At 34.3% G+C, this 133,901-nt stretch overlaps 2 protein-coding genes across 2 annotated transcripts; both read right to left on the bottom strand.

Annotated features, from left to right (window-relative positions):
• Nucleotides 1-33,852: 33,852 nt before the first annotated feature.
• TMPRSS11A (transmembrane serine protease 11A) lies at nt 33,853-93,659 on the bottom strand. Its single transcript, XM_016159653.2, has 10 exons — nt 93,577-93,659; nt 64,621-64,742; nt 62,663-62,781; nt 50,316-50,383; nt 48,217-48,377; nt 44,624-44,662; nt 42,613-42,784; nt 39,465-39,724; nt 35,999-36,141; nt 33,853-34,166 (listed from the first exon to the last, which is right to left on the bottom strand). The coding sequence occupies exons 1-10, from the start codon at nt 93,657-93,659 to the stop codon at nt 34,005-34,007; spliced, it is 1,329 nt and encodes a 442-aa protein (XP_016015139.1). The 3' UTR covers nt 33,853-34,004.
• Nucleotides 93,660-102,007: 8,348 nt separating this feature from the next.
• LOC107518195 (transmembrane protease serine 11G-like) lies at nt 102,008-119,987 on the bottom strand (the record flags this gene model as incomplete). Its single annotated transcript, XM_016159639.2, has 9 exons — nt 102,008-102,169; nt 103,279-103,421; nt 105,782-106,041; nt 107,050-107,221; nt 107,909-107,947; nt 114,904-115,064; nt 115,723-115,790; nt 119,181-119,299; nt 119,867-119,987. Coding segments are annotated over 9 exons (1,245 nt in total), but the record flags the coding sequence as incomplete, so codon positions are not given.
• Nucleotides 119,988-133,901: the final 13,914 nt, after the last annotated feature.

Below are 133,901 nucleotides of genomic sequence, written 5' to 3'. Positions count from 1 at the left end.
GGAGAAAATTAGCACTTTGATATTTGCTGACTTTTGATCTTTAGTTTACCCATCTGTTACCTTATGAGGTTGTGCCAGTGATATGTGATCACAAATGCATGATGTTTGGCATTTGCGAGTTCAGTGAATGCTAGTGGCCATTGAGCAGTGGGAGAGCAACAAGGAAACAGAGTTGGAGCCAGGTTAAACTCAGAAACCTAAATAAATTCCAAACTGATCAACCCTCCTTCTCAACCAGGGACCGACTGTATTTCTAGAGGTGAACTGATGTGTCAAGATTTATGAGTGCAGAGAGAGAGAAGAACCAAAAAACAAGATTAAGTTGGAGGCCCACGCCCCAGAAAACAAGAACTAAAGTTTAGAGTCAGCATATGCTTGGGCTTGGGCACACTTCACATAGGAATGACTTTAAAGCCAACTTTGCTTCATTTGATGGAAAACATCTTAAACTCAATGAATGAAAAGCATCATGAGACACATGACTCAGTAAACAAAGGGCGTGGAGCCCAAATTACCTTAATCTCACAAGCCATAGTTAATCACACAAGAATGAATTGTTCCACCCTATAAAAACAGCTGAAGAAATATCTGCTCTTTTGTTAGTGCAACTTGTGTTGAACCTCTGTATGTGGCTGTTTAAAAAAGCTTATGTTAACACAAACTCGATTGTGCACAATATTTACCTTAAACTATTAGAAAAATGTTTTCAAACACTGAATTTGAGTCATAATGCAATGGAAATTTGTGCAAGATAATACTTTGCTGTTCAAGTAGAGTCCTGATCAGTGAGCTTTTTAGTGCTTACATTTAAATGCAAAACAAATATTTAATTGTGACATGTTTAACCAGCTTTCCTCTCTTTCTCTCTTTCATTGACTTGGAAAAGTTACATGAATGTTGGAAATTTTATTTTAAACTTTTATTATTATAGCCTAAGTGTTAAGAATTGTATATGTATATTGTCAGTCTTCACAATGGTCTTGTAGAGTAGTTATTAGGATCCTTGTTTTAAAGATTAAAAAACTGAGCCTTGAAGAGTAAATAACTTCTAATTTACTACTCAGAAGTGACAGCTGGAAACAGAAACAAGGTTGGTTTCAATCAAAGAATGTGCACTTCCTTCCTCACACTACAGAAGATGGAAAAGCTTTGGGACTCTTCTCTCTTGACCTCGCTTGGAAGCAAAGCAATCAACATCCATTAAGTATTAGAATTTTGTCTTACAGCATAGTAAGTGTGCAATAAAATAATCATTGATTTAATTTAATTTGCAAGTATACTTTATAATACTGTATCAGATTTATGTAGGAATACGAATTAATCTTTGACATTGACACATAGTTACAACCAATATACACCTGTAGGTTAATAGAACCATTGGCAATTCAAGGAAAACAGTGACAGGGTAATTTCAAATTTAGATACTGAGTGTGTATATACAAGAATTTTAGACACTTTTGTGTCCATTTAAATAAGGTTTCAAATATCATAGTAACAAAGACTTGGTCCACAGTCATCTTCTGCTATGCATTCTTCCTTGATGATCTCATCCTATGCTGCGGTTTCAGCAAGTGCCCAATAGGATAATACTTCCTAAGCTAAATCTTCAGCCTAGACCTCTGTCTTGTAGCTCCGTAACATAATTTCTAATTATTCATTGGATGTCTTATGGATGCTTTACAACGTCCTTAAATATAACAGTTTAAAACTTTTCCCCCCAAGACTGCACTCACTATGCATTAGTTCTAATATTGGTGAATGTCACTACCATCTACCTAGTACCCTAAGTTAGAGACCCGAATTCCCTCTTGGTCATTTCTCACGTTCGAGCGGTCACTTTTAAATAATGCTTATCTTACCACCTAAATCTTTTTTTTATATATCCTCTATTTTTTCCCTTAATTCTTGCAATTATTACCTTACTTATATTACTTTAAATGCTTCTTAACTGGTCTCCCTTCTTCCATTAACTAATCAGGTAATTCAAGAGATATGTTGTGGGTACCTGCAATGTTCTAGGTGCTGGAAATACAATGAAAATAAACAGATAAACATAGCAGAACTAATGATGGGAGGAGACAGAAATGAATAAGATAAGTAAATTAAGGGGAAAAAAAGCAAGGCGGTGGGAAAGGGAGTGTGTATGGGGTGCTGAAAATTTAGATAAAATGGCCAGGAAAGACTCTGCTAAGAAAGTGACATGTGAGTAAAGACCAGAAACAGGTGAGTGAGCAAGTCATGAAGATACCACAGAAAGAATGATACAAGCGGAGGGAGTAGTAGGCCCTGAGTGAGGAGCTTACCTGGTAAATTTGAGCAACAGGTAACTGGACTGAAGTAGAATAAGCAAGTTAGGGGTAGAAGTACCTTAGGGGGAGATAAGTCTAGAAAGATAGAAATAGGGAGTTGGGGTGGGGGCAGATCGCTTAGGGTTTTGTATGTAAGGGCTTTTCATCTTTATTCTAAGTGAAATAGAAAGTCTTTGAGGGTTTTGAGCAAAAGAGTGACATCAGATCTACTCTAATAGGTGGAGGGAGTAGAGGGCCAAGTTTGGAGTAGGAAATGACTTAGAGATCATTCAATAATTGGGGTGAGATAGAATGGGAGTTTAAATGGGGTGGTAGCAGTGGAGTTGGTGAGACATGGTCAGAGTTTGGATATATTTTAAATTTAGACTCTAGAGGATTAGTTGATTCACTTATAAGATGTAGAGAAAAGAGGCATCTAGATTGAATCCAAGATTTTTCTTTCCGATTAATGTTTTAAAATCCATCTAGAGATTTTTTTTAATTAAAATTTTAGGTTCTAAACCCCTCCCCTTCCCATACCTCATTTGAAATTTACTATGGCTCATCAAGATTCTCAGGATGGTAGCTAAACCTTCTCCGTAGCGTTCAAGAACCATCACAGTTACCTCTGCGGCTTCATCTTCTGCCACATTCTCACCTACTCACTTATCCCCAGCCAGATGTCTGGTGAATTCTCATTTATTTCTTAGACAATTCAAGCATTTTTCTTTTCCCACAAGGTAGTTACATTCTTGAGCCCTAGCTACCCATCTGATTTCCAATAGTCCAACGAACATCTCTATTCTAGTCCTTATCTCTTCAAGTTGTGAACAATGATTTATTTTCTTGCCTGCACCCACTATTAGGCTGTAACTCATGAAAGACAGAGATACATCTTGTCTGTCAGGATATGCCCCATCCCTAGAATAATACCCATTAGCAAGATCACATCAGGCCTTAATTATGGAAAAAATGATGAATGAGACTGCAGAGAGGAATTTTAAAATAATTGTACTGTAGTTTGGAGAGACTTTATATAGGATTATATGCTGTGCATTCTTGTTTTTAATACTGACAAAATATAGATCAGCGAATAGTCTATTGAATACTTATCATGTATTTGGCACTGTGTTTTTTCTACATCATTTAATGTAATCCTTGTAAACAACCTTAGTTTACAGATGATGAAATAGAGGCTTAGTTACTTAGCTAGTAAGTAACAGAGCTGGAATGTGAATCCAGGTCTGTCAGCTCAAATGGCAAATGTACACATCAGATGGCAGGAGATTTTCTGTTAATTATCAAATTGTTTCTATTAATTTCTGTCACACTTACCACTTTATTATTGATGCTAAGAGATGGAAATTTCAAAAATATTTCTGTAGACCTTATATTACAGGATATACAAACACAAACGTTTGAATATGTATGTGTTTACGCTATATATTAGAGTTAAGCAGAATATGAAAAATTATTCTAAAGAGACCTAATCTATTTTAATTAATATCATTAATTCTAGATGGTTACTACTACCCAGGCAATGATTTAAATTTTTAAAGGAGAGGGACACTTTATTCAAACAAGATCTTGTTTGGAAGCTCAATAATGGAAAACAAATAAAAATAAATAGCTTCTCTTTTTGAATTTGGGAAGAAAGAAAATGATCTTCTGTTTCCTGAAAATCACTGATCTAGTACAACACTTTAATTTATTTCTCACGGTTTTTTATTTTGTTGTTGATACACTTGATGTCAACTTAGTTGATATCAACTTAGTTTATCAACTTGATAAGCTTAGAGTCACCATAAAAGGAAACAGATACAGAGACAGAGTTACTGAGGATTGTGAAACTGGGTGGTGGCAGAGTCAGTGACATAGTTTTAAGACTTCTTGAATATATTTGTTTTATCAAATCATGCATTCCAAAAACCCTGAATTTATATGGAAAGTAAGAATGCTATCCTTTGTAAAGTACAGCATAGATAATAGTATATAATATTGTAATAATTATGTATGTTGTCAGATGGATACTAGACTTATCAGGGGGATCACTTCATAACTTATATAGATGACTAATCACTATGTTTTACACCTGAAACTAAAATAATGTTGTATGTCAACTATAATTAAACAAAAATATTTCTATGCTTGAATCACAGATATTCAACATTTTATGTGTGCGTACCTTTGGAATGCAGTACATGACTTTCTTTCAATTCAATGATTTACTTTCCAGTTTATTTTTTATTTTGGGTATCATTTAAAAGTTTATATTCTTCGAAAATATAAATCACTTCATATTTCCTGAGGATACAGAGGCTGGGCAAGTAGTGAGGAACCTGAGCTAGCCTATATAATGTTTTTGTAAAAATTAGGAACAGGCAACTTCTTTGAGAGAGATACAAGCATAAAAGGGTGCTCCTTGGGTCTCATGCAGCTTCACTCTGGGATAGCTAGCTTGGCAGGGACCATAGGTTCTAAATCTACTTCCAATCTTCCCCTGAACCATTCGTTTTTAAGTATTGCCTAAACTGCACAACTATATATTGCAGAACTGAAATGCTGTTTTGACATTCAAGAATCTGCTACTTGTAGGGGAAGCCAATCTACCATTCAAATTCTTCTCATAAAGTTTGCAAGTGGATACAGACAAGTGACTAATAGGTATATATATATGTATATATATGTATGTATGCATGTATGTACATAATAGTTAAGTTTGGAGTTGATGATGGTCATGAGAACCTGCTGCCAATGGAGCTAAGAGTGTGGGCTCAATTGTTTCACAGGCTGGTTAAGTTTTTCCTGTCTTATGACTCAAGCTGCACTCTGGAACTCAGGCTTTTTTTAACATGTCGAGGTCATAGAGTCAACCACATGAGATGATGTAGCCACAGTAGGGCAAATTCACCTTTACTGCTGGGAGAAAAGTAAATGCCTTCCCTAAGGAAGCTCTATTCATACTTCGTCTAATTGGTTCTAAACTATAAGGAATCATTTTTATACTGGAAAATCTATGAGTATTCTTTCTCCAGTTTATTATTATAACATTGACATGTATTATAAGTTGATTTATAGCAATTATTGTCTCATTTTAAAATTTTTCACTGGGTTCTAGTAATTAAGGCTGTATTAAACAAGTATTAGAGAAGGAAAATATAGGTTATGCTAATTTATTTGGACCCAGCTAAATTGAGAAATGGCTTCAGTTTTGCATTATATTCTTTGTTAATACTATTCATTTTATTTTTCTACAGTAAGAATAAAAGTGTTGAATGTTTTCAATTAAAAATGATTATTTATTACTTTCGAGATTTTGTTTGTTCTAATATCAGTTATGTTTTTGAAATAAATGATCTGAAATAAAAAAAAGATTCTGTTAATTGATTTTAAACTTCTTAGCGGTCTTCAATTTTTGCATTGTAAAAGACATTTAAGGGGATGTGGAGTTAAGAGATTTACATTATAGAGTCAGCCTTGAGTAATTATTAATAGAAGATATCTGATGACTACTAAGAGTTAAAAATGTAGAGGCATTTTCTCGTTACTGCTCTGCTACACTTAGGTTGCATTTGCTTTTAAAAAGGAGGCCATTTTTGCTGGAACTATACAGCTGCCCAAAGGATGGGTTTTTGCTTCTATCACTGAGATTATGGAGCCTCTTCAATTTGCAAATAGACACAGTGACATTATGGTAGATAGTGATGTTGTCTACAAAGCTGTGCTTACGTGGGTGATTTGAAAACAGTAAAATAGATGGAAATATTTCTTTTGGAACTTCGTGATGCTGATGTGTTAAGTATATTTTTCTAGGCATCACCAGTTCCACAAAGTTGTGGGAGCAACACTTTGTCGACTCTACCATTGTTGAAGAACCTGTACATAGTGTTTCAATACTAACACTTGGAACAGCAAGCCTGATACCAGTTACTGATCTTTCTCATTAAGGTTAGGGAGAGACTAGCATGTACTCTAGAGGGCACTGTTGTTTAATGTTAGTCTCTTTCTGAGTTTTAATAAGTGTAGTTATTGACAGAGCAATTGAGCCCAGAGTAGTTTCAAAGCAAGAAACTAGTTGATTTGCTTCTTTGTCTATTTTCCTCCAAATAGCATTTTTTTTTTCTGTCTGGATTTAGTTTTCAAAAACTAGGTTTTTTTTTTCCTTTACCTTCTTTTTATACTTTCCCTTTCCTCTCCCCCCTTTTTAAAATTTTTTAACTGATGATGGTCTTTATCTTTTATTAGCACCAACGTTATTTTCCCAGCTTTCTGCAAGTTATAAAGAAATATTGATGACAGTGTAAATATGTGATTTTTTACTGTCAAATGCTGTTTTGAAAACGAGTACTTGAAATTAAGTTTTTAAATTAAATGTATCTATTGGGATGATAAAAATGGTCTGAAATTGTATTTTGGTAATGGTTGCACAACTATAAATATACTAGAAACCACTGAATTGAACACTTAAGCAGGCTAACTTTATGGTATGTAATTACATATCAATAACTGCTAAAATTACATTTATCTTTTAATGGTTATTAATTTACTACAATAACAAAATTTCAAGCTTTCAGTGGATGACTGACAATGAGGGTGGGTTTGAATCTACAGAACTAGAAAAGAACTCAATAACCTATTCAGTTCAAGTTTCAATGCCATTTCCTAGAGAGCAATTCTCAGTCAGGTATTGAAATACAGTGGTATGTTATGGTTGATGGCAAATGATTTGTTACGAAAAATAATTAAAACATTAGAATTTTGAAATGATTTACTTCTTACACTATTTAGAGCAGATAGTTCTAATATAACATTCTTCTTATTTGCATTTTCTTATTTGTGGGGGTGGAGTTACAGGTAGAGCACTAGGAATTGCTTATAAATAAGCCTGTTTAGATCCATGGGGGTGTGTCACACATGTTACTGTCACCTGTCAAATGTCAGGGTTGGGGGAAAAGGCTGAAAGAAAAACATATTAAAGTTGTTTGTTGTTTGCACATTCTTGAATTCTCCTGTTTCTTCTTTCTCTTAGGCAGCCTGAACTGACTAGATAGCAATGTTTCCTAAAGTTATTTGAGCCCAGAAATAGTTATTTCTGAAATACCAAATATTTTGAGGAGCACAATGTTCCCAGAAATCAGTTAAGAAAATGCTTGCCCAAAACATTAAGTGTTTCTGCAGGAGAGGAATGAGAAATCTATTGTACACCCAGTTTACAAGGCAGGTTTATTCATATTTAAATATGCAGGGATGTTTCTTGCTGAACCTCTCTCTACATTTTGGAGAATACCTTGGTTGTTGTTTAGTTTAGTTGTAGTTGTTGTTTAGTTTTTCTTAAAGTTTAATGTATATATGAATTGCCGCTTAAAATGCAAATTTGAATTGAATGACTCTGGGGTTGGGAACTTTCTGCATTTTCATCAAGCTCCCAGATGCTGCCAGAATTTGTTCTTCTAAGGACCACACTTTGTGTAATAGAGTTTTGGATGCAATTCAATCCAATTAGCTCCAAGACGAAAGAGTGATTTTATTAAAGGCATACTAGTTCCTTCTCTGTTTCCTAAAGTCCAAGTACATAAACAATCCTCTTCTGCTTTAAGAACATTATGAAATGTTCAAAACTTTAATTTATCCCTTTGTCAAAATATACTGATCCTAATATAGAATTAGATATATGTTCGCTTTCTACAGAAAGTAGACTTAACAGACTACAATATAGTGTAAACATAACTTTTATATGCACTGGGAAAACAAAATTCATGTGACTCACTTTACTGAGATAGTCACTTTTTTTTGCAGTGGTCTGGAATCAAACTGGAAATGAAATTTCTCTGAAGCATGCCTGTACACATGGTATAAAACATAATATTGATCCTATTTATATGAATTTCAAATATAGGTAGAACTAAATGATATGTTATTTGGAGATCTATCCATGAGTGGTAAAACCATAAAGAAAATCAAAGAAATTTAGATACTATGCTAGATAACAGTTACATTGGGCAGGGAGATGACAGTGGACAGGACAGAATTGGGGAGGGACCTGCAGGGTCTTCTAAAATACTAGTAATGTTATTCTTTTTAATAAATGCTGAGTACCCAGAGGTTTATTTTTAATATTGTTCAATATTGTTCATTATGTATGATGTATTTGACAATAAAACATTTAAAAGTAAAAATATGACTGGGAGAAGAAAATAAAAATGGAGGAAGTGGGTCTAGATAAGCTTTTAGAAGGGTTTGCTGTTAAGGGAAGGAAATGGGAAATGAGGCATTAGTTAGAGAGAGAATGTGGGTCAATGGAGGAATTTTTTTTTTAACAGGAGATAGTATGATATGTCTTTATGCTAATGGGACAATTCTGGCAGGTGGGCAAACTGTATGTTTTAATTCATTCTTTGCAATATTGGATTCAGGCAGATATCCTAGTTAAGAAGTAAGATTGTCAGAATAAAAATTTGTCTAAGTTAGAAAAAATATATTCAATGGCTTCTTTTAATCCACTGCCTTGAAACCTGAGCTCACATATCTTTCTATTAATCGTTGATACACTTGTTCGTAGTTCTGGCAAATGGATATTGTAAATATTTAATAAAATCTGCCATTTTCTTCCTGTTGAGTAACCCATTAGTGTACACTCTTCTGAAGTCAATTTTATTCCCAGTGGTAGTTAATGGTTTTAGACTTGGGATGATGCTTTTATTTTACATATTATGAGCACACACTAAATTTAGACTTGAAGAAAACTCTTAAAAACTGTGAAATCATGGCAAATTTATTTGCTCAAGAGAATGAGATCCTTCAAGTTGGAGTAACACCTTACAAGAAATTGAATTAGGTATTTTTAGGTTCCTTTGCAATAGTAGTTATTGATTCTTGTCTTTATGATTTATTTAAGGGTGTCGGCCATAGCCATCCGGGAGCAACATAAAAGTCAGGTAAATAACAAATTCTAAGGAAACAGGTTGGGAGTGCCTTCTGAAGGATAAATTGGCAGTGGACATGAGAGAATTTGCTAGACGATATATTATCCTACATAATCAATGGCAGCTGACCCCCTTATATATTATTGCTGTAGTTACTCCCTCAGCTTGTACCACCATTAGTAAAACATTCTGGCCAAATGTGGCAACTGTTTTAATATGTAGCCTAAGGTTTTGATGGGCAAAAACTTGTATTTTAAATATCCTATTTGAATGCACTTGCCTAATTTCTGACATATATCCTTTGCCCAATGATTTACAATATAAGCATGATTTGTAATTGTACATCTTTTTCATTATTTGCTTTGTTTACATGTCTTCTTTTTCCTTTGAATGATTTTTTATGTATATTTGGCTACTTATAAGAGTCAGATTTTTTAAAAATCAGAGAAATTTCTTTTCAAAATTAAAAGTGTTTCAGCAAAATACATTTCAAATTTATCATGATTACCAAAAACTATATTACATTGTTATAAAAAGTTTATGAATAATGGCAAAATTTTATTCAGAAGCTCACTGCTTTAAAACAGCAAACATGATTGGTGTTTTATAGTCCTAATTAGAGTTTTTCACGTGTATAGATTGTGATAGTCTATGAGTAAGTATAATTTTGTGATTTTTTCACATAAAATGAGAAAAGGCACAGTATATAAATTGTTTCACAGATTTAAACTTATTTCAATAAAGTCTTTATATCCATTACATGAATATGAAATAATTGATATTATTTTCTTTATGTTACTGTTAATTGTTAATTATTGTATATTATTGGAAACAGACTGCTATGCATTTCATTCATATGTATGTATTCAATGCATATTATTGTACATATATTTTATTTTTAAAATTTATTTTAAAATTATATTTGCCATAAAATATTATAGTTTTAGGTGTACAATATAGTGATTAGACATTTATATACTTTACAAAATGATCACCGTGATAAGTCTAGTATCTATTTGGCACCATGAATTAGTTATTACAATATTATGGACTATATTCTCTATGCCGTACTTTACATCTCTGTAACTACTTCTATGACAGTTTGGTTTTAATTCCCTGTTACATATATTTTATTATTAAAGTAGTTTTAATTTTGATTGAGTTTTCTAAAGTTTGGATCATTTAAAATGAACTCAATTACACTTAACATAGTCAATACAATGTCCATGCTTTTATTAATCTCCCTTTTAAAATGATCAGAATCATATTTTTCTGTATCATGGAAAAACAAAATGAACAATATGTATTCTCATGAGGCACATTTCAAATTATTTAATAATTTTGAGATTGTACTCTCTGACTCTATGTTACAACTTGTTTTTTTATGTGAAAGTGTATAAAAATAATTATTTGTTAATTTAGAACAAAACTTGACAAATACTATTTTTTCTTAAGTATTAACAAGAATCTACTTGAAAATAATGATACCAAAAAAAGAAAAGAAAAGAATGGTACAATAAGTATACAAAAAGTAGACAAATCATGTCTCTACTTTCTTAAAGAGAACTTCAGGATCATTGAACAATTAATAGCTAATAATGATACTGTGACAGAAGGAAAAATACAGAATTTTTACAAAAAATTTAAAACAGAAGATAATTTTTTAATAATTTCATTTTTAAAGTTCACATATTACTTTTTGAAAAATTAAATATAAGAATACAAAAACACTTCCTCATTTAAAGATACATTGTCAAAGCTAGGTCACCTCTTAAAGGTTTTTCCATCATGCAAAAAAATTTAGTCAAGCAGCCAAACACCTTAGCATATTATTTAAAAATATCCAAGAGTTTCAATCAAGTTTCTAGAACAGTAACTAGAATATTTCTTAAACTTCTATATATTTTTCACATGCTCTAAGATATAGTAAAACTTTTAAAACTTATAAAGACAAAAACAGGACTTACCTATACATTTTAATCCTGAATAACAAAGAGGTCCTTTTTTTCCCCTGCTGCTCTGAGATTTCCACCCAAATGAATGACTCTTGGATATTATGTATGATCTATGAAAGAGCTCTCAAGCCAAAGAAGGAAATCCCATGTAATTTATAGCTAACTTGTTAAACAAGTCTGAAGGAATCAACTTGAACCAATAGTATGGCTTGTGAAACAGAATTAGAAATAGACAGGGAATTTCACTTCATTCTGGTTATGAGTAAACACGGTAACAGGTGACAGGTATTTTGTGAAAGCTTGCAAATATTCCACGTGCTATAGAGTCATTATTTTTAATTTAAAGAAGATATGACACATTTGCCTATGTTATATTGTCACACACCTCATTCTTTTTCACAGCAAGCCAAGGAATACTAGAAAATACTTTCCATTCAAAGGGTAGTATTACCTTTGAATTCTCCCTTTTTGTGTGTGTGATAAAATAGTGTTTTTCTCAATAGCATATGAGAGATTCAGAGAAGTAATTGAGTAAGTATACAAAGTTGTAGTGTAAGAAAGCAGAATAGTTGGAACTAAAATTCATTTTGTCTTTTTTCAAGCATGTGTTTTGAAAAAAGTATTCAGTGAATGCAATGTTATTAGTAGATTAGGGCACGGCAGAGTGTGGTAGGAGTATGCTTGGGGTTAGGGTAAGGACAGAGTGCTGGCAATGTTTAAAGCAGTTAGTACAGAGCCCCAAAATCATAGAGGCTAAAATAGCGTGGAAGTGAGAAGAAAGAAGATTTCTGTTCAATGTGTTAGAAAGAAGTATAAAATAAATTTGGCAGGTTATGCTGTGTTTACTTTGTGAAAAATAATGAATGATAAGGAATTGGAATGTGTAACAGAATTTGTTGGTATTAAAACTTGAATTTTAGTCTCAGCTTTTTCACCAACTAATTGGATAACCTAGGGGAAAAAATCACTTATTTTTCTGAATCTTGTTTATCTACTGAGAAAATGAGAAGCTGAATTAGGTGGCCGTAGAAGATTTTTTCAACTCTAAAAGTCTATAACTTTATCTTGTAAATCACTGGTAGCTAATAATTAATAAATTCACTCCAGACTGTGATTTGAGAAGTGTTCACTTATACATTTTTTTATATAATGTACAAACTAGACAATATGAACAGCAATGGATGGGCTCCTCTCTACCTTTCCCTTATATAGTTTCATCAGATTCTATATTGCATGCCTGATATTCTGACATTCATATTTTTAGTAAGGAGAATAAAACATTATTTTTAAAACTTTTGAAAAAAGTTAACTAAACAAACCATTTTTATTTCACATGTTAATCTTTAAGTACTTTTCACATGTACAGGTCTTTTTCATATAGTTATAATGTATAACTTTGTATTATGCACTTTATATTTAATGTTATTTCATAACCATATCCTTGTTACTAATTTTTTATTTCTAGTACCTGCATATATTATTTCTAGTACCTATATGTGTATCTAGTAGCTGTAAAAAAGTATATTATAACTTTTTAATTTGTTATGTTGAACTTACAGAAAACTCGCAAATATAATACCTAGATTTATTGTTAACTTTTAATGGATGCATTTTAAAGAGTTAATCATATTACTCTGAATAGATTCATCATAAAATATGAAAACCATCTCCTAATATAAAGTATTTAGATTTTTAAAAAATTGTTGATGGTTTTTTCAATGATCACCTTCACAAACATAGCTTTTCTTTTTTAGCCCAATGCTCAATTTTTTTGGAATAAATAAAAAGGAAAAATAATTTATTAGGCAAAATTATCAAAATATTTTAATGGCTTTAAAAATTTACTTTTAATAACTTTTTCAAAGATGTGGAGTATTGTCTTCTGGTTTTCATTGACAGTCCTTTCCTCCAACTACGCATGCTTTTTATCCTCCATTCTTTTTATTTCTGAAGTACTCAGCAAAGGCCTTTTTAATGAGTAGGCACTTAGTCAACATGTATTGTTCGAATGTTCAATAACAGGATGTATTAATGCAGATCCTAGTGTCCCATCACTATTCACAGCAGAACTTGGGAATAAGTCAGGAGAATGACATGGAGAAAACAACATTCAGTCTGAAAGCAGCTTCCTGCTTGCCTGTGATGAGTTCAATGTTGAAAGAGAGGTGGGACGTGAAATTATGGTTTGTGAGACAAAGGACTTGCTCTTAACAAAAACTAGTTCAAAAGATGTTGACTTTTTTTAGAAATTATTTTTAAATTACAGTTGATATTCAATAATATATTAGTTTCAGGTATACAACATAGTAATTAGGCATTTATATATCTTAAAAAGTGATCACCCTGATAAGTCTGGTACCCATCTGACATCACACATAGTTATTACAACATTATCGACTATATTCCCTATGCTCTACTTTACATCTTCATAACTATTTTTTCTTTCTTTTCAATTACAGTTGACATTTAATATTATATTAGTTTCAAGTGTACAGCATAGCGGTTAGACATTTATGTAATTCATGAGGTGATCTCCCCCAATTAGTCTAGTACCCACCCGTCTGGCACTATACACAGTTGTTACAATATTATAGACTGTATTCTCTATGCTGTACTTTATATCCCCATGACTATTTCATGGCTAACAATTTGTATTTCTTAAGCTTTTTACCTTTTTCACCCAGAACCCAACCCATCTCTCATCTGGCAATCATCAGTTTGTCCTCTGTATCTATGAATCTGTTTCTGTTTTGTTTGTTTATTTTGTTCTTTAGATTCCACATATAAGTAAAAATATGTGGTATTTGTCTTTCTGTTGACTTATTTCACTCAGCATAATACCTTCTAAGTCTATCTATGTTGTCATAAATGGCAAGATGCCATGCTTTTTTATGGCTGAATAATACTCCGTTGTGTGTGTGTGTGTGTGTGTGTGTGTGTGTGTGTGTGAGACCTCTTCTTCACCCATTCATCTACCAATAGACACTTAGGTTGCTTCCATATCTTGGCTATTGTAAATAATGCTGCAGTGAACCTAGGGGCACATATATCATTTCAAAGTAGTGTTTTCTTTGGATAAATACCCAGAAGTGGAGTTGATGGGTCATATGATAGTTCTATTTTTAATTTCTGGAGGAATCTCCATATTATTTTTCATAGCGGCGCCACCAATTTGTAATCCCATCAATAGTAAATGAGAGTTCCCTTTTCTCCACATCCTCATTAACACCAAAAGATGTTGACTCAATCTTTAGATCCTTAGAGAGTGGCAAGATAGGCTTTGACTTCTTCTGTTCTTAAGGGGCAGCAATTACAAGAATAAGGAACATAGAAGGACACTCAAAAATTATCAGAACCCTTTTCTTCTCTGTCATTGGCTTGATTTTATTTCTCCAGTTGTACATTCACAAATGAAGGTGACTGACCTGGGAGGACTGACAGGAATAAGCTTCAGAGAAATAAAAGAGAAAATTTATTTTGATGGAGTTTAAACCATCCAGTGTATGAGCTATTGAGATTGGTTCTTTTGCCTGCCTAGCCTGAGGGGGAGAGAGTGTAGTAAAAAGAATATCTCCAAATATGCAAATGTCTGTTGATAGACCTAGCTTTGAAAGAAATATGAATTATTCAGTGGAGTCTGTCATAACAGTATGAGGCAGAAAAAACAACCAAAAAAGTAGATGATCTAAGAGGGTGTGTGTGGGCAGTAGTGTTTTCTTTGAATTTAGAGTTTGTTTAGTCATCAAGTTCAGGGCAGTAGTCACATGGCTATGTCATGACCTCTCTCATAGAGTTATTATAAAGACTGAAAAATAAAGATGTATCCACCAACCAATATAAAATGTCATTTAATACAAGTTTTTCATTTTTATATTTGTCCATTTTAAAATTGAATAATAATTGAATTTTGTAAGTGTGGCCAAGTTTAATTTTTATGGATTATTATGTGTAGGTAGTTAGAGGTAAGAGAATAAGTATATCCTTCTACGTTTCAAAGGCTTTTGTCCATTCAGAAAGAATGTTGTAGTAGAAAGAGTATGTTCGTTGGAGCTAGAACACACCTAAAATCAAATCTTGCCTCTTCTATTAACTGCTCATCAAGTTTTAGAAAAGTTATTTATCTCTCAGGGCCTCAGTTTTCTTACATGTAGAGTAGAGTTAAAATACCATTTTCATAGAATTGTGAAAATTAAATTTAATCAAATCAAATGCACTAATTTTCGAGGCAGTTTGTATGCTTTTACATGCAGGGGACTCAATAGCGGAGAAGTGGAGAACATGCACAGTTTGAAAATGGTCCTGAATGTTTCTAAAATAACCCCCTCCTTAGATTCACACATGTGATTTTGTTTCTCAAAACCAATTGTATTTTTAAAGTATTCGTTCAAACATGGTTTAAGAACTACAAAGTTCATTGCAACCTGTGATGGCTTTTATGTTGAATACAGTTATTTTCTTATGCTTTCTACATGTAATTTTTTAAAAACCAGTTTCTAATAGTAAGAAGCATCTTGGTCATAGATACCTTTTTATCTTGTTAAAGGAATAGGTATGTATTCTTTACCTCTCTCCTAGTTTCTTCACATTAGTCTCAGACTATATAGAGCCATTTTCTTCTTTGGGGGGTAATTCCTACCTCTCTGCATGCATGCACACACACACATTGATTCTTGCACTTTTCCTTAACATTCAGAAAAGCAATTGGGCAAATCAATATAACACATATTAATATACAACTCTATAAGTCATCTCACCAGCTGAAAGTTCTGGTTGATAAACTATATTCACAAAAGGCTTTTAAGTGATGTTTTGCTTGGTTGATAAGAATGATATGAATATACTTAACTGCTATAAGTGTTATATTTTAACTTTGATTCCATTATAAATTTATGACTCTTGGTTTTTCTTAGCTGACTCTTCAATAATTCTGAGCAATGCAGATAGGTTTCTTTTCCCTGGTCAGTGTCTAGTTAAGTGTTTTCAAAAATCATTTCAAATCTTCTTTACCCTTCTACTCTTATTATCTGGCCTTCCTTTCAACAGATAACTTGCAGTTCTACTGTTGGAGAAAAAAACAGAAGATCCTTGGATGGATGCTGACTTTATTCCCTCTTGTCATATCTATAAATCTTACATATCTGCCCATATCCTTCTGTTATAGTGGAAAAGTTTTTCTTCCCTTTTTGAGAGACTAATCTTTTCATTTGTGCTTTATATTCACATCTTTCTTCCTCTTCCTAAATTTGCTTATCCAGTGTTCTGTATTTCTACAAGTCACTTCTCATTCAACCCAGTTTCTTAGAAATCTGGGTGTCATCCTTGACTCCATCTCTTTTTGAAATAGATGCAAAAATATTTATTAAACCATTTGTTTCCTTGTCTTTATCCTCACTACCACCATATGACTCCAGGCCACTATAATCTCTTAGTTGGATTACCGCAAGTTTCTTCTGATTAGTTTTCCTGCTTTTAATCTTTTCCCACTTTGGTACATTCTTCAAAACTACAATAATGATTATTAAACATTGAGTTTTGTCAGTATCCTTTCAAAAAATCTTCATTAGTTTTTCTTGAATTTAAGGAAAACTTAATGTGGGTAGCAAAGCCTTGAAGCATCCGGACCTTGCTTCCTTCTTCACTCTCCTTCCCCGCCCTGCTTCTCATATTCCATCCATAGAATTTCCTTTAGTTATCTTGTTACCATTTGGGGGTGATTTGAACTTCGGTGTTGCCCCAGTGACATGGGGGTGGGGGTAGCGACACAGAAGTACAATTAGCATTTTTCCTTGGTTCTTCCTCACTGATGCAGCAAAGAATCACAGGTCAGTGAGATTTAGAAAAAGTAAGATTTATTAAAGGTCTACTTTAGAAAGAGACAGGCCACACTAAGGAAGGCTGCGGCCCTGTGGAATTTGGGAGGTGAAAGAGATAGAGTACACTCCAAGGGAGAAATGGATTCTCAGTGAAGAGAGCACAGAAGTGGGAAGGTCTGTATTACATTTGGGCCATGATGGGTGGTTACAAAGGAGTTCCTAGGTGATTGCCACGTGAGGTCGTTTTGATTGACACTTGGCTGTTATTAACTCTTTGCCTCATGCACATGTGCCTATCCAGAATTCAGTCTGTTATAATTAGATTTGTAAACTTCCAGGCATAAACATGGTATTGTAATGATGATATAACGAGGCTAAGGTTGTGGGCAGGTTAGGATAGTACCTTCTGCACAAGTTTTTGTGGCTGGATTAAACCAGCAATAGGTTTATGGCCCTCCCATTCTTTGTCTCCTCAGATATAGGAGTGATTCTTTAACTACCAGTGAGGTGTTCTTTAGGTGATCTCTGGGCTGGGCCTCCATTCCTTTGTTCCCTTGTTGCTCTTGTCTAACTACCTAACATATTCCTCAAGTATTAAGGACCCATATCATTGCGGTTTTTGGGCAATGACCACTCTACCTACTTCGGTCTGAGAAGGGACCGAGATGGAGGATTGGGTCCCTTATACTTGCTCTTTGTCAATTGGGGGCAAAGGCTTTTGATGCCCATCTAGGGGACTGCAGTATGGTATAGGATTTCTTGACTGGAGTGGGTGATAGTTTCCTTGAAGGACCATCTGCAAATGAATTACCTGGACCCTGGAAGAAACGAAGTGAACAAGGTGGTTTAGAAGTTGTGGAGTTGCCTTTGAGAAAAGGATATTATAGATAACTCCCTAGGCCTGACAGTTTGGGGAGGAACTCCCTGGTGACAGATTGCTGAGTCTTTGGGCATGGATTAGGAATGTCCATATATATTGTGAGAGGGAAAGCTCTCTAAGGAAAGGGCTCAAAGAACTACTGAGAATCCAAAGAGAGAAAGTGACGATCTCTGTTACTGTGGAAAGAAAATATGGCTCTAGAGGGGGAGAAGTCTGGAATAGCAATAAGAAGTTTTAGGTCATTGTCATATAAATTAAACTATATTTGAAGATTTAGGTTAGCTTTAACTCCTCCAGCCATAGTTGAAGAGAAGGAGGCAAATATATTGGAAGGGTGGCCCCTAAATAGTCAGGGGTGGGGTAACCCTCCCCTAGCTCCTAGTAGATAGGCTGAACCAGCAGGCCTGAGAAAATCTAAGGATTAGGTAGTATCAGAAAAGCCATAGTAAGAATGATTTAAAAAAAAAAAAAAGATGAGGAAAAAGCTAAAAATTATAAAACTCATTCTGGTTTTTCCTTCTTTAAGAGGAACCTTGGGTCTTCTATTGGTTCACAGGTGGATGTAAAGTCCTCTGCAGGGACCTCTGGTGTCTCAAGATAAGGTTTGACTCATGACTGATGGATCCAACTGGAAATATCGGGGATCTTTACTACTATATCCAGGTGTACCCTTTACTTCAGTCCAGTGGAGAATTCTTATAATGAGGCTGACTAGAGGGGGCCTCTTTAGTCCATTCGGAGGCCTGTGGCTGGCTCAGATCCAGGGGTCCTTTGACTCTTGGGCCAGAGTGTAGCCCACCAATCCAGCTGCTGACACTTGTAGCAAGCAGATTTGGGAGGCTTATCTTTGTTGGGCCACTCTTTGGCCCAGTGGCCAGGTTGGTGGCAAATGATGCACTTTGATGAATTCTTCTCCATTGGGAGTGGGGCCACTATGCACGTTGAAGGGCCGCTAGTATTTGGGCAATTCTAGTTTCTGTCCTTCCCTTCTCATGAGCCAGGTCTCTAACGCCTAGTCTGATAAGGTCCATAGCGTGGACCTCTGGCATAGAAGAGGCAACTGAATTGGTAGATGGTGAGACTAATTAGGGAGAGAGCAGAGTGGCTGTAAGGTAATAGTGGTGCAGGGCAGGGTAAATGCCCCAAGTAGGGGGAACTCAAGCCCTGCACTGAGAGAAGAGGTTTCTTGGTGAAGTATAAGAAAGAATTCAAAGGTACGAGAGAGTAAATGAGAGACTCAGAGGGACAAAGATGATAGAGACAAGGGGACATTGAGAGAGACAGAATAAAGGCTCTGAGAAGGAACAAGAGAAAGACACTGAGAGGGACCTTGAATGTTCAGGGAATTTATAGACTTATCTATTTTCAGATTACAGGAATGGGTCATAGCTTCTGGTTAATTATTTGGAGGAACCTGTGGAGACTCATAGATATGGGTTAATTCAAGACAAATGTACTCAGCTATTGGTTTAAAACAGAAGGTTATTTCGATGAAGCTCAAAATTCCTGTTTGCTACTGTTTTGCATAGCGTCAGTAGCAGTCTGAAGTTTTCAGAAACGTTTTTTTCTTCTGTAGAAATTAAAGAAACAACTCTAATTTTGTATTAGTTTACTTTGGATATTTAAGTTTCTTAATGTCTAATGTCAGTTAGAATGTAAGAAGTAATTCATTTGCCCTTAATAGTTTTATAGAGGCTACGGAAGGGCAGGGATAGGGTGCAGCTTGTGTTTTAAAAATGCCTTTTTCTCTAGGTGCCTCAGCCTGAAACAGCAATGGCTGCATTACATTTCTATCTGCAAGACCTTGAAAGTGACTGAAAGTTAGAAAAAACTTATATGGCCTTTAATTGCAAGTAATAACTTGCAATTGGCATTTTAAATTGGTAAACTAAGGTAACAAATACAAAAATAAGTGTGTACACAATAAAGTTAGAAAACTCAGAAGATAAAAGGAGTGGCTTCTGAGAAAGCCTGAAACTAAGGTGGTAGTTTTTCTTAGGGGAAAATGGTGCTGAGGGGGTAAGGGGTGGGTGTGGAAAGATAAAATGGCGGCAGCTGCATGTCTGATGATAAAGAAGATGGAGAGGAAGAGAGAAAAATTCATCTCTGGTGGGGAAGATGACAAGGTGTAGCTTCCTGGCATGGGAAAGGTAGTTTTGTGGCCCCCTCACAGGAGAGGGCCTGGCTGCTTCTTTGGCAGAAGAGGACACATTTGGGTCCTAATAGGGGCGTGAACTTCTGGCATGAGAAGCTCCCTTTCCAATAAGGAAAATGCTACCCTCACCTCTACCCCATTCCTCAGCAAGAATGAGGATCTTAGGGCTTTGTGTAAAGAGACAAAGGAGATAATTGATATGGCATGGGGAGAAACCAATTAGAGCTGAGTTGGAGTCTAGAGGGGCTTCAGTGTGCCTACTGAGGGTGGCCTGCGCCCTGTAGCACTTGAAGCCAAGCACTGCTATGTTTTCGTTGTTGTTGTTGTTTTTCCGGCGGCCGGAGGAGTGTAGCTTTGTGAATTTAATCAGCGAGAGAAGCCCGCTATAGAGACTTGAGGCCACCCCTTGTTTACTGCTCTGCAGATGGAAAAATGGATGTTTACTCAGGCACGGTGGATGAGACTGAAAGTAGCTGAGAGTAAGACATCTTGCTGCCGGTAAAAATTGTGGTGGCAGATATTTTGTCCACCGGTACAGGAGGAATAGGTATTCGTAGAGCGGCCTTTAGGCCTGCCTCCCTTCCACAGATGAGAAATTTGAAGTGCGGGTCCTGAGTCCTAGCGCCTAGTGACCAGCGGCAAACCGTAGGGGGTATCATGCTGTTTTAGCTGGGGAGCGCTGGGAAGGAAAACGCCCACGCGACCTCAGGAAAAGATGAGCAGAGAGATCACAGAGCTTGCAGCAGAAAGAGATAAGCTGAAGCCTGGGCCCTCACCAAGATATCGAGTCATGAACACCAAAATCTGTTACCATTTGGGGGCGATTCGAACTCCAGTGTCGCCCCAGTGGCATAAGGGGAGTGTCGCATCACAGAAGTGCAATTACCATTTTTCATTGTTTTTTACCTGCTGACGCAGCAAAGACTCGCAGGTCAGCGAGATTTAGAAAACGACTTATTAAAGGTATATTTTAGAAGGAGACAAGCCAAGCTAAGGAAGGCTGTAGCCCTGTGGAATTTGGGAGGTGAAAAGATGAAAGGACAGAGTACCCCTCAAGGCGGGAGCAAGTTCTCAGTGAAGAGGGCTGTAACAACGCAGAAGTGAAAATCTATTATATTTGGGCTATGATGGCTGGTTCCAAAGGTGTTCCTAGATGATTAGAACATGAGGTCATTTTGATTGACACTTGGCTGTTCTATAACTGTGGCTAGCTCTCATGCGTTCACCTAGAATTCAGTTCGTTATAATTAGATTAATGAACCTCCGTGCATAAACATGGCATTATAATGATGCTACAATGAGGCTGAGGTTGTGGGCAGCTTAGGGGTATTACTTTCCGCACAAGCATCTGTGGCTAGATTACACTAGCTGTATATTATGGCCCTCCCGTTCTCTGTCTCCTGGGATGCAGGAGGGATTCTTTAACTACCAGTGGGGTGTTCTTTGGGCAGTCTCTAGGCTGGGCCTCTATTCCTTTGTTCCCCTGTCGCTCATGTCTGACTAGCTACCTAACAATCTGAATATACTGCCCTTTCTTTCTCTTTCAGGTCTGTTGCCTTACTTTGTATCATATTTTCCTACTTCTTTTAATAAATTTCTTTTTTGTTACCAAATTTGAATAATCTTTTAGGTCTACTTATACACTTCCTTCAGGAGGTCTTACCTGTCAGGGTAGATTGGTTCTACTGAAATGTGATCACCCATCAGTTTCCTTATCTCATACTAATTACAGAATTCAGCATACTTTTTGAAACTATTCCACAGTAGACCATATAGCCCATAAGAGAAAGGACTACTGTGTTCTCAGAGTCTGTCATCCCAAGCTGACATGTGGTTAAGCACTCATTAAATTTCTAAATTATTGAATGAAACAATGAATAAAAATTCACTGCTGTTTGCCATACTGCAGCTATGTTTGAGTTGTTTTAAAAAAACACTTGTAGGAGACATAGAGATACCCTTCAGATCGTCCTACGAGACAAATTGCTCAGCTGCAGAGTAGGAGTGCTTTGTTTTAAAATATAGATTTTATTTTTATTTAGATATATTGAGGCCAACAGATCAGGAGATGATTGCCATTGAAAAGACAGTTTGTTATTCAGTGTCCGCAAGAGGAAAGAGCATGCTACATCATACAGGTCTCTGTCCCCAATCAGGGTCAGTCAGGAGGCAGAGGCAAAAAGCAAGAACTATGGGGGATATTCTTTATTGTGATTTCCCTCAGAAAGAACAGCGGAGGAAAGGTAGGCAGGTTCAGAATTAATTAGTTTGAATAATTTCAGCAGGCTCCAGGGTGTAGGGGCTGCCCCTCCTTGTCTGATACCTGGTCCTGGGCTGATTGGGCAGAATAAAAGTGGCCTGGAGAGTAAAAACTCAATAAAGGAGATGATTGTGGTAGGAGATCTGGATTTGCATATGAAAGGTGTGCTCACAAGGGATTTTCCAGGGATTAGCCATCTTTAGGAAGGACAGCCCCTCTGGTCAGTAAAATCCCACCTATCAAAGCATCAGAATAAAAAGAATTGCATGATACAACTGGAAGGCCTCCAGCTGTTAGCTTCATCAATGTCTGCCTCAGTTTTCAAAGCCAAGGGTATGACCTCCTCTGAGTAGACCCTCGCCAATAACTGAGCAAGGTATAGTATAAGGGTCTAACTATTTCCACCCAATGTAGATTTTTCTAACATGTAAAGTTTACTTCAGAGTTCCCAGTTGGTCTGGCAGAGATTTGTCAGATAAATATTCTTGTCTAATAGCTCCCCTGCTCAATCGTGCTTTCTCCCCCCCCCCCCTTAATAGGTGTTATTTCTCAATAAACATTTGGTTTTTTATTTTGTGTAAGTGTCTGGTACCAAGAAAACCCAGCTCATAATAGGTAGTACTGAGAGAGCTCTAGGAAAACAAAAGTGCACATGAGATTATAGGGACTGGATCACTCACCCACCAGCTGGTACTGAGGACTTGGTGGCAGGTGGCAAACCAACAACTTTTAGCACAAGGTCTGATTGTTAAAACTTTTATCAGTAGTGAGTTGGGGAGGCGTGCTAGTAAAGGTGAATGCACAGACCAATGCAATTATTCATGTATTTGATAGGTAGAGGGGAGAGGGATGACAAAGGCAGTAGAATTTCATGATTGCTGCTGGGTTGCATGTATACCCAGGAGGTAGATAAAAAATTGAGGGCCGTTAATGTAATTGAAAGCTGAGTATAAGATTCAGAGATTTTCTTTGGTAGATTGTTAAGAAGACTTATCTTGTGCAGTGGGTGAGCAGGAAAGTTGAATATTGAGTACAGGATTGAAGAGTTGCTGAACTCCCATAATGGCTGAATGCTCAACAGAGATATCTCTGTTATTCCAAAATCAGAGTCTTAGTTGGGAAACCTGGGACCTGACACATGAGATGTAGATATCCCTGATGTCTCTGAATATTTGGACTCTGAAAACTTCTTTTGAGCCTCTGAATCTGCAGAAGTGGGTCCTCTCTCTCCTCTGAGAGATAGCATTCTGCAGTATCACTGCAGAGTCCTCTTCCTTACAAGGCAATAGCTGTCCTCTCCAGGAGCTGCATGTATCTCCTCTCCTGGCTGTCAGGCCTATGAGCAGGGTTATATCACAACATAGTCACCTGGGAACATGTTAGATCTGAAGAGAGAGGAAAGACTCTATATATCAAAAGAGGAACACAAATTAACCAGGAGAGACTATAGGAGTACTTTACGTGGGAGCAGATTCTGAAGGCACATCATCAAGGGGGCTGGAACATAAGACTGGATAAGCAAGAGTTTATTGACTTGGGGGCAGTCTCTGTGTACAAGGCATAACACCTGACAAGATGCCCAGGAAATGGTTTAAACTCACTACGGGAGTAGCTCCTAGAAATCTGGAAAGTATGATGATCCATGCTAAGCAAGGCTGAAATGCCAGAATTTTTCTGGGAGATAGTAGAGGCCAAAGGATTGAAAAACTCAGAGAAGTAGGCCCACTGGAATAAATATATTATGTGGAGCCAGAAGACCCAACATATTATACCATTGGAGAGCCCAGGTAATGTACCTTTCACCAAGGCCATCAGGAATGTGCTAGTGAGAAGGACACCACTAGGGGATCAACTTTTTCTACTTTGTCCAGGGCTTTCTAGGCTTTAAAATAGCAAGTACAGTGTTCTGGAAACCTCCTGAATGCTAGGCAGACTCTCATAGTTGGTCATTCTATACCAGAATCACGAAATGTTGGCATAATAGGCACTTGAATGACATGGCCATAGTGCGAGAGATGAAGGCCCTATATGGGCCCCACAGCATGAACTCTCACTTCCCAGTACCAATCTAACAGAGATGTCCAACCTGACATCAACAGAGATAAACATTGAACCCACAGGATGGCACTATTCTTCAAGAAGACCAATGACAGCAAGTCAATATCAAAGAATCCCTCTCATCCTGGAAGGACCAGCCACTTTTTTCTCCCTCGGGAATAGACATCTATTCCGGATATGGGTTTGTCTTGCGTACCCAGAGGACCTTAGCCAACAGCACTTTTTTGGGTTATTGTGAACACTGTAATTAAGTAGATTCCTTATAGTCAAGGGTAGGATTTTTTTTTTTTCTGGAGATACTTCTTTAGTAACTGATTTCATTGTGATTGTTGTAAGTCATTAAAAGTAACTTAAATTGTCCTGCTCATTTGGAAGTGGAATGAGACTGTCTGGCAATATTAGCTGTCATTTATTTTTACTTTTTTGATGTGTAGAGAAAGGATCCAGAGAAATCAGTCCTCCTCCCCTCCACCACCTCCTATAAAGTATATTCTTTTCAGGTTATGACTAAGTGTAATTTAAGTGTGACATGGGTTTTTTGCTAGTCTCATATCTTTTGTATATTTTAATTTTAAAAGCATTCTTGAGCAATAATAAAACCATGCCTATCCATAACATGTCCTACTAGATCTTTAGTCATATAGATCTTTCATTGAACTTGGGTTTTTCCCGCTTTGACTGTGAGGATCATCATAGTAAATATCTTGATTTTGTTTTGTTGGGTTTGTTGTTGCTATTTTGAACAAGTTAATTTTCTCATTTCTTTTTCTAGGTATTTACTGCTAAATTCAAAACAATCTATTTTCCCCCAGCTTTAAGTGACATGAAACATTGTGTAAGTTTACCATGTATAATGTGATTATTTGATATACATATATATTACAAAATGTTTATCACAATAAGGTTAGTTAACACATCTTTCACCTCACAAACTTACAAATTTATTGTTGTTGATATTATAAGAACACTAAATCTCTACCCTGGCAGCAACCTTCAAGCACACATACAGTATTATTAACTCTAGTCACCGTGCCGTTCATTAGATCCTAGAATTTATCTTATAAATGAAAGTTTGTATCCTTTAATCAACATCGCCTCAGTTCTCCCACTTCCCACCCCTGGCAACCTAATGTATGGGAGATTGGCTATAGTTAATAATAAAATGTTATGAAGATGACTATGTGAGGTGATGGATGTGTTAATTAACTTAATGTGGTAACCATTTCACAATGTATTATCAAATTATCATACTGAATACTTTAAACATATACAATTTTATTTGTTAATTATATGTTAATAAAGCTGGAGAAATGTTAATAATATCCATAACACCTTTACAGAAATATCCAGAATAATGTTTGTCCACTTATCTGGGCACTGTTGTCCAGTCAAGATGACAGCTATAACTTACCATCGTGGAATTTAAATAACAGACCCATAGTCATTCAGCTGGTAGGTTATGGATCTGAGATTCAAATAAATTCTGTTTAACTTCATATTGTGTACCTCTATGCTATGTTACTCCTCATCTAACAAATGTATGATTTGGTAGCATAGTCTCATAAATATTTTAAAAGACATTTGAACTTATAATCAATAGTCTAATTTGTTTAAGTGAGCATCAATGATTTTGTATTAATGTTTTACTCTTCTACCAAACTGTGGCATATATAACTGTTGTGAGGTTTTTGAATAGGATTTGAGGTCATTTGGAACCATGAAAATGTATTATAACATCCTTCTGACATAAGATAACAAGGAAGAACATGCACTTACATGGTTTTTTAGTGCTTGCTTTAATTTTTTTTTTTTTTAGTAATCAGTACCTTTCCACTGATTCATCCTTATTTGTTTTCTAAGGTGTTTGAACAGGAACATTTAATACTATGATAATTATTAGGGATTAGGAATTGTCTGTAGTCATGGAACAGGGAGAAGCCATCCAGCTCACCTTGGAATCCAGTCTGTATTTTTTTGTGTTATTTGTTCCACACTATAATCTGTTAATCTGATTTTTTTTCCCAGAGGCATCTAAATGAGAAGAAAATAAGGAATTTGGATCAAACAGGAGATGGTGTATGTTGTTAGGTTCTTAAAATGGCCCAGTGAAAGGTAATGTGAGGGCTAGACTATTTTTAGAGTGGTTTTCATGAAAACCAGGAGTAATGTGTATGCTATGTATAAGGAATAGGGTTCCTTGCCTTATACAGTGGGAGAGAAAAAACAGAGCTGTGGTCAGCTCTAAGCATGACTCCTGACCTAGAAAGGGCTCATTGATGCTCCATTCTACTTTCTAGTTGTCTTTTCAGATTTTTGGAAAAACTGGAGGAGTTTTGAGTGTTGGAGGCACAGGTAAAGCCTTGTGCTGGACCACCATGGTGTGGTAAATGATGGAGCCAGATTACATTACCACTTTTAGTACAGTTTCAGGAGAGCATTGGTAGGAACCCTGAAAACTCTCTCCATCTAGGACAAAGAAGGAGGTCTCTGGGAGGTCCAGAGTACAGTCTACTCAATGAGAGCACTGACCATGTAACTCAGTCAGGGGGATGCTCAATCTAGTTCTTTTTTTTTTTTTTTTACTATGATACTACCCTAGTTGATCATTACAGACCATGCAATGAGAGCAGTGAAAGAAGTTTTGTCTGAAACCCCAGAATAATTGTAGTTTCTATATTTAATGACAAGGGTTACTTCAATTTGCTTGCCTAAACTAACCCTATCTTCCTTTGTTGAAACTGTATCTTTTCTCAGGGACCTCCACTCATACCAAATTCTCTAGGAAAGCATTCCCACAAAGATAAAATATTTTATTTTTTTAATATAAAACATATTTTTAAGGTTTAGAAATATTCCTCTGAGGGGAACCAGCATCAAAGAACCAAATACCTAAATATCCATGGCCTGTACTATCACAATTACTGCCATCATTTCTTTTGATGTGTTCCTTTCACTGGAGTAGATGGTCAATACTGCCAGACAACTCCTCAATCCTGGAAGCCAGGTTACTAGGGATAGGTAAAGGAGACTTTTTCCTAGAGAAATCTAATGAATTTGATAATTTCAAAATCATCTAGCCCCCAAGTTCCATCTGCTAAAGCAGATGGTTCCTCAGAATGTAGCAGGAGAATAGTTCTTAGCTGAATGCCAGAGTCTCCCAAGGGGTCTCTGGGAGGTCCAGAGTGCAGTCTACTCAATGAGAGCAGTGACCACATAACTCCATCAGGGGGGTGCTCAATCTAGTTCTTTTTTTTTTTTTTTTTACCATGTTACTACCCTAGTTGATCATTACAGCCCATGTAAAGGATTCAGCTAGTTTACAGGGATTTTTGGTGACTCTGCATATTACATCACACCAGTGATCTGGTGTGCCTAAACCTAGAACAGCTATTTCAAGGCTAAGGAGGGATGAGAGTGATTTGAGGAACTGCTGTTTGTTCATTTTTTTTTTTCTTTTTCTGACTCCTGAAGTCTGTGCTTTGCCTTTGACTTTCCCCACTAACACTGATATAACACCGCCCTGGAGGGCTCTGGTACCCTCCTGAAGTTGTTAGTCTCTCACTGGCCCTTTGCTCACACCATAACCATCAGTTTCCACAGAATGTTAAACTATATAATATTCAGCTCTTACTTGTGAAAAATACTTTTAGTTCTTGTTCTATGCCTATATTTATTGATTAAAAGAGTTTCAACTGATAATTAGGAAACTGATTTTATGTTTTCTGCCAACATAATTCAACCACAGAAGGTCTCTTCATCTAAAGAATTCCCTTATACTACTTGCATTCCTTCATCCAGAGCTCCATATTGCTCATTATTTTACCATATCACTGAAGCTCTGGTAGCTGTTTTTTTTTTTTTTTTTTCCAAATGGACTTTATGTTTAGAACAATTTTAGGTTCACAGCAAAACTGAGTAAACTTCATATACCTACTCCCTTCCAACCGCACAGCCTCACCAACTATCAACATCCCCAACCAGAGTAGTACAATTTTACAATTAATGGACTTACATCGACACATCATTGTCGCTCAAAGTCCAAAGTTTACATTAGGATTCACTCTTGGTGTTAACATTCTATGGTTTTGACAACCCTTATAGTATCATATAGAGTGGTTTTACTATCTAAAAGTCCTCTGTGCTCTACCTATTGATCCTTTTCTCTCACCAAATTCCCACTGATATTTTTACTGTTTTCATAATTTTGCCTTTCCCAGAATGTCATGTAGTTGGACTCATATAGTATGTAGCCTTTTTTAGATTGACTTCTTTCACTTAGTAATATGCATTTAAATTGTTCTATGCCTTCTCATGGCTTGATAGCTCAATTCTTTTTATCACTGAGTAACATCCTGTCATCTGGATATACCAGTTTATTTATTTATTCACCTACTGAAGGATATCTTTGTTGCAGCCAAGTTTTGGAAATATGAATAAAGTTGCTATAAACATTTATGTGCATGTTTTTGTACAGATATGTTTTCAACTCATTTGGGTAAATACCAAGGAGCACAATTGCTAGATTGTATGGTAAGAGTATGTTTAGTTTTCTGAGAAACCTCCAAACTTTCTTCCAAGATAGCTATACCATTTTGCATTCTCTTGGTAGCTTTTTAGCACTTGGGAAATTTATAGGCTGTACATAAGAATTGCTAGCAACATAGTCTTTGGGGTACCGAGATCAAGTGCAAATAGTGTCTATTGTGCTGCATCCTTAAGGAAGACTGCTGTGTAGAATACTTTTGGTTCATCCTTTTGGCCTATGCCAAGGTCTAGAGGCCTGCTAGGCCCCTTTAAGGGGATGGTAGTTATTAATCTCTTAACCTTCAGCTTTAATTGACCCATTCATTGACAACCCTCTTTCCTTTCTCAACTCTTCTCATGCCAATTAACTAAGACCCAACTTTAGCTTATACCTACAATATCCCAACATTAACCTGAGGCAAAATACTCAAGTTTGCAAAGAGGTTTCCAGCTAACTTCTATTTTTGTCTACTGAGAAGTGTACAGGCTTGAGGAAAATGTTGTGCCTACCTCCCACCTTAGAAATGTAGCAAGCACATTTGGGTCTTTCAATAGATAAACCCGACATAGTATCTTTATCTCTTCCATCCTTATTTTTGATAATATTACCCTACTAAAATCTGCTTCATTTTATTATCAGTTGGTCTAAAAATTAGGTTCTGAATTTCCAAACTTTACTTTGAACTTACTCTTTCAGACTTTCCTTGTTTCTTTGTAGGCGGATTTGTATCTGGATTCCCCTCCCTACTGGATAAAATCTTCAGATTAACAATCTGTAAAATGGCTTTTGAATTAACTTCTCTCTAAAACATGATCTCAGCAATTCCAACTTTAGCTCAAATACCACATTTCATGAACAAGAGATTTTTTAGTTACTGAGACTAAAATGTTGCATATTTACACACGCTTGTATGTTCCAGGTATATACTTATATAGAGAGAGTCTTACACTCTCTCTATCTCTCATTCTTTATTAGTCATGAATCCCACATCTTTCCAACAGTATATTTTCAGGATTTCAATGTGATGTTTAGGATTTTCTCTCCTTTATTTAATATAGTAACTTCTAGCATGGGTAGAGTCTCCTGAACTTGGAGAAATAATAAAACAGTTTTAAAAAGTTAATTTACCAGTTAAATTTTCATTACTAATGGAAATAAAAAGACAGTATTACATGGATAATTAAAATTGGTGAACTAAATATTATTTTTTTTCCCATGAAATTCATATTTCTTTATTTTGGGGAGTTTTTCAAAAAATACTGTAAATGATTTTTAATTTTATCTCTGTTGTCTCCCATTAGGAAAATTCAACAAGGAAGGACTTCAATCAGAATGTAATTATGGATATCTAACATGGCCATTTGGAAATACTCAGATTTTTGAAATCTATAGGAGAAAGAGTAGAAAAGACAGTTTTGTTAGATCATATAACAACGAAACAAAAATGGGAATGGGAGGTTTACTTTTTGGCCTTATTTCCAAATATACCTATGATTTTAAGGGATAATGGGGGAACATTTTTGTGTTAGAGGGCCTCCTGGAAGGTCACTATCATGTGTGAAGGGCCTGTCTTACTGTATTTCGGTTACTCTAGTATAGAGAGGAGGTCTTCAGAAACATTTAAGCAGGACCAGTACAGGTTGAAAAGCAGTGTAAAGAAAAATGACATGGGGGAAGCAGTTAACAACTGAAAACTGAGGTTTCTTTTCATCATAGGAATTAGCCTCTGTTAATTTATTCTTTCACTAAACATAGCACACTAGTATATTGTCTTAAATACTGTGGAAGATACAAAAACGAAAAGAACAATAGTCTTTAGCTTTATGCAACTTAAAATATACTTGGAGATAATACATGAACATAAATACTACAGTACAGGGTAGTATGAGAAATGCTTTAGAGGAGGAACAAAAAATTAAAAAAGGTTATGGATAGTCATTTGGTCTGGGATAATATAACTATTGTCAGCAGAGTTGATATTTGAGCTAAGTCTTGTGGAATGGAAAGGACATTGCATGACCAGAGGGGAGAAGGCGTTCAGGAAATTCAGTGTTACAGAAGCCCTGAGTACAAATGAAACAAAAATTCTGTTGGCTGTTGGAAGATTGTAAAGGTCCTTAAAAGCTATGGTAACATGGATTTAGACTATTTGTCAGACAAAGGAGTAAGTGCTAAAGATTCGAGAGTATATAAATATTATTATTGAAAAATATCATATGTAATCACAATTTGCTAAATGGATAGAGTAAGGAGAGAATGAAGGTGGAGAGAATGGTGAGAGTAAGTAAGAAAATAACAATATGGCAACAATATGGGTGATTATTCCAGGATGTGTTATAGGCACTGCAAGTTAGATTGTGAAATCAATTTTGTTGACCGGACAAGCATTTTAAAAAAATAAAATAAAACAGAATAGAAAATATTGGATTTTATTGCATTTAGTAAGGTATTATTTTATGAAACTTCTATTTCAATTTTTAATATGTATTTTGTTATATGAAAAATTTATGAAATTATAATGTAAAAATATAGATTTATTACTATTAATGTGGTTGAGATACAGAAACTCTACTAGAGGTTATATTTATAAAAACCTGTCTTCATGGTAATGGTTAATGGTGATCTCTAAGTACACTCTAGCCCAGGCAGAGGTATGAGAGAAATCTAAGCACATTGTGTGGGGGAAGATCCATCTGTATTTGAATTAGCCACTGACTGAAATATCAGTCATTATTCTTCTATTTCTTTTAGAAACATAGTAAATGTTCAGTTTGATTAGAACACTATAGTTATTGAATACTCAATGTCAAAATTTGAGGTATTTATCGCATTTCTGAAAAAGATCAAATGCTTTAAGAAAAGTAGTTCTCAACAGGGGCCAAGTTTACCCCTTAGATGACATTTTCCAATGTCTGGAGATATTTTTGGTTTTCACAGATTGTGGGGAAAGAATGCATGACAGGCACCTAGTAGGCAGAAGTTAGGGTGCTGCTAAATATTCTACACTACACAGGACAGCCCTCATAACAATTATACAGCCCAAAAAGTCAAAACCACCAAGATTGAGAAATCTTGTTTCAGAGTGACTCACACAAGTTTTTTAAAAGCAATGCAATTGTTAACAGCAGTTGAAAGAAAGATTCATGCTTTGATCTAACACAGATTCAGTGATATTATTTGTAGAATGCTCTGACCACCAACTTTATTATTAAAACAGTATCAATATTTGTTTACATGTGACCCAGAATGAAATGCTGTACCAAACAGTTGAGAAATACAAAGTTTGTAAGATCATTTCTTAAACCTTAACATTAAAAGTCATAATTATATACCATCAGAATATAGAATAGTTTAAATGCCTATGTATATTTTTTTATATGAAGAAGCAACTTTGTTTTGAAATGAATGCAGAGAATTAGCAGCCAACTGCCTAAGTGAATCCCATCATTTAAAATTCTTTTAAGAGTATGCTAATTTAAAACCGATTCAACAACACTTGATGAAATTTATACAAATCAGATGATTCAATAAATGTGGGTAAACATAAGGATACTTCACAAGGAAAAGAGCATGTGAAATTGGTATCTAGATTCTTGGCCCACTGGGGATACAAACTGCCTATAGCTTCACCAAGTCATTTGTGCTTCCTGGCCTCAGTTTTCTGAAACATAAGTGTCTTGGCCTGCATTACTTATACAGTCTTTTCTAAAATTTAAAGTTCTATGAGTCTAAGCTATAAATCAATTTCTTTTGGTGAGTAAATTATAAATTTATAATTTACAATAACTCCATTATTTATGTGTTATTTTCATGCCTTTTCAATAACACATGGCGGGAATTATAAAGTAATTCAGTTTTCCAATTATTTGGCTTATATTTCAACTACATAACTAAATGACACCCCACCTGCAAACCTGAAGTTAGCTGGTGTCACGCAGAGTAAGGATCTCCACAAAGCCTTCATTTAATCATATCATGCAATACATGAGCCTGACTCCCCTAATATCTTCACTGGGCTTAACAGGTACGTTTGCTCTTTTAGAATGCTTTGTTCATGTGTTCTGTGTGGTAGGTCCTTAAAATTTATGTTTATTTTAAAAACATTCTTTTAAACTAGGGTTTCATGGTTGTAATAGTCAGACGCTGCCACAATCTTCAGGGATTAATTGGCTGCAGCAACACATAGCAATAAACTTTCTGTGTAGAAAGACAATACTCTGATTCTTCAGTGTATTAGCAAATTCTGTTTTTGTTTTTTTTTCTAGACATTTAACCTTACAATAATAATGTACAAAGTCACCCCTTGGTGGTCAAAACATGTAAATTCATCTATAAAGTGCCAATTTTTTTGTGCCATTGTTTTGAGACTACTCAAGAGGTTACCATCACCTTTCCTCCAATTTTTATTTTAACAAAAATACACTTTTGATTAGCTAATTACTATATATACTCATTCTTTAATCAGGCTTTCTCTGGGCATATCTGTAGGGTAGGGATACCTGTGTGCCTGTGCGCGTGCATGTGTGTGTGTGTGTTTATGTGTGTTAAAATATCACCAAGAAATTGGGGAGCTTTAATAAAAGAAAAAGGTTAGAAGATCTCTGGCTTAATTTATCATCATATTTTGTTTCCTAGATAAAACTTTCTTTTCAAGGATCCCTCCAGTGGGTTTATAATAGAACATTTATTTCTTATGGTAGAAAATCTCTTTGGAAGAATAAGGAAAAGGGAGAAAAAGTATTTGTGAGCCGTGGAAAAATGATAGGAAATTATATTGTAGTTTCCTAAACTCTTTGAGAGTTTGAAATTATTCTAAGGGAGTAACTCTGAAAAAGATATTTTCAAAATCTCATGGATTATCTTCAAAAAATTGCATTGCTCCTCTTTTATATTCTATTTTGCATGATTTAAACACCTGAGTATTTTTGCTGTAATTTTCAAGCGAGGCTAAACTGACCCACTACTTTACAAATTTAATTCCTTACAAATTGGCTATGATTAAAATGATTCTAAAATAAACCATGTCATGTTGTATGTTGCTAGGTCCAGTCATTTAATCTCACTTCATTAAACTATATCCATCCACTGAATATTTCGATTCTCATACATGTATGTCCTGAATACAGATGTTTAAATTTTATAGTAAATTAGAGGCCTGTTTTTGAAGCAATCCAGTTTCGATAATAAGCCACCTTTGTGTAGACTCCAGGTTTGTTCTCTTGACCACAGTTATCACCCCAGCTCACAACTCCAATGAGATACCAGGTATCTTTAAGATCCTTTATGACTAAAGGTCCCCCAGAATCACCCTGAAAATTAAAAAAATAAAAAAGAAATAAAATTAGTTAAATATAAAGCCTATTACTTAAGATATTTTGATGAACCACAGATTTACTATACACCTAAATGGACTGCCAATTATAAGATAATTAGTTGAAACATGGATCTCAAAAGATACAAAGCCTTAAAAATCAATTTTCATGTTTTAATTTTTTATTTTTTCTGCTTTATTGATGTAAAATTGACAAATAAAATTGTACATATTTGAAGTATACAATGTGATTATTTGACATATTGTACTTTATGGAAACGATTACTACCACCAGGTTAATTAACACATTCATTCCTCATGTAGTTACCGTGTGTGTGTGTGTGTGTGTGTGTGTGTGTGTGTGTGTGAGAGAGAGAGAGAGAGAGAGAGAGAGAGAGAGAGAGAGAGAGAGAGAGAGAGAGAGAGAGAGTTAGTTCAGAATGCTTAAGGTCTGCTGTTGGCAAATTTCAAGTATACAACACTAAAGTCAAGCTGATGTTGGTTTTCTTCTGACTCTAAGTAGAGTGCTTGGACTTCGATTTTCTTAGACAGATAGCCCCACACCATGTATCCCAGTTACAATCTCTATATTCCTGTCTTGTACCCCTGTGTCTGAGTCCCTCAATAATTTCCTTACTTTTCCTATGAATCCAGCTTTGTCTTATTACTCACTTGCACAGTTGTGGGTAGGAATCTTACTTCTACTTCCCAATTCGGTGACGTTTCTTTAAGAATACCAATCCTTCTTGAGGCTTAGCATTAATCTCATCATTCATCTAGATTCCCATATCACGTCTGCTCCTAATTCCTGTCACCACTTTCCACTTGTCCTTTGTGGCATGAACTTCTCTTTAGATTCCCTGACTTCTAGCTGCCTTTCTCCTTGTTCTTGACAACTGAGGCTTGATGTGTATCAGATCCTGCTTTTGCTCAGCCTACATCCTACATATAGGTATGTAGCATACCTTTTGCTGACAAATTGCCCACATTGTGTAATTTGTATGACTCTGGGCAGGACCTGCTGCCACCTGTTATCAACACCATTTCCATCATTTCATGATATAGAATCGCTTCCTTGGAGTTTTCAAGGATCTCACGTTATAATGCAAGTACCTCCAGGAAGAAATGCACTTTTATACCTTTGTCAGAAAATACACATGCAGGACAGTACTAGATAACAGAAAAGGACGCTGGAAAGGGCACTAGATATTCACAACATGGACCAATTCATCTTCTCAGCATTAATTACTTCTTACTTCTCATCTTCCTTACCCTGAGACACAGTAGATTACCTGGAGCTCCCTTAAATATAAATCATAATTTCATACCCTCATAACTGTGGCTCTACTCTTTCTCTTTCCTATAATATTCTTTTCTTATTCTATAACTAGAATAGTGCTATTTATCTTTCAGACCTCATTTAAATATGATTCCTCTGATACTTGCTTTAGTCTAAAAATGTTTCTTTCAAGCTAAAAATATTTGTTTTAATTATATCATTTATAGCATCACATCATAGTTCATCGTTCATGATTGTTTCCTTTCTAGATGTGAGTCCTTTAAGGAAAGGGAGTTTTACAAACCTTTGTACTTCTAATATTAAGAAAATTTAATATTATTGGTTAGTTTATTTGATAGCGTCAAAAATGCTCTTTGTTTATTTCATTTTGCTTGAAAACATAAACAATATGTTTGTATTGTAAAATTTGCATTTAGAAGTTTTTGAACTGAAAAAAATATCTGTATTTTGTACTAGTAAAAGCCCATAGACTATTTCTTAAGCCAGATAAAATTTTTTTGAGTTAATACCAAAACAATCTCTTAACCTACCCTGCAGGCATCATAAATGCCTTCCAGATATCCAGCACAAAACATTCCAAATTTTATATCATTGCCATATACATGTGGTTGCTTGCACACATCATCACTTATGATCTTGAGTTTGGCTTCTCGAAGATCATTTTGAGATTCCCCTTAAGGAAAAAAAAAAATAATTTTAGTGGTTACAATCAGCGTCTTTAGCTAGAATGAAGTAAACAAATCTTTATCTAGTCTTTTTCATACTAAAATTGTCAATGCAGAATGAGATTACTATAAGCAGTTTTCAGAGAAAAAAATTCTCTTTAAAATCTGGCACATTTAAATAATTTTTATCTTTATCACATTTTTATAACTACCTATATTAACAAAAAAATATTTGTTTCTTTTTCTGAAAAATCTTTGTATTTTTAAAAACAGTTAGTTTATGTATTTAGGAAGGCTTTCATTTTTAAAAAATAAACTGTGTATTTGTGGACTCTAGATTATTCCCAGAAACTTTGGAGGTCTAGTTTTCTTTCTTAGCTTTATAAAATAATAGTATTACTATGTACATGTATTTTATCCTTTATATTTATGAAATATTTTTACATGTAAAATAACATTTAAAGGCAACATTTTATTATTTATGTATTATAAGTTTGGAACTCCAGATTATAAACTAGATCCTGAGTTGTAGAAACCAATATTATGACAAGAAGACAACTGCCTATGGTGGAAACTAAGAATATCACAAGCGTTCACAGATTCTTTATATCAAACCACACACTTGTTAGGAAACTGACACTGTAGTAGATAGGATTCTGAGATGATCCCCAGGATTCCTTTGTAATCTCCCTTCCCCCCAAGGAAGAGTGGTCTCTGTAAGTATAATGGTTGCCATTCTTATGATTAAGTTATGTTATTATACACAGGTAAGGGAATTTTGCTGGTGTAATAAGATCCAATCAATCTAACATTGAGTTCATCAAAATGGAGATTGTCCAAGGTGGACCTGACCTAACCAGGAGAGCCCTTTTAAAAAGGGCTTAGGTCTTCCCTAAGTTCAGAAATATTTTCCTAAAGGCACTGAAGAAGAAAGCTGCCATGAGTTCTACAGCTGTAAGAAAATTTCAATGCAACCAATGAGCCTGGAAGAGAACCCAGGGCCTCAGATAAGACTATAGCCTTAGTTGATACCTTGATTGTTTTTTGAAACAAATCCTGGAAATCCTTGAACTGTTTCTCAACTATTTTGGAAATGCTTAATGACATTTCTCACAAAACGTTGATTTTTTTCAAAGAATTAGATTTGTATTTCATTAACTTTCTCTGTTTTCTAGTTTTTGATTTTATTCATTTCTGCTCTTATTTCCTTCCTTCTGCTTCTTTTAGATTTATCTTGCTCCTCTCTCCTAGTTTTGTAAAGTAGGAACTTGAATTATTGACTTGAGACTTTTCTTTTTTTCTAATGCACACATTTGCTATAAATTTCCCTTTTTGTACTGTTTTAGCTGAATCCTAAATATATTGACACATCGTTTTTTAAATTTTCGATCAGTTCTATGTGTATTTAACATTTTCTTCAGGACTTCCTCTTTGATCCATGAATTATTTAGAAGTGTGTTGTTTAATCTCTAAATATTTGGAGATTTTCCTATTATCTTTCTGTTACTGGTTTCTAGATCAATTCTGTTATAAACAGAAAGAATGCTATCTTTGATTTCAATTCTTTTAAATATGTTGAGGATTATTTCAGGGACCTAGATATTGTCTTCTTTAGTGAACATTCCATGGGTGCTTGAGAAAAGTGGGTTTTCTGTTCATTATACTGTTCTATCTGTGCCAGATTCTGTTACTACTCAAAAAGTGTTATGGCAGGTATATTTCTGTGCCAACCTCAAATTCCAGGGCAGAAACCTTTCTTTCTACCAAGTCAAAGGGAACCTGAGATACCCCTCTCATCATCATGAAGCAGAGAATGCAAATCTTATCTTAGGAGAAAAATCATCATAGAGAGTACAGACATAGAGTTGTCAGGCCTACAGTTATACTCAGCCACTCCTGGAATTAATAAACTATGGATAATAATTTCCATGATTTTTAACATAGCCTTAAAGTGACTCATATCTCAGTTTGTATAATATGGAATAAACCACATGGGCCATCTGTAGAAGCTTTAGAGACCATCAAACCTATTCTTGGCCATATTAGTGAAAGGTATTCCTAAGTTTCTTAGTGGAGTGAGAATTAAGAGTTTATTCTTTAGAGTTTATTGTATATAAATAAATTGTATAGAGCTCTGTGAATGGATGTCATTCTCAGAAAGTTCTTTCTTATCTTCTTAAGCCAGAGTTAAAGAAACCCTCTTGCTGTTGTATATGGATGTACCTGGACCAGATTTTAGAATCCAGAGTGTGTCTCACTAAATATGCCCAAAAAAACACTAAAAAAAAAAAATCATTTTTTTTATGAGGTTAAATTAGTATATCAAGTTAAATCATCCTAAAGAGGGCAGTAGAAGCTCTATTAGGGACAATTTATCTCTACATAGTATTCTTATTCTGATTACTTTTAAATTAGCCTCTTTAGTTCTGAAGCGGATTTAGGGGCAAGTAGAGATTGTGGCTGAGCACAGGAAAAATTTGTGAGGTGATTGAGGAAAGTGAAAATGAATGATAGAACAAACTAAGGAGTGGAGGAGATGAAAAGGATAGAGGAAGTTCACAGACATAGGGCTCAAAGTGAGAGAGTCTTAGAGTGAAGGTGGGCATGAAGATTACAACATATCTGATGTATGCCTAACATTGTGTAGAGAGTAGCACATAAAATAGATTTTAGTGGTGCTGAAGGAACATTTACTTCTTCTATGTCTTCCTTGAAGCCAACTGTTTTAAAACTGCCTCTCCCTCATTTGATGTAATTCTGACCAAGCTGTCAATCACACAGCTGCTTTTCTTGGTATACACATAGACATATTTGAATTAGCCAGTCAATCTGGGTACTCCTGGACACAAGCCAGGCCCAAAGAGACTTTTTCAGGGATTAATGTAGATTCTGGCTAAGAGAAGGACATATTCTTTCTTGGCATCTACTAGGTGAAGATGATGTAAATCCTGAGCTGTTCTTGGCCACTTTTGCCACTATGTGGAACTAGAATCCCTCCATATGAGGGGACCTAGAGAAAAACAGAGCCAGGAAATGGAATAACTCAAAGATTCAGAGCCTGATGACAATATAAGAATTCCTGAATCCAGCTGTGTCTGAAGTTAGACTCATCTCATCTCTTAATTTCCAAATTAAAAGGTCAAGATTTGTCATTTTATCATTATTCTTTGCTTTTGTTAATCCAAGTTGAGTTTCTCTCACTTGAAAAACAAGAACCCTAACTAATCCAACCAGGTTGTGTGGAAATGGCTAGCAGGATAATATCAATGGAGATAAACCATTCTGCCCTAAATAAAGCTTAGTACTCTGCAATCCTTTTTGAGATACCCACCACCATAGAAAAGTGCTCCAAATCCGGTGATATAGACAGTCGAATTTGGTCGGAAGGATGCAGAGGGTTCTGGCAAACAAACCCGGCGGATGTCATCAGAAAAGGTGACGCTGGGAGAGAACTGCACGACAGCAATGTCATACTCTCTTGCTGGGGAGTGATAATACTCATGAAGGATAATTCTTTTGACATTTCTTTTCATTAACGGAGGGTTGATTGTTGTTCCAAAGCTAACAGTCCACTGACGTGGATTTGCATTCCTGGAAAAGGTTAGAAATGAACAGAATATATGAACTACACTATAATAATTGTATGTAGGCCAATAAAATAGAAAATACCATCCTGAAAATACTTGGTCGCAATGATAACTTTCTTTGACTATTTAAATACAGTGTACTACTACTGTTTTGAAAGATAAAACGTATACAAACAGCATCTGAGATATGAATCTGACACAGAATTTTTAAATTTTAGAACTGTAAAGCATACAAAATATCATCCATTTATCTCTTCAGCAGATATTTGTTGAACATCTGTGTACTGAGCCTTATTCAAAGTACTGGGGATAAAGTGGTAAATAAAACAGGAAATGTCTCTGCTGGTAGGAGTATTAGATTCCAATGAAGGAAAATGAATGAAACAAATTGACGAATAGATAAATGACTTCAAACAGTGATAAAGGCTATGAAGAAAATAGTTAAGGTCGATGGAATAGAGTACTAGTGAGTAGTGAGGGAAGGCTCATTTGAGAATATGACATTTGTGCTAACATACATGGTTTATGAGTAGTCAGCTGTGAGAAGATATGGAGACAAAACTTTCAGACAAACTTCCCAAGGCCTTAGACTAGATGGGCTGCAGTTCAAGACACAAGGAAAGAATGGTAGGGGATGAGGTTGGAGAGGTGGGCGTGGACCAGATTTTAGAGTATCTTATAGGTCATGAATAAAGTACTTAGATTTTATTCAAGTGATATGAAAATTCACTGGATGACTTTAAGATGAGAGTTATGTAGTCCCATTTATATTGTAAAAAATCATGTTGGTTCTTTCTGGGGAATAGGTTGTTGGAGGGTAAAAGTGTATAAGATAAAAGCTATCAGAAATGTGTGACTTCTAGCTTGTGGGCTTGAGCAACGGGTGCATTAGGTGCATTAGGTATGGGGATTGGAAAGGTCATCTAATAATGAAAGATCATCTAGTGAAGCCTGTGTTTTATACTAACGAAAAATAAGGCCTAGGTAAGTTAAACTATTTGCCTGGTATCACTTGTTAACTTGCCTCTCTCTCTTCTTTTTAAAGAACACTGTTTCCCATCAAAATCTTTGTTAATAGCAAGAGTAATGTTTCTTCACTAATTAATCAAATATAATCCATGAGGGATAAACAAATAAGCAGATACTTCCAATATATACTTGTTTTTCAACCTAATTATTTCTTAAGAGACCTTTAGTCATAGAAAGAAGCACATAAACAAATAATGGGATATATATCCAATCTGACAGCTGTTAATTGTTGTGGAATCATTATTATTTTTAAGGCAATTTAAAATTTTATTTTTATACACATTTGGATATGCAAAAATAATGAGAGAAGCTAAATAAAGATTGGTTTATAAACACAATTGTTATATAGCATATATATTGACATTTTTGTTTATAAATCAGTCTTTTGTGAATTTTATTGGTATAAATCTGCTCCTTCAACTTAACTAGACCTATATGAACTTAACCTAAATCAAGTATTTTGAACTTGGAAATGCAAGGGACAGACCTCAAATTGTTTATACTCAAATGGGAGTGATCATTCTGACACTTTCCAACAATGACCTGATACTGTTTAATACAGCTTGTGTTTATTACATTTGCCGATGATAAACAGTAGAGGAATACCTTAGGAATACAGTAGAGGAATACCTTAGTAGAGGTGAAGATTATGAATAAACTTTCTAAATTTTTAATCTGGGCCCAAATTAACAACATGCAATTTGTGAGAAATATAAAACAGTAATTTAGATCTTCAAATAATTGTAAACATCCAAAGACATGACACCTGGTCTGGAAACCATCCCTATAAAAAGGATCTGGGAATTTTGTTGATTATCATTCATTTAAAAAACTAAACATGTATTGAGGTCTCTTAAAGTATTAATTCAATATTAGACTGCAATAATATCAAATAATTCTCAGAGTAGGAAAGGCTATAAAAAGTCATTTAGTCCTCTCACTGATCCAATGCTTGAATGGTAGACTTGCCATGAGGAAGATAAATTCTTGTGTTCAACTTCATCATCTCCTAACATTGTGACCTTGGGCAAGTTACTTAACTTTTCTTACTTCCCTCAGTGAAAAGGAGCTTACCAAGCAGGCAGGTGTAAGAATCATATGAAACAAACCTTAAGCACCTAACCAAATATTTGTAGCATGGTGGAACTTAATATATGGTAGTAATTGTTACAAGAATACTCTCAAGTGAGAATAGTCTATGCTTGAACCCTTCTGCAGGTGAAAACTTCTTTGCTTTAGAGTCCCTTTCTTCACCCTGGAATCCCTTTCATCTTCGAGCAGCTCTATTGACAAATTCTTTGATTCCTTAATTCTCTTCAGATATATGAATATAACTATGTATCATCTCTACCAGAGCTTTATCAGGATGAAATTTTTGTCTCCTAGGACAGTGTTTCTCAAGCTCTAATGTACACACAAAGAACCTGGAATGCCTAACTAAATGCAGCTCCTGATTCTGTAGGCTGGAAATAGGGCTTGATATTTTTGCATTTCGAACCAATTCCCTGATAATATGAATACTGCTGGTTTTTGAGCGGCAAGACTGAATGTTTAAGAAATGAACCATTATGTATGTTATTAGTCAATGTTTTGTGTTAGAATGACTTCTGATTCCTTACATAATTTCTTTACTTAGAACTCTGAGGACTCAGTCAGTGAATACTAGGATAATCATTACTGTCTCTACTAACTTTCCAAATGAAAATAAGTATGCAGGTATAACATTGTTTTAGTAAAGAATCCAAAAGAAGTTTTTTCATCTTACCTCAGAAATATTTGAGGTCATTGATGATGACTCAGAACGTAATAAAACTCAGAGATTTTTTAGCAGTAGTGGGGTCCAACTTAAGGTCAATAACTTACTTCTTAAAGCAGTGCGCTGCAGTGACAAGCCATGTATTACTAATCAAAGTGGCTCCACACTGATGTATGTTATTACTCTGAAGGGACGCTTGCCAAGGCCAGGCAGCCTTAGCTGCAATATCTCCAGACATTATTCTGTTGACTATTAATGGAACAACTCGTTTACCACAACCTGAAAGAGATGAGATTATTAAGCTATAAAAATGTTTCTGTAATCTTTGATACCAAGAGCCTAATAAGGTACTGCAATGCAATATTTGCATCTATCATTATATAAACATGTAAAATAGTAATATCTATCCTCTGTATTTTTTAGTATGTTGAAATTTTGTGCACACCCTATAGATGTGGAATATATTACCCACTAAAGCTACATTAAGCTGCAAAGGATTGACACACTACAGAGTGTGTATCCTAAAAACTTGTAATGCCAATTATCTAGATATCCTAGGAGCTCCTACTAAAATTGTTTCCTAGTTTTTAAGGCATGTAGTTTTCACCTGAAGACCTGACCACACAAGTAATTCCCTATCTGTTGGAACAACTTCTTTCATATATTTTTCGGAGTGTCTAGTTCCTAAGGTGTTCATGGGTTAATATATCATGACTAATTTTTCACTCTTCGGGATGTATGGTTCCATGTTTCCATATAAACATTATATTCACTATTGCTGGGAATAAATATTTATGTTGTTATGTACCTCATATCAGAGATTAATTTGCTGTTTAGGGTTCCTGCTAAGAATTAACCCTGTGTATGATGCTAATAAAGAAAACATGGTAGGTTCAGTTCTTATTCCAACTAATTATCAAAAAAGAAAATTCATCTTACTGGTATTGATTATATCATAGCTGTGGCTAGTCATTTTAGCAATTTCTATCACTCTGCCATTACTCTAGTTCAGACCACCATTTTCCTCATCTGGAGGATAGCGACAGCTGCCCAGTTTATCTCTCCCAGCCTCTAGTCTTGCTCCTTTTCCATTCTCTAAAAAACTGAGTAATTTTTCTGATAGGTGTAAAACCCATTATTGATTTGTCACTGTCCTTTGAATAAAGTTGAAATGCTTCAGCATCGTTCTAGTCCTTGATCCGTATGAATCATACCCCTTTCCCATATCCCTAACTCCCATTTTATGTTCCAGCCACATGAACATTTGCAATTACAAGAAACAACCATGTTATTTCAGAAGACATTTTTACATATTGCTCTCCCTGCCCAGGACACCTATCCCACCTGCCACTCGAATCATGGTCATTCCTCTTTGCTGTCTCGGGGATCAATTTCTGACATGACAGGATGAGGTTAGCTGACTCTGTGATTGACTCTCATAGCACTGTGTACTTTCTCTGTCATAGTATTTATCACACTATTTTAACATTTCTTGATTTATTTATGTCTCTTCCTGCCTTCGAACTCAATTTTAGAATAAGATCATGTCTTATTCACAATAGTATTCATTTTCTGCCTCTGGGTAGATGTCAAAAAGATATTCATTGAATGAATAAATGAATGAGGAAACGAAGAAAAATGTATAGTGTGGTGTGTTTGTAAGACACAGAAGCAAATGCGCAAATTCCTCTGTGAAATTTAGGCCACAATGACATAAGGTAGAGCTTCTGTCAACCATGTAGATGAAATATATTAAGTAAATTTTATAGGTCAGTCACAGATAATGGGTCTATCTCCTCCCCATTTATCACTGTCCCATTTTATTTCTCAGCAGAAGGCACATTTCATAATATTTAAAAAATTATAAAAGCAAGTCCATTTATTCCAAACCAGAAATATATAATTTCTTCAAATCACCCCCAAATTTCAATCATGTAAATGTTTTTCTTGAACATGAAAAAAAGTTGTTCTCAGAAAAGTATTTGTATCTATTGCTCGATTGTTCTTTTCGTCCAAAGAAATATGCAACATGGGTGGGAAATTAGGAGCTACTATTTGAAGATATCGTCCTTTCTGATATGGGAATTGAACTTGTTTTTACAAGCTAACTAGACTTACATGCTTGGACAGTTAACTTCCCTGTTGATGAGCTCATTGCTGAAAAACAAAATAGAACAAAGAAAGATAATTTGATATTCTCCTGGTTGGCCTCAGTGACCTGAAATTATCAGAGGGTGCTGAACTGTATATAGATTCTAGACAATTGAGCATATACGTCAGTCAGGAGAATGGCTACCTGATATAGAAAATGTGTACAATTTTTATAGAGTTATAGGCAACTTATAATTAGGTGGATAATTCCCCAAGCAGTGGATGATTAAGGCACAAATAGTGAATGATTAAAACTCACAGTTCATATTAATCAAGAACAGTGGTGTTCCAATGGTGCAGGATAGTCTTTTCAGATTTTGCCTTAGGAGATAGAGAAAGTGGGGAAGGAGGAAGCAAGTAGATGGGATCTCAAGGCTCAAACCCAGCCTCAACCAGGACAGGTTAGCTTTTATATTTTTAAAATCTTACATAAGCCTTTCGTTAGTCAAAAACTTCAGGAGTGAAAAAAACTTTGAAAAACTCCCACATAAACTGTATTTAAAATACTTCTAAAGCACAGTTTATAAATTATCAAAATGATTTTTTTCTGAATAATATAGTGTGTTCTTATCTCACATCTGCTGAATATTGGTAAATACCAATTACTGGACAGAAACTAAGACTAAATTATGTTAATTTCTGACAAAGTTAGGAATCTGATAAAGGAAACATAAATATTTAAACTTAAGTTGGTAGAAGGCTGCATAAAGACTGTGATAATTTTCAAGATAAAATGGCTCACTGAGAAGAATAAAGATAAACTATTTTACTGATTTCTACCAGTGCCACATTTCTCAGACTCATATTCTCTGCATCCAACTTCTCATTGTGCAAAATAAGAATGTGTCTCTCTATTCACCTTCTATAAATTCACTTGGGAAACTAGTGATGATAAACTCTGCAAAGTGGGGGCTTTGAAAATGTTGAATTCAAGGATACTCCTCAAGGCATGCCCAAATGATTATATGATGAAGAATCAATTTCTTATGACAAATTCTCAGTGCTTACTGTATGTAAGGAACTCAATTTTCTCTCAAATATAGTTTTAAGGTAGTAAATTTCTTGTTTTATTTTTTTTAAACTAATTTAATATACCCCATATTGGTAATGCACTAAGATTGAAAATAATATAATAGAATTTTTCAGTTAAAATTTCTTTAGCTTAGTTTGAGCAAGATATAAATTGCCCCTTTCCAGGAATGATACCAGGTTAAGAATAATGGTTGTAAATATAATTGGATTTTTAAGAGTTGAATTTTCAGGGAAAATGGTTACACCTGGAGGTAAACTACCCATACAGAAGTAACTAGCTGTTGAAGAGTTCTAGTTTTGACCAAATATTTTTTCTTTCCACATCTAGAAGATAAAAGAAATACTAACATCCCAATCTTAAAAGTAACATTCTATGTCACTTCCGAGTAGAAAGTAACATAATTAGTATTCAGAGCTCTGCGTGCTGCAAGTAACATGATGGACATGGGAGCACATGCCTACTGAATGTAGGCAGCGAGCTGCTCTTCCACAGCCATAGTGTTGCAATGCAAACATGTTGATTTTAGCTTTGCTTTGATATCTCACATAACATGAAGAACCCATACCACACAGGTATTTGTCAACACAAAATACATATTTTGATAAATTATACTAAATGTTGGGCTGCAGGGTTATTTCTAGACTTAGTTTTCCATTCATTGGGAGTCCTCAAAATTAAGTGTTCTTGGAGAGCAATGTTTTTGCCTTTGAGAACTGCCTTGAAGTTTCTCCTGAGGTTTCTACTAAACAGGCCTTTCCTAAATGCCAGTAAACACTGCTCTTTTTACATTGAGAAATTTGGAACCCTTCAAGGTTCTAGTTTTTTCTACTATCAGTCAATGACTTGCATTAATGTTTTCGGGTTTCCAAAGCATATGAACAATTTATTGGATTTCTAATTGGTAGGAGCCTATATGTCCTATGTTATATAGTCTATTTTCTTGTATATTCTCAGCTATTTCTATGATTTCAGGAAGAACAAACACTGTCATTGCAATTTTAATGATGAGAAAATGGTGGCAAAAGCATGGGCCAATTACTTGGGTGGTCCTGCAGTGACTCAGTGGAGTGAGAATTAATCAGGCAACTCTCAATTCAGGTTCTTCAACAGCACATCCTGCCCTTTAATCTACTACACTGTTAAAATAAACTGCAGCTTACAAAATCAGCCTGCAAGAAACAAAAAGGCCAGGCATTCTATGACCACTTCATGCTTTATTTCTGGTTTCAGATAGTCAGGCTTTTAAATTCCTAGCAAATTAACAGGTTATTGGAAATTACATAGAACATATCATGTAACTTACCAGAATTGCCACAATTTCACAACCTTGATTCATTTGTTTCCCTACCTAACAAAGAAGGTGGCTTAAGCCCTTGACAGATTCTTCCCTTTAGTTGGGAGAGGTGACTAGCTCTTTTCCTTGAGTAGCTAACTCTTTGTCACATCAGAAAACTCCTGCCCATCCCATTTCCTCAGATTTTCACTTCCTGGTCAGGATTCATCTTGAAGAGTCAGCCAGACCCTTACCAGGGCGGGGCATCCTATTTCACATCTGATATTAATCATTCTGATTCTTTTCTGTGACTCTAAGTGTGATGCCCATTGGAATTTGTACAGGAAATCTGCACCTATCTGCTGAAATTCGATGCTTGTGGAAGCAGCTTAATGTACAAAGGTAAACAAGTTTCTGTCTAGCTGGACTTCTCAGAGTCTTTAATATGCTAACATAAGGAATGAATTTCTAAGAGATGAATATCATAGACAGAATTTCTAAAATATATTTGACCACAGACCCTTTTTAAATAGAGCCTCTCAAGAAATTAGAGATCTAGATTTGATCTTATCTCCTTTTAGTTATTAGAGTCCTTATTTTTTTTGACCTTCTTTCACATCTATAAAAGTGAATTTGCCTACCTCATGGGAATCTAAAAATCAGATGCTGCATATAAAGGGCATAAAGAAGGGCCTCAAAAAAAGTCAATTCTCTTTTTTCAGAGGAGTGATAATGGTATAATGATTCGAATGTTTTTTTTCTAAGTTAGTGATTTTTAAAGCATTACTTGTAAGATGGTTGTAGTAGCTCCAAAGTTGAAGCAGGCAGCCTATGACCATTGTCCCAAGTGCCCATAGGAAAAAAGTTAAAAACTTCATAATTTCATTATATACAGAAACTATCCATGTTTTAAAAAGGTAACACATGAGTATATGTTTTAGGAAGATCCCACCCAGAAAAGAAGTTGTTGCTAAATGCTTGGTATTTTCACTTCCTTAGTCATGGAAGTAAAAGTTGCCTATTGGAGGGATGGGCACTAGTCAATTTCTACAGGACAAACTACTTGACAACTAACTTCAGATGCTTTCTTCAGAGAATAATAAAACCTCAAAATATCACTTTTTTGACTTAAAATTTTCTCTCATTTAAATTCTTGCTAATGTTTAGAAAGGAAATATGGCATGTAAGTTTAACATTAGACATAAAATGAACCTAATAGAGAACTTCACATCACAGAGGAAGATGCCTACTTACCATTAACTTGAACTGATGAGGCATTTATGGACAAGGCTCTCATGTTCCTTATCTTCTGATTGAAGATGCTTTGGATTTTCTTCTTTCTTACTTCCCTTTGCTCAGCAGAGGGGAACTGGAATACCATAATGACATCTGCTTTTATACCCTCTTCCTCTGGACTATGAGACACAAGAGAAATATGCTTATTCAAAGAATATATCTGGTATCGTTTTACAATCTTTGTATTTTCTTCCCTCAGATTATGCTTCAGTTGCTAAAAGTGTCAAGAGCTAATCCTCTCACACTGATACTCTTTAATATGTCACTCTCTGACCTAAGATCATTTTCATATGTTCCCTCTTCAAGTTTTTATAATGTTTTGAGTGCATTTCCCCCATTAATTTGAAGGGTTTTTATAGCAGTTGGGTAAGACTCAGACATCAAAAATTATCATTGAAATTATAAACTCTGAAAATTGGAAGAAATTTTAGTGATCTCTTTGGCCCATCATTCATGTATCCGATATTTGAATCACTTCTACAGCATCCATGACAAGTAGTCCTCTAACCCCAGCACAGTAATTAAAATAATGAAAAATTTACTTCCTTAAAGTCTTAATTCTTTTTGGCCAGCTCTGATTTTAAGAGAGTTCTTCATTTTGATTTGAAATATGTCTCCTTATATCATCCATTCATTAAGCTCAGGTCTATCCTTTGGGACATAACATAAAATATTAATTCCCTCTTCCACATAAAATATTTTAAGACAGTGATATTATGGTCCCTGAGATCTTCTTCAGATTAAACATGCTCAGGTCCTTCAACTTCTTTCATATAAACAGATTCAATTCCCTTTACCTGAGATACCAAATTTCTACATACTCTAAACATAGGAAAACAAAACGATTAAAGGTCTTAAAAAAATTGAAACCTATTTATTGATCTGCCATGTCTCTTATTTTTAGATTCAAGCTCTAAAAAGCACTAAAGTCCTCGTTTCCTAAATCTGTTGACTATAATCATCATCATCATCATCATCATCATCATCATCATCAATTCCAAGGCATTCACATACTGTGGTCCATTTAGGCTCTGGATATAAAAATATAATCAGAACTTTATGTCAAATTGGCAAACATAAACCAAGTCATTTTCCCTCTTAAGTCATAGCGAGAACATTGTTTACCAAGTGGAATTCCTCTGCACCAACACAAAAACTCACGTAGTGATAATGGCTACAAATTCAAAGAAGTTCATAAGATTATGATAATGTTATGGCATATCAGAATTTGAAAATAGAGGGCATGAAATCTAGAACGTTTCAGCAAATATGTGCTTTTATTTCCTAAATTTTATAGAATTTATCCAATTTATATTTAAAAAGCCTTCTGGAGGTCAGTAGTTACTCAGTAAGGATGAAAGGAACTTGGAGTAGATCTGCCAATAAGGCATAGTCTATTGGTAAAAAAAAAAGGTGATTAATATTTCCTTCAAATAAATCTGTTTGAATATATTCATTTTCTTAAAGAAGATGAGTCATTTAGGCCCAATAGGTTTGCACCTATTACGTAAATGTTCTGCTACGTGCTTTCCAAATAACACAGTTGAAACCTATGAGCAATTTCTGTGACTGATATGAGTCTTGACTCTCTACCACAACAAACAGAAAATTTATTAAAACAGAAACTTTATTCTTTTGTTTGAAATGCCTCTGTCACTAGGGCTTCACTATAGGTAAAACTTATGATCTCATATTGTAGTCAACTTTACCTTCTAAATATTTTTGAAATGATATGTCTGGAAAAAGAATACAACTTGTTGCCTGCAGTGACATGCTCCTGGGTTTTCCCCAGACCACAGAATCTGGTAGTTCTGGGCCTTGCAATCGGTTGATGGGGTTTAAATCCTGGTTCTGTCACTTGGGGAAACTGTCATTTGGGGAACTTTGAACATATCATTTCACCTCCTTGAGTCTTAGTTTTCTCCTTTATGAAATGGTGGCCAACCCTAGAGAGAGTCTGTGGTAGAGCCTAGCCCAGAGAGGCACATAATATATGAGGGTTCCGGTCTCCTTTGTCCCTTGAGGCTGTGACTTCACTTTTGCCCAAACATACATACGTCAGTCTGACTACTTGGTTCTTGACATAATAGTTGTTCAAGGCCGAATCTCTAAATATTTCATCCACCTGTTGTTACAAGAGAGAAACTCTGTGTTAATAAGATATTTTATAATAAGAATACACCCTTGATTAAATGTTAAAGCAATAGAAAAAAATTTTTTTAACATGAGTAATATGACTTAAACCAGTGATTCTCAACCCTCACAGTGTGACAGAATCATTTGCAGGATTTTTTTTTTTTTTTTTTTTTTTTTACTGATAGATGTTGGGCTTCCTTTTTCAGAGTTTTGGTTATAGTTGTTCTGGAGGGGACCTAGGTATTTATATTTGCAAGAATCTCCCTAGGTCATTCTAATGTGCTGATGTAGGTATCTGGGGTAGAAGGCATTTTTCTAAAACCTCATAAAAGGTAAAGAGAAAAATACAGAGCAGAGATGGAACCTGGAGGGAGGCCTTGAAAGGTGGTGGAGAGAACTTTGGCTCAGTCCTGGACTTGGGGCCTGTCCTGCTGCTCACAAACTGGGTAACTTTGGAAAAGTACTGAACCAATATGAGCCTTAGTTCCCTGACCTGTGAAACAGATATTGATATGCTACTCATAAGGTTTCAAAGATTAAACACATGTAAAATGCTGGGTATATTTTGGTAGTCAACTGCTGGTTGTTCCCTAACCTCCATCTGGGCATTGCAGGTTTCAGATTTCTCTGCAGGTCTTTGGCTTTAAGTACAGGGAAGAGGCGCGAGGGACTTAGAAGAGAGCCAACAATTTTTTAATTGTTGATTGTAGGCTCTAGGGTAAATCAAAGAGGAAGAAGGAGTAAGGCAGTGTTGCAGGGTAGATCAAAGTTCCATTACTTAGTTAATATCACCAAGAAAGGAGAAGAAAAACTACTATTTTTGGTCTATATGCATAGTTTTAATTGTTTACCATATAGCATCATGATGCTGTGCCTCATTACACCTAGATTTTGGCTTGCAACGTCCCCTAGTGACAAGTCGGTAGCAACAGTGTCATCTGAATGCTGGCATTGCATTTCTCATTTGATAGTAGATAAGCCACAGGTGCAAAAAACATGCCGTACATCCTTAAGGAAAGGGCAAGATGACCAACTCTCATTTTGAAAAACACAAAGTTAAAAATAAATTGAAGGCCGTTTGGGGGATCAAGGACTTCTTTGTATTATTAGGCATTCTTGATTGCTTAACTGAGAACTGAAATAACCATGATGTTCTTTAACCCTTGCCATAACTCTATGAAATAAGAATTATCTTGATGCTTATTTTATTTGGAGAGGAAACAGATTCAGAGACATTATGTGAACTTCTCTGGCATCATGTGGATAATAAACTAGGACTTAAACTTATGTCTTCCGTCAGTAGGTCCATCTCTTCCCATCAATCACATAGCCTCCCTGTTAAATGAGATGTACATTTTGCTTCAATTTCTTTTATAGAACACATAGCAGTAAGTTATGAAATAACTTGTTGGCTAACTTTAAAAGATGAAATATAAAAGTTGTTAAGATGTGTATTTGGTGATAGCTGTACACTTAAGATCCAAGACAGTATTTAGAAAAAAGAGAAATCACTAGTATGCAAAATATACCTTTATTTGCATTTAAATAAAGAAAGCTTAAATGGGCTAAAGAGATGTGGGGCTTTTATGCTAGAAAACAGCTGTTTTGGAAGATGTGTTTTCTTAAGAGTGACATTGTTATAATCATTTCACTTCTTGTCACACACAGTCCTATTATTCAGTTTTCTGGGGAAATTCAAAATAAAAGCAAAGACAAAGAAAAACAACAGGGAGCAAAGTGACAAATATTAAAAAGAAGAAAAGTAAAAAGCACTTGTATTTTTAAAGAAGTTTGGTATATAATTATCCTCTGAAATTTCAATCACAATTGATCCTTTGGCTATTTGTAACTTGTTGGCGAAGGTTTTGGATTAAGTTTTTGACTCTGGATGACATAATTCATATGGCAACATGCCTGCTGGAAAGAATATCTAAATCTAGCATCAGCTCTATCTTCAAATAGTTCAGTTGTCTGGGAAGATATAAGCTGAAATAATAACACAAGAAGAATCTAGGTAGAAGTAACTTCACTAATCATAGAAATAAATGTTTTTTTCTTTGCAATTCAAATTTTAGGACCCTGCCTCATTAATTAGGTCTGGGTGAGGCCCAAGATCTTCAGGTGATGGGGTAGCTTGAGGAAAACACTTTGAGAAATGCTACGACATAGACTAGCTAGAAGGGTTCCTACACTAAAGGAATTTAAAACAGGAGGGAGGGAAAGCCAAGCAAACACAAACAAAGTTTATTATGAGCCTCCTTCCTAGAAAACCCCAAATCATTTTCTCTTGCAGAGTAAGGCCTACCTCATCAGAAACACTCTGCCAACACTTTTGGCATTCTAAATTACCAGAAGTCTCAGAGGACCCTTTTTTTTTTTTTTTTTTTTTTTTTTTTTTTTTTTTTTTTTTAGGCTGTGGGTTAGGTTGTTATAAATTTGTGATTTATACTACTTAATAGAGTTAGTGACTTATGAATCTATCCTACTTCTCATCTGGGACATTTGTTGAGTTTTGTAGTTGGAGTTAGTCCTCTAACATTGAACAAAAGGCTCCATTTCAGGGCAGTACCTCTTTGATGATTTTGAAATGCTGGAATCTGCACTGAGATTAAGTTCTAAGAGGGCAATTGGAGGTCAGTTGGGTGTTTAATGAAAGAGTTAGGGAGAGGCTGTCAACTCAAACAAACAGACTCGCCCGACCATTCAGTAATCATTCCCAAATGAACTCTGTTTACACAAGTCTGAAGCCTGCCTTCCACTGTCAGATGTTTCCAACTGACTCCTCTCCCAGCAGTCTTCCTATTCACATAGGGTGAGTTTCAGGGCTGAGAATGCAAACTTCAGATAGGTACGCTACTGAAGATACAAAAGCAGCTTTTTCCATCACATACCAGAGGAGCTACTGAGAATTAAAGGAACCAAGACACATCTTTAGCCCTTAATGGATGTTGCCTTGCTATAAGGGCTGAACTCAAGGTAGAAATCAAGAATAGAACACAATTGCATTTGAGCCTCCCGTCACAGTCGGACATCAAAAGGAGGCACCATCTGTCACTGACCACCCCCCTACCACACCCCATCTTCAATATCAGTGCTATCTTTCAGGCTTGGCAACACTGTTTTCAGGCATGGCCCTTCTTTTCTTGCACTTGTCTTTCTCAGGTATTCTTTCGGTCTATAGCATCCTCCCCCATTCTACCAACTCTGCTTTTTTGAATTACATCTCTCCTTGAAGGTCTGTTTCAAATAATACGTTTTTGAGGGGTTATTCTTTGAACCTGAGTAATCTTTTCTCCTCTTGTCTTAATTTTTCTCATCTCTCTTATGCCTTCTATTCCTTAATATAGTTATTTATGCAAGTATGTTATCTCTTGTACTAAACAGTAAATCTTTTATAGCTGGGGACAGTGATTCATCTTTTCACACCCTACAATATGTAGGAATACAGTATGTTGTTTTCATTTAATGGATTAATAAAAGAAAGGGAGAATTTATCAGAAAACTTTGCATTTACCAGTATACTTTAATAAGAGTTTTTAATGAGCCGCACATTAGATTGATATCAACTCTCCTGGAGAAAAAAGAAAATTGAGCATGATTATAAGAAGAGAATTTTTTCTCTTTGCTGACATTTTCAGGTAATTTGATTCTTTGTGGGAAGCTCCTCTGTGATGAGACTGCATCAATTATAACAGAGGAATTGTTATCACTGTGTTCTGCCACCTGTGCACCAAGCACAAACTTCACTGCTTTTCATAACAACCCTCTGAGGTAAATACTATTATTTTTGGCAAAATATTGATGAGGAAATCACTTGCTTAAGATGATAAAGCAGTGAATCATCTGATCTCAGAGTTAGGATGCAGGAGGATTCTCACTGAGAGGTCCTACTCACGGATGTGTAATAAGCAGCATGTAAAGGAACCAGAAATTGTTATACCTCTCTCTAATGGCAGTCTGTTTTCTTTGTCTCCAAAAATAAGAACCATAATCTTGACAGTTCTATTGCAATACTTTGAAGTTGTTATTGTATTTATTAAAACTCTGGATTCTTGGCAGAACCCAAGATTCCATAAGTAAATTGTGAATCTTTATTTTAAACCTATACAGAGCATGACCAACTTGAGGCCAGTGGGGCTCATAGGATTTTGAGGCTTGTTGGCTTTCAAGGAGTAAAGTCACTTTATTTTCACAAAATTTATCTTTATAACTCTCATAGCTTTGAACCCAGTGTTATGTCTATAGGAGAAGGTGGCTGAATCTGGTGTCATTCAGGGGTCTGTGGGTGTGTGGGTGGAGTGCCATGAAAGTGTAACTTTTGGATTACTCTAAACCAGTAGGTAATGATATTATCCAGTGGGTTGTGATGTTATGTGATGTTATCAAAGTTATTTGTTTGATTGTACTAGTTCTTCCTCATTTTTTTTTTTTTTTTGGTGGAATGTCAGAAGGAAGCAGAATCTGTGACTAATCATATATAGCAAGTAGCAAGGTAATGGATAACTTTACTCCAAATTGATTTGTTTTCTTGAGTTTGACAGGCAAAATGAATTCATAGAATTAAAACATTTGCAATTAAGGGCGATAAAGACTAAATTACTAACTTTTAGTGTACTACAAAAGTCTAGATCTCTGAATTATCTTTTTAAAAGAGAAAAATAAGTAATTTGTATCTGTTTAAAATTGTACTAAAGATATTTAAACTAGAATGTCCAAAGCAAGTGAAGGCCATTATTTAGAAGTGTCCTGTCCTCTCTAGGTGTTTCATCTTTCAAATTTCTAAATTTCATTACTCATCAAAGAGAGAGAGGGGAATCATTTTTCTTAGACTCTCTTATAGTGTCTGAATGATGAATAATAATCTAAGTAGATTATTCAGTAAAGATTGCTATATTAAAACTTTATCAGGAAGTTTAGAGATGGCTAATATTCCCTTCTTTTTCAAAAATACTTCCCTCTGAAAACATCCATCCATATCTCTCCTCTAATCATAGATTGTTTATGCTAGCAGCCATATGCAAATATGTCCATCAGCCTTCTTCCTCTCACTATATAGTTCCTTTGACTGTTGTCTTTCATCTCAAAACTGACACAAAAGAGATTGTAAGCCAAAAACAGTAATAAGAGACACAGAATAATGATAAAGAGGTCAATTTATTAAGATGTTACCATCATAAATATATATGCACCCAATCTCAGAGCACCTAAATTAAGTAAGATTATAGATTATCCAGCAAGAAAATCAACAAAGAAACATTTGGCATACTTTATACCAATGGACCTAACAGACATATACAGAACATTCCATCTAATATCAGCAGAATGTACATTCTTCTCAAGTGCACAAAGAACATCCTCTAGGATAGATTATACAGTAGTTGACAAAACAAATTTTAGAAAATATTTAAGAAGATTAAGATTTTACCAAGTATATTTGCTGACTATAATAGAATGAAATTAGAAATCAATAATTAGAAGAAAGCTAAAAAGTTCACACATATCTGAAAATTAAGCAACATACTTCTGAACAACCAATGAGTCAAAAAAAAATTAAAATATCTTGAAACAAATAAGAATGGAACCAAAATATACCAAAACCTATGGGATGCTACAAAAGCAGTTCTAAAAAGGAAGTTCATAGTGATAAAAGCCTACATTAAGAAACAAAAAAATATCTTTAATAAATGACCTAATTTCACACCTCAAGGAACAAGAAAAAGAAGAGCAAACTATGCTCAAAATTAGCAGAAGGAAGAAAATAAAAAGATCAGAGCAAAAACAATTAATATAGACATCCAAAAAGCAACATGAAAAGATCAAGGAAACTAAGAGCTAATTTTTGAAAAGAAAAACAAAATAGATAAACCTTTAGCTAGTCTTAAAAAGAGAGAGAAAACTTAAATAAAATAAAAAATAAGAGAGGAGACACTGAAACTGATACTTAGGAAATATAAAGGATCACAAGAGCCTATCATAAACAATTATATACCAACAAATTAGATAACCTAGAAGAAATTGATACATTTCTGGAAGCATACAACCTACTAAAACTGAATCATGAAGAAATAGAAAATCCGAACAGACCAATAATGAGTAAGGAGATTGAATCATCAATCATAAACTTCCCTACATAGAAAAGCCCAGACATTTGTTTGAATTCTATCAAACATTTAAAGAAGAATAACACCAATCCTTCTAAAACTCTGCCAAAAAAGTGAAAAGGGAACACTCCAAAATTAATTTTATAAAGCCAGAGTTATTCCAATACCAAAGTTAGATAAAGACACTATAAGAAAATAAAACTATAGGCCAGTATCTCTGATGGATATTGATGAAAAAATTCTCAACAAAATATTAGCAAACCAAATTCAATGGTACTTTAAAAGGATCCTACAACATGATCAAGTGGGATTTATTCCTGGATACAAGGATGATTCAACATATGTAAATAAAAAATGTTATAAGTATGTTAATAGAATGAAAGGTAAAATCATGTGATCATCTCAATAGATGCAGAAAAAGCATCTATTTCAACCAAATACAACATCCTTTGATAAAAATGCTCAACAAATTGCAAAACAGAAGGAACATACTTCAACATATTAAAGGCCATATATGACAATCCCATGGCTTTCATCATACTCGACAGTAAAAGATTAAAATTTTCCCTCTAAGATCAGTAATAAGACAAGAGTGCTCACTCCAACTACTCCTATTCAATATAATACAACATAGAAAAAGAAATAAAAGGTATCCAAATCAGAAAGGAAGAAGTAAATCTGTCAATTGCAGATATATGATCTTATATATTAAAAATCCTATAAACCACCAAAAAACAAAACTAATCAAAGAATTCAGTAAATTTGCAAGATACAAAATCAAGATACAGAAGTCAGTTCCATTTCTATGCACTAGTAACAAAATACCTAAAAAAAAAGGAAAGAAATGAAGAAAACAATCCCATTCACGATAACATCAGAAATAATAAAACACTTGGAAATAAATTTAACCAAGAAAGTAAAGATCTCTACACTGAAAACTATAAGACTTTAATGAAAGAAACTGAAGAAAGCAAAAACAAAGGAAAGATATCCCATGTTCATGGATTGAAATCATATTGTTATGGTGATAATCATTTTACAATAAATAAGTGTATTAAATCAACACGTTTTATACCTTAAACTTATATAATGTTATATGTCAATTGTATCTCAATAAAGCTGGAAAAAAATGATACAGGGAAGTGAAGAAAATAAGGATGAGGGCATCTTTATATATATAATAAGTAAACACAATGTGTTTCTTAAGCAAAAGTGATATAATACAGAATATGGTATTTATTATCTTTATGGATTTTAAATATTAAATGAGAGAATAATTGATATAGAACTAAGTGTCCTATCTTAATTGAGTTCCTTCTTCAAAAATAGAACTATTTAGTGGAAAGAGCATATGTTCTAGTTACCTATATGACTTCAAATCTCTCCTCCATTATTTACTAGTTGTGAACTTTAACTTCAGAGGCTGTTCTCTTATCTATAAAGTGTGGATAATAATATCTCCTTAGCAGTGTTATATTGAAGATTAGAGGTGAAATATACAATTAGCTTTCTCTTTCAGGATTCAGACATTTATGGTAGAGGTAGTATTATGGTAGAGGTAGTCACACGTAATCTTCAAGTACAAAATAAATGTAAGTCTGAGCTCTCAAGTTAGGACTCAGCAACACTCTGCATTTAATTTTTCTAACCTCTGAACATGAATTTTCTCAATAATGTCTTTCTTATTTTTTTCTCAAAGCTTCCAAATCCAATCTGATTTCTCTAGGCACAGGGCCATAGCCCTACACCAAGCATTAAGCATCTTTTACTTCTCTTACTTTATGCAACTGAAAGCTTTAAATAATCTAATACCTTTGTTAAGCATAAGTTTACCTTGACCCAGTAGCTTTTTTCTCTGTAGAACTTCCTGCTTCAGTGTTCACCAAAGCCAAATCTCACTTTTGTCTTCTAATTCATTTAGAGAGTATTCCTAACTACATTCATCTCCTTGCGTTGCTTTCTGTTTCTAAGTTTTTTGTCTTTACAACTCTAGACACATAGTCTCAAGGGTATTTTGAGAATCACTTCAGGCTCTACTTCTGGTGTTTCTGGGTACAAAAAAGATAAAATTTAGAACTGCTTTGGGCACAGGAGCAAAAACCAAAAAACCATAGGAGTGATTTTTTTGGCGGGGGACAACCCTAAGAAAATTCTCAACTGTCGCTATTGTTAATGCAGATGACAGTCACTGGTCCAATGTTAATAGTATAGATAAAAGAGACTAATGTACCAGGGGTAATCACTTGATCTCTGGTATTTCATGGAATTGTAGATGGGAAGTAAAATCACATAGGTGACCTTGCAGATGACAGAAATTTATTAAGAACATATAACCTCAAAGCCTAACTATATCATTTATTAGCCATATGATCTTGAGTAAATTAATTTTTATGTACCTTGAATTTATCTATAAGTTGTGATAGAAATTGTTCCTACCCCATAAGGCTGTTTTTTTGTTTTTTGTTTTTTGATTAACTAACAATATGTACAGTGTGTTTAGTGTGGTGCTTGGTATTCAATACATGTTAACTACTGTTATTGTTATGATGTTATAAATTTATGACTTTTGCATTTGTAATGACCTTATAATTTAGAAATATTTATTGATGTTTCTGAAACATATGACTCCAAATGAAATACTTCCTCAGTCAGTGATCCTATTCAAATGTATAATAATAATGAAAGTGACCTACATATTTGGGAGTATCATGAATTACTGGGGTCTGGTTTACTGGAGTCTTCTATGACAGCTAATGTGAAAGATGAGATATGTCTGTGTCACTGTCTTGGCACTGGGGTGGGTTTTAGCAGGATCTGAGCATGAATTCATTTTACTTTTGCACCTTCTTTGGTATTCAAATCAGTAAATCCTAAATTATGAGGAAGAACAGGACTTGCAACCTGTTTTTCTCGGCTGTCTAGTTAGTACCCACATAAGACAGAGAGAAGAATCTGGTTTTATTCATTGGGATTTCGCAAAAATAAACAGGAGGAGCTCAGAGAATTAAGCACGAACCTTTTCTATAATTCTTTTAAAGGTAACTTAGTAGGGAGAAGAGGGAATGGAACATCTATATATCTTATTTAAATGGACTAAAATAATACAAAGCCTTTCCTGACCATGGGAACCTTAGTTGATCTTCCTTTTCTTTGAAGTTTTTTCTCTGTACTTACTTTTTTGACATACAATTTTATCCTTAATTATATCGTGTCATAATTTTTAATTTCATATGTGTTACTCTCATCTCTCCAATGAGATTGGGAGCAGTTGGAGGGGACAGATTATGTTTCATTTTCCTCAAGACTCAGGTGCCAAGATATGTAAAGAGCTGAATAATCACACCATATACTAGGAAGACAGGTTGTTTAGTTAAATTGGCGAAACTGGCTCACTATATAGAGAATAACACGTGGGTCCTTTCCTAACATTACATTCAAAGGTGGACTCCAGATACATTAAAGACTTTCAGTAAAAGGTAAAACTATAAAGTTAAAATAAGACAATATAGTATAATATTTTACTATAGACTTAGAGGGAATTTCTTTAAAAACACGACCATAAAGCAAAGAAATTTGATGAATACAATTATTTCCAAATTAGGAATTTTTGTTTCATGAAGGACATGGTCCAAATTAATAGAAGACAGAATGAATAAGTACAATGTCTACAACAAACTGTTTTTATCTAGAAAATGTAAGGAACTCCTGCAAAGCAGTACTAATAAAACAAAACAACCCTGACAGAAAAACGGGTAAAGGATAGGTACAGGCAATTTATAGAAATAAAAGCTCAAAAGGCTAACAGGTATAGATAATGATACAAAAACTCATTAGTAATTAGAAAAATGCAAATTAAATCATGAAGAAGATACAACAGAATGACTGGAATAAATTAGAAAGCCAAATAATATCAGATCTTAGCAAAGATATGGGGACATAGGAATCCCTCAGGCACTGCAGATGGGAGTGCACATTGATTCAGTCATTCTGAAGGTCATTCCAGCACCACTTAATCAAATTAAATGTATGCACACCCAATGACCCAGTAATTCTGTTTCCAGGAGAACTTGCATAGGTTCATAAAGGGATAAGTAGAAGGCTGCTTAGTGCAGCATTTCTTGGAATAATGAGCAGGAGGTAAAACATGGTAGGTATACACTATGAGTCATCATGTAGCAGTTAAGAGCAATTAATTAGATGTGCATTTAGTAATGAAGATTTTGACAGATCTGAGTAAAAAAGTATAAAACAAAAAGTGATTCAATGACTGAATATTTGTTTCTCTTCAAACTCACGTGTTGAAATCACAACCCCCAATGTCATGGTATTAGGAGGTAGAGTTTTTGGGAGGTGATTAGGTCATGAATGGGATTGATGCCTTTATAAAAGAAACTCAGAGAGCTCCTTAGCTCCTTGCCCTCCACCATGTGAGGCTACACCAAGAAGTCTATGGTCTGCTCCACACAAGGGGGCTCTACCCAGAGTCTGGTAGCCTTATCTCAGACTTCTAGCCTCCAGAACTCTGAGAAATAAATTTCTGTTGTTTATAGCACATAGAATAGAATTTATAACACATAGAATAATTAAAAGCATGTTTACGCTAAACAACGAAATATATTTTTGCAAAATGAATACAAGAAGAATACAGATGAAATATAGAATGGTAGCCACAGGGGGAGATAAACAGCAATGTTTTATGAAAATAAAGAATAAATATTAACAATTAGAAAAGAGCCTTGCATGTATTATTATGATAATATATCATTACCTAATGTAGCCTTTGCATCTGAGGTTCTTTCATTCCTAGAAATGCATGTTTTACTGAAACTTAAAAGTCCACTTTTAAACACAGTTTCTGCTATGGATGCACTTTAGCATTTCTTTCATTTCCTTTTAAAAGACCTATTGCATTCCTGTCCATTCACTTCGGTAAAGACAATGTCTTAGCCTAAAACAACAACAACAATAACAACAAGCAGAAAACATAAAACAGATTTTAAACTGCCAATAAATTATAAGTTCCCATTGTTCAAAAAACTTGTATATCTTTTTAACTAAGACATAATAATTTTTTAATTGAGGCTATATTAAGTCACTCAGGATTAGATGAATAAAGGAAGTATTGGGATGTGTATCTAGTTTTTATCAGACACTTCTCAAGAAATGATTGCAAATTCTATTTTCTTCCTTGAATATAAATTAGCATAAGGATATATATCAATCTATAAATATGAATTCTTGATTCTGGGGGATAAGACCTCAAGATAGAAAAAGGGTACATGATTTAATGATAATTAAAAAAATATATTATAAACTCTATTTCCATATTTATTATTATAAGTATGTTATAATTGAGTATGCCTAGGACAAGGATAAGATGTGATATGGAAAAATAAAAATTGATTTGAGGGAGAAAATAAATGTTTTTTGGGAAAAAAAAGTTTCTTTAACTAAAATAAACTAATAAACCTGTCATTTTCACCCCTTTAAAATAACTGTGCTTTTGTATTTTCTTATAAGGAAAGTTAACTTGAACTTATTGTTTGAAATAGAGTTCACAGGTATCCTGAGCAGAATTGTTAGACAGCGGAGTTTACTTCTTTTCCTCTGGGTGCAATCCTTTATTTTAGTTTTAAAAAAATTGTTAGCATTTCATTTAAATATTACGCAATAGGTTTGGGTATTTTAACTTTGTTCCTGTGTTTGCAAAATAAAACATTTATAATTATCTTTCCTTTTCTCGTATATTTAAAAATATTTTAAATTTTAAATTATGGTCTTTCAAAGAAAGCAAGTGGTCTTACAAATAACCACTTCTGGTGTGGTTAAGCTTTTTCCATTTGGGTAATATAGTGGTGGAATAGGGAGAGCAAGGGGCTAGGATACTTTGAGCTCAGTTCTCTCACCTTTAAATGAAGTGATTGAGTTAGAAAGAGTGATTTATCAGAATCACCTGTTAGGCATATTGATTGCCTTGCTCCCCTATCCTCACCTCTCTATCCCATCAGACATTGATTCTGTAAGTATGAAAGGAGATCTAGGAATCTGCAAGATCATTCTGATGCAGGTGGTCTGAAAACCATGTTTTGAAAATATTAAGGGAAACGATCCACAAAATTCTTTCTACCTATATTATTCTATGATAGAAAGAATTTTATCTGACTTACCAAGTTTTCACTCATCTCTCGTAGGTCCTGAAGTTGGTATGTACTATTTTGTCCAGAATTACTACTGATTCGTACATCTGAAATTTTAAAGGTGCCATGATAATACTCTATATTCTGGCCTGTGATGAAAAGAGAAAGCAGCAAATTAAGTGGTTTGGGCATAGATTTTAGGATTCAACTCTAATGAGGCTATAAAGTCTTTAATATATTGCCGAGATTCTTTCTAATTTTGTTTCATAAAAAGTAATATTAAAATAGTGATTAACTTTTTATGTTAATAACAGTAGCTGATATTTATTGAGTATATACTAGATGCTAAATGCTATTCTTGGCAGTTTACATGTATTTATTCCTCACTTCTGCACTCTAAGATTAACATCACCTTCACTTCATTGCTGAAGAAAGTGAGGCATAGAAGCATTAATTAATTTGCTCTATGAATACAAGTAGTAAATGGCCTTTCCAAGTTTTAAACCCAGACATTCTGACTCTAGCACTGGAACATTTAATTACCGTATTGCTCCTTGTTGAGTATAAATGTATACCATCTTATACTCTATTGGAAGTATAGGTAACTGAACAAACACTCTTGTAAATTTTGATTTGTAATGTGAGAGCTAGGCACATTAAGAAATACACGAAAAGAAAGGTAGGGGGAAAAAACTGAGGTTGGAGGTGAGAAAAGTGTGTAACCAGAATGAATCAATCAAATCTCTCCTTGTCTTTTAGAAAAGGAAGGAAAACAGAGAGCAGTGGAGATTCCTGAGGAATTTGGTAATCTTAGGAGTAAAATCTGGGAGTGGAAGGGGCAGGAAAGCTATAAAGAGTTCAAGGTAGAGAATAGAGCAACCACTAAACAACCACTCTCCTTGGGGAGACTAGCTCAAAGAGGACACAATGAGGGTTTTCCAGCTATGGACCTATGAAAGAAAAATGGATCTCAGAATGGTATATCTTCTAAGCGGGACATCTCTGTACTATGTAATGCTTTTTTTGTCCCCCCGATATTTATCTATATCATCTATAATTTTATCCTTTTATTCATAAAATTTATGCAATTAAGTTAACTGACCTGAGAATCTTTTGCCATTGATGTAAACTACAGATGCGGCCCCAGAACTATATTCTTAAGCCTTTTAAAGCTCCTAATAGAGACTTCCTACCCTCATCAAGTCTGAGCAAGGTGACAACAGATAAGACCATTCAAGTAAGCAATTTGGACTAGATACTTTATCACAGACATCTGTGTCAGAGTGACATTGTGGAGATTTGTCAAAAATATAAATGGTTTGTACTCTGTGCAGAGAAAGATGCAATATAAAGGAGAGAATTCTGAAATGCATTATTTGTGTAATTATAACTATATCAGGCAATAAAAAATTCCTTAATATTGTTTTGGAAAGTGAAAATTTTTTTCTCTAAAAATAAGTAACAACATTGTGTCATATTTATAGTTTACTAACCACTCCAAAATTCATTATTTCATTTGACATGTACTTTTGTTTTGCCCCTGAAATATTGGTAGATAGAAAAATGATGAGTAAAAAGCCAATTTGAATAACTAATTTAATAACCAATTTATCATAGTTTTTCACTTGAATATACAATGAATGATTAGAGTTATTATGATTACTGGAAAATTTCAGACAATTACTAGTTTTTTAATCTTTTGTGTAGACTCTCAAAAGAATAATAGATCATGAGCTTTAAGGAGGTAGAAAATCAGTCTGCTTTGCTTAATGCCGTATCTTGAGTACCCAGAAAAGTACTTGCATATGATAGGCATTTAGTAATTATTTGTGGATGGAAAGATTGAATAAATAAGGAAATATTCTGAATGTGGACATTTACAGGTAAAAATACAAATGCTTTTTGGATGAAATCATATTTACATCTATGCAAATGAAGCTTTATAGAAAAATGAAATCAAATTGAGTGAAATCTGTAATTTTACCTACCAGGGAGTAAGAAGTGAATCAGAAGACCAATGGTCGTTCCCACCACCATCATTAATAACAAAGTGAGAAGTACGATCATCCATGGTTTCAAAGCTCTGCTCTGGGTGCCAAATCCTACTGTTCTGCAAAAGAAAAAACTCCGATTACTCTTATGTTGTAATGATTACAAGCTTTCTGGTTCTCCTTAGCTAAGTGCAAATTGCTTTAGCCTAGCTTTCCCAGTGAGAAGACATTTGTTTTCAATTTTGGTCAAGGTCATTTTGTGTGAGGGGAGGTGTTAAAAATTTAAGATCTGTTTTTCTGCCAATACCATGTGTTTTGATTATTGTTGCTTTGCAATATAATATGAAGTCAGGCAGTGTGAAACCACCAGGCTTGTTCTTTTTTTTTTTCAGGATTACTTTGACTATTCCAGGTCTTTTGTGATTCCATACAAATCTAATAATTTTTTTGTTTTATATCTTTAAAAAATACCATTGGAATTTTGAATTTAATTTTGCATTAAATCTGTATGTAGCTTTGAGTAATGTGGCCAACTATGTTGATTCTTCCAATCCACGAACACAAAATAGCTTCCATTCTTTGGTATCGCCTTCAATTTCCTTTAATAACATCTTGTAGTTTTCAGTCTTTAAGTCCTTCACATCTTTTGTTAAGTTTATTCCTAGGTGTTTTATTCTTTTGTTGCAATTGCAAAAGGAATTCTTTTTTTCATTTCTTTTTATAAAATTTCATTGTTAGTATATGGAATGCAATAAATTTTTGTAAATTGATTTTGTATCCTGCAACATTACTGTATTTGTTTCACATTTCTAATAGTTTTTTAGTAGAGTCTTTAAGGTTTTCTATATAAAAATTCATGTTGCCTGCAAAAAAAATAATAATTTGACTTCTTCATTCCTATTTTGGATGCTTTTCATTTCTTTCTCTTGCCTGATTGCTCTAGTTAGGACTTACAATACTATACTGAATAAGAGTTATTAAAGTGGGCATTTTTGTCTTGTTCCTGATCTTAGAGGAAAAGCTTTCAGTTTTTCACCATCAAGTATATTAGCTGAGGGTTTCTCATATATGACCTTTATTATGTTGAAGTATTTTATTTCTATATCTATTTTATTAAGTGTTTTAATCATAAATTGATGCGGATCTTATCAAATGCTTTTTCTGCATCTATTGATATGATGATATGATTTTTATCCATTACTTTTTTTCTGTGGTATATCACATTGATTTGCATACAGCAAACCATCCTTGTGCCCCTGGAATGAATCTCCCTTGATCGTGATGTATAATCTTTTTAATGTATTGTGTTCGATTTGCTAGTATTTTGTTTAGAATTTTTGAATCTGTATTCATCAGAGATATGGATCTATAGTATTTTTGTGTGTGTGTATTATCCTTACCAAGTTTTGCTATCAGGGTAATGTTGGCCTCATAGAATAAGTTAGGAAGCATTGCCTTTTCTTTGTTTGGAAGACTTTGAGAAACACAGATATTAATGTTTGGTAGAATTCACTAATGAAACCATCTGGTCTTGGACTTTTACTCTTTGGGATGTGTTTTTCTTTTTCTTTTCCAATTAGAGTCAACATTCAATATTACTTTATATTAGTTTCAGGTATACAACATAGTAATTATACATTTGCATAATATATGAAGCAATTCTCCTGATTAGTCTAGTACCACCTGGCACTATACATAATTATTACAATATTATTGATGATATTTCCTATGCTGTACTTTACATCCCTGTGACTATTTCATGACTACTAGTTTGTATCACTTAATTCCTTCACCTATTTTGCTCAGCCCCCTAAACCTTCCCTTCCATCTGGCAATCACCAGTTCATTCTCTGTATCTATGAGTCTGTTTTTGTTGTTTGTTAATTTACTTTATTTTTTAGATTCCATGTATAAATGAAATTACATAATATTTGTCATTCTCTGTCTGATTTACTTCACTTGGCATAATACCCTCTAGGTCCATCCATATTGTTGCAAATTATAAGATTTCATATTATTATGGCTGAGTATTTTCCAATGTATATATGTACCACGACTTCTTTACCAATCATCTATTGATGGGCATTTAGGTTGCTTTCATATTTTGGCTACTGTAAATAGTGCTGCAGTGAACATGGGGGTGCCTATATCTATTTGAATTAGTGCTTTGGTTTTCTTCAGATAAATACTCAGAAGTGGAATTGCTGTGTCATAAGGTAGTTCTAGTTTTATTTTTTTGAGGAACCTCTACTGTTTTCTATAGTGACTGCACCAACTTGCAATATCACCAACAGTGCATAAAGCTTCACTTTTCTTCACATTCTCTCTAACACTTGTTACTTTTTGATTTATTAATGATAGCCATTCTGACAGCTGCAAGGTGATATCTCATTTTGGTTTTAATTTGCATTTCTCTGATGGTTAGTGACATTGAGGATCTTTTCATATGTCTATTGGTCATCTGTATATCCTCTTTAGAGAAATGCATATTCAGGTCCTTTGCCCATTTGTTAATTGGATTGTTTTGGCGTTTTTTTTTTTTTTTTTTTTTTTTGGTGTTGAATTGTATGAAAGCTTTATAAATTTTGGATATTAACCCCTTATCAGATGTATCATTGGCAAATATCTTCACCATTCGGTGGATTGTTTTTTCTTTTTGTTGATGGTTTCCTTCCTTGTGCAAAAACTCTTCAGTTTGATGTACTCCCATTTGTTTATTTTTTTTGTTTGTTTCTCTTGCCTGAGGAGTGATATCAGAAAAAAAATATTGCTAAGAGCAATATCAGAGTTTGCTGCCTATGTTTTCTTTTAGGAGTTTTATGATTTCAGGTCTTACATTTACTTCTTTGAGTTATTTTGAGTTTATTCTGTGTATAATGTAAAAAGGTGGTTCAATTTCATTTTTTTTCATGCATCTGTCCAATTTTCCTAACACCATTTATTGAAAAGACCATCTTTACTCCATTGTATATTCTTGCCTGTTTTGTCATAGATTAAATGACCATATAGATGTGGGTTTATTTCTGGATTCTCTATTCTGTTCCACTGATCTCTTCATCTATTTTTATGCCATTACTATGCTGTTTAAATTATGATAAACTTGTAGTATAGTTTGATATCAGGTATTGTGATACTTCCAACTTTGCCATGGCTATTCAGGGTCTTTTATGGTTTCACATACATTTTAGGATTATTTGTTCTAGTTCTGTTAAAAGTACCATTTGTATTTTGATAGAGATTGCATTGAATCTGTAGATTGCTTTGAGTAGTATAGCCGTTTTAATCATGCTGATTCTACCTACTCATGAGCATGATATATTTTTCCATCTTTTTATGTCTTCTTCAATTTCTTCTATGACTTACAATTTTTTGAGTACAGGTCTTTTATTTTCTTGGTTAAATTTATTCCTAAGTATTTTTTTGGAATGCAATTGTAAATGGGATTGTTTACTTAATTTCTCTTAATTACTGACAGTTCATTATTGGTGTATAGAAATGTAACCATTTCTGAATATTAAATTGTATTCTGCTACTTAACTGAATTCATTAATCAGTTCTAACAGTTTTTAATAAACTCTTTAGGATTCTTTCTATATAGTATCATATCATCTTCAAATAATGACAGTTTTACATCTTCCTTTCCAAATTAGATGTCTTTTATTTATTTTTTCTTGTCTGATTGCTGCAGCTAAGACTTCCAATACTATGTTGAATAAAAGTGGTGAAAGTGGATATCTTTGTTTTATTTCTGTTTTTAAGGAAAACTCTTTTAACTTTTCCCCATTGAGTATAATGTTAGCTGTGGGTTTGCCATATATGATCTTTATTATGTTGAGATATCTTCCCTTTATTTTCGTTTGCTAAGAATTTTTATCATCAATGGATACTGGATTTTTTTAAATGCATATGATTTTTATCTTTTATTTTGTTACTGTGGTATGTCACATTAATTGATTTGAGGATATTTAACCAAACTTGCATCCCAGTAATAAATCTATCGTGACCATGGCATATGATTTTTTTAATGTCCTGCTGAATATGCTTTGCTAATACTTTGTTGAGAATTTTTGTATTTATTTTCATCAGATATATTGGCCTATAATTTTTTTATAATGTATTTGTCTGTCTTTGGAATCAGGATAATGGTGGCCTCATAGAATGAGTTTGGGAGCCTTTCTTCCTTTTAAATTTTTTGGAATAGTTTAAGAAGAATAGATGTTAATTCTTCTTTGAACAATTGGTATAATTCACCTGTGAAGTCATTCAGTCAAGGACTTTAGTTTTTTGGAAGTTTTTTGATTACTGATTTAATTTCATTAGTAATAGTTGGTCAGTCCTAATTTTCTGTTTCTTACTGACCCAATCTTGAAAATTGTATGTTTCTACAAATATATTCATTCCTTTCAGATTGTCCAATTTGTTAGTATATAATTGCTCATAATGTTTTCTTATAATTCTTTGTATTTCCGTGAAGTCACTCGTTACTTCTCTTTTATTTCTGTTTTCATTTATTTGGGTTCTCTCTCTTTTTTCTTGATGAGTGTGTAGAGGTTTATCAATTTTGTTTATTTTTTCAAAGAATTAGCTCTTGGTTTTATTTACCTTTGTATTTTTTTTAGTCTTTTAAATTTATTTTCATTCTGATTTTTATTATTTCCTTCCTTCTACTTACTTTAGGTTTTATTTGTTATTATTTTTTCTAGTACTTTTAAATGTAAAAGCAGATTGTTTATTTGAGATATTTCTTGTTTCTTGAGGTAGGCCTGTATTGCTGTGAATTTTCCTCCTAGGACTTTTTTTTTTTTTTTTTTTTTTTTTTGGTGTCCCATGGATTTTTGGTTCATTGTGTTTTTATTTTCTTTCGTCTCAGGTGTCTTTTGATTTTTTCCTTGATCTCACTGTTAATCCATTCATTGTTTAGTGGCATGTTATTTAGCCTCTATTTGTTCTGTATTTTTCAGTTTCTTCTTGTAACTGATTTCTAGTTTTACACTATTGTGATCAGAGAAGATGTTTGATATGATTTCAGTCTTCTTAAAGTTACTGAGATTTGTTTTGCAGCCTAAGATGTGGGCTATCTTGGAAAATGTTCCATGTACGATTAAGAAGAATATATATTCTGCTGCTCTGTGGTAAAATGCTCTAAAAATATTAAGTAAATCCATCTGGTCTAGTATATCATGTAAGTCCACTGTTTCCTTGTTAATTTTCTGTCTGAAAGATTTGTCCAATGGTGTCAATGGGGTATAGAAGTTTCCTGCTATGACTACATTACTGTCAAAATTTTCCCTTACGTCAATCGATATTTGCTTTATATATTTAGGTGCTCCTATGTTGGGTGCATAAATGTTTATTAATGTTATATCCTCTTGTTGGATTGATTCCTTTATTATTACATAAAGTCCTTCTTCATCTCTTATTACAGCTTTTTTTATTCCATGATTCAACACGTTTCTTTTCTTTTTTTTAAAAAAAAATTATTTATTTATATTTTTTATGGTGCCATTGGTTAATGAAATCCAATAAATTTTAGCTATATACTTTTATATTTACACTGTGTGTTCACCTCCCATAGTTAGATTTCTTTCTGTCACCCCATATTTGACCCTTTACCCTTTCTTTCCCCTCCCTCCCACCCCCGACCCTCTGGTAACCACTAGTTTATAGTCCATGTCTATGAGTCTCTGTTTGCTTGTCTTGTTTGTTTGTTGCTTTTAGGTTTATATCTCACATATAAGTGATATGTGATTTGCAACTTTTTCTGTCTGGCTTTTTTCGCTAAGCATAATTATCTCAAGGCCCACCCATGTTGTTGCAATTATACAACCTTTGTTTTAAAGTGTATTTTGTCTGATGTAAATATTGTTACCCCAGCCTTTTCTTTTTTTATTTCCATTTGCATAAAATATCCTTTTCCATCCTTTTACTGTCAATCTTTGCGTGTCTTTCAACCTGAAGTGGGTCTCTTATATATGGCATATGTATGGGTTTTGTTTTCTTATCCATTTGGCTACCCTACGTTTTTGGATTGGAGCATTTAATCCATTTATATGTAAAGTGATTACTGATAGGTACTTAGTTATTGCCATTTTATTATTCATATTAATGTTCTTTTTTTTTCCCTTCACCTTCTTAAAGAAGTCTTTTCAACATTTCTTTTAATACTCGGTTGGTGGTAGTGAATTTCCTTAGCTTTTGCTTGTCTGGGAAGCTCTTTATCTCACCTTCTATTTTAATTGATAGCCTTGCTGAGCAGAGTAGACTTGGTTGTAAGTCTTATTATGATGTGTCTTGATGTGAGTCTATTGGATTCACCTTATTTGGGACTCTCTGTGCTTCCTAGACTTTTACGTTTATTTCCTTCACTATGTTAGGGAAGTTTTCAGTCATTATTTCCTCAAATATGTTCTGAATCCCTTGCTTTATCTCTTTTCCTTCTGGTACTCCTTCTGGTACTCCTAGGCTTAGTGTTCTCCCAGAGATCTCTTAAACTATCCTCATTTTTTCTTTGATTCTTTTTTTTTCTTTTTTTGCTGTCCTCACTGGGTGTTTTTTGCTGCCTTGTCTTTCAAATGACTGATTTGATTCTCTGCTACATCCAATCTATTGTTGATAATGTCTAGTGTATTCTTCATTTCAGTTATTGCAGTTTTCATTTCTGACTTTTAAAAAATGGTTTCTATGGATTTTTTTTATGCTTACTATCTCTTTGTTGAAGTTCTCACTGTGCTTATCTGTTCTTTTCCTAAGTTCATTGAGCATGCTTATAACCAGAGTTTTGAACTCTATCTGGTAGGTTTCTTTCTACCACTTCACTTATTTCTTTTTCTGGAGCTTTCTTCTATTCTTTCATTTGGGACATGTTTTTTTATTTGCTTGTGTTCACATTTTAGCTGCTTCTCTGTATTTGTTTCTATGTATTAAGTAGATCTGCCATATCTCCCAGTATTTGCTGGGTGACCTTATGTAGAAGTTGTCCTGTTTGGCCCAGGGGCACAGTCTTCTTGATCGCCTGTATTGGGTGTTCCAGGAATGACTCTTGTGTGGTTGTTTGTGCTCTCCTATTATAGTTGAGCCTTGATTGTTGTTGGTACTTTAGTGAGTGATATTGACTCTCTGGCTGACCGTGAGGATTGGTCACATCCACAATGTATGAGCTCCTGGATGTGGACTAATTCTATGGAGTGGGATTAGGCCTGCCAAATTTGTGTTTCTAGAGAGACAGCTCTTTGGATGTGCCACTTGTGGAGCTAATCAGCTGGTGCTCTGTTGAAGTCTAATGTCAGCCTCCAGCTGTGTTGGTTCTGGACGCCCTTGAGAGGGGCTCCCATGCAGGCCAAGGTCAGCTGATTCCTTTGACTGGTATGAGGCTACCTGGTAGGAGCTATAAAACTATTCATATTTGGTCACTGTCTGACCTGGACCTTGAGGTATATGGAAGAGGCCATGTGACAATCTGAGGATGACTGCCACCAGTACTAGGACTGGGGCAGCTCAGCAAAAGGCCTAGGGCACCCCCAAGCCTGAGGCTGCCTGCTGGCTGCCTATGAAACTCAGCAGCTGAATGAGCCTCAGAGTGCCAGAGTTGTATGAGGTAGGATCACAGGGAATCACCAGGGTGGGGCAAGTGATGTTCCCCAGCTCACACTGAGGCCAGGCACTGCCTGCCTTGGGCCCTCAGACCCCTGAGATTTGTTTCAGAAATACTGCAGCTTGGGCTGGGGCTGGTTCCTCAGTAACTGCCCTAAATTGCAACCGGGCAATTTGTGAATTGGGTGGGTTGGGGTCTTAGGGAGTCATTGAAATGGAGAGTCGATCTCATCAGGCCAATGCAGATTCAGTTTGGGCCATGTTGGGGCAGTACTGAACACAAGCAAGATATTACTTGCCTGCAGGCTGCATAGGAGGGGGCTCAACAAGTGGACAATGGTGGCTGGACCTCTAGCCCTCACCCTGAAGCCACACAACTCACTCTTTCCCCATGTACTCTCTGGCACCTCCCAAGCCTCTGTCCCTCTACCCAGAACCTAGGGTGAGTGCCTGTGAGGAAGTGCATCTGTATGCCGGCTCTTTAAGGGGACATCTGGATTTCCAGCTGCCTTCTCTTTTGCCCAGGTGGCCAGGATCCCTTCCGTTTTTCACAGCCAGACTTTGTAAGGAGTCCTCTTCCTGATATTGGAATCATGGGCTGGGAATCCCTGGTATAAACCTGGGGCTTCTTGTCCCCCCGGGGTGAGAAGGGTTCTCCACAGTCAAGATATTTCTCCTGAAGCTCAATCATCACCTGTGGGTGTGGAACCAGCCTGTTTCAAGTCTCTTCCCCTCCTACCAGTTTCAATGTGGTCTTTTCTTTACATTACTAGTTATAGGAGTTCTGTTTAGTTAGTCTTCATATTGTTTTCCAAGGTGGCTGTGAAACTTGAGCTCTAATTTTAATGCAGTCATGGGAGGAGGCATGCAGTGTTTATCTACATTACCATCTTGAAACAAACTCTGAGAGGTTTTTTATGATTGTTTTTATTTCCATACTGTTGGTCAATTTAATTAGATTTTCTAATTCTTTGTGATTCAGTCTAGGAAGATTGTATATTCCTTGTCCATTTCTTCTAGACCATTGAATTTGGTGGCATATAGTCTTTCATATTATTTTTTATGATTATTTGTGTATCTCTGATATATGTCATAACTTCTCTTTCATTTCTGATTTTGTTTATGTCTTTTCTTTTTTTTCTTAGTGAGTCTAGGCAAAACGGACACAAAGATCAATGGATCAGAGCTGAGAGCCCAGAAATAAACTCACATATATATGGGTAAATAGTTTTTGACAAAAGAGCTAAAAACATACAGTAGAGAAAAAAACCTCTTCAATAAATGATAATGGGGAAATTGAAAAGCCACAAGCAAAATAATGAAACTGTACTACTATCTGACACCATATACTAAAATTAACTAAAATTAGTTCAAGGAATTAAATATAAGACTTGAAATAATAAATCATATAGAAGAAAACATAGGTACTAAATTCATGTACCTCAGTTTTAGAGAGGATTTTATGAATTTGGTCTCAAAGACAATAGCAGTAAAAGCAAAAGTAAATGAATGGGACTATATCAAACTAAAATGCTTCTGCACATCAAAAGAAGCCATCAACAAAACAAAGAGGCAACCAACTGAATGGGAGAAGATTTTTCAAACAACACCTTCTATAAAAGGCTAATATCCAAAATATGTAAAGAACTCATAAAACCCAACAACAAAACAAAAAAATTCAATTAAAAAAATGGACAGTGGATCTAAACAGACACTTCTCCCAAGAAGACATACAAATGGCCAACAGACATATGAAAAGATGCTCAACTTCACTAGCTATTAGGGAAATGTAAATCAAAACCACAATAAGATACCATTTCAAACCTGTTAGAATGGCTATCATTAACAAGATAAGTAATAACAAGAGAAGTTATAGAGAAAAAAGAACACTGCTGGTGGGACTGTAAGTTGATATAACCCCTACGCAAAATAGTATAAAGGTTTCTCAAAAATTTAAAAATAGAATTACTATATATCATAGCAATCCCTCTTTTGGGTATCTACCCCTCAAATTTGAAAACATTTATTTCTAAAGATATATGTATCTCAATGTTCATTGCAACAATATTCATAGTGATCAAGACATGGAAATAACAGAAGTGTCCTTCGGTAGATCATTAAATAAAGAAGCTATGGTACGTATATACAATGGAATATTACTCAGCCGTAAGATGAAATACTGCCATTTGCAACAACATGGGTGGATCTTGAGATTATTGTACTAAGCGAAATAAGTCAGACAGAAAAAGTTGAAAACCACATGATTTCACTCAAATGTGGAATGTAAAATTTAAAGCAACAAATGAACAAAACAAACAAAAACACAGAGACACAGATGACAGTGTAGTGGTTACCAGAGAGAAAGGGGAATGGAGGGAGGTAGACAAGTGTAAAGAAAATCAAATATGGTTATAGAAGGAGATTTGAATTTGAGTGGTGAGCACATAATGCAATATTCATATGATGTATTATTGAATTGTATACTTGAAACCTATATAATTTTATTATCCAATGTCATCCCGATAAATCAGGCTCTGGGAGTCCATGATATTGAACTCTATTTTAGCAGCATTTCGTTTCTCTCTGTGGTGGTCAGTCCTGACTTCCCTTCACAGTGATGTCCAAAGTTACACACATACTTGAAAAAGGACCATTCTGTCTTTCTGAAACACTTAAAAAAATCTCTTTTATGCATCTTTTTTAAGAGTTTACAAAATGACTTCAAATTTATTATCTCATTGACTCAACTTTTATTTTTAACTCTATTGTGAATATTTTCAGAAACATAGAAATTTAGAATGGCATTTTAAAACACCTCTATATTTATCACATCATTTTATTAATAGGTAACATTTTAGCTTTTAACACCCATCATGCTGTTAACATTTTGCTTCATTCATATCTGTTACTATATTTTAATGTGAGATGAAATATCATAACCTTTCACCAAATCATTATTATAAACAATTAAGATTTTTCAACATAACCACAACATTGTAACACTCCTAAAAAACTAACGTTTTTCCAATATCTTCTAACACCCAATCTATCTTCAAATTTCTTCTATTTTCTCTATTATATATACAGATGGTTTCTACAAACCAGGACACAATCAAGGACCACACCATACCTTAGGTGTCATGCCTTTTAAGTCTCTTTTAATTTAAAAGATCCCCGCTACCTTTTGAGTTTTTAATGACATTAACTAGTTGAAGAGATCAAATCCATTGTCCCTTAGAATGTCCCATCTTCTAAACTTGTCTGATGCTTTTTTGTGATATAATTTAACCTGTTCTTCTATTCCTATCATTTCCTATAAACTTAAATTTAGATCTAAAGACTTGATTAGATTTTGGTTAAATTCATTCGGCAATAATACTTGAAAGTAATGCCATATATATTACATTGTATACTATCAGGATTAGAGGAAATTTCCACAATTTAAGAGGGAAAAGTAATTCTGCTTTTTCTGTAGCACCTTATGATTAACAGTAGTCCTAATCCCATTGTATCAAATATATACTTTCTGCATGTATTTTTATCTATACTTAACTGTGAACTGAATAGAGTGGACTAGTCTTATTCACCTTTTTATCATTAAGACATAATGCTTTGTGCAGAGTATAAATCCATGAAAGGCACTGTTATACCAACCTTACATAGAGAGTAACAGGCTGAGAGAGGGAATACCTTAATTGTTAGAGTCGAGCAGCTTAAAATAGCCCAGGTCATCTAACTCATTTTTTAGTGCTTCTTCTTTACAATTTGCCATTATAGTCAACTTTATCTTTTCTTTTTATTAGAATTTATCTTTTCATATATATGTTGATAAGCCAATTTTTTTTGAGGCAGAAAGCATTTTTTCACATTTTCTTCACAAGATTTAGTGTAATGTTTTGTACTAAGGGATTTTTAATAAATATTGATTACACAAATTTTTCTTTTAAATATAAAAATATATATGTATAAATGCTAACATAAAATATGCAATCTGTTTGGACCTAAATAATTAAGAAGGTCATAGTTTTGGCATAAGTAATAATTCTCACCAATAAACCTAGTGAAACGTGATAGGTTTGAATTCTGTATGATATGAAAAATATTGACAATATGTATATTGGCTAATTATAATAAATCTAGACAACTGCCTGTGGAAAGGCAGTGTGTCCTCTGATGAACAAGCGCTAAGGTGCTGGAAGCTAGAAGCAGAAGCTCCACAGGGAGTGATATTTCTTAGCTTCTTAAATGGCTTTAAACCTAAATATATAAGTTTAGGAGAACATAGAAACTATTTAGTATAGCTTAACACACTTTCCAGATGAGGAAACTGTGGGCCAGAGATAATTAAGTGACTTTTCCAATATAATAGTCATCTCAAACTTGTATCTTCTAACTCCTGAGAGACTATTTTTTCTCAGTGCCAGACTGCCTCTCCATTGATTGCATTTTAATTCTTAGATTTATTACTTATATATTAATTTAGTCTGTTGCTCATTCATTCTTCATTTATTGACCATTCATTTCTTCAGAGAATTTTATCAGTATGTCTCCAAGTTATTTAAAAAACACACACACACAAAATGGACCGAAGGGGAAAGGCTGCAACTCAAAGAGATTTATGAACTTTGAAATTTATCTTCTTAATGGTGAATATCTCTTCCAACCAATCTTTTTCACATTCTGCATCTCTCCAGGTAGAGCCTTGTTCTTTTTTAAGGTGTTGCCTGATTAGATTAGGCCTACCAAGATAATCTCTTCATTTTAAAGTTCACTAATTTGAGACCTTAGTTATATCTGCAAAATCTCTTCACTTCAGCACCTAGATTAGTTTTTGAATAACTGGGAGAGGAATGTGTATACCAAGAGATGGGAATCTTAGGAGCCATCTTAAAATTTTAGAGTCACAACTTTAATGAAAATGGACAGAAATCTATAGACTGCCAAAAAACATGTGAGATTTAAAATCTCTATTGTGGGAATGGTGGAGAACTATTTCATTAACAGAATTCTATGTGAAGCATGCAATTAGAAGACTGAGATATTTTATTGAAGCAATAATTTGGGAGGTGTATACAAAGTGAACTCTTGAAAATTAAAATGAGAAGAAAGCTAAAAGTAATCCCTCATCATAACTTAATTGTCATTCTGCATTCCTTTAGATAAAGGACAAGCACAAATGATACTTAATCAGAATAATGAAACATAGAAGCTGTATGAAATCCAATTTATTATACGCATTATACTTTTATTAAGCTTTATTATTCAGTATATTTATGGCATAATTTTCCCAAAGATGTTGTCAATGAAAACATGGTGATAATTTGAATAATTTTGTGACTTCACTTTCTGCAGTCTTGCAAACCGAAAGCTATATACCATGAGGAATATATAGAGCAGTATGAATTGTTAACGATTAGATCGGGATATTTATTTTCTCAGTAACCAAGCTCTACATATATTAGTTCAAAGATGACTCGAGTTTGCGAAAGACATTATGGATCCCCTACTTCAAATGATCTTCCATTTTATCTAGAAAGGCCTTCCTCAAAAACACAACTTTAGCTCACTCCAGTCAAACACATGTCCTTTATAATTATATCTACAAGCTTCAAATCTTTCCTGTTTCAGGATTATTTTTCTATTGTCTTATAGATACAAGTTATCATATACAAATGTAGATAAATGTGATTATTTTACAAATGCCAATTTACAGATAGGTTATGTTCCCATAAATCTTCACAGACAGTTTTTGAAGTTTAAAATATACTATCTGATTTAAAAAGGAATTATTGGTTAGTTTCTCAGGCCAACCTAGATGTCTACTTAACTCCTAATGTAACTGAACAAAGGCATTAAATACATTAAATTCCTGGGAGCTATTTGGTGCAGAAAACTTTGTTCTTTTTTTTTTTTCTAGCTTGGTACCTATCTTTGGAGGAAACCAGACTAGGAAACTTTTGTCCTATGAGCACCAAAGTGCCAATTCTATTTCCGTCAATGAAAATCATCATTTCCTCTGGGCCTCTAAAACCAGTCATTTGTTACAGAAAAGCAACCTTTGATACATGAATTATATCTTTCTGGATGCTCTTTAAATTCTCATGAATTCTCAAAAAATTAAGACTCCCCTCTCCCTTTTCACAGATTCTGCCATAATAATGGCTGAGATCATCTGGAAGTGAGAAAGAAGGAAGAAGGGTTTGCAACTGTTTTAGAATAACCATTTAATACTAAAAGTAATAAAAACAAGAGCTACTATTTAGTAAGTGATGATTTTGTTGATATACTGTTACATTTACCCTCCAAATACTCTTGTTAGTAGAATTATTTATCTTTATTTTACTCTCAAATAACTTGCTCAATTCATGAAGCCAGTATGTAGAGTTAGAACCTAATTTTGGCCGCTAGCACTCTGAAGCCCATTTTTTTATGTGATGTCAAACTTCCTTTAAAGAATGATTTTTTTTTTCTTTTTCCAAACAGGTTTCCTATTAACTCAAATCATGTGAAGCAAGTGAAGAGTTTTATGGTGTGAAGGTAGAGATTTCTTTATTGATCACCCTCTTTGTTGTGATTAAGTCTTGTATTTGTTTTTTCTTTTCTACCTTCTTCCTTTCCACTGGCTTTAAATTTTCATGAATTCTCAGAAAGTTAGGATTCCTTTCTCTCCCTTCCCACAGATGCTCTCATAACAATGATGAGGTCATCTGGAGACAAGGTAAGGAGAAGAAGGATCTGTGAAACTGGCTTGTACTGGGAAAATTAATGACCATATTTGGGGTTGTCTGTAAACTTCAAAGACTTTTATTTGACACATTTTTTTTTCTATATTGCCACATGTTCCCTATATATTTTATTTCTTGAGATGTTATGTGTACCCATATTCTCTTATCCCCAAATGTGCAAAATCTTAAAGAGAATGAATAAGTTATGTATAGCATTGAGGCATTTCTCAAGAAGTATTGCCAGGTAGAAGGGGAAATGGAGGTTTCTAATATTCAAATAGGTTTGGAAAAATCGGTTAAATAAAGTTAAGTAAGATCCTCACTTCTAGAAGTCATAGAGCCTTTAATAGTTTCAAATGGGGGTAAAGATGAGCAGCATTTCCATTTTGGCTTTGTATATATCCTGTTTACTGATTCAACACCAGTGAGTAATTTATCATCCAACTCTTGAGTAGATACTTGAGTACTATTTATTGAGTTAGATTGAAATGGAAATTTTCCAGATATATATATTTTTTAAACCACTGTTATCTACTGATATCTTAAGGGGATTCTGATGTTCCACAGAACACAGTTTTGAAAACATGGCTCTGGATGTATTTACAACATTGTGCTGATCCATGGAATGCGTCCTTGTCAGAAGGTTTAAAGTGAGAAGAAGAAATAAAACTTCTGATATTCTTTCTGTATCCAACTCCCAGATATGGGTGGAGGTGAGGGGTGGGGCAAAGAGGGAAGTGAAAAATTGAATAAAATACTGTAGTCTAGACCAAAGAAAATTTTCTGTGGCAAATAATGAAGAGATTCAGCTGAACTGCATTTAGGGACTCAGAGAAGGAAAATGAGGATGGTGAAAAGAGACAAGACTCTACTTCTTCGCTTATCTAGAAAAATTCCTTCACCCTTGTTTTAGGGATGGAAATTGGGCACACTGGCCCCCCCCAAAAAAGCATAATTGAAGATTTTAAGATTGGAAAAGGAAAACATGAACTAAAAGAGATAGAGAACACTTTTCTTATACTCGCCATGCATGTACTTTATCCCCACAGAGGAATATTTTCACCTCTGCCACCTCCTGACAAGAACACAATTACTCACTGCTGATTGTATCTGGCCTGCTAGGCTGGATTTATTACAGATTCTTGCAGCCTTGTCTTTCCTCTAGCATCTACCCAATTAATTTCAGATTCTTGTCCCTGTCCTGATTCGGTATAAAAGGACCTTCTCTAGCTGTTTTCTGAGATATGACTAGCATTTAACTTTCTCTCTCACCTTCCAATATCAGCAAAATATAGTGTTGTTTGTGTGTGTGTGTGTGTGTGTGTGTGTGTGTGTGTGTGTGTGTGCGTGTGTTAGCTTACAGCTGCAAAGCCTTTTTTAAAACAATGTTGAACTTAGACTTTGGATTAGGGGTCGAGCAGAGTCATATGTTTAAATTAATGCAACAGTACTGAACTGACTTATACTTGGGAGTGGTATAGCATTAATGATAAGTGTCCAATCTCTGAAGTAGGACTATTAGAGTTCAGGTCCTAACCCTGCCACATGCTAGCTCCACAAGGTGAGGCAAGGCGGTTGGCCCTTTTTATTTAAGTTCTCCCATTTGTAAAATAGAAATAAAATTAATATCAACATCATAGGACTTATATGAAGGTTAAATGCATTAATTCATGGAAAGTGATTAACACAAAGCAAATACTCTATAATTGTGAGCTATTGTCACTATTTTTGTTGTTATTATTACACATTGATAGGAATCGGCCATACTGATAAAATGGTAATTTTAATGTGAGGGTATTTATGGTAGGTAATTTTGATACCAGTAACATTTTAGATTTTAGTATCATCTTGGAATTGCGCCACAAGAGTAAGCTTAGATAGGTAGGGTAGTGGGAAATACCAAGAATATTTTAAGGCAATATTAATCAACAAAAAAAAGTGTTCTACTGTGACCCAGAGTAACACAATAAAAAGATGCTGTTTTACAAGTGGAATATTAAAAAGAAAATAAGGAATTGAGTAACAAAACAGAAACTTATTATACATAGAATGTTTTGCTTTACTAGAAAAGATAGCACCAAATGTCATGGTGTGTGTGTGCATGTGCGCACATATGCAATTTAGCCCTAACACGTTTTTGGCACAATGTGCAGTCCCATCTATTAAAGTTTATAAAACATGTGTCAGGTAGGAGGTTAAGTTCCAGGCTGGGATGATATGCATGTATGCAAAATTAATTGTTTGTATTTAAATGTTTGAGTCAGAGCCTTGCACACAACAAATGTGTCCTAATGACCTACCTATAAGAATTAACCAGCTATCACAACATTTCTTATTCCTTGTTTGTCCTTTCATTTGTCTGTCTGTCTGTCTCTTCATTCAACTATCTATCTATTCATCCATTCATCCACCTATTTTTCCTTTCCACAATGTTTTACCGAGCTTTTTTTTTTTTTTTTTTTTTTTTTTTTTTTTTTTTTTTTTATGTTCAGGCATCATGCTGGGCTTAGGAAGGCAAGGATGAATAAGACGGGGTTTCATCCCTCATGCAACTCAGGATACAACTTATAATGCTTTTGTCCCAATTTGTGCCATGTGATTAAAAATAATAAAGGATTATAAACTACTTCTCTGTAAATATTTAAAATAACAAATAAAGTTTTATTAAGGTAAAAAAATGAAAGTTAATGATTGTGAACTAATAGACAACGTACATATTGGTCTCTGCCCTGGTTCCTGGCACAGAGGTCCTAAAACCCTTGTAATTTCCTAAGTCATAAGAGCACCAGTAGCATCTTGTGTTCCAATATTTGGTCTTTGACCACCATTCCTTAAGTAGAGTTTCTAAGTCCCTTGAAATTTTTTGACTGACATGGATGTCTTTTGTTCTGATGAGGTAACTCTGTGGAGCAGGTCGGGGGGAGGAGATGGATCAGGAATAGATTCAAGATGGGTGCTAGTCACCAGAAAGCCCAGGCCATTATTCAAAGCTTAGAATGTTCAGTTCCACTACTCCTCGTCTTTTGGGAGAGGGAGAGGGGCTAAAGACTGAATTAATAATAAATAATGCCTATGTGGTGAAGCCTCCATAAAAATTCCAATAGTATGGGATTCAGAAAGCTTCTGGGTTGGTGTACACATCTATATATTGGGAGGGTGGCACACCCCAACTCCATGAAGACATAATTTCCTGCATGTGGGATTCTTTTGGACCACTGTATGTTATCTCTTCATTTGGCTGTTTATTCATTTCCTTTAATATCCTTTGTAGTAAACTGGTAATCTAGTAGGTAAACTTTTGTTCTAAGTTTTATAAGCTGCTTTAGCAAATTAATCTAACCTGGGGAGGGAATTATGAGTACTTCTGATTTACAGCCAGTTGGTCAGAAGTGCAGATAACAGCCTGGACTTGTAATGGGCATCTGAAATGGGGCAAGGGCTCTCTTAGGGGACTAAGCCCTGAGCCTATGGTATTTGTGCTAACTCCCATTACTGTCAGAATTGACGTGAATTGTAGGACAATTGGTGTTGGAGAATTACTTGGGGGAAAACCCCCACATAGCTGGTACCAGAATTGTTCTGAGTGTGATCCTAGTGTGAGAGTAAAGGAAAACATAGTGAGTTCGTTTCTGAGACAAAATTTTTAAAAATTCCTTTAAGTCTTCCCCTGCCTGGACAAATCTTCTCTAGGCTCCTTCTGTTGAGATATGACCCTGTCTTTTAGGGTCAGAAGAGTTTGGCTTCAGTCCCTGCTTATCACTCTTTAACATGCATCTTGAGAAATTTATGAGACCTCTCTGAATTTCAGTTTTCCCACCTTAAAGTAGCAACAATAAAAACTACCCAGAGATGTGAGGCAATGGAGTGGCTAGAGTAATGAAGGGCTCTAGCACATACTGAATTCCTTCACTGGGTCAAGAGTTCACATACATGTTATCTCATGTAATTGTTGGTGCAGTTTTATGGGATACTGAGTGACTAACACTATGAATCTTTTACTCAAATTTTAAATTAAAAAGCAAAATATATTTTCTCTTAAAAAATTATCAAAAAAAAAAAAGAAAGAAAGAAAAGAAAAACAGAATATCTTAATAGTTAAGCTCTGATTCCAGATTATCTCAAATTTAAACTCTTCCACTCATTAGCCTGTGATGATATAGGGCTAGTTATATTTCCATCTATAAAATGGAGATAATAACAGTACCTAATCATAGGATTGTTGAGAGAATTAAACAAACTATTAAGAGTAGCACATATATGGAATATAATAAGCTCTGAGTTTGCTGAAAACTAACAAAACAGTAAAATTTAATTGATACTTTAATACCAAGTTTAGTAATCAGTAAGAAACATGAAGGTCTTATTTTGCTGTTTTGATTTTAACTCCAAAAGTAGAGTTCTTGACTCTATTAGATAATGGACTTGGCAAATTAACAAGTTGATTAAAATGAGTATTCAGAATGAAATTAAAATATAGAACTTGAAGGTTTGCCAAGACTTTCCCAGAACTGTCTTTTTCTGTAAAGGATGGCAATGAAGAGGAGGAACTTAATTTTTGCATTTACTGCATAATGCCCAAAATTATGAGCTAGAGAGATGCAGACTTCTAGGAAAACACAATCTCAAGTAATTGAGATTTTAAGTGAGCGATTGACCCAATTAATAAATTTATAGGGAAGAGTTGGAGTATGAATATTGCTAAAAGCAAGTGCAAATGGATATTCACAGCAAAGTCCAAACACTAAAGACTATCTCTAAAACGTAGAGAAGAGGGTCACTAAACCCGCAGAGAAGAGTTTTCAATATAACAGAAACAGTAAAGGTATGAAAAAAATGCATTTTGCAAGGCTTCCACATTGTATTTCTTGTTAATAGAGAAGTAAGAATGATCAATATGACTGTAGAACATATTGTAGAATTGGTATGAGAAATAGGGTGTCATAGTACAGGTTTCCCCCATTCTGTGAAGTAGAACATTCTTATGAAATTTTTCCACAAGCCAAAATGGTGAAAAGCAAAGAAGCTATTACCATGAATTTATATGTAAAAAATTTTGAACATTTTCATATCCCAAAAATTAATGCTCTCAGTCATACCAATTAACACATAAAACCTAAGATATCACTAATACCTAGTAAGAGTAGGAATGAAGAGCAGGAATGATATGATAAATACACAGCCTGCGTAACGTACAGTGAGGTTTGCAGTGCCAGTCTCAGTGCTCGGGGTGCAGGCTGTCTCTGTAATGGCTCACTGCAAAACAAACGCTGATCGCTCTTTTCACCTTTTTTTGTAAAAGCAAAAATCTTTGGATTGTTTTGGTTAACAAAAACAGATACTAATGTAGATCTTCTGTAAGAGTGAAGCGGTGTAACATGAACTTTTGAAAAGTGAGGGGTAATTATTAAGCATTTGCTTTGCCTCAGTCCTTAAGTTTATCTGTTAGTGTAACCTGCCATCTCCTGCAAATCCTCCAAATCCTGGATTAGCGTTCCATGAATTTATTTTAAAGAAACCATAGGCATTTGTAGGTTTCCACTGTCTGCTTTCTTTATCAAGAAGCGTTGTGTGTGACCTGAACAAGAGCATTGATCTTGTTTCTGTTATTTATTCCCTGTAATTTACTGAAAACATTCCTATAAACACATAAATATTTATTAGAAAAGATGACTTTTGGTACCTATATTAATGAGACTTCATATTTTTAAAAGAATAATTTAGGGGGAAATGTGAAATATGAAAGGTTGGAACATGATATTGTATGGCTTTACAATATTATGATTTCCATAAACATGGAATATGCATTTTCAAATTCAATAAATTTTAATAAATAAAACATTAATGCTGGACATTTACATTTGTTTATTCGTTCACTTGTGTTCAACAAATATTTGTGGAGAGATGATTATGTGTGAAGCATTGTACACCCTTCCTATGGAGCTCAGAGACCCTTTGACAATTACTATGTGCTCGCTAATTCCCTCGGATTTGCACTTAAAAATGGGAGTTAACAATACCTGTTCTATTGATCTCACAAGGGTGTCCTGACTGTTAAATGAAATAACATAAGTAAAAATATTTTGAAAATGGCATAAATCTAAGTAATGGTGAAGTATTATTGTCATTATGAATATTTAAAAATCGTTATTTTAATTATATGTAAAGTTAAGCCAAGAAATCTTATTTTATCCCCCTCTTTTGCAAATAGCAAACCCATTTGAAAAAAGATAACTTGAAATAATTCAGTTTTTTTTTCTTAGTAGGCAATAGAAAATTTTTTATAGAGTAGACATGTTTTCCTCAATATGAACCTCCTGTTTCTCTTCTCCCCGCAAGGAGTCCTGAGATTTCTGGATATAGACAGGTATCTCTGAAGCTATTGACCTCCCTATCTGCATTAGTTTCCAGGGACTGACTATCAAGTACAAGAAAAGCAGTTAGAGGGAAGGTGCTACAGAAGTTAAATTTCATCAGATGGCTGAAGGAGGCTTTTTTTTTAAAAAAAAAAAAACAAATGGATACCTCCACTCCACCCTTCAACATCAGAAGCAGTCACAACACGATGTAATATAGCTTTTCATTAACTTCTAAAATCCCAACTACTGAACTTAGCAGCATATGAAATAATGCTGACAATTATCTTTTTAATACAAAAATATTGATTTCAAATACAGATTAATTCAGGTGCAATTCTAATTCCAGAAATCTCACAAAATTCAGTTAAGAATGAAACCATTGAGGACAACACACGAGCAGTCCTTCAACAGGTCAGGAATCTAGTGACAGACAGACTAGAGCAAACAAACTGTTTACAAAACAAAACTGAACTTACCGATACATCATCTACAGGAGAAAGGATATGATCTTGGAAATGTGCATCCACTGAACTCGACTTTCTAATCAACGATATAACATGCCTAGATATAGTAAAGGTCTACAGCTGGAAGAAATAAGGAAACAAATTACAAGTAGTTGAAACTAGTTCGACAAGTCTGAACAGAGAAGCCTCAACCCATAGAATAGCTTGAAGAAAACAGCCCAGAGACAACATAGTCCCAACAAGAAAGCAGTATCTATATATTTTTTTTAGTATTGACTAATTTTGTTGAAGAAGAAACTGGTTGTAAGGATTGAATGAGAAATAACTGAGGAATGCATAAGGATTAAGAGTTTAAAGAAGATTACTGGTAGGTATGCAGATATCTTAAAGAAACCTTCATGTAAAGTTCTAAATAAAAACCATCAGATGTTCTTTAAACCTATATTCATAATATAACTCAAGAAATACTCTTTTTTTTTTTTTTGCTGAAAAACAGCTATCTTCATGTATCACAGGGCTATAGTGAATTTACATAAACATTTTTCTTTTAAAACACCTACTGTAAGAATTAGCACAATTACATTCTTTTTTCCCCTCTTCTTCCCTGTCTTCACCTCCCTTCCCCTCTTCCTCCAGTCTCCCTTATTTCCTTCCCTTCAATCATTTCCCAACACAGTACTTCATGGAGTAGTAAAAAAAGGCATAGACTTAGAATAGAATTCTGACTTCTTGATAGTTATGTGAACTTGGACAGACTACTTAACCCTTTGAGCATCAGTTTCCTCCTATACAAAACACACTGATACCATTTATGTGTAGGACTTTGTGAGATTTAAATGGCATAATGTATGTGAAACTGCCTAGGACAGTGTCTGGTACTAAATGGCAGCTTCCATTACAGGTGGCAGAAAGCCTGGCTGACTGAGCCCAGACTTTGGAGGGAAATACACCTGCCTATAAACCTTAGCTCGCCCATACTGTTGCTGCTTGGCTCTTCTGCACCTGAACTTTTTCCTCTGTATGTGGAATTAATAATAGCTTTCCAGACTACTGCAGAAATTAAATGAAAGAGTACATGTAAAATACCCCTCACACTATGTGGTATATATAAGAACTAAGTCGTGAACTGTATAAAGATAAAATGATGACTGCACTAAATGTCAGGATGGCAGAACGTGGTAGAAAGTTTGCTTAGAACTCTTCTAGTGGCCCTGATGTCATCTGGCTTTTTAGCTTCTGGTCTTTGTTTAAAGAAGGGCAGAGGACTAAATGGTTTAATTAAAGGTGAATGTCAGAATTGGTGGTGGAAGTTTAATAAACTGTAGCAGTGGTCTCCAACCTTTTTGGTGGCAGGGACCAGTGCTATGAAAACCTGATGATCTGAGGTGGAGCTGAGGTGACGATGCTAGCACTGGGGAGCAGCTGCAAGCATGATGAAGCTTCGCATGTTAGCCCGCTGCTCACCTCCTGCTAAGCGGCCTGGTTCCTAAAGGCCATGGGCCTGTACCGGTCTTCTGCCTGAGCTTTAGACTAACAGAAGGCATAGAGAACAGGAAACATACAACATGGAAACAAATAAAACTAGAACCAAATTTCTATCTTTCACTAACTGCAACTTTGAGTAAATTATTTAACTTTCTGAATGTGATTTTCCTTTTCCGAGGATAGTAATGTATGTGCAAATTAAATGAGATTACCTCGAAGGCATTATGCTGAGTTAAAGAAGCCAGACTCAAAAGGCTGCATATTGCACAATTCCATTAATACGACGTTCTAGTAAAGGCAAAGTTTATAAAGGCAAAAACAGATCAGAGTTTCGAATCTGGTGGAGGTAAGAAGGCATTCGCTACATGGAAGTTTTGGGGATGAAGAAAATGTTCTACATTTTGTGGTGGTGATTATAAGGCTGTGTTTGTCAAAATTCATAAAACTAGTCACTAAAAAGAGTGAACTTTACTAAATGTAAATTTGGCCTTGATACAAATATATAATCAAAATGGAAAAATAATTAAATAAGCTTATAATAATTGCAAATAAACAGGGCTTGTAAGGGTACAGACATTGCCACCAATACTTTTCATGCATTATCTTAATACTTCACAACAGCCTTTTGGGGTAGGAATTAACCCCATTTTACAGAAATAGACACTAAGGCTTTCAGATATTAAATAATTTGCCTAATTTTACATCTGAAAGTGGCAGAGATGGCATTTCCCCACCACGTGTCTCTAATTCCAATGGCCCTGATCCTTATCAAGTAAGCCTACTTTATGAATGGTACAAAACTGGCTTGGTAAAAGTTTTTTTTTTTTTTCTTTCTCACTACTGGCTGGTTACTGGAGTTGGAGATAGGGAATAGCAGTCCTTGGTCACTATTCTAGTCTACCTTTCCTGTTGTACCACCTCAAACAACTACCATGTCCCAACTTAATTTCTCTAATGTGACAGGAACAAAGATGTAAACCATGATTGTCAGCAACCACATTTTTAATATGGATGAAATTATTTTTGTTTCACTTTAGGCATCTAATTGAGATTTCGATAATTCACTATATCAAAAAGTTTTTCATGCAGTTGTCATGACCAAACCTATACTTTGAAAGTTGGAATTTCTCATAGAGATACTCGAGTACTAAAAAATCTGTCAATGTAATTTATTTATTTTTATTTTTTTAAATTAAGTTTATTAGGATAACATTGGTTAATACAATCATATAATTTTCAGGTATACATTATAATTTGACATCTGTATATTCTATTGTGAGTTTACTACCCAAAGTCCAGTTTCATTCATCTACCATATATTTAATCTGTTTTACCCACTTCTCCCTCCCTCTGCCTCCCTATATTTGACCCCCTTTACCTTGTCTACCTCTCCCCTCCTACCCCACCCCTTTCCCTCTAGTAACCACTAGTTTATAGTCCATGTCCATGAGTCTCTGTTTGTTTGTCCTGTTCCTTTGTTGCTTTTAGGTTTACATCCCACATATAAGTGATATCGTGATTTTCAACTTTATCTATCTGGCTTATTTCACTTAGCATGATTATCTCAAGTTCCATCCATGTTGTCACAAATGGCTGTATTTCATCTCTTCTTATGGCTGAGTAATATCCCATTGTATATATGTATCACAGCTTCTTTAGCTAATCATGTATCATAGGACACTTCGGTTGCCATGTCCTGGCCACTGTGAATAACATAGCTATGAACATTGGTGTGCAAATATCTTTATGGATATGATTTTTTTTAAGTCTTCGGGATAAATACTCAGTAGAGGGATTGCTGGATCATATGGTAGATCAATTCTTAGTTTTTTGAGGAAACTCCATACTGTCTTCCATAGTGGCTATACCAATTTGCAGTCCCACCAGCAGTTTATGAGAGTTCCTTTTTCTCCGCATCCTCTCCAGCATTTGTTATTACTTGTCCTGTTGTTATAGCCATTCTAATAGGTGTGAGATGGTATCTCATTGTGGTTTTGATTTGAATTTTCCTAATAACTAGCAATGTTAAGCATCTTTTCATATTTTGTTGCCATTTGTATGTCCTTTAGGGAGAAGTGTCTATTCACATCCTCTGCCCATTTTTTTGATTGGATCATTTGTTTCTTTGTTGTTATTGAGTTATATGAGTTATTTGTATATTTTGGATATTAGGCCCTTATCGGAGGCATTGCTTGCAAATATATTTTCCCATTTGGATGGTATTTACCTTGCTGATGGTTTCTTTGGCTGAACAGAAGCTTTTTATTTTGATGTAGTACCATTTATTTATTTTTGATTTTACTTCCCTTGCCTTTGAGGTCAAATTCATAAAATCCTCTTTAAGTCCCTGAGTTTGGTTTCTATGTTTTTTACTATGCATTTTATTGTTTTGGGTCTTATATTCAGGTCCTTAATCCATTTTGAGTTAATTTTGATATGTGGTGATAGACAGCAGTCTAGTTTCATTCTTTGACAGGTGTTTTTCCAGTTTTCCCAGCACCATTTATTGAATAGGCTTTCCTTTCTCCACTGTATGTTTTTGGCTTTTTTGTCAAAAATTATTTGCCCATATAAATATGTGTTTACTTCTGGACCCTTGATTCTGTTCCACTGGTTTGTATGTTTGTTTTCCTGCCAGTACCATGCTGTTTTGATTACTGTTGCTTTGTAGTATAATTCGAAGTCAGGCAGAGTGATGCCTCCAGAGTAATTCTTTTTTCTCAGGATAGCTTTGGCAATTCGGAGTCTTTTGTGCTTCCATAGAAATCTGATGATTTTTTTTTGTTCTATTTCTTCAAAAAAAAAATGGGATTTTGGATTTTGATGGGGATTGCATTGAATCTGTATAATGCTCTAGGTAATATGCTCATTTTAACTATGTTGATTCTTCCAATCCAAGAACATGGAATATCTTTCCATTTCTTTGTATCTTCTTTGATTTTTTCTAATAGAGTCTTGTAGTTTTCATTATATAAGTCCTTCACATGTTTCATTAAATTTATTCCTAGGTATTTTATTCTTTTTGTTGCAATTGTGAAAGGAATTATTTATTCCACTTTTTCTGACACTTCGTTGTTAGAATATAGGAATGCTATGGATTTTTGAATGTTGATTTTGTAACCAGAAACTTTACTGTATTTGCTTGTTGTTTCTAGTAGTGTTCTTGTGGAGTCTTTAGGGTTTTTTATAGAGAGAATCCTGTCATTTGCAAATAGTGACAGTTTGACTTCTTTGAGTCCTACTTAGATGTCTTTTAGATCCTTCTCTTGTCTGATTGCACTTGCTAGGACCTCCAATGTTATGTTGAATAAGAGTGGCAACAGTAGTCAGTTTTGTCTTATTTCTGATCTTAGAGAGAAGGTTTTTAGTTTTTCAGCATTAAGTATAAAGTCGGCTGAGGGTTTGTCATAGATGGCCTTTATTATGTTAAGATACTTTCTTTCTATACTGATTTTGTGAAGTACTTTGGTCATAAATGAATGCTGTATCTTGTCAAAGGCTTTTTCTGCATCTATTGATATGATCGATCATATGATTCTTATTTTTTAATTTGCTTATGTGATGTATCCCAATAATTGATTTGTGTATGTTGAACCATTCCCGTGCTCCTGGGATGAAGCCCACTTCATTGTGGTATATAATCTTTTATTATATTGCTGTATTCGGTTCTCTAGTATCTTATTTAGGGTTTTCGACTCTGTGTTCATGAGAGATCTTGGTCTATAGTTTTCTTTTTTGTGTTATTTTTACCAGCCTTTGGTATCAGGGTAATATGGGCCTCACAAAATGAGATAAGAAGTATTGCCTCCTCTTCACTATTTTGGAAGAATTTGAGAAGAATGGGTATCAAATCTCCTTTGAATGTTTGGTAGAATTCATTGGTGAAGCCATTTGGTGCTATACTTTTACTTTTTGGTGGGTTTTTGATGATTGTTTCAATTTCCATACTGCTAATTGGTCTATTTAGATTTTGTAGTTCTTCTTGATTCAGTCCAGGAAGGTTGTATTTTTCCAAGTACTGGTCCATTTATTCTAGGGTACGATATTTGGTGTTATACACTTGTCAGGCTATTCTTGTATGATCCTTTGTATTTCTTCAATATAAATTGTAATTTCTCCTCTTTCATCCCTCATTTTGTTTATTTGTATCCTTTCTCTTTTTTCTTTAGTTAGTCTAGGGAGGGGTTTGTCAATTTTATTAACCTTCTGAAAGAGCCAGCTCTTTGTTGCATCTATTTTTTCTATTGTTCTTTTGTTTTCGATTTCATTTATTTCTGCTCTCATCTTGATTATTTTTTTCCTTATTTTTATTATTATTCTGTTCTTCCTTTTCTAGATATTTAAGATGAAGCAGTAGGTTATTTATTTGGGCTCGTTCTTGTTTTTGGAGGTAGGCCTGTAATGATATGAACTTTTCTTTTATGACCACTTTTGCTGTGTCTCACAAGTTTTGATAAGTTGTACTATCATTATCATTCTATGTATCTTTTGATCTCTCTTTTTATTTATTCTGTGACTCAGTTATTCTTCAGTAACATATTGTTTAATCTCCTTGTTTTTGTGGTTCTTCTTGGTTTCTTTTTGCAGTTGATCTCTAGTTTCAAAGCATTATGATCAGAGAATATAGTTGGTATGATTCAACCCTCTTATATTTGTTGAGGCTATCTCTGTGCCACAGTATATGTGGTCGATTCTTGAGAATGTTCCATGTACACTAGAGAAGAATGTATAACCAGCTGCTTTGGGATGGAAGGCTCTGCAAATGTCGCTTATGTCCAGTTGGTCTAATGTGTCATTTAAGGATGTTATTTCCTTATTGATTTTCAGTTTGGAAGATCTGTCTATATGTGTCTATATCTGACAGTGAGGTATTTAGATCCACTACTGTGATAGTGTTTTGGTCTGTTTCTCCTTTAAGTTCTGTTAGTAATTGCTTTATATATTTCTAGGATCCCTGATTGGGAGTATAGATATTAATAAGTGTTATGTCTTCTTGGTGCATGATTTCCTTTATCATTATGAAGTATCCCTCAGTATCTTTCTTTACCTTTTTAATTTTGAAGTTTATTTTGTCCGATATTAGAACTTCCACTTCTGCTTTTCTCTGAATCCCATTTGCTTGAAATATCATTTTCCATCCTTTCACTTTGAGTCTATATTTGTCTCGGAACTGAGATGTGTCTCCTAGAGGCAACATATAATTGGGTTTTGTTTTTTGATGTATTCTGCATCTCTGTGCCTTTTTAATGGTGATTCAGTCCATTTACATATAGGGTGATTATTAAAATATGAGGTTTTCCAATAGGCATTTTATCTTTTGCTTTCTGATAGCTCATTGTTTCCATTGCTTCCTTGTCCTTGTGTGTCTGCTTTTTTTACATTTTGTTTGAGTTTTGTGGGTTTTCCCTCTGGTCCTTCCTGTTTTATGTTATATACTTCAATTCTGAATCGTTAGCCTGTGGTTACCAGGTTACCTTTATGAATATGTAGAAGATAGGCATACACACACACACACACACACACACACACACTTATATCCAGTTGTTCATTTTCTCCTATATGTGCTTTATCTCCATTCCCCTTTGAGAATTTGGATCTTTGAATCCTCCCCTTTTCTGTTGCTGTTGTCTCAATTTATCCCTTTGTATGTTGAAAGTTCACCACTATCTTGCTATAGCGAATCTCTTCTTACTGTTTAAGCTTATAACGCTCTGTTTTTAATAAGGATTGCACTCCTCTGCTTCTATCTGCCTGCTAGTTGCCTTATTCATAGTTAGGTATTTTTTTGTCTTTTTGTTTTAGGTGAGCTGACCCCTTTCACTATTTCCTGTAATGTAGGATTCATAGTGGAGTATTATCTCAATTTTTGTATGTCTGGAAAAGTCTTTATTTCTCTTTCATATCTAAAGGACAGCTTTGCTGGATACATTATTCTTTTCTGGTAGTTCCTTTAACTTAATAGTTTGAATATTTGATTCCACTCCTCTCTGGTTTGTAAGGTTTGTGCTGAGAAGTTCAATGATAACCTAATGGATTTTCCTTTATAGATTACTATCTTCTTTTCTCTGGCTGCCCTGAGAATTCTTTCTTTGTCATTGATTTTTGATACTTTTAATACAATGTGTCTTGGAGAAGGGTATTCAGGTTGAGATAATCAGATCCCTGCTTATAAAAAGTCTTAATAATGCCTTTTTTTTCTTGTAGATATTCAATCATGCTCCCTACTCTCAGTCTCAGTTTCTGTCAGTGTTAGCGACAGTTTCGGTAGTGTTTGTTCAGATTCCCCTTGGGCTCTGCAGTATTTGGTCTTGGATGATACGAGGGGATAGGTACTTCGGATTGGGGGATGGAGGTTGTGGCTCAGCCTTGCATTTTGCAACTGCACTGGTAATAATTAACTGTTGCTTCTCTGCCATACCCGCTTCTCTGCTTTCTGCCCTGATCCCTTGGCACTGCTGCTGGGTGGAGCTCATAGCTCTCTCAGGCAGGGTTATTCAGGGAATCCACCACACCTTCTCCTTTCCCCTTTTCCTGCTCATTTTTTTTTAAATTTGGGTGTTTGTTTTTTAGTTTTTGGATAATAGAAATTCTTTATATTTTATGCCTAGTAATTAGCAGATATACGATTTGCAAATATTTTCTTCCATTGTACAGGTTGCCTTTTCACTCTGTTGATAGTGTCCTCCGATGAAGAAAGTTTTAGATTTTATTGTAGTCCATATTATCTATTTTTTCTTCTTTTGCCTATTCTTTTGCTGTCATATCTAAGAAATCCTTGCCAAATTCAATATCATTTTGGCTGTCCCCTATGTTTTCTGGTCTACCGCTACTGATGTAAATATCTCTTTATACATTTTTTTATAATTATGCTTTAAAGGTCTAACTCCTGGAGTAGTTCTATGTGAATGTGTTTCTGATACCTCAAATATACTCAAACAGAATGTTGTTCTCTAATTCTCCTCCATTCATTTCTGGGTCTCCCACATCCATTGAATTGTCGTGACCTAAACTGATTCTTTCCAAAATCTTCCTTTCATTTAAACAAGAATCTATACTCTACTTCTCTTCCTGTTTCTGGTAAATTGGATCATAAACTTTAATGGATGTCTCTCGAAAATAATGAATTACAGCAATTATTTGGGTTGTTGGTAGATGAAGCAATAGAGCCATTTGTTGAAACTGAATCTTATGCTGAAGCTAAATACATGACACACATTACATCAAAGCAGTTCTGGTTGATATGAGCAGAGCATATCTGAAATCCCACTTACTCAGCATCTCTATCTTTTCTGAAAGATGTTCCTCATGAAAGCTATTGTCCTAGAGATTTTAAGAAACGACTACCCTGCTCCATACAAAAGAAAGGATGTTGCTTGGATACTGATCTAGGAATATCATAGGCATAGCTATCATACCATCCACATTCTTAAGTAAATAGAACAAAGAGAAGGAAATCAAAGCTGCCAGTTAGTGCAGTTAGTTCCAAGTATTTGTAATAAATATGATAATCTATTTAAACTAAAAGATTAAGGTACAAAATCTTTCTTTCTACTGCCTAAACCTCTGAGAGATGAAATCTATGTTGGTTATTTTGCACAGAATGTGAGCTTAAACATTTACTGCTTACTCTAACAACCTTGAGAAATTTATTCAAACAGAAAAATTCTCTCCTTCAATAATTAGATAGAGATGGTTCATTGATTTGAAGACTGAAGACTGGTAATGTTTTTTAAGAACATTGTTTTTTCTTTTGCCATAAATATCCTATTCTAATAGCTCTTGTCAAATGAATAATTCCTATGTTTTTACTTTTTGGTTTGCATTTGAAATTTTATGGAAAAATTAAAACTTTTCTAGCTAATCTAATCTGAATAAAATGTACTGGAATACAATTTGAAAGTGACTTTGTGCATGATATGGAAAGTTATAGAATTTGGGGATCATAGGATATTAAATATTTTTTTTTCCCAGACTGGACAGTATTCACCTAACAGAAGCAGTAAATAATGAAATGTATTTTTTTATCTTTTTTGCCTTACAGTTGATACTCTTTATGCTTTGCTTTAACAACCTATTATTTATTCCGAGTAATTTAATTATAATTGGCTGCTGATACCAGCAGTCTAAGTCTGATTCCCTGCCTATGCTTGCCATTATCCCATTTGTTTGTTTGGTGAAAATGATGATTTACTTTTATGTTAATTGTATTTCTCTTAATACTAGTTGTTTGAGCATTTGTTTTGTATGCGTGTTAGATTTTAGGGATTTTTTTCTATAAACTGCTTTTTCATATTTTTTGCCAATATTTCTACCACCATTGTTCTTTTCTTTTGATTTGCAGGAATATTTTATGTATTCTAGTATCACTACCTCTTCAGTTTTAGACATTTTAAATACCTTTTATAATCTATGGATATTATTTACCTAATAGAAGCAGTAAATAGTCAAATGTATTTTTTGCCTTACAGTGAATATTCTCTATGCTTTGCTTTAACAATCTAGTCTTTATCCTGAATCAGAAAGACAGTCTTCTACACACACACACACACACACACACACACACACACACACACTTTTATTATTTCTTCCCTCCTCACTTATGTCTCTCTAATCCATTTCTGGAGTCTACCTTTGTGCATAGTTTTAGGCAGGGATCTATGGTTAAGATGATAATGGAAATATGCCTCTCAGATCTCCAGCTTTGAAGAATATAATTGATAGATGGCCCAAGCTGTTGTGCTCTGAGCCCACCACTACACTCACACTGTGGCCATGCATCCCAAGAGTTGTTAAGGCACTCCCATTCCTGGGAGATGTGAGTCTCCTCTGTTGGGTGACTTTTCCTTGAAGACTCCCCATAGGCTTCACCAAATTTTCTTGGAACTGCTTTACTACATGAAATTCTTAACTATATAACTCTATTTCCTTCCCTCCTTCCTGCAAAAGGGTCAGATGTAAAGTGTATTCTGAAGGATCTCTTTGACTCTTCCATCATATGTTCCATTTTCTTTACATAAGGTTCTTCCAATAAATCTTTTTTACCTCAGATCCCACCTTGAGGTCTGATTGAGTGGTCTGAGAAAATTTAGGGTTTACTAACTCACTTCACTCTCTATTGTGTAAAGAGGACACCATCCTGAGTGGCATACAGGGCACAGATATTCTCTGATAATAAGGATAACTATATTGCTAAAGATTTCACCAGCAGTGAATTGGAAATCTTGATAGATGAGACACCACTGTGGTGTGATGGTCCAAGCAATTAAAAATGAGAAGTGCGTACAAAGATAGTGGAGTTGGCTGGTTACTGCTAAACTGCATTATTTCTCTGCATGGGGATAGGGAGAAACAATCAGTTAAAGGCTAAGTGTGAGCACCAATTACAAAGAAGCCCTAATCTCCTCCAAAGGAAGAGTAGAGCAAGCTAAACAGCAGGCTGAAGATCTAATAGTTAGAATTCCAGAGTTTGAAATCTTTGTTAAAGCAAATCTGCTATGCTTAGGTCAGACCCCTGGTTGGGGAAACCTAAAACCTTGAAATATGAGCAGATGTAAGATGGAGACAAGTAGTTGGATATCCTTGAAAATAGCAGTTTTGAATATTCCCTGAATCCTCAGAACTTGCAGAAGTTGTCCCTTACTTCCTAGTAAGAGCCAGCCCTTCTCCCATGCTGGAAGATGCTACAGAACCCTTTCCCTTACAAGGCAACAGGTAGTTCCTCAAGAGATATTACCACCTCCTTAATTGAAAACCAGGCCAATCACTGAGCTAGGAAAGTACTGGGTCTCATAAGGGAGGAAGAACGCTATGCACTAAAAGTGCTGTGAGAATTAGTAGGTACCAACAGAATAGTACTCCTGTTTCTGAGACTGGGGTTTGAAGGTGTTTGAAGAAGGAGAGTTGAATGGAAGACTGCATAAGTAAAATTCATTGACTTTCTTGAGACATGGAATTTAACACCTGGACAAGGACCCATGGAGATTGGGCAAATTTGCAGCTAGGCCTGAAGAAAGCAACAGCCAAGGCTGAGTGAAGCAGAAATGTTCTATTTTCCCTGGCAGACAGTGGAGGAAGAAATATAGAGCCTGAGGGAAATGGACATGCTAGATTGGATATGTTGTGTGAAGCCAGAAGATTCACTGGGGGATATGTTCCATGGGAAGGCCCAGAGGACACTCCATTTATGAAAGCCAATAGAAATGAGCTGGAGAAAGGGGCTCGAGCATAACTAAGAAGTTCAATGATGGCTCTGCTCTGTGAGTGAAAGGGTGATAAGAGAAGCAGCTACAAAGGTAGGTTCTTAAAGTGAAGCAGCACTAGGAGGAAACAGTCTCCTTAAATTTTAATGCACTGGCCAGGAGCTCTGGAGGAGTGAGACTGAGGGAGAGGATACCTGAAAGTAGCTGATTAGTTGACTATTTTTCTGGAAACTTCTCACCTTAGTAGACAGCTGCATTCATACTTCCAAAATTGGTGGTTGCGTTTCTATAACTAGTTTCTGGTATGATAGTGGGGGGACATTGTCTCAAGGCAGCGTAGAGCAAGGCAGCATGATGGTGAACACGAGAGTAAAACTTAAAAAGTGTTCTCTCGTTCCACTCCAAGCTTCAGCCACCTGCCTTCCTTGCATACGCCAGTTCAGGAGAGATAGCCTCAGCCTTCTAGTCTCTTACTTTTAGAGTCCATTATTTACCTTTTTTCTTTAGTTTATCTTCTATAGTTGATTTGAAGAACTATCTTATGTGCTAGTTCACCATTTTGCAGAAATGAAAGCCCAGATACACACACATACACACATGTGCATATATACACATACATATTCACATATATACACATGTGTGCATATAAAATGATGCCATTTTTGAAAAATAAGGTAGGTACACTCTTTATAAGTGAATTGATTATTTACGTTTATACAAACAGAAAAATGTGAAGATATACAAAACTTTAAACTTTAATTACCTTAGGAGAAAATTGGAGAAAGGTTGCCTGATTTTTCTTTGTATTACTCTACTGTGTGTTACTATGTCGAAAAACAGCTTGTATAACATTATAGCTTAAAACGAGATAACAATAAAATATATTTTTTAAATAGCATGGGCCAGGAGATGGCAGCATAGTAACACATTTGGTCTAAGTTTCCTAGTGCCTGTCTTGCAGCGTTTTTCTTTCTTTTTTTAAAAAATACAGTTAACATACAATATTATATTAGTTTCTGGTGTGAAAGATAGTTATTCACTTTTATATACCTTTTTAAGTGATCTTCAAATCTAGTAAATGTCACTGTACAAAGTTATTATGATATTAATGACTATATTCTCTATGCTGTGCATTACATCCCCGTGGCTTATTTTGTTTTATAACTGAAAGTTTGTGTCTCTTAATCCCATTCACCTTTTTTTTTTTTTTTTTTTTTTTTTTTTGCTCTTCTCCTCACCTCATTCCCCTCTGGAAACCAAAATGACATGAACAGACAACACAATACAATCTGTTTTATTTGGATTGGCTTCTTGCTTAAAATATCGCTTGATATTTTTAACTTTGTGACTAAGTCACTTGCTTAGATCCTTCTCCATTACATGCTACTCTTTTCTTTGGTTGCCATTAACATATCTTTCTGAGTTATAAAAAAAATCCCTGTTGATTTAAAAAGCAACAAAAAACTCATTTTGATTCTTTAATATACCACTAATTGGGGGGAAGTTTTGAGATCTTAGAAGGTTAAAAAAAAACTATTTCTGACTATTTCTAACTATTTCGGTCTACCTGTGGGTCTCTGGTGGGACTGCTGTACAAAGATTCACCTCCCCAGTAGTGGACCAGTGCCATAAGAGAAAGGAGAGTCTAAAAGTGGTTGTGCTATGTCTGGCTAGACACACTGCCCAAGGCTCTGCTACTCTCAACAGCAGTTATCAAATCATTTTTACCTTTTTATGTGGTCTTAAAAACAGAACTTGCTTTTTATATATACGTGTATATCCAATGTCTAGAATACCCAATGTCTGACACACAGAGGCTCAAGAAATATTTGTTAAATGAATAAGTGAGTATGTAAGTAGTTGCATAAGATGCTCAGGGTTGGTAGTATCTGATAAGACGTTCTGTGATGGTGGAAATAATGGATATCTGTGCTGCCCAGTGTGGTAGCCACTACCTACAGGTGGCTATTTTGTGTATAAAATGTTAATAGTATGATTGAGGAAATGCATTTTTAATTATATTTAATTTAATTTAGATTTAAATAGCCCCATTCAGTTAGTGGTTACCGTATTGGACAATGCAGTTTTAAGTGCATGGCGTATTTTGTTGTTGTTGTTGTTGCAATTTTCTATTCTCTGCTCTGCATTGTTAGTGAATGGGCCATTTTCCCTCAGCTAAATACATAACTCTTTCAAGTAGTATCCATTTTTGCATTCTGAAGATGCTAAGTAAGCTAAGTAAGTGCAGTTTTGCAGGATTTAGGTATCTGAGAAATCTTTCTAGATACACATCTATATGAATCTTTGTATACAGATATGTACGTATGTATGTATGTATGTATGTATGTATGTATATATCTAACTATCAAGATGAATTATTTGCCTGTAGCACCTCAGCCTTTAAACGGCCTTTTTCCTCAAACCAGGTTCAGTTTCCAAATGATCTTAATTTGGCTAGACTTGCTTAGATATTAGTGTGATTGTGATGGACTTTTAGCATTCTCAATGCATCAGCATTATAAAAAGAAGTAAAAGAAAGATATTCCCCAACCCATGTAAGGAAATTTAGGGTGCAAGATTTTTAACAGTGACTTTTTCTTTTGATTATTGATCCCATGGCAATGGTTCTCAACTGAGGGTGATTTTGCTCCTCAGAGACATGTTGCAATGTCTGGATTTATTTTTGTTTGTTACAACTTGGTATGCTTACTACTGGCATCTAGTGTTGAGAGAAGGAATGCTGCTAAACATTCTAAAAGCAGAGGATAACTGTTTTCCCTCCACGCCCCCCCCCATTGCCCCATAAAATTTTCTCTGACAAAATGTCAATAGTATCGAGGTCAAAAAATCTTACAGTACAGTGATGATTCAAAGAGAATGAGTTTGACTTATAATTATAAATATATTTTAATGTATACAATATAATATTATGTGTGGCAAAATAGACCTTTGATATAAAACTCAAAAAAATCAACGTGTCAGTTATTTCATTAACTAAACGAATCATAAAAGGAGAGGGGGAAACAAATAAAGATTTAGATGCATAGAAAATGTTCGACTGTTGTTGAACACTAGCTATGTCATGTAGTCATGTACAGTGCCACAAAAATGTGTTTAAATATATATGAAAATGACAGTTTTTCACAATAATTAAAATATTTCAAAGTTGCTTTCTTTTTTCTTTATCTTTTCTTTTTCTTTCTTTCTTTTTTTTTTTTAATTTTTAGGCAAGGCAACCCTTGGTTGACCTCACAGATTGCAAGGACCTTGGTTTACAATCCCTTAATTTTGAATTTGTATGCCTACAGCACCTTGTCTTCCTAGGCAGTCTCTTATCCAAGTACTGACTAGGCCCAATCCTGCTTAGCTTCCGAGATCAGACAGGATTGGGCTTGTTCAGGGTAGCATGGGCATAGACAAAGTTGTTTTCTTGAATATCTGAATATTCTCTATAAATACCATTCTTTAAAGAATGTCTACCTTTTTAAACAGTAAAGTTTTCCCCAAAATCTTGTATCAAATTGTCTACAAATTTCCAATTTTATATTGGCTTTCCATGTAAGTGATTTATGAATAACTAATTTATGTTGGCTTATCGTTCTATGGGTTCTTTAATTTCTCTGAAGTAGTTTGAAAATAAAACTGCTTAGAAACGAAGTTGTATTAGGAAATAATTAAGCAAAGTGAAAAGTAAATTTACACTAAGATTAGACTTCTCCCATTTTTAGAGATAGAAAGTAACTCCTTCTCACTCAATCTTTGTTCTCATTCTCATCTAATAAAAAGACCAGGAAACTTTGCTTTTATTTTCTGAATACCAAAAGGCATTTTTACATAGTTTAGAACAAAATTCCATGCTAAGGAATTCCAGTTCTCCTGCTGTCCAGTCCAAGGATTTAGTAATTGTCCAAAGTAAAAATTAGTGTAGCTGTTTTAAAACTGCACCTTTAGGTATAAGTGTAAATGACAGCTTTTTCAAGTTTCATAGAGAGGCTAAATGTTCATCTTGGAGCAAATGGGATAGGATTCACCATAGTGCCAGCTCTTAAGTCCCAGTTTAATGTCTAGTGCCCCTTCATCATTTGTATTAGCATTGGCCCAAACTGAGAACGTTGATTTGTCTACTACATGGACCTACAGATTTTTAAGAAGCATTATTTGATGAGGAAGATAAAAACTGTGGAATCATGGAAGCGCAGCACTGTCTGTCAGGAGTAAAAATAGAGAATGCTTTGCTAGTAGGTACTTATCTGCTTAAACTACTGGATCATTCTAAAATAGCAAGTATGTAGTAGGGACAGAAAGGTGATCAGGAGGTCATCAGAGATACTTAACGGCAATGGCAGATGTTTGTGGAGTAGACAATATCTTGTATGTTCAGGGTCAAAAAAACACTTTAGATAATGTGAAAGAAAGCCTACTCTCATATTTATGGGGAGAGTTGTCAGATCGTGCTTATTTGCATCTTGAACTCAATGACAATATACATAGCAAAGCATACCAGACACAATTTGCTAGAGACCACACATGACATTTACATTTTGGAGGTAGAGATGATTGTTGCATTAAATGTTAGTTTTGGATTTGATCCAGTCCCGATAAAGAGTCACTTTTGTATAAATTCCAGGCTTGTTTTCTTTTCCACAATCCATTCCCCAGCTTACTATTCCAATAACATACCAGATGTTTTCATCACGTGCTATAACCAGAGGTCCCCCAGAATCACCCTGGAGAAGAAAAAATATTGTCAATGTAATAAATAAAGGTATGTCAGAATAAGAGTTAATCAGAACCTGAGTGTCTAATAAATTCATATTTGAATTGCAGTATGTAAAACTAATTTTATTTTTGCTATTAATATTAATATGGTATTTGTATTTATTACTTATTGTCTCTGTTATTCTTATTTTCTCTGCTTATCTCTATTAATATCTTCACCTAAAAGATAGTGTGAATAAAGCTAAGGTCTCAGTTTTATCCTTGTATAGATTTTAGTTTTGCTCTGTATAAACAGAGAGTGCAAACTGAACCTAAGTTAGGCATCCAGTTCTTGTATAAATGATGACTTGAGGCTCAACTAAATGCCACCTCCTTCATGAAGCCTCTCCTAACTCCATTAGTTAGAAAATAATTTCTTGCTTTGAGTTTGGCTCTCACCTTGTTCCACTCATACCAGTTGATAGGAAGGTGTCCTGAATGCTTTATCATTATGCAGCAGTTGGCCCGAGAGGAGGAAGGTATTGAAAGGGCACACCAAGCCAATGTGCATCATTTATCACTCAAAGGATCTTGCTCCGAACCAAGGTGGAATCCCTAGCTCTGGTGAGCCGGTTGGAAGTGTGTGAATCAGGAGGACTTCCCTGATATCTTTAACCAAAGGTTTGTACAAGTGATCTATAATTTTATCTTTTAACTAAAGAAGTATTATGTGGGAGGTCTTTACAGACTTTTTTTTTTAAGTAAGAGAGATAACCCTGTTTGAAGCAAGTGTGGTGTCTAGTCTTGTGTCTTTAGCTCTCTTCCTTTCACATGCTTCTCAGTACACCTCAGTGCTCAGTAGACAGTGTGAAAACCCTGGTTTACCAAAAGCTATTCTCTTCAGCTCTAATCAGAGTCCTAACTTGCAGCTGGTGATAATTTTCACATATAGATCTGGACAATAATAGGATGTTAAATGAGGAGTATTTATTATGATTCTTCCATTTCCTCTTTTTATATTCTCCTCTCTCCTTCACAATTTAATTTTATAAAGTCCCATGAAATAACATTGGTCTATGGTTAGTATGTTCATCTTTATTCAACAGATCCATTTGTGTAGATTTGAATCTATCCTTACCTCACAGGCATCATGTTTTCCTGACAAGAATCCAGCACAAATCATTCCTGATGACACAGCACCACCATATACGTGAACTTGATTACATATATCATTACTTATGATCTCTATTTCAACTTGTCGCAGAGTATTGGGAAAGGGACCTAAAGAAGAAATAAATAGATGAAGAACTTACACATTTTTGCTTATGATAGTTAATTGCATCTTGCAAAGGATAGATCAATGACAAAACATATGTCTGGAAGTTGTAAGACTCTGGGCTAGATGACAGTGATCATGTTTAAGTTATATTTCTTGGATGACTTCTGTGTAACAGGTTCAAAGACAACTGAGAGAATGAAGGAGGGCAGTGCTTTTGATCAATAAGTCAGAGTAATTCTGTGCTAAGGACTCTGGTTTTGGAGCCAGCAGATAGAAATTTGTACATTTTGTACAATTTATATACTATTTGGCCTTGGGCAAGTTACTTAATTCTACTAAGCACCACTTTACTCATCTGTAAAAAGGAGAAAATAATACCTCTCATATATTTATTGTGAAGGTTAAAAAGTAATGAATAATCAGTTATGACAGTACCTTGCCCCATTAAAGATTTCAGTCCATGGAAGCTATTGGAGAAATAGAGTTATATATAAAACCATCATGGTCTAAAAGCTGCACTTCAGTGTTAATGATAGATGGTGATTGCGAGAACTTTTTAAAAGAAAATTTATGTTTCTAGGGATTTTGTTATTCATCATAAAGAAATCAAATTCTCTGTTTATAACTAGTAAATTTACTTACCTAGAATTTACCATCTTGCTGAAAAACTAAGCCTGACTCCTCTATAGTCATTGAAAATTCTCTAGTGAGTTTCTTCACCTCAGTCATCATTTGCAAGCATAGGAGGGTCATTGTATGCATTGTACGACAATTCTCTCTTCACTTCATTTTTAAATCTAATTGAAATGCTCCCAATGAGAGAATTTCTTCACCATCTGCTCTTTATACATATTTTTAAACAATCTAAACTATTTATTTGTGTAGGTGCCCAGAAATATTCAATACTATCACTTTTTCAGTCTTTAATTGGCATTTAAAATGTATAGGTATTCCCAGGTTTTACTCAACTGTATAGTTGAATTCAACTACTTTTAATTTCTGTGTGTATATTTTTTATTTTAGTTCATTGGTCTAAGATACTTAGTTTTAAATTTCAAATCCTTTTAGTTCTTTAATTTCAGCTTTTAAAAAGTCAATTTAAATGCTTAACAATATAATAAGTTATTTTACTATTCCAAACTATTCAAGGGAGATACTATCCAGAATAGAATGCTTTTGTTTTACAAGCTGTTTGGTAAAAAGATTTCTAATTAGATATAATGGGATAGATTTTGGGAGGTAGGAGAAGAAAACCCAATAGTCCTTGTTTCAGTTTCAAAATGCAAGAAAAAAAACATAGTCAAATATCTATTACTTAATCTTGGACTGATGTCTAACAAATTCATGATGTTATTCCTGAAAAGCATGCAACTTCTTAGAGTAGATAGACCAATATTCAGCAATCTAAATGCTATTGGACATTAAATAATTTATGAAAATGTCCCAAATCACTCCAAAACTACTACTCTGAGAGAAACTGATATTAAGTTTAATTAGATGCTAGAGGAAGTACAATGATGCTGCCCTAGTGGTTGATATTATCTGTTTCTATCCAATCTATAAGTGGTTACCTAATCCTGTCCCTACTCACCAGCATTGCCTATAAAACAAAGCAGATCCCCCAGAGATAAGGAAAAGAACTCTTGGACTGTAACAAAAGCATATAAACCTGGACCCAATGTCAGAATTTTGGAATGCATATTGAAGGAAAGTAGACTTCTATATAAATCAATTGATGAAGACTCAGTAGATAAAAGCTATACTTTGAACAAGTACATAAATAAGACTACAACTTCATAATAAGAGCCTGGAACAAGACTCCAAAGTGCAGATTAAACCATATGTAAAAAGTAGCACCAAGAGGCATAGGAGACTCATATCAGGATCTAAAGGTCTATCTGTAGTTATTGTGTATTATTAAGTGTAGTAAAGTGTCATATTTATCAACTTTCTAAAAGTCACTTCCTCAAAAACTATCCCATAAATACATGGATCAGAAGGCCTCTGTTTAATATTTAGTGTCAGAAATGACATTCGAATTGCTTGCTTAGGGATATTTCTGTTTAGTTGCATGAGATATTGCAGATTATTTTTATTATTGCTTCTAAGTCATATACTTTAAGAATCATGCAACCATAGCAGAATCTATAATAATAATATATAATAGTAATAGCCAAAGTTTTCATAATTCACTATATCTGGGTTTTTGTTTGTTGTTTTTGACATATTTTTCATAGGATATATTGATTTTATCTCTAAATCTCTTATTTTCTATATTTTGATTTGGTATCTTATTTTATATCTCTACTCAGATGAAGGTTTTCATTTTTTTTGCTTGGATTTTTTTTACTGAGATACTCACCATTTGCTTTTAAAGCTCCCCATCCAGTGGCAAACACTTTACTCTTAGGTAAGACTTCAAAATTAGCATCTGGGAGACAGACTCTGTGCACTTCATCAGAAAATATGACAGAGGTGGAGAGCTTCACCACAGCGATGTCATCATCATGCTTATGGGCAGCATAGTTTTCATGAATGATAATTGACTGGACCTTTCTTCTCATTAGTGGAGGCCTTAGAGTTGTTCCAAAACTAGCCGTCCAGAGTTTGGGGTTTTTGTAACTGATCACAGATTAAAAGGATTATAGTTGGTTCATTTATGATCTAAAGTTGTCCAGGACTCTGGATGAGCATTGGACATGAGGGTTGGAGAAGGGCAAATTGTTTAACGTGATAGTTGATTGGGATCTTCCCACATTCTTGTATGAAGTTTTTCCTCTAGGGCTGCTTTACTTTTATTTAGCTGGTGACAACCCTCCCTCCACCCCCGCCATTCTAATATAGCTTAAATTACTCTCCTCCAGAGAGAGTTAATATTTGTTTTAAAGAAAGCAATATATTATAAAAATAATACATATTAGTTGAAAAAATATAAATAAATAAAAATTAGACATGTACCCGCATGTATACACACATGTACACTTATATCCCTGAATAGTTATATAAATGTAGGTATGCATAGTTATGTAGAGAGAGGGGGAGGAAGGCAGAGGGAGAGGTAGAGGAAGAGGGAGGATGGAAGAGACAGAGACAGAGAAAGAGAGAGAGAGAGAAGGAGGGAGGTGGTAAAGTTAGAGCTATGCTTTATATATTGTTTTCTCATCCTTTTAGGTTAAAATAATAACTAGAATATTTTCCCATTTTATATGAATTTCACTAGAGTTACTGTGTCACTTTATTGTCTCCAAATGTCCCGTATGTTAAACCTTCAAAGAGCATATAAAAAATAAAAGCATGACACCAAAGATATTCATGTGGGATAATCAGATGTAAGTTTGTGGGTTGGGATTCTATTAGCAAAGTTTTAAAAAATTCACAATGTATCTGAGGAAAACTGGTGCATTTGTTTAAAATTTGACAGTGTTGGCTTGTTCTTAAAGTTGAGATTGTTGGAGAATATATATTCAATTGGAACTGGAGACTATCTAATATTTTCTACTATTCCTCAGTAATTATTTCCTTTTTCGAAGCCTGACAGACAATCATGACAAACAGATGAGAATTATGGGAGCTGAATGTGAGAAAAACGGGTAAAATTTCTGAGCCTATTGATACAGACTGGGGACTTACGTGTCAAAGCAGTGAGCAGCAGTCAGGAGCCACTCCTCACTTATCAAAGATGCCCCACAGAAATGGACGCCGTCCATTTGCAGGCTGGCTTGCCATGGCCAATCAGCTTTCCTTGCAACATATCCCTCGGCAATTCTTTCCATGGTTGGGGACTCCCTTCCTAAACCACAACCTGTCACGAGATGGTTATTTCCAGTTATAAATGTGTGTAAGTATGTCTGGCACACAGTTAAAGATAAAAACACTTTTAGGTTTGCCTTTCCTTAAAAAATAATCAAAATTATATGATAGAATAATAATTATTCGCATTGAAAACAGATTAAATTTAAAAAATAAAATATTTAAAACCCTCCCTGATGTATTTAAAGTGATTTAACTTAAATTTTTATATTTTTCTGAGTCATGTTCTTATATGCAGCAGTTTTGTCTCAGTAATGTTTGACGATTTTGAGTGTGAAATGTATAGAAAAATACCATTTGTACTATTTTAAAACACTTTTCTAATATTACAACTATCACATTACTATAGTATAAATGTCACAATTCACATATTAAAGTTGGTGGGTGCCATTTAATTCTAAACAGAACTTTCTACTTTAACAAAGTGAGCCAAATAAAATAAATAAGATAAATCGAAAGGGAAATGTGAAAAGAAGTTATCAGTGAAACTTTCTGTAAGGAAGAGCAAGTTATTTCCAAGGAGTCTATATAATATTTCCAACTATTAGTAGTAATTTTTTTTCCTTGGAGATATTATATACTTTTGGAAAATAGTAAACATAGGCACAGAGAAACTCTAAAAGTGTTTTGAGTTTTATTATTTGATTTATAAACATCTCAGTGACATTCTTGAACTTACAGCTATTCAAAATGTGCTCTGCTTGTGCTTCATTCATATCTGGAAAAAAACAAGAAGATTGCTCAGCAATAAAATAATTATAATTTAAAATATATACCCACATGATATGAGTATTTCTAGTTTGAAGAAACTAAATTTGTCAGAAAATTATAAATTAAAAGCAATAAAATAAAATCCTATAAAAGGAGAGGGCTAGATATAAATCACTCTTTTAACTATTGTATGTGGATCCAGGAAAATAATGGTTCATGATTATAAAATCATTTTCATAGAGAAAGATATTGTTTGCTTCTAATTAATTCATGACATACCAATTTATTAAAATATAAGTTAAGCAGAAGAGGGTTTAAGACCACTTTTACATGTGCACTACCACATGTGTGAATACCCTTTCCTTCTGTCCTCATTCACACAGTAGTGTTATGGTAAAGGCATTCAAAACCATCCTAGATACCTGTCCACAGACACTCCCTGTAAAATCAAACCCCACCAATGTACTAATAAATCCTCAAAACATGTTAGTCATTTTTTTTTTCACAAAGTAACAGAAAAAAACATTATCAGTGGCTGTTCCTCAAAATTACATGAAATTACATGAATTGTTTCTTATCCCAGCTAGTATAATAAGCAGTCTAGACCCACATTTTGTTAAGATGAAAGTTAGTGTGAAGTTTTAGTAAGCCTGAAAATTAATGAGTCTTCAATGTAGGTCAGACTCTAAAGAGAAACAGAATGCATCGCAGGGAACTATGCTTAGTAGTTTATTAGAGTAAATCTCTTAGAATTAGGTTTTGCCAATAATAACAAACTCCTAATGGCTTCCCTGGCCTTTAGAATAAACACAAGCTTTCTACCTGTTGCTGCATGACATGGTCCCCATTCATGTCTTTGTTCTCATGGTGAACTGCTCTTGCTCATAGTCTTTTTGACTATGCCAAAGTGTTCCTGCCTTTTCTTTGTTCTAGCTTCTCCTTCTGCCAGGAATGCTCTTCCATTGGCCTTTTTAATGATTGGTTCCCCATTGTCATTCAGATCCCAAATTAAAAATTCCCTCCTCAGAGAGGTCTTCCATGACAACCAAATCTAAATTAGCTTTTCGCTCTCTATTTTCTGCATGGAGTGTCATATTATTGGAGATTGTCTTGTTTAATGGATCACTACCTTTCTTACCCCATTAGAATGATAGCTTATCAAGACAGAGAATTTAGTTCCTGGCACAAATAGATTCTCAATAAATACTTGCTAAATGAGTAAATGGGCAGTAATGATAACTAAAAATGTACTGAGTTTTATTTACCAGAGGTTGTAACAAACATTTCACATTACTTACTGATTATATTATCACAATAATATTATGAGGCAAACTATTAAGAACACGATTTAAATAGTTCTTGAGGTCAAAAGCTTGTACTGCAACCATTTTACTGTAAGGTCATAGTTTAGTGTCACTCTCTGTACATTAAGGATCAGTGAGAGAGGAAGGTTAATTCACACCTAATCATAACATAGGTTAATTACTATCCATGCAGAAAGTACTGAGAAACTGTTATGGTACTATATCTCATATATGAACATTATCTAACAGATGTATTCTATCTACAGGATAAAAAAGATTGGATAATTCCAGTTCTAAAACAAGATTAGACAAAAATAGACTCACATTTCCCTGCTTTTTTTCTCTATAAATACAACTAAATACTCTGAAAATTATCTATAATAATAAAAGAACTCTGAAAGCTTGAAGGAAGAAGATGGAATGGCTAGAGACTTCAGAATTTGAAGAGAGTTTCCTGCGTTTTCTCTATCTCGTATATACTATGCACTAGGGACTGAGAAAGTCCTGCAATTTGGAACTATCAATAAGCATAGGGGTGGGGGAAGACAAGAAACATCTTTTCTCTCTATCCAAATACTAGGAAAGAGAAAGTAAAACAAAGACATAGTAGGAAGCCCAAACCTTCTGCTTCACAACCCAGGCCTGGTAATCCATTCTGCCAGCAGTAGTGACAGCAGAGAACCCTTGATCATTCCAATATCCACTTCCCAACCAGCTGGAAAATGAATACATTTATAGTTATATCAACTTGCATACACCCAAGTGACATAAGTGGGCCCAGGCCCACTGCATAGAACATATCCTGGGTCATAATCTTCTGCACATTTAAAAGAAATTAAATTAGACAGAATATGTTCTCTGTTTATAATGTAGTCAAGCTAGTAATCCATAACATAAAGATAATGGGAAAATCTCCAAAAACTTGGAAATTAAACAAGACATTGCAAAATTATCTATAGATTCAAGAGGAAGTCTGAAAGAAAAGAAAAATTCCATAGAACAGAGTAAATATTAAAATACAATATAGCAAATATTGTGAGATGCAAATAAAGCTTTATAGAGAGGATAACTTATAGCATTAAATGCTTACATTAGAAAAGAGAAATGATCTCAAATTAATACTTTCGGTTCTTACCTAAAGAAACTAGAAAAAGAAGAGCAAAATAAACTTAGGGAGGAAAGACATATGATGAGAAAAATCAATCAAGGTCAAAATTTTGATCAATAAAATTGAAAACAGAAAAATAATGTAGAAAAATTAATAAAACAAAAAACCACTGACTGCATAAAAAACCGATGAGACTGATAAACTTCTGAAAAGAATGACAAAAAGTTAAAAATAGAGAAGATATAAATCACCAATATTAGGAATAAAATGAGGTGTTATTACAAAAGAGTGGAGCCCTAAAAGGTTAATAAAATAATACTGTGAAAAACTTTACATTCTTAGAAAAATGAAAAATTTTCTTGGAAAACCAAAAACTACCAAAATTCAGCAAAGATGATGAAGATAACCTGAATAGCCCTGCTACTAAAGAAATCAAATTTTTAGCAACAAAAAACATCTATCAAAAATAGAATCCTCAGGCCAAGATGTTATCACTCAAAAATTTTGCAAAACATAAGAATTGACACCAATTTATACAATCCCTTCCAGAAATTAGAAGAAAAAGAAACATTTCCTAATTCATTTGATGAGGCTAGTATTTCCTAATTCATCTGATAACACTAAGACTAAATCAACAAGAAAAGAAAACATATCTGTCATGAAGTTAGATGCAAAATTCTCAACAAAATTTTAGCCAATTGAATCCAATGATGTACAAAATAAATAAATAAATAATATACAATGATGAATGGGGCTTATTTCAGGTATGAAAGTCTGGTTCAGTATTTGAAAATCAATTAATCTACCACCTCAACAGACAAAAAAACACATGATGATGTAGATTGACACAGAAAATGCATTCAACAAAATTTGATACCGAAGTTGGCCAAAATTAAAAATTGGAAGATAACAAGTATGGATGAGAAATGGGAGAAATTAGTACCCTCATACATTGCTGGTAGGAATGAAAAATGGTGCAGCCACTGTGGAAAACAGTTTGACACTGTCTTGACAAGTTAGGCATAGAATTACCATATTTTCCAGCATTTTAAACTCCTAGATAAATATCCAACAATAGTGAAAACAGGTATTCAAACAAATACTTGTACACTAATATTTATAGTAGTAGTATTCACAATTTCCCAACAATTGAAACAGCACAAATGTTCATCAACTGATGAACAGGTAAACAAAATGTTGTGTTTTCATATAGTGATATATTATTAAGCCATAAAAAAATAATGAAGTACTGATACATCCTACAACATGAAGGAACTTTAAAAATATTATTGTAAGTAAAAGAAGCCAAATACAAAAAGTCATCTATTGTCCGATCCCATTTGTATGAAACCTCCAGAATAAGTAAATCTATAGAGACAGAAATTTAGTGGTTTTTAGGGACTGAAGGAAGGTGGAATGAGGAGTGACCACTTAATGGGTATAGGATTTCCTTTTGAGATGGTACAGATGTCTTGAAACTAGGAAGAGGTGATAGTTATACAACATTGTGTACTAAATACCATTGAATTGAACACTTTAAAATCACTAAAGTTTATATCGTTATGCAAATTTTACTTCAGTAAAAAAATGCAACTCTTATTTATGATAAAAACTTAGTTTAAGAATAAAAGGATACTTCCTCAACTTCTTGAAGAGCATTTACAAAAAAAACCTATATCTAACATCGTACTCAAAGATGAAAGACTGAATGCTTTTCTCTTTATGATTGGAGAGAAGGCAAAAATGTCCACTGTCATCTCTCTTATTTAACATTGTACTACATAAGGTAATAAAAACACATAAATGTTGCCCCAATAAATTTAATAAAATAAAAAAACCCTGTTTTGTATATTAAAAGATTTCCAGATTGTGATGCTGTCTGATTATTTTTGTTTAAAGAATTCGTGTATTAAATCAAACATTAAAAAATAAAAAATCACATAAAAGGCACTTATATTTCAGAGAATTAAAATTGTCTCTATTTGTAGACAACATAATTGTCACCATAGAAAACTCCAAGGGATCTACAAAAAATAAATTCTTAAAACTAATAAGCAAGTTCTTGCAGGATTCAAGACCAATGCAAAATTATCAACTGCATTTCTATGTACTGAAGACAAACAAGTGGAAATAAAAATTTAAGAACACAATATTTATAATTTCTCCAAAACTCCTCAAATATTCAGTTAAATATAACAAAAATGTATAGGATTCAAATGCTAAGGGCTAGAAAATACTGATATGTGGACGTGGTTCCATAGTGTAGTGGTTAGCACATCTGCTTTACATGCTGAAGATCCTGGGTTCACACCCTGGTGGAGCCAGGGTCCATGGTATATGGCCATGCAACCCTGAGCAAGCTCCATATCTGATCTCAGAAACTAAGTAGGGTTGAGCCTGGTTAGTATTTGGATGGGAGACCACCTAGGAAGATTAGGTGTGCTGTAGGCATAAATAATAATAAATTTTTTAAAAATACTGATATTTAACATAGTAAAGATGTTAATTCTTTTCAAGTTGATCTACAGGTTTAGCAAAATTTCTATCAAAATCCTGGCTAGTTTCCTGTAGACCCAGACAAGATTATTCTAAATTTTACATAGAAAGAAATTAGAATATTCAATACAATTTTGATAAAGACAAATAAAGTGGGAGAAATCATTCTTCCCCTATGTGAAGGCTTGCTATAAAGCTGCAGTAATAAGGAAGTGCTTTTGGGAGGATAAAGTGGAGAACCCACAAAAAGATCTACATAAAAATTTCCAATTAATTTTTGACAAAGGAGCAAAAGGAATTTAATTGAGAATGGATAGACTTTTCAATAAACAGTACAACTGGATATCCATTAGCAAAAAAAAAAAATAATTAAATTTAAAAAGAGGCTCTATCTAAACTTCACAGCCTATACAAAACTTAGCTCAAAATGTATTATAGATCATAATGTAAAACTATAAAATATATAGAAATAATCATACAATATCTGAAAAGTATAAGTAAAATATAAAAAATTGTGAAACATATAAAATAACATAAGAGAAAATCATTGGGGACCCAAAATTATGGGAAATGTTAGATATTATGAAGACCATAATCTATAAGAGAAAAGATGGATTAATTTGATCTTATCAAAATTAAAAACTTTTACCTTGTGAAAGACCGTTTATAGGATGCAAAGACAAATTTATAGGATGAAATGTTCACAAATTATACATCTGACAAAGGCATTATATCTATAATAAAAGATTCTCAAACTTCCAACATTTTATTATGATTATTATTATTATTTATTATTATTACTTATGACTATACCACCTGGCCTTCCTAGGTGGTCTCCCATTCAAGTACTAACCAGGTCTGACCCTGCTTAGCTTCTAAGATCAGACATGGGGCTTCTTCCAGGTGGAATGGCCAAAGACCATGGATTATAGCTTCACTGGGGCATGAACCCAGGACTTTCTGCGTGTAAAGCAAATGTACTAACTGCTACACTATGGAACAATGTCCAAAAACATTTTAAAAATAAAAAACAGTTACAAAAAACACTTAGCACAGACATTTCATCAAGGAGGATATACAGATAACAAATACATAAAAAGATGTTCAATGTTATTAGTTATTATAAATATGCAAATTAAAGCCAAAATGAGACATCCCTACACATCTATCAGAAAGGCTAAGATGAAAAACAGTGAAAATATAAATTCTGTCAATGATGCTAAGAAACTGGGTCACTCCTACATTGCTCATAAGGATGTAAAATAGTACATCCACTCTGCAAAGTGGTTTGGTAGTTCCTTTCAAATAAAAAAAAAATGGATTTACCATGTGACACAGCAATTGAGCTCTTGGGCGTTTAGAGGAATAGAGGGTTATTTTCACATAGGAACTTGTACAAAAATGTTCCTAGCACCTTCATTGCAGAAGCCAAAATCTTGAAATTAACCAGATGTTCTTCAATGGATGAATGGTTAAACAAACTGTGAAATACTATGAATACTATTCAGCAATGAAAAGGAATACACTATTGATAGGGCAACATGGATGAACCTCAAGAAAATTATGCTGAATGCAAAAAATGCCAATTTCAAAAGGATATAAAGTGTATGATTCCATTCATGTAACATTCATGAAACAAAATAATTATATAAATGGAGAATGAATTAGTGGGGTTGCCAGGGGCTATAGACAGACACAGGGGACGAATGTGACTGTAATGAGGTAACACAAGGAGTCATGATAAGTATAGTAGCTGCATGTAGGTTTTTATCACATGAATGCTGAATTAACTTAAACAGTTCCAAAGATCTTTTAAAAGAAAGGAAATACTATTTAAATTATCATATAATTCTCATTTAATAATTATTTTCATGTAACCTAAAGGAAGATAATCTTTGGTATTGATTGTGTGGAAATTTGTTTGTTATCAAGTAAATGGGAAACTTAAAAAAGAAAATGTTTCATTTTATGGTGAAATAAAGATGCTTTCTCTATAGATGAGAAGATTGTTAAAATGATGAGCTGGAACAAGAGAAGAAAAATGATATTTCTTGCCTCTAAGATAAGGTGATGATGTATCTTTCTTCAAGAAGCTTTCATTTAGTTTCAGCTTCTGATGTAAAATGTTATCAGCTTGCCTTTTTATGGTGTCTGCATTATTAGAAACAAACTGAAATTTAAGCAATACATCTGTTTTCAAACCATCATTACTTGACCTGAAAAACAAAAGTGCCAGAATAAATGAATGAGGTCTTAGCTATAGTAATTATTATTTTATACCTTATTATTTAAATATTAGTTATATTTTCAAGAAAATACAGCATAAATGTTTTATACATTTTTATTATCATGAAAATTTCCCCCTTTCCTTTATTATATGTGTTAATACCTGAATTGCTCTCTGATTGTAAAACTTGATTATATAGAGGTAGAGGAGAGTAACTGAGAGTTCTAGAATTTTTTCTTCTAGAAAAATAAATTGGAAGCATTTGTTAAATCCATCAACTCTGTGGTTACATGTGTATATATATTTTTAAAATTCATAATATGTGCTGTTTAAAATTTAAGTAAAATCGAGAAGAGTTTTTAATGATTGTGAGAATCTTTAACTAAGATGCAAGTCTTAAAGGACAGCCAATAGAATTTACTTCATCTCTACCTAAGTTGAGAAACTCTCCCCCTATTATAGGTCCTCTCTCTCCCCCTATTGTAGGTCCTCTGTACAAGAGGAAAAACAATTAAATGTAATAATATCAAATTGTTTTTGTTCTTGATATTTCTGAAATATTTAGATCCTGTGTGCAAAGCGAATAATTAAAGAACAAATAACACAAAGTTGCTTTTTCATCATACAAATTGATTGCTTGTGATTACCTAAGGTTGACAACACGAGACTTGATATAATGACGATTTAAACTGGATCTTTGAAATATCATATCTATCTGAGAAAAGGGAAAAAATAACAATATATAACTTTGTTAATATGAATTTCACACATTTCAATATATCACAAAAATTCTTGTATAAAACCTGCAGTGATTCAAATAATATTTGCTTCTAAGTTTGTTTACAGCTATCCCCAGAAAGCTCATTTGGGCACAATCCTATAGTTATACAGGTTAGCCCTACAATTGGATGTTGATGTTTAAACAACTTGTCACAAAGTCAAAGATGACTGATATGAAAAGTTGAATTAAGCTGAATATTTCAATAGCCAGTATAAAATATACATGAAGTTAGAAGTATAGAGACTTTCTTTGAAAACTTGATACGTATGGACTTTTCAACAATTATCATTCAAACTTAGTTATCATCCTCAGGAATGTGATTTAAAAATCAGTTTTTTAGACTTTAGGGAAAGTTTTAGGCTTTATTTTTATCCTATGATAAATAGGTGAGAAGAGAATATATATTTATTGAGTACTTCTTTAAAATGAATATAATCAAGAAATATGCATGAAATAATTACTTAGAATAAAATTAGACTATATATGCCATTTATGTGTCATTTCAGACTTCTAATATAGGATAATTTCTCTGGAATATAAATTCCTAGAAGAAATTTTTTCTTATTAAAACCACAGCTTGTTATAGAATCTGTGGTTTTATAAACCTAGTTATTGCTAGTGATTCATCGACCTGGCTTCTCATAAGAAAAGACAGATTATATGCCAAACCTTAAGTAAATCTGAGTCTTGATTTATTATTTCCACAAATCAGAAGAGAAGAGCTGCCAAATTGTGAAATGGGTGTATTTTAAACAGTGCTTTTCATTCATCTGATTTGATTTGTGAAATTTTCTCTGGTGAAGAGCCATGTCACATCATATTGGATAGGTTGGTAGCATAAGTTTATTGAGAAATCAATAGTTATTTAAAAACAAATGACCATGTGTTTTCCTTCTACCTGAATATGAAGTAAAATTTGTCTTTTAATGAAAGTTTTTTTTACACATGCATACATTTATATTACAAAACCAATACATATTCATTATAAAATGTTATAAAAAGCAAGCAATACAGCAAACTATAATAAACAGCATTAAAATAATTTTAAAATCGCTGTATAGAGAACCTGCTATTTATATTTTTTAGTATATGTACTTCCAGATTTTTACATATATTTATATTATATGTAATATTTAAATTTTATATAATTATTATGTTTTCTGCCTTTCTCCTTCCATTCTCTTTTCAATTTCATTATTTTTTGTTTTTTTTTTCTCTTTAAATCATAGCTTTGTGAATCATGTATTACTCATGGCAATTGAGCATACAAATAGTCTAAATTATCAAACTCCACAAGAAGTCTTTAAATTTTATTTTAGGTATTGGTTTTAATCATTTCTGCTAGAAAAATGATTGATAGAACTGCAACTTACAGTCTAAATCAGTGGTCAGCAAATTATAGCCTTTGGGAGAACTCTAGCCAGCCATTTTGTGTGTGTGTGCTCATCATCTAAGAATGCTCTTCACGTTATCTTCATAGAAGAAAAAAGTCAAAAAAAATTCAAAATGTTTTGTGACATCTAAAAATTTTATAAAATTTAACTTTAAGTGTCCATAATAAAGTTTTCTTGGACCATAGCCACACTTATTTGTTGACATATCACCCATGGCTGCAGTGGCACTATAATGACAGTTTCGCATACTTTCAGAGGGACTATATGGCCTGGAAAGCTAAAAATATTTACTATCTGGTATTTTACAGAAAAAAAATACCAAATTACTGTACTTTTTTATGTTGTCATCATTTATGCTCTAGAGCAGGGATCCCCAAAGTGGACCTGAGTCTCTCTCCTTATTTGTATAGTTAGCTATACAAATCCTATATAGCAGGGGTCTCCAACCCCCTGGATGTGGACCGGTACCGGTCTTTGGCCTGTTAGGAACCAGGTTGCACAGCAGGAGGTGAGCTAAGGGTGAGCTAACAAAGTTTCATCTATATTTTCAGCCGCTTCCCAGGGCTAGCATCACTGCCTCAGCTCCACCTCAGATCATCAGGTATTAGATTCTCATAGACCACCAGTCCCTGGTAACAAAAAGGTTGGGGACCACTGCCTAGAGGACAGGGCCAATACTAGTAAATTGGCCATTCATTTACTAGTCATCTCCTCGATGAGTTTTTTTATGGTCCTGCCATGTGGCAGACACTGACAGGCACCAGGATTATAAGAAAAAGTAGACTTGGCCCCTCAAGAATCTAGAGGAACATAGATATATAAAATAACAATGTCACGAAGTCGTAAGTGCTCTAGCAGAGGTGTATGAAAAAGTTCTGTGAGAGCACAGGAAACAGATGCTAATATTTATTTAGATATTACTTTTCATACGTTTTATTTACAACATTAACTGATTCTCAGAATAACTCAGAGAGAGGGGTGAGATTATCCCTATTTTGTGGTTGAAACCTTGAGGGGTTAGTACCTTTTGCAAAGTTGATCAGCTCACAAAGAGCAAAATTGGGATATGAATTTACGTGTCCCAACTTCAAAACTTAAACTGTTTCTAATTCAATATATCACTTCCTGTAACAAAATATTCTATAACTTGTCCCGATTTTTTTCCTAATCAAAATTTTTTAGAATGTATTTTTGAAAAGGCAAGCCAACCCCATTATTTGCATCTTTCAATTTATTTCATCAACTTCTGCTTTTATTTGGGAAATAGCTAATGAAATATTTCTGAACCTGGCAAGAATAATCTGTCATCTTTGGTCACACTAAGCTTAGCAGAAGCTGTACAACTGAAATCTTCAGTGGAAGTCTGTGTGTTTCTATGGTATATTTTCAGGAATAAATATTAAGTAGAATTGCCTAGTGAGAAATGTGTCAGGATTATACCACAATAGGTGCTTAATAAATGATTTCTGGTAATGCTGTTTGTGCCTAAATGATTGAATCATGTTTCCAGCTAGTCTCTCTTCCTCCTTCCCTCCCTCCCGCCATATATATTTGTATTCAAGCTATTTATTTTTTCATTTGGCTTATGTTGTTCTGTCTCAGGTGCAATTATCTTTGTCCAATGTATTTTCCTATTTTTCCAGAGGTAATATTGGTTAGAGTTGCCAGGAATAGCGAATAAAAATACAGTTAATGTTTCATTTCAGATATATAATACATGATATTTTTAGTATAAGCATGTTTAAAATATTGAATAAGTATATTTTCTGGAGGATCTGAAATTAAAATTTAACTGGGAACTCTGTATTTTATGAGGCAAAGCTCACATAGATGCAATTCGGTGTGTTCTCAGCTCTTGTCCTACTTTTTCTGAACCTTCTTCCTAATAGTATTGTCAGAATAGGAAGGATGCCAGCAAAGTTTAACTTACCTCATTTTTGATTTTTTGTTCCAGGTCAGTCCTAATTTTTGAGTGTTCTACTGAAAAATCAGGATTATATTCAATACTGGGGATCCGAAAGGAAATTTGGTAATAGTGAAATTTCTGATCTGGAAGGGATAACATAAATGGATGAGTTCTTCTTAGTTCATGTAAGTTGTATAAATGTTAGAAATAGAGATGACATGTAAAAGAGTTCTATAATTGATGAACTCCTGAGAATTAAACATTCAGTAGCTATTACCAGTACCGCCTTCTTCCTGTTTTAAGATCGCACTTTCTCACAGTCATGTGCTAGTCACTTGTGTCCTGACACAATAAGTTGACCTTGAAGTTAGAATTGCTCCTAAAGTAATTTTTTATTTTCAGTACATTAAGTATTGTCAAAACATAAAATAACATAAGATATAAATCTATTGCATTGCTCAAGAGATACTATTGTGTGAACCAAGTCAAATTATAAATGCCAGAAGCAATTTTATGCATAAAGGATTATTATTTCCCTAATACGGATAAATTTATGCAAATTAATATTATATCATGCAAAGTATGTGTACACTTATGCAAATTGTTGCAAATGAAAATTGAATTCTAAAATATTAGAAAATATTAAGGTTTTGAAATAAATTGAGTGTATATTCAAAATTTTATGATAATATAATGAGATTGATTCTTACCAAATACCAAAAAATAAACAAGGAGACCGATGATTATTGCTAGAACCAGCACAACAGCTGTGATAAGGGCAATCATCCATGGTTTCAATGAACTTGTTCTTCTCCCTAGTATTGATGGCCTTTTGAGAGAGAGTTGTATATTAAAAACAAACAGAAATTAAACACTAGAATCTCAGCTTCACATGGTTTTGATGCAGAATTTTTTTTCTGGAATTCATGGTTAGCTCATATTGCATTTGGTAACATTCAAATATATTTTCTATAAGAAATTGGAAAAATACTGTCAATAAAATCATATTGACATTTGACTTTATATTTTGATTTTAAAAAGTCAGAATTATACTACATCTGATGACTATTTCTTATATTTCCTACTCCATCATACTAGATGTTCTGAAATATTTTTTCGTTGTTAATGAATTAATACCATATATTTAGTTCATATGTTTCAAATCACAGCCTCAAAGAGTGAGGGTATCTGGTTCACTGCTGTCATTCTAGCATGTACAGATAGAAGCTCAGAGTGATTGCTAAAATTTCAAGTTGTATATTGTGGGAGCTAGAACCAGGTCTTGGGCTGTTAGGGCTTTTTTCACACATCTATACTTAAATCTGTAATATACATTTAAAATAGGATAAGTTGACTAAAAGAAAACAGAACAGAATGATAAGGAAGAAATAATAAGCAAACCAAGAAAAGATCATTAATATAATAAACAAAGAAATAAGTGTGATAGCTCAGGACTTTGGACGCAGGAACTCGGTGAAGTGAAAACCACTGGTGTTATATGATGAATATCTACTTCATAGGATTATAAGATTTCAAACCTGTGATTTTTATAGATGACATTACATAGGATAAGAGCATATTTATCTGAGTAAATAATGAATCAATTTAAAGAAAAATATTAAGACAATATTAATAGTATGCAGATATGGAAAAAAAAGTATAAAAGTGGTATTCAAAGGACTGACATTTGGGAAACTTTTGTGGAAGCAGGGAAATGTGATAAAGCCTTGTCCTCATCCCAGTGTGTTGGGCCCACAGTCTCAAAACCAAACCTGAGTGGAGGCAGGCTAAAGTGAGACCAACATGGGTTGTCTAGGAATACCTAATCCACAAGAGAAATGGACAGAAATACGATTCTGAAAGTTAAAGGGTACTGGTTCTTATTCTGTTAAAATTATACATATGAAAAGAAGAAAGGATTATATTCCCTGGGACTGGTAGCTGGTAGTGTTAAAGTGGAAAGTAAGCCCTAGATAAATAATTGAAAATATAACTGAGGTGTGCCTTTTGGTATCAATGATCTGGAAAGGGTAATGATGTTCCTATATCCTTGTATCTTGTCAAAGAATCTAGAGGCAGTTTCCCCACACCAGAATCTACAATCTGAGCTCTGATAACTACCTCAAGTAGTACTAATTCGGAGTTCCGCTGTGTTTCTGGAAGAATCTAAAGTTACTCTGGACTACTACTCTTTGGTTGGTGTCAAGACAAAAGTATCTACAACAATCTGCGAATATGTAAAGTATCCTTAAAACAGCTGGGATCCACTGGGGCACAGGAAGAGCCAATGAACATATTCATCCCCTTGTTAATGAAGATCACTGACAATTGTGAACTCATTCAGTTGACGTTTACTGAGTTTCTTCTGAGTGCCAAACACTTTCTGCTCAAGATTCAAAAAAATGAATAAAACAGTCTCCCATCTTCTAGGATACGTAATCTAGAGACACGTTAAGTAACTACTATAATACAAGTGACAAATGTCATAACGGAATTCTGCACAAAATACTGTGAGAGATAAGTGGGTACAAATGGTTTTGCCTTAGAAAAGTTGTCCTTTGAACTGGGGCTTGAAGGCTGAGGAGGAGGAATTGGCAAGGATGACATGCACCATGGGCAGAGGAAACAGCATAAACAAAGACAAAGACATGTGAGTCAAGGACAAGGATTTCTCAAGGACATACTTGAAAAAGTAGAGTTTATGAATGAGAATAGAGGTGAATTTAATGTGTGTATTTATTTGTTAACATTAGCTATTTATTGAGCATTACCATGTACAAAACACAGGGGAATACAAAAAAAAAAAATCTCATGAGGAATTTAGCCTTATAGAGAAGGAGCACAATGTACACAAATTGCTACCAGAGTTGCAGAGAATTTCTAAGAGAATTTTAGAGAAAGATTAATGATTTCTCTTTAGAGGAAGTAATGGCTGAAAAATAATGACGATTTTTTTAAAGCTTGAAAATGCTGGACACATCTTCTCACTAACTTCTCTCTGAATTAGATATGGAGAACCATTCCTAAACAGGGAGCTTGTTCTGCAACAAAATTTTTATCTTCAAAATACGGTTTCCCATTGAACTGTTCAACTTCTAACACCAGAAACATCATTATGACTGAATAACAGTCTTATGTATGTGCAAACCAAAATTAACTTTTAGATTGTAATAAAGAATAAAAAGCATCTATTTGAACAAAAGCAGCTGCAGCCCAGAAGACACAGATTCAGGTAGCAACCTAAATTGTGTTTTCCCAAGAGGCTGCCTTGTAGAGCAAAAGTTCCTGCCCAGGTTCCCAATTAGGTCAATTTATGTAAATCAGTCATCCAAATTGTCAAGTTCTGACTGGATGAGGCTGGTCTCAATTAGATGGCAGAAAGACAGAAACCAGAATTTCCCCTCAGGGGTTGACTCAGATGGAGTAAACGAATGTCGCATACTGCTGGAAGCTGAGATTTCAGTATAAGTTTCTTCCTGGTATACTGGATACGTAAGAAGTCCCTATCAGCAAATGGCCACTAGGCTTTTATTATTCATAAAATTTGGGCCCTTGATTGGCCATGGTGGGGGTCCATCTCAGCAGATAAATTCCTGCATAGGATTCACATCAAATGAATCTTTCTTAGGGTGACCATATGGGTCACGAGTGAAAATTTGTTTATTTCCTTAACCAGAAAGTCATACCTTATAATATTTATTCTTAAGTGGTTTATATAAAAATAAGATTTTCTTTCTAATTTTTTAGTACTAAGATAATTTTAATTTAAACATTGAATAATTTCAATGACTAATTTCATTGGTTATTCTAGATTGGCGGACTTTCATAGGTACTTGGTAAATATTTGTCTACTAAATGAAGAATGTGTCATAAGATAGTAGACAGCCCTAAATTAAAGATGAATTACTTCAAACATGGCAGGAGGAGGCATGAGATTAAGAAATTACCTGGAATTAAGATACAATTGCAAATTTCGTACTCAAAAATTTGCTAAAGGACAATTCTCTCCCTCTCTTCTTTCTTGGCTTCTCCCTCCTCCTAATCCTTTCAATCGAAAGCATTTAATTTTAGTCAGACAATCGCAGCAAAATGACTAAACAGGTTCATAGTAGTGCCGGAAAATCCAGCTTTAGAGAACCCTTTGACATTCAAACAAAAGAGAAGTACAAGTCATTTCATCTTTGAGGTAGTCATGCCAGAGCGAAGATGAGCAGAGACGAAAGCTACCCATTCAGCAGGTTAATCCAGAAAACCTTTCACAGAGTCAAAACATTTTGAAAAAAGTTCTCCTTTTACTCCCTTTCTTATCTTTGTTTAAATTTCAAGTTGAGTCTGCGCCCATGGCCTAATGAATAAGGCACTGGCCTCCTAAATTCTGAGTTGCTCATTATCCACACTGAAGTACTTCTTAAACAAAACCTCAACAGAATAATATGAACTCTTCTTATTTTTTTCAATGTCAAACATTTTATTTCAATGTTATGCTGTTTTACCAAGGCACATCTTTAGTTCCTTTCCCCTTGGATAGCTCTCCTGATGTCTGTTATTTTTCCTGTAGCTTTTTAGATTGCTCTATATAACCAAATGTTGCCACTCAGTGATTGAAAGATGAGGAATAAAAGGATTTCTTTCTGTCATAGCAGCTGCCACATGATTTGAAGAGCTGAGTCTTTGAAAGAGGATATTTAGTAAAGCGGTTGAGAGTATGGGTTCTACAGCCAGCTAACCTGAGTTCCTACCCCAGCTTCCCCACTATAGGACCTTGTCAGTCATTCAACCTCTTTGTGCCCCAACTTTATTATTTATAAAATGGGAGTAATACCCACTTTGTGTATGTTGTACATTCTTGTATATATATAAGAGCACTTAGAACAATAACTAAAACATGGTAAGGACTTAGGAATTTGAGTTATTTTATTACTTTTATTATGAAAAGCAGCAGAGAAAGCATACCACAGAATACATAAATGGAGTGGAATAGCTGATGGAAAGTGTCTGCTGCATGGTAGTTATACTGCTCTTGAAAGAAAGAGATGGAAACTTATGCCCAGGACCTTGGAACCTGAGTGGCAACACTGTGCACAAACTACACACAGATTGGGAAGCAGTTTAGGAGCTTAGCAAATTCCTGATAATTTCCAAAGAGAGAGTTACAGCAGATTAAGAGATTTCAAGCTTAGAGGATAGGGAAAATCGGAGCCTTCAAGAATCATCACAGGGTTCAGGAGTAGGCATTAGGTGGTGAGCACATTTTGGAGCATCTGTTGGGAAAAGCTTACCAGATAACAATAATGTATGGAACAATTTAAGACATGGCAAGAGTGGTGAATCACATAGCTAGAGTTTCAATCCTTTGCCTAGGGAAGACAGAACTCTAGAAGAAAGTTTTTGTGGTTAAACTATCAGGAGGTGGTTGTGGTATTATTCATAATAACAGTGGCTTAGCAATGCTGACCAGATATGATGAGACTTTTGTAAAATCCATGATGTGAGTAGAAATACTCAAAGTTATGCAAAAGATTAAATGAACATTTGTGCTTCCTTTTATATTATGACAAGCTATGTATCTTGTTTTTATAATCCCATGTTATGCAAATAAGAAAAACATAACGTTTCATACATAAAAAGTTAATTGATGTTATTAGTAAAACATGATTAAAATAACTGGTGCTTTAGTTATTAAGAGTTCAAAAGGAAACAATCAAGGTCAGAGAATGCTACTCTTTAAATGTCAGCTCATTAATGCAAATGTACATGGTGAAATTTCTTAAGAAGCTGTTTCTCGAAAGAAACTTTAGAGTGTTGAGGTAATTAAAACCCATGAGAACCAAAAAGAATGTGTGTGCCATTGACCTGTGCTACTGAAGATAAGGTGATTTTGTAGAGCAGTGCTTCCCACCTACTTTGGCCAATATTGCTTCAGTTTTATTGGTACCGTTTCCTGCTTATACTAATGCATCATTTACCCTTACTACATTTTAAAAAACAAAAGTTAGAATAAAATTATTCACAGTATTCCAGGTAACTCACTCTCTGAAACTTCAAATTATACAATATCTCTTCACAAGTCCATCACCTAATCAGTCTGCTTCTGCGTCTTCTTTCCTATTTGTGCCTTTTTGCCTTTTATTTTTTGCATTTCACTAATACTATCCTACCTCAGGTATTCAATGTATTCTAATCTGAACAATCACAATAGCCATTAATAGATATCTTTATTGCCAGATAATTTCCCCTCAAATACATTCTACAATGTTATTGCCAGAATTATCTTCTAAATATACAATTATGATAATGTGATTCTTTTGTTTAAAAAGCCTCAGATATTTATCATTACATAGACTATAAATTATTTAGTGTAGTATTCATTCATTCATTGTTATAAATAATATTTATAGAGATCCCATTATGTGCTGAAAAATAATTCTGTTGCTAGAAAAACTGTGGTGAACAAAACAGACAAGTTCTTGTTCTCGTGGGGTTCACAGGCTATTGGAAAGAAACTGAAAATAAGCCAGAGAATAAGTTTCATTCATTAAAATAAAACATATCGATGAATAGAGAATGACCAAAGGCTAGCGTGGGTAGCAGGGACTCATTCCTGAAGAGATGCCATTGAGCTGAGAGATGAATTGTGAGGAAACACCTTCTAGAAAAATTAGGAAAGAACAACCATGCAAGTAGCTGGAACAGGAGTAGCTTATTGAGTTCCTGAAAGAGATGAGAGCAATGTGGCTAGATGATGGTGGGTCCAGGAAAGAGCAGAGAAGGTTAAGCCAGCGGGACAGGCAAGGTCTAAATCATGGAGCCCCTGAAGGCCATGACAAGGTGTTATTAATTCTATGGGTTATAGGAACCCACTGGACAACTTCAGATATGGGAAAGAAATTATATAAATTACATTTTTAAAAGAAGAGTCTTTCATTTGCTACATTTAATTACTTTTGGGCTCTTAATATATATACTTGCCCTCACATGTACTATTCTATTCCTTACATCCACCCACTCCTGTTTTGCTTACAGCATTTCCTCTACCTAATATGTCTTCCATTTCTCTATTTTCCTAACCTTTTCCCACCTGCTGGCATTTCCATTTCTAGAAACGTTTCAATGTGCTGCTCTAATTCCTTCTCTCTCTTTAAAGGGCTAGTGCCTTTCACAGTTATCTCACCCCCAGTTAGCAGTTCCCTTCAAGTTTCCTATACTGCTTTGTTACTATCTCTTTTGTTGTATTGGTCATTTTCTATTTTCTGTACTGGTTATTTGTGCCAATGACTTTGTCCTTCTCCCTATTTCAGCTGCCCACTCTCATACTGGTCCCCTGTACATTGTCATTATCAAAAGCTTCAATTTCTCCATAGTCTAAATTTATTCATCTAACTGTTCAACTACCACCACTCATCTTTCCAGCTCATTGCCTTTGTACCCTGACTTCAATCCCACTGGTACTTATGATCCACTGATTTTACTATCATTTCAATATCTCCCATCACCCTTATGTTGGCATTGCTCCTTTAGCATAAATCACGTGATCCCTCATTATACTCATTTCCTGGCACAGACCCTCAGTCCTATAACCCTCTCTCGCTTTGTCATAATCATGTAGTAAAATTCTAATCCTGGTTTAATGCAGCTTTCTAGATACTTTGTATTTATACAAATGTGGCTGGAAAAAATTGCTCAGCAATGCTGATGAATCTTATTTTAAATGCTGGACCGCTAACTTTAAGTTGGCCATCAGTGCTTCCTGGTCATTATACTAATTAAGTTACTGTCTCTTTCTCCTAGCGAGAAGTAGACAATTATTTTATACTTTCTCTTTTCAAATCTCTAATACCTCCTCCTTCATTCTTTCTTACCTTCATCAGATTGTCTTGATTCCATTTCACTGAGAAAATAAAAACGATTAGAGGAGAGCATTCACAAGCTCTCATTAACTCATCTTCTACCCTCATTGTGCTTTTTTAAATATCTTATTCTGTGTCCATATTCCCTGCCTTTCTTTTTGTTTCAACACTAACATTTAACACAGTACTTGGCCCAAGTAGGCAATAAATTCTGGTTAATTCATTGAACTGACATTGCTCTGTTTTCTGCAGAGACAATGATATTTAACTGAAGAGAATATGAGATAAGAATTGTACTAAGAAATAATTTAATTTTCAACCAAGATCCAGGGGTCTGGAAGAGCCCCAAGACTCATAAAAGTAGTACATAGCAACAATTTAGAGTATCTCATACCTTGGGAACCAAAGCCTTACTGGAGCTGCCCAGTAGACCATGTGGGAGAAGCATGCCTGCATCACATGGTGTATAAGTATCAAGTTGGTGAGGTCACTGGCTTTCTGGGCTGTGACCTTCGGGGCACCACATAAAGCAGTGGTGGCCAGAAAATGATTATTCCTTTGTGAGAGACCTGAGAGTTAATTCCTCACCAAAGAGGGACACAATAAGGAAGACATAATAAACCATTCTATAAGTTTTGTTTTCAGAAGCCTGGATAGGAATCCAAATCAAAATATAATAATTCTTTAGAAAGTCACCTGGTCATGTTACATAGGTGCCCCTGGAATAAGGGTCATGATCAAATCCTACTTTAATCTGACTTTGGGTGGTGAGCAAACAATGCAATGTACAAATGATGTATTACTGAGTCATAAACTGGAAGTCTACATAATTTTATTGACAAATGTCACCCCAATAAATTCAATTTAAAAAATCCTGCTTTGATATACTATACTCTTTTAAATAGTATCTCTATTCAGTCCATTAGCAATAATAACCTTTTACATTTATAATCTTTTGTAGTTTTCATGATGTTTATTTCAAATATCAGTTCAGAGGTAAAAACAGGACTTTAGTCTGGTTTAATGACACATATATTAACTGGAGGAATCTTAACTCAAAGTCAGGTTTTCTGGCCTTAAATCCAGTGCTTCTTCCATGGAATTTGCTCTAAACTACTATTTATTTTGTAATGGAAACATTTTAGTCACCTAAATTGTAATTTATTAGTTTTTCATAAGCTGGAAAATTTTTAGAGGAGACATAAATATTTTGCTAGAGAATTGATATTTGAGTTCGAAGTGCAAGAATTATAGCAAGCTACATTTGTATAAACTTGAAAGAATTGACAGATTTGTATAGTTACTATCAAAACAATATTTAATTATAGTAATTATAAAAAACAACAATAATAATGAAATATAATAATTTTAAATTTAAAAAAAATTAAAAATAAAAAAATTATTCCTAGAATTCTCCCTGCCTTGTTCATGACATATTTTTATGACTGCTGTAGCATATAAGTACCTTCCATAATAAACCCAAAATGATCATTTGTTCTGTTAAAAAGGGCTTGTAATTTGTAGTTTCAACTTGGTCAAAAATAAAACAAAACACCTATTATGTTAACTAAGGAGACACTCTGCATTGTTAGTTTAATAATCTTAGTCTAGACTTGCTCTCTCCCATTTTTCTACTTGTGAAAAATGTACTCTTCTTTAAGTGCTCTATTTAAAGTTTTTATTTTCTGTCTTGCTTAAAATTGTTCTTGCTTTGAGTTGTTATAGTTTTATTTTGTTTTGTTTTATTTTTACTTTCAGGTGTAGTCATTACAATTTTGCTATAAGAATTAATACCTCTAAATCAACTTCATTAATTTTTAAAAATAGACTCATATTTATTTTATTTATTTAAAAAATAAACTCATTTTTTATATAGCCATTCTCTAAGCACTAATATCCACCAAATATTGAGTTTGACACAGTAGTTTCATTTTCTTTCATATACATTAAAATAAATTCTACCTAAAGTTATCTCACATATCGCCAACAACATGAGGACTGGTCTAAATGCTAAAGTGCACTGATTATACTTGGGCTTAACATTTATTCAACTCTGTATTACATTCTATTTGTTACTAGTTTTTGTTCTCTCTCTCTTCCCCTTATCAGAGACCAAGTTTTCCTTATTCCTCTACCATGTGCTCAGTTATAAGTCTTGTCCTTTGTAGTAATTAAATATCTTTTTGCTATTGTTATTGAAATGAAATAACATTGAGCTCATCTTATTGTTATTTAGATTCTTGGTTGACATAAGAAATATTCTCAAGATTTACTCACTATGACCCCTGTGTTTGAGCCTGAAATTTTCTGTCTGATTTATTTACCCAAATTTAGGATACAATTGCATTCTAACCAGTAATATGTCAATGCCTAGGAAATTTGGAAGAAATTTACTTTTAGATTAATAATAAACCAGGAAAAAAATATAACCTGTGCCATGAATTTGTGAAACAAGATTAATTGTGTATGAATTAGATAACAATAATTTCAGTCTACAAACTACTCTTTTGTAAGGCTATAATATAAAATAATTATTACACATTACTTATTCCTATAGGAACATTTAAGTATTGTACTATGTCAACATTAGTCCCAAAAAAAGCTTAAAAAAATTGTATACTACTAAATGCCACATGAGGAGAACGCTCCTAAAAATTACCTTATTTATATAAGTTATATATTTTTTTGCTGTTTTATTGCCTTTGCTTGTAAAGTTTTTCAAGCCAAGATATTAGAAAAATCCGTTCCATGTGATCTTGGTTTGTTGTCACTCCTTACCATCATGTTTATAAATGAGATATTCACTTCCTAAAGCTGACATATAAAGACAGGAATCATCAAAGGAAATACTAAATCATTGGACTACTTTGGGAAAAAAGGAAAAACCTAATGATAGCATCAAATCTTCTGTTTATCAAAGTTTCAAAAATAAGAGGCAATCATCTGAATGGAAAAATATATTTTCAAACAAGCCTCCAATAAAGGCCTAATATCCAAAATATATTAAGAACTCATGTAACTCAACAATAAAAAAAATCCAATTAATAAATGGGCAGAGAACCCGAACAGAAACGTCTCTCAAGAAGGCATATAAATAGCCAGCAAACATATGAAAGGATGCTGAACCTCACTAGTTATTAGGGATATGTAAATCAAAACCACAAGGAGATACCACCTCACACCTGTTAGAATGACTATGGTCAACAGGACAAATAATAACATGTGTTGGACAAGTTGTGGGGAAAAAAGGAACCCTCATACACTATTGGTGGGAATGTAAAGTGGTACAGCCACTATGGGAAACAGTATGGAGATTCCTCAAAAAGCTAGAATAGAATTACCATTTGACCCAGCGACCCCTCTTCTATTTACACACACACACAAACTTGAGAACATCTATCCGCAAAGATATATATCCCTATGTTCATTGCAGCATTGTTCATAGTGACCAAGAAACAGAAACAACTGAAGTGTCTGCTGATAGATGATTGGCTAAAGAAGATGTGGTAAATATACACAATGGAATATTATTCAGCCATAAGAAGAGATGAAATACTGCCATTTGCAACAGCATGGATGGACCTTGAGATTATCATGCTAGTGAAATAAGTCAAACAGGAAACGTTGAGAACCATACGGTTTCACTCATATGTGGGATATGAAATGGAAAGCAATAAACAAATATGACAAACAAACAAAGACTCATGGACACAGACAGTGGATTATTAGTGGTTACCAGAGGGAAGGGGTGCAGGGGGTTGGTAGATAGGGGTAAAGAGGTCAAATATTTGTTAATGGAAGATAATATAACTTTTGGTGATGAACACACAATGCAATAGACATATGGTGTATTATTAAATTGTACACTTGAAACCTATTTGATATTATTAACCAATGTCACCACAATAATTTTAATAAAAAAAAGAATAACAAAAAATATTTCAAAAATAAGTTAAGTGACAAACTGTAAGTTATATATTACAAATACGAAAAATAATCCAAATAGAAAGCCATTAAACATGCATTTCTTTTATTCTAACAGTTTTACTTTACCATTTATAAATTAAGACTTGTGTGAGATTCATCATTGTATTTTTAGAACCTAGAATATGCTAGATGCTCAAGAATATATTTTTATTAAAATAATAAAAAGAGGAAAGATTCAGAGAAAAATCCTGAAGCAGACTAACATTTAAGATATGGGCAAAAATGAGGAATCCTTGCAAATGCAGAAGAAAATAAGGAGGAAATATGAAGGAAAATAAGTGTGATATGATAACAAAGGATAAAAGGATATTCAAGGAGGGCTTGATACACGGTGTTAAATGCTGATTAGAAATCAAATATAAAAATTTACAATACTCATTGGATTAAGCAATAGCGAGTCATTGGTGACCATGACAGACAAAGGAACAGAATACTGGAATTATAAACCAAATATCAAATAAACTAAATGTGAGTTTGAGAAAAGATTGGAAGTGAGGAGATAAGAAAATGGATTTTTTTTTTAAATGAATTTTGTTATAGATGGAAAAAGAGAAATAAGTTATCAAGGCATATGGGGTTGATAGAGGATTTTTTTCTTGTGAATGGGGCAGTTTTGAGTACACTTACAGCAATATAAACTAGCCAGTGGAGATACTGAGGTTGGGAGAAATACATTGAGAGCGTATTTGAAGGATCGTGGATTTTAAACTATTAGGTTTACACATATGAAAAGTGTATGTCAAAAGTGGTGATATGTTGACATTTTCATATGGTTCAGTCTAATAGGTTGGAGAATTTGGAAAAAGTGTAGGCATCCTCTAAAGAGCATGAATGGATATAGGTAGGTTTGTTGGTTCCACAACAGGAAGTTGAAGAAATTCTCACTTAATTGATCAATCACTTTATCTCTCTAAAGTTGTTGAAACCTGGGAGGGCTGGTGGTAAAAACTGGAACTTTAAGGAGGTTAGAGTAGTTGAAAATAGCCATAATGGCAAATTATAGTGTAAACTAAGGTGATGTTGTAGGAATGGTGGGTCAATTTTGAGGGCTCAGATGAACTGGCACTTCCTGAACACTTGTGAAATTTTCTGTAGCATTCTTCAGTGGTCTAGGCATAAGTGAGCCATTGTTCAGAGAGTTGTATTCTCTCTAAAATTTATTCAGGTCTGAATCATGAAAGAAATATAAAATAAGAGAATTTAGTGGAGTTTAAGACATCATTAAGAAATTCATTAAAATAATGAATTTATGGATCACAAGAGAAATAAAGATGTGTATGTGTGTTTGTGCGTGCATGTGCGTGTGCATGTGGAGTGGTGGGGTGGCAACTGAGGTATATGAAGAATTCATTGATTAGAAGAGCCAATGAAGTTAAAAAATCTGATGCATTAGAAATAGCTAAATAGCTAAGACTGTAAGAAGGAGGGTTAGTATAGTGATAGTTTTCCAGAGTTATGATTCAGAGAGACTAATTCTAAGTTATGACAAAGACTAAGGTATGGACATGAAAATAACATTCGAAGAAAAGATTATAGGGATGAGAAAATCAAGGAAACAAATGAATGGGATGTTGAAAATCAACCACATGAGCTCTGATGCTACCTAGGGTAAATATAAGACTCGGACTACATAAAGAGATAAGGAAAGAAGTGTTAGTCTTTAATAAATCAAGACATAATCATCGGTCCATAGGATAGTGATGAGGAAGGAAAGAAGGTGGAGAGCAGAATTGTGTGAGCCTCAAAGGAACAAGGCAGTTTATGAGGGTGTGGAGAGTAATGGTTCAAGGTGGCATTAAAGAGTAAGAAGCAAAGCCTAAATCTTTAATAATAAATCCTTACTTGAAAGGGATGTGAAAAATGCTATGTCCTGAGGGGAAAAAACAACTATATTTGAATTTTCCAGGAATATAGGGAATATTCAGTGAAAAAAGTTTAGGATGTAGTTTGCTAACTATGGGATGACATTCCAGAGAAAGTGCGAAAGATATTTAATCCCAAGGAAATGATTTGAATGTGTGTAAAAATTAGCCAGAGGGATGTTTATTATAATAGTGTTTTTATGATTTTACCAAGATTGAAAAAAATAAATATTTAAATAAAAGATAATCTATCATAAAATTTTCCTGTAAAAATATTTAACCACATATAAAACAGATATGTTTGTATCTTGTTAAGTCTTATTTTAAAGAACTATAATAAAATATGAATCTGTTTACATATGTATAATATATGTGTATATGTTCTGATAAAGCTTAAATTGTATTTTTAAACTTGGAATTACACCACTTCAGTGATACTGATTACTCTTGCTCAGTTTAGGGGCTGTCTTTTCATTTTTAGTATTTTGTCCTAGTCCTACACTGAAAGTGCTGAACTGCTAGAATCCAAGACACTATTACAGGTGATGAGGGGACCCTCGCATTTTAATGACAACTTTGGTTTCCAAATTAAAATGATTAGGTTATGTTTTTTATATTTATGTTTTTGCTTGACAGAGTTCTTTTAGCTTATTATAAAACCAAAACTTGATTTTAACAGCAAATGTAAGAAATAACTTAAAATTCACTAATGGGTGTTATTGCATGAAAAAAGACTCCAGAAGGTTGTCAGAGCCGGGGGGTGAGGCAAAATGGATGAAGGTGGTCAACGGGTACAAACTTCCAGTTGTGAAAGAAATGTCATGGGGGTGAAGTGTACAGTATGGTGACTATAGTTAATACTGTATTGTATACATGAAAATTGTTAGGAGAGTAGATCTTAAAAGTTCTCGTCACACAAAAAAAATTATAGCTATGGAAAGAAATGTCATGGAGATGTATCATAAAGCATAGTGACTATAGTTTACACTCTGTTGTATATATGAAAGTTGCTAAGACAGTAGATTTTAAAAGTTCTCATCACAAAAAAA

The sequence above is a fragment of the Rousettus aegyptiacus genome, unplaced genomic scaffold (assembly GCF_014176215.1).
Source record: "Rousettus aegyptiacus isolate mRouAeg1 unplaced genomic scaffold, mRouAeg1.p scaffold_m13_p_10, whole genome shotgun sequence".
In the NCBI taxonomy this organism is placed as follows: Eukaryota; Metazoa; Chordata; class Mammalia; order Chiroptera; family Pteropodidae; genus Rousettus; species Rousettus aegyptiacus.
Note: the sequence above shows the minus strand (reverse complement) of the source record. Positions and strands in the feature narration are given on the sequence as shown.

Excerpts from the sequence above, each read along its gene's own strand:
- TMPRSS11A (XM_016159653.2), bottom strand. The coding sequence starts at position 93,659 with ATGGCAGAGAAGCAACAGTTAATTATTACCAGTGCAGTTGCAAAATGC. Across the intron at positions 48,378-50,315 it reads AACCAAGTAGTCAGACTGAC|TCCAGAGGAAGAGGGTATAA; the intron begins GTATGTATGTTT and ends TGTGTCTCATAG. Across the intron at positions 34,167-35,998 it reads GCATTTATGATGCCTGCAGG|GGTGATTCTGGGGGACCTTT; the intron begins GTAGGTTAAGAG and ends TTTAATTTTCAG.